This window comes from Pygocentrus nattereri, chromosome 23 (genome assembly GCF_015220715.1).
Source record: "Pygocentrus nattereri isolate fPygNat1 chromosome 23, fPygNat1.pri, whole genome shotgun sequence".
Classification (NCBI taxonomy): domain Eukaryota; kingdom Metazoa; phylum Chordata; class Actinopteri; order Characiformes; family Serrasalmidae; genus Pygocentrus; species Pygocentrus nattereri.
Window position 1 is genome coordinate 28,451,739 of NC_051233.1, and position 127,500 is coordinate 28,579,238.

The 127,500-nt window shown below is 40.8% G+C and overlaps 1 protein-coding gene across 5 annotated transcripts; it reads left to right on the forward strand.

Moving 5' to 3' along the window:
* Window positions 1-19,400: 19,400 nt before the first annotated feature.
* Window positions 19,401-119,068, forward strand: LOC108437058 (spectrin beta chain, non-erythrocytic 1). Of its 5 annotated transcripts, XM_037533745.1 has the most exons (42): window positions 19,401-19,834; window positions 47,416-47,600; window positions 81,208-81,359; window positions 82,043-82,216; window positions 83,890-83,981; window positions 84,485-84,565; window positions 88,179-88,294; window positions 90,319-90,431; window positions 90,703-90,890; window positions 91,473-91,590; window positions 91,715-91,873; window positions 92,242-92,544; window positions 92,846-92,999; window positions 93,454-93,848; window positions 95,218-95,322; window positions 95,692-95,850; window positions 96,345-96,556; window positions 97,262-97,399; window positions 97,567-97,786; window positions 98,229-98,582; window positions 99,156-99,338; window positions 99,810-100,012; window positions 100,401-100,491; window positions 100,693-100,839; window positions 101,313-101,576; window positions 101,701-101,925; window positions 102,454-102,543; window positions 103,061-103,330; window positions 103,800-103,930; window positions 104,256-104,460; window positions 104,907-105,284; window positions 106,700-106,944; window positions 107,131-107,269; window positions 108,642-108,726; window positions 109,625-109,821; window positions 110,083-110,201; window positions 111,298-111,373; window positions 111,821-111,934; window positions 113,494-113,669; window positions 114,564-114,737; window positions 114,853-114,895; window positions 115,587-115,805. In XM_037533745.1, the coding sequence occupies exons 2-42, from the start codon at window positions 47,444-47,446 to the stop codon at window positions 115,803-115,805; spliced, it is 7,164 nt and encodes a 2,387-aa protein (XP_037389642.1). In that variant the 5' UTR covers window positions 19,401-19,834; window positions 47,416-47,443. The 5 variants fall into 5 exon arrangements, with proteins under 5 accessions (XP_037389642.1, XP_037389643.1, XP_037389645.1 ...); XM_037533746.1 differs by lacking the exon at window positions 19,401-19,834 and having other exon boundaries at window positions 47,444-47,600; window positions 115,587-119,068; XM_037533747.1 differs by lacking the exons at window positions 19,401-19,834; window positions 47,416-47,600 and adding an exon at window positions 51,483-52,245 and having other exon boundaries at window positions 115,587-119,068.
* Window positions 119,069-127,500: the final 8,432 nt, after the last annotated feature.

Below are 127,500 nucleotides of genomic sequence, written 5' to 3' on the forward strand. Positions count from 1 at the left end.
CTTTACCAAATGTTTCAAAACTTTACCAAATGCTTCAAAACTTTACCAAATGCTTCAAAACTTTACCAAATGTTTCGAAACTTTACCAAATGCTTCAAAACTTTACCAAATGCTTCGAAACTTTACCAAACGTTTCGAAACTTTACCAAATGTTTCGAAACTTTACCAAATGCTTCAAAACTTTACCAAATGTTTCGAAACTTTACCAAATGTTTCGAAACTTTACCAAATGCTTCAAAACTTTACCAAATGTTTCAAAACTTTACCAAATGCTTCAAAACTTTACCAAATGTTTCAAAACTTTACCAAATGTTTCGAAACTTTACCAAATGTTTCGAAACTTTACCAAATGCTTCGAAACTTTACCAAATGTTTCAAAACTTTACCAAATGCTTCAAAACTTTACCAAATGCTTCGAAACTTTCCCTAATGCTTCAAAACTTTACCAAATGTTTCAAAACTTTACCAAATGTTTCAAAACTTTACCAAATGCTTCAAAACTTTACCAAATGTTTCAAAACTTTACCAAATGCTTCAAAACTTTACCAAATGTTTCAAAACTTTACCAAATGCTTCAAAACTTTACCAAATGTTTCGAAACTTTACCAAATGTTTCGAAACTTTACCAAATGTTTCGAAACTTTACCAAATGCTTCAAATCTTTACCAAATGCTTCAAATCTTTACCAAATGCTTCAAAACTTTACCAAATGCTTCAAATCTTTACCAAATGTTTCGAAACTTTACCAAATGTTTCAAAACTTTACCAAATATTTCGAAACTTTACCAAATGTTTCAAAACTTTACAAAATGCTTCAAAACTTTACCAAATGCTTCAAAACTTTACCAAATTTTTCTAAACTTTACCAAATATTTCGAAACTTTACCAAATGCTTCAAAACTTTACCAAATGTTTCAAAACTTTACCAAATGTTTCAAAACTTTACCAAATGCTTCAAATCTTTACCAAATGTTTCGAAACTTTACCAAATGCTTCAAATCTTTACCAAATGTTTCGAAACTTTACAAAATGCTTCAAATCTTTACCAAATGTTTCGAAAATTTAGCAAATGTTTCGAAACTTTACCAAATGTTTCAAAACTTTACCAAATGTTTCGAAACTTTACCAAATGTTTCAAAACTTTACCAAATGTTTCGAAACTTTACCAAATGCTTCAAAACTTTACCAAATGTTTCGAAACTTTACCAAATGCTTCAAAACTTTACCAAATGTTTCGATAGCGAAAATCTTTGCTAAAAAAAAATCCTAGCCAGTATGATTAGCTAACACAGTTTGAACAATTGTACCGACATAAAATCATAATATTTTTCATTAAAACAGAATAAAAAAAAAAAGTTTAGTTAATTGCAGAAAACGTGTGTTTCGGTTGTGATAATTCTTAAAGTTTCATTCTTGATTTTCAGATTTTGCGACACATTTACTTCAAAACGCTGAGATCTTGCTGCTCACCATGTGGCAATGAGGGACAGGGATGCACTTCCTGCTCTAAAAGACAGGGGGCGTGGCTACAGTAAGACCCCACCTATGAACTAAAACTCAAATCATCATTTACGAGGTAATTCAGGAGGAACTTTCAGGAGGAATCCCTAAATTTACTCCTGTTAGATGAATTTATTGAATTTATATGAATTTATATGAATTTATTTCTGTTGAAGTTACGCTTTAAATTCATCGTTTGCTCAATTTGTTTGAAAAAAAACTCTCCCGCAATTTCACGCCACTACAGAAACACACAGACCTTTAGTCCACGGGCGGAGCCTTATTTTAGCCACACCGCTGAATTGTGGAGCAGGAAGTGCATCCCTGTTCCAAAAGCTGGAAATCAGTGTGGAACATTAAGAATTGTCACTAATGACAAACAAAAAATCAAAACCTAGAGCTTTACAGAAACCAGGTGAAGGAACCACCTCAGTATTGTCCATACGTTTGTTTGCTCAGTGCTAACCGGAGGGGTTTAAAGCTTCCTTTGCTCCAGTGTGAAACTGAAGTGAATGATGTTATATCACCAACTGTATTTAAAGGAGGGAGGGAACTATGTACATTTGATCTTTCGCCCAAATATCAGTTTAAATACTGTAAGGAGGACGTCAGTGTCAGTGGCTGAGCTCTGAGCTTTGGAGCAGCAGCTGTGCTGAGATACAGTGCAGCACTTTAACTTGATCAGTTTGAGCTCTTGTTGTGTAATCAGGCCACAAAGCACGTAACACAGTTAGTGTAACAGGCCAGAGGAAGATGTATAGTGTGTGTGTGTGTGTGTGTGAGTGTGTGTAAGTGTTTGTGTGTCTGTGAGTGAGTGTGTGTGTGTGTGTGTGTGTGTGTGTGTGTGTGTGTGTGTGTGTGTGTGTGTGTGTGTGTGTGCGTGCGTGCAGGATGGCCTGGTTTTAAGCTGCTATTTTCAGAGTGTGATTGATGAAAATAGTCTTTGGCCAGATTTTGAGGCCGGACCTGTTTTTAGGGTATCTGGGGTGAATCTGAAAACTTTTGGCTCAAGAAAAAATGTGTGTGTGTGTGTGTGTGTGTGTGTGTGTGTGTGTGTGTGTGTGTGTGTGTGTGTATAATAGCCTAAAATAATTCCATATCCGACCGGGCCCAACTGTTAATGTTGAGTTCAGATTTGACGTTATTGTCTCTGATGTTTAACAGATTTCTTCTGCTTTAGTTTTAGTCCTGACTTTATTCTTCATTACTTCCACAACTTTAAATCATTTTTAGTCCGGCACACTTTTAAGAAACTCGGACCTAAATCCGTTCAGCAAAGTACAGTTTAGTGCAGCCCAAAGAACGTTTAACCCCTTCCTGCAGCGCCCCCTACTGGCCGTTCTGCTGGCGGAGCGGAACTTGACGCAGATATTTTGAATTAAGATGATAAAATGAAATAGAAAATATGTATCTTAGGATTAAACAGGTGGAGACTAACTCCTGACCTGCCATATCACCCCACTTATCTGACGGTCACCTCACTGATCCCTTTCTCTGCTTTGCACATTGTAAGGCTCACAGCTATGACTGTGTGGGTGTGTGTGAGTGAGTGATGGTAGGAATGCAGGTTGTATTTTATTTTATATTTTATATTTATTTGATCTTATTCAGTACGTGTGAACGTCTGTCTGGTACTGTGCGCTGTGAGCTCCTTGATTCTGATTCTGATCTCCCGAAAGTTTATCCAGACCAAACGTTTGAGATGCTGTTCAAAAGTATTACTGTTAAATCTGTTAAAGCAGAATTTCAGCTTCATTTAGGGCAGCTGGTTATTTTATTACAGTATAATATTTGACAGTGTTTTGTTTACCCGTGCTGTAATGACACTGTTATTGCCGCTACACAGTAAACAACACTTTGCTATCAGCTGTTATTCTGCACTTTGGGTGAAGATGGGCCGGCTCAGGTCAGTTTTGGAATACATGCTGATGTGGTTCCGGTCAGGTTTGGACACCAGGAGCCTCTTTACATGTGTTTTGTGTCTAAATTGTATCTGGATAAACTTTGACCAGGGGATATTCCACAAAGCTGGATTTCTCAGTTAGCCAGAACCCTAAGGCCAAAGATGAGGGCTGTCCAGTGGGAATGTCTCTCAGGTTCTTCCTACTGGACAGGCTTGACTTTGTGCTTATCTAGCTTACTCTTTTCCCCGTTACGACAAGAGTGGGCAGGCTTGGCTTTCATCAGCCTGGGGTGCACAGAGGGTCTTAGTTCTGAGTAAACTCTGGCCTTGCATATTGTTTATCGCATGTTTAATTGTTTATTCTGTCACCTGCTAGTGAGACGTGTCTCCACTCACAGAGTTGTACACGGATAACGAAATGCATTCAGTTTACACTTTTGCTAAATGTGGTTGAAATCCATCTCTGACCCTCCACGTGATGTTTGAGTGATCCGAACAATCCGAATGTGTCCTGGGGGTGTTTACGTCTGGCTTTTCATGCGGTCAAGTGAAATCCAAACACAATCCAATCGCCAAAACTACATGTTGATGCAAAACAGGCTCAAGATGTGATGCTGTATGTTGGGATGGACTCGGACAGACTATAGCAGCAGTAACTGACCTGTAACTGGACATTAGCGCTACAGAGACTGTGTGTATGTATATATGAGTTTATGGGAGTCACCAGCAAAATCACCCTGACAGCAGACGGCTGTCCTGTTAGACCATGATGGAGTCCCAGCTAGTCTCTGCTCCTCTCCTCTGTTTCATCACTCCATACTTTCTTCCCACCACCACTCCATTCCTGCAGTCATCAGCCCGCCTCTGCATCCTTTCTTTTCTCTTCTCTTGCTGGCATCAGATAATCAGTACCAAAGTATCAGGGCGTCCAGTCTTGAGCTGTTTTTTCTTTTTTTAATTGATCTACGCATATAAAATCATGATGTTTGCTTCCAGCATTAATTTTCATATTTATTTCATATAACTGTTTATTGTGGCAGTAAGTGTGTTTTTCCTTGGAAAATCATTGTAGATTATAGGAATTGTGAGGATTCAGCAAGGTCCAGACGAGCGCGGATAAAAGTGAAAGGAGTGCGTTTATTTATGTTAAGCAAAGTCGTAGTCAAAGTACATGCGGGGGTCAAAGAGGAGCAGGCAGGCAGACCAAACACAAGGGCAGTCCACAAACAAGATCGTAGTAACAGGCGAAAATGGTCAAAAGCACAAATCCAAAACAAAAGGACAAGGCAAAAATCAGAGCCAGGAAAACCAAGATCAAGGTCAGAACAGCAGAAAGAATGACAATCAGCAAAACCGCTCAGTAAGTTCCAAAGAGAAACAATACTAAAGCCCAGGCTTTTATACTAAACCAAGACAGTCATATGATAAGACCACACAGGTGAACCCAGTCAGTAATCAGGAGACTGGGAGCACTGATAGGCCCGTGACCAGTCACGTGATCCCCTGTAGGCCCTTGGGTATTGGAGTTCATGATGGACTCTGATGCTACAGGGAAGTCCTCAATCACGTGTTTTCCCATGGTGTCGTGGGAGATGTAGTTCCCAACTCTAGGAAAGTCTGTTTGAGGCTTGACAGGAATAAAGGAAAACAAACAGAAATACAGTAAAAATGAACAAGAATTTCTCATTTTCAAAACATTTGTGTATATCTTGTGTGCTAGTTTGAAGAGCGAAGTTTGGTTCCGGATTTGTTCTCGATGCCCTAAACATCACATAGATTTGTTCAAATCCACCACAGACCCACCTAATTATGAGCCAAATAAGGAGTTCCTTTACAAGTACAAGTAATCCCTCATTCCTCAAGTCATATTAGTATTTTCCTGAGCAAATAAATGCACACACACACACACACTATCTGATCCGCTTATCCTACTGGGTCACAGGGGCATCAGAACGGGGAATAAAGGGGATTTAAGGGGCTTTGAACGTGGTGTGGTTGTTGGTGCCAGACGGGCTGGTCTGAGTATTTCAGAAACTGCTGATCTGCTGGGATTTTCACCACAACCATCTCCAGGGTTTACAGAGAACGGTCCGAAAAAGAGGAAATATCCAGTGAGCGGTCAGTTGTGTGGACGGAAATGCCTTGTTGATGTGAGGGGTCAGAGGAGAATGGGCAGACTGGTTCCAGATGATAGAAAGACAACAGGAACTCAAATAACCACTTGTTACAACCAAGGAGTGCAGAACACCATCTCTGAACACACAACACGTCGAACCTTGAAGAAGATGGGCTACAGCAAAGGGGGGTCCATCCTTTTACTAGCAACCTAATAAAGTGGCCGCTGAGTGTATTTACACTTGAAAGAGGGCCCTGAATGTTCTGGTGTAACTCCCGTTATGATGAAGCAATCTGAACCAAAAACTCTGCTACGTATCTTAATGTGTGTGTAATCGATTGCATTACATGCGATGCTGGAAGTGATCTCTGTTTTCTGCCAGACACATGAAGGGGTTCGGGGGTCTGCATCCCGAAATTGCACATGGAGGTTAAACGTGGCGACGGCTGTCCGGCGTCTACCCCGTCATTCTGACGCAGGGGCATCCCAGCTTGTTCGACGCTCCATATACTGAGGAGCACAATGCAGGTTGTTTTGTTCTGATTGCTTCGTCCTAGAGAGAATTATTACAGAATATTCAGGGCCTCTTTCCAGTGAATCTCCCTGTATAAAACACTTAAAGCCTAGACAAATAAAGAGTCAAACACTTTCTTATGAGACTTCTTATGAGCCACAGAATGTAGCTGCTGCTCTGTTTAAGGTGGGACTTTTAAAAAGGCAGTTCTAGTTTAAGCACGGACACTGGAAGCTTGTACAAGACAATACAAGTTTTATGTGACGCTTGTGATCAGATACATTAGCATATATTCTGGCCTGTAGCGGTTTCACTGACTCAGTAGGGAGGCCTGATGCAGAGCTGTCGCTGCTGTTTTCAACAAACCCACTGATCAAGCGGCTGCTCCTTTCAGTCAGTGACGTATCTAAGACTTCCAGAAGGCTTAGAGTGATGTTTATTATTTGAAGTCCTGACCAATAGGAGAGCTAACGTAGCTATAGCTACCTTGATATGCTTTTGATATAGGGATACTTGTTTTTGTATCGTATCAACGTTGTGTCCTCAGTATCGTATCGAATAGCATTGAATAGAAAAGTCATTTGTATCGTCCAGCCCTACTATACACCTCATCTGTCTCTCTGTAATGGAGTCACGCTGGTTTAGCTGCACTATTACACAGGTGTGTCTCTGTCTCACACACACACACACACACACACACTCAACCGTCTGCATCATCTCATCATTTCACACCACTGGAGCATTGAATTCTGGGAAAAGACAGTGGAGACACAGACACCAGAAACAACCAACTATTTATCACAACACCCCCCCACCTCGCTCAGCCTTGCAGTCCTTCTCATCATCGTATAATTATATAGCGTCTCACATCACATCATTACACACCCATTCATTCACTCAGAGCTTTCATATCAGATCAGAAAGAGCACGTATTAGCAGAGTGTAACTTACAGGTCACACCTGCTGCCTGGCTCAAGTAAGATCAGTTTACACAGACTAGAAAGACGCACACAAAGCCGAGCTTCTCCCTGATGCCGTAGCCAATGTCCTACTGTTATACAGCGGATTCTGCTGGACTACTGGCTCCATTATTGAGGTACTTACTCAAAAAATTCCAGATTACCGGCCATTACAGCCTGGAAAAAAATCTAATTACACATTACTAACTAAACACTTTTTACTGCTTTATTTAGAAAGAAATCAGAGTAAACAGCATTCAAAAGGCCTGTCACTGTACCGGCCTTTACTCTACGGTTACAGCAGGGTCCCAAAGTCTGAGACCACTTTGAAAATCTGGAATCTTTGTATTTAAGCTTTATTTAATAACAACAGAGCTTTGAGGACTTAAAACCAAAAAAAGCTATAAGTAATACGAAGAAGACGTGCTCATGATTCTGCGCTGTTTGTAGCTCACTAAGCAAACTTAAGCAAACCTGTGACCACGTTGAAGCCTTTCGTGTAGAAAGGTTCATTTTTTTTAGTCTTCTCTTTATTTGGAGATCATGTTCAGTCGACTCTCAGGTAAATTTTGTCTACTCATCGTGGACATGTGCACAAACCGATGCAGTCCTTGCCTGCTCGAGTGCACGCTGTCGTTAAAGCAAAAGACAGACATACCAAATACTAAGAAATATGATAACATTTCAAAGATTCTACGTTTTGCTAAATTGTAAAGCTGATTATATCGTTTACAATGAAACTCTTTCCATTAAATTAGAAAGAAATGTGAAATAGAGGCTTTTTACAGGTGGTCTCAGACTTTTGGCTCTCACTGCATGCTTGGTTAAAATGATGAACAACTGTTTAAAAGCAGAAATAGGTCAGTAGAAACAGAAAGAACAGCTGCCTCGAAAATAAAATCTTTATGAATAAATTGTCAAACTTTCAGAGCCAGAGTTTAGGTGAGGTTGGGTTGTCTCTTCTTTATCATGGAGATCTTTATTCATGCGCTGTTCATTTAATGAAGAGTCCCTAAAGGCCCAGAAAGCCCTTAAGGTTCCCTTTCTGAAACATATGAAGAGAGACAAATGAGCCTTTTTTAGTATTTGAAAACACGTTTTATGAAGAGTGGAGCAATAAAAACAGTCCTGTGAAGTTTATATAGTGGCCATAGCATCACTGTCGGCTGGAGGTTTAATGACGCAGGTACATAGATAATCTACATAGAGGAAACATTTGTTTTGAATGCATTGTGTGTAATTGATATTGCTGAGACTTATGAGTGATGCCTCTAACAGAATTTAGCCAAATAACGTGTAGGGTTCCTACATTTTGTTGTATTTTCTCAGGAAAGTGCAACCTCCCATTATCCCTTACAATTAGACAGGCTGTTTGAGTTACTGTGCCTTTAAGACTGGTAAATGTAAATGAGCTGTGTTCTGATTGGCTGCTATGTGTTGTCCTTCATTTAAACAGCAGCCCATGTTCAAACACTCCTTATATGTTCACCATGATCACTGCTAAATAGCTGAAAACTGAATGGAAGTGTTTTGTGGGGTCACAGTGAAGTGAAGAAAATGCTGTGATATGGACTGAATGTACGTCAGTCAGTAGTGGTCCAGTATATGTGATGTATGGTTCTGTTAGACAGTCCTCAGCTTTGGGTTTTAGTGCTGTGGTAAACTGAGAAAGGCTCAGCTCAGTGATTGATGTTGTTTTGTTTTTATTATTTATTATTTGTTTATTGCTGCGTCATGTTGATGTTTGTGGAGACACTTCATCTACATTCTGTCTGTTTCTCACATCCTCTCTCTCTCTCTGTCTCTCTCTCTCTCTCTCTCTGTCTGTCTCTCTGCTTTCCCTCCTCTCTCTCTCTCTCTCTCTCTCTGTCTGTCTCTCTGCTTTCCCTCCTCTCTCTCTCTCTCTCTCTCTCTCTCTGTCTCTCTCTCTCTCTCTCTCTCTCTCTCTCTGTCTCTCTCTCTCTCTCTCTCTCTGTCTCTCTCTCTCTCTCTCTCTCTCTGTCTCTCTCTCTCTCTCTGTCTCTCTCTCTCTCTCTCTCTCTGTCTCTCTCTCTCTCTCTCTCTCTCTCTCTGTCTCTCTCTCCCTCTCTCTCTCTCTCTCTCTCTCTCTCTCTCTCTGTCTCTCCCCCTCACTCTCTCTCTCTCTCACACACACACACACACACACACACAGACACACACACACACACACACTCTCCCCCTCACACACACTCTCTCTCTCTCTCTCTCTCTCTCTCACACACACCCACACACACACACACACACTCTCCCCCTCACACACTCTCTCTCTCTCTCTCTCTCTCTCTCTCTCTCTCTCTCACACACACACACACACACACACACTCTCTCTCTCTCTCTCTCTCTCTCTCTCTCTCACACACACACACACACACACACACACACTCTCCCGCTCACACTCTCTCTCTCTCTCTCTCTCTCTCTCTCTCACACACACACACACACACACACACTCTCCCTCCTCACACACTCTCTCTCTCTCTCTCTCTCTCTCACTCTCTCTCTTCTCTCTATCTCTCTCCCTCACTCTCTCCTCTTTCTCACTTACACTCTTTCTCTCTGTTCTCTCTCTTTCTGTCTCACTCCTTTCTCCTCTCTCTCTCTCTTTCTTCTCTCACTCACTTTCTCTCTCTTTGATCTCTCTCTCTCTCTCTCTCTCTCTCTGTTTCATTCCTTGTCCTAATTTCTAATTTCTCTGTAACAACTCTTTCAGCCCAAACTAGAACAACAAGGTGCCCTTCAAAAACTTCTGCAGAGAGAGAGAGAGAGAGAGAGAGAGAGAGAGAGAGAGTGCGAGAGAGAGAGAAATAGAAATGAAGGGAGGGAGAGAGATGGAGAGAGAGAAGCAGAAAGAGAGAACGAGATGGAATTGGAAAGAGAGAGGGAATGAGAGAGAGAGAGAGAGAGAGAGAGGTAAAGAAAGAGGGAATGTGTGAGAGAGAGAGAGAGAGAGAGGTAAAGAAAGAGGGAATGAGAGAGAGAAAGAATAAAGGAGGGAGAGCGAGAGAGAGGCCGTGAAGGAGGGAGCAGAAATAGTGTGGTCATCCCGCAGAGAGCAGTGGAGCAGTGTGATCGTGTGAAAGAGCAGAGAAGAGTATAAATATCTTTATTTTAGTGGGTCAGGATGAGAGAGCAAGACAGCAGAAACAGGAAAGGAGAGGAGGAGTAACATCAGTAATATAACAGTCACTGGGACGCGTTTCACTTTAAACCCTCAACATAAAAAAATTTTCCTTGTTTTTTTATTTTTTCTCTGAGGTCGTGATTCATTTTGACGTCCTGTCCCTTCTTTAGTCCTGTCAGACGGGGTTAGCTTTCCGTGGGGAGGTGGGCTAATGTCATTGTACAGCAGGACGTCTGTCATGTTTATAACCGGTTCACAGAGGAGAAGTAATCACAGGATTAATTACAGAGATGAACGCGGCTGCTCAGCTTACACACTCCCTTTACTCCAACCAAAAGTGGAGAAGCATTTAATGTAATATCATTTTTATGGACAAATGAATGTCAGAGATGCTGATATTTGCTTATGTTCTCATATATTAATCAGAAACAAGCGACCGTTTTCATGTTTTTCATAGAATTAATCACTTAGTCTGAGGGAACAAAGGGCTCATGATGGTGGTGCCACCTTACCTCTCACCGTGTTTTTAATTCAGTTGGTTGTAAGATCACATTAAAGATGGAAAAGATCAGACACGACTTGTTTTCACATCAGAAAAATACTGTAATTTCCTGCATAATGATGTATACACAACTATGTATATTGTGACATTAGGGCGCACCTGAGCTTAGTTTAGTTATGCTGGCCGGCGCGGTGGGTAGCGCTGTCGCCTCACAGCAAGAAGGGCCTGGGTTCAATTCCCCAGCCGGGTGACCGGGGTCCTTTCTTTGTGGAGTTTGCATGTTCTCACCCTGTCTGTGTGGGTTTCCTCTCACAGTCTAAAGACATGCAGTCAGGCCAATTGGACATGCTTAATAGCCTCTAGATGTGAATGTGTATGTCTGTCCATCTGCCCTGTGATGGACTGGCGAACTGTCCAGCGTGTCTCCTGCCTTCCACCCAATGACCGCTGGGATAGGCTCCAGCACCCCCCTGTGACCCTGAGGGAGAAGCGGCTTGGAAAATGTGTGTGTGTGTGTTCTGTATCTTTAATTTGGCCTTTTCTTTCAGGGACTCTTTGTTTTTAGAACTACAGTTAAGTCTGTTTGCACACAGTTGTTTTAGACCAATAACAAAACACTGACCAAAACGCAAACCCATTAAAGCCAAAACAGGCTCAATTGGACTTCAGTCCTTGGTCCAGGACTTTGTCCAGCCTGCAAGAATGCATACTTCCATTTACTGGATTTGTGACTATTTATTAACGTCCAAAAGAGACAATAACCTGACCAGTGTGGAGGGTTTAGTGTGGCTGATAAACGTTTTTGAGTGTTATTTTTTCCATTTTTGTTTGTTGGTGATTTTGTTTCTTTATATAAACTCCACTCGTACACAGTGCAGCTTTCCTTATTCCTGTCTCTCTTTTTTCTCTCCCTCTTCCTGTCATCAGGAGACCGGATTTGGCCAGTTCTGGTTGATGTCATCCCGAGGCAAGGATTATAGCAATCACACAGTAAATGTGATACTGTACTTAAATACGTTACAGCTGCATCAACTAAACTGGCCTGTCCTCACTGCTGTCCCCTCTGCAGGACATTCTAAGGAGCCCCAGAGATAATATGGTGATTATTTTTTAATAAGGTATGGCCACAAATTAATACACAGAGGACACAAGTTAATCTGCCTGTGCCAAAGGTGGAAAAGATATTCCTCTGTTCTCCATGTTGGCCTAATTCCAGTTCACCCCTCGCCCCTACCACTCAGCCCTTTCAATGCCAAGGGGGTAGGGTGTCCTGATTCTTGTTGAGATAGAGGGGTAGGGTGAAGCGTTAGGGTTACATGGCCCCCAAAACAGGTTTTTCAGAGACGCACTCCAAACAGAGTGTTATGAGAAAAAAGAGAAACCAGCCAGGTGGCTGAGGAAGCAACCAAAGAAACCCACAAATGTGAATTCCTCCTCCGTTAACAATTACGAGATCCACTGTATTACCTGAGTTTAAAGTCATTCCAATGTATTATGGTCCTTTTCTTCATAACGAGCGTTGAAAAATTGCTGGTACAATGCTGATGTCTCGGTAGTTAGCTAGCTAAATGTCCTGTTCCACCTTAAATGGTGAAGCAGTTCTTTCTGGAGTCTCAGACATCAGATCTGCTGTACCGTTTAAGGTAGAACAGGAAAATTCAGATAAGAAGCCAGTGAAAGGGGAAAAGTAGGACTGGGCCTTTAGCTCATCAAGCCAGCCTGTCTTCACATCATTGATTGAACAGCAGACTGTTTTATCTGGTGTAGAAGACAATCACTGATGTTAAACTGCTCCAGTATTACCCTCCTTAGACCAGTTTAGACCAGCAGGGAATGCTGCAGAAATTTTGGGAAGTCAGTGGAATTCCTCTTTAAATCACGCGTGCTGGTGGTGGCATTGAGCACTTTTTTTGACAAACAAAACAAAAATACAACATTAGTGTTTGAGGGGCAATGCAGACTGTCCAGTTGGCCTAACTGCATGTCTGTGGGAGAAAACCCACAAAGACACAGGGAGAACATGCAAACTCCACGCTGAGAGGACTCCAGTCGCCCGGCCAGGGAATCGAACCCAGGCCCCCCTTGCTGTGAGGCAACAGTGCTACCCACCGCACCACCGTGACGCCCACATTGTAAAGAAATTGCTTATATTATTTCTTAAGACTTTAGCACTGCGCTGTATATAAACTTATACATTTATTTGAATTGTGTTAGCGTTTAGAATGGAGTAACTGTTTACAGGACACTCTTCTACTGACCTGCTGACATTTGGTGTAAATAAGTGTAAATTATGCTACCAAATAAGTTTTTTACTCCATTAAAACTTTTATTTTATTTTGTTATTGTTTTGGAACATTTTTAAAAACAATTCCTTTTGTTTGTGAGATTGTGTGAATAAGTGTGTGTACTGGTGTAGCTGGGACAGTCCGGCTTACACTCTGCTTACTACAGCACATTCACACACACACACACACACACACACACACACACACACACACACACAGCGCACACTCAGCGATCCTTTTGTCCACACATGATTGTTCTGCTGGTCTCTTTCACAGAGAGAGAGAGAGAGAGAGAGAGAGAGAGAGCACAGGTAGAACCACACACTGAGAGGAGTATAGAGGATTTGAGAAAGAGGGGAGAGAGAGAGGGTAGACTGAGCAATAAGGCAGGAAAGAGAGAGAATGAGGAAGGGAGAGTGAAAGATGAAGAGAGAATACAGGAGTTCTTCCTCATGAAGTTTCTACTGTTGAGTCTTGGTTCCTCTCAGTGGTTCTTCCTCATGAAGTTTCTCCTGTTGAGCCTTGGTTCCTCTCAGTGGTTCTTCCTCATGAAGTTTCTCCTGTTGAGCCTTGGTTCCTCTCAGTGGTTCTTCCTCATGAAGTTTCTGCTGTTGAGTCTTGGTTCCTCTCAGTGGTTCTCCCTCATGATGTTTCTCCTGTTGAGTCTTGGTTCCTCTCAGTGGTTCTCCCTCATGATGTTTCTCCTGTTGAGTCTTGGTTCCTCTCAGTGGTTCTTCCTCATGAAGTTTCTGCTGTTGAGTCTTGGTTCCTCTCAGTGGTTTGTCCTCATATAGTTTCTCCTATTGAGTCTTGGTCCCTCTCATTGGTTCTTCTTCATATAGTTTCTCCTTTTGAGTCTTGGTTCCTCTTAGTGGCTCTTCTTCATGCTCTCAGAGAGCTTTGGTCCCAGCTACATTTCTAAACATTCCGCTTTGGTGTAATGTCTGTAGAAAGTGCTCCACTAATAACTTTTGAATTTAAGTTGAATCGGCTTAAACTAAACTAAGGATGGAAGGAGATCCAGAAGTGCCTCCAACTTTCTTCCCTCTTCTCTTCGCCCCTTTTCTGCACACCCACTTCCTCCCAGACATGAGTCAGCAGAAAGAGAGCTAGACTGAAAAGGACGTTGTTTGAGGCAAACAAGACCAGTATCTACAAATACACTCACACCTGGCTGCAGAGCAACAGTGTAACACAGTGGACACACACACACACAAACACCTGCAGGGCTCAAACCTCATTTGATGTGATGACAGTGCAGTGTGGACATTTCAAACCCTGTTGTTCTGAAATGGGTGAAGGCCAACATTCACAGCAGTGTGGATACCACATTTAGATTATTGGGCATGTATGTGTGCATGTGGGTGTTACAGGTAATGTATTAGACAAAAATGGACAAACGTACGTCACTTGCAGTTTGTGTTCCTCTGATTTCCACAGTTTTTGCATATTAGTGGATGTAGTGGATTTAGATCCTGATACAAAATACAATTCAAGACAATTTTCACATTGGAGGGCTGCTGATCATGAACTTGCCATTTAAGGTCCTTCCATAGTATCTCAATGAGGTTCAAGTCAGCCACTCCATGACCTTTTGTTTCTTTTGAGCTATTCAGAGTTGTACTTGGTCTCGTGCATCTTGCTGCATGACTAAACAGTGCTTGAGCTTCAGATCTGATGATGATGATCTTCCTCCCTGGTAAAGAGCAGAATTTATGGTTCCGTCAATCATGGCAAGTCATTCAGGCCCTGAAACAGCAAAGCATCCCCACACCATCACACTACCACCACCATATTTCACTGTTCGTATGATATTCTTATTGTGGAATGCTTGGTTAGCTTTATGTCGGATGTAACAGGAACCACAACTCATCAGTTCACAGAATATAATTTCTAAAGACCGTGTTTTTTTTTATTATTGCCAGTTTTGAAAGCTGGTCAGAAACAATATGACCATTTGCCTTTATGATAATGCCAATTAACTGCACGAATGTCTGACGATTAAATGACTGATTTATCATTTATGAACGAATGTCAGACATGAGAGCCATGGATTTTAAGAAGAAGCTCTGTGAGACTGTTCTGAATGGAAGCCTGCAGAAAATGTGATAAATATACAGAGACGGAATTGTTCACAGTGATAGGTGGTGATGGGAACTAGATGCGCAAATCATTTAATGCCTTTACAAACGACCTCACAAAAAAGTATTACAAAAAATTATTACAAATATACTCAGAGATGCCTGAAACATTGTTTTTCAGTACTTCTGAGACAAGGTTTTCTTCTAAGATGACTGCAAAGAGCCATTAATGGCAGAAAACTATATAGAGGTCATCGTAAAGTAAAACGATCCCAAAAGAAAATGTATTTTCACTATTTTTTCAGGGACAGGGGCACCAAAAGACTGGCAAAGTTGAGGAATATTCAAAAAACACCTATTTGGAACATTCCACAGGTGAACAGGTTAATTGGAAACAAAATGAGTGTCATGATTGGGTATAAAAGGAGCATCCCTGAAAGGCTCAGCCGTTTACAAGCAAGGCTGGGGCGAGGTTCATAACTTTGTGAACAACTGCGTGAGCAAATAGTCCAACAGCTTAAGAACAACGTTTCTCAACGTGCAATGGCAAGGAATTTAGGGATTTCATCATCTACCGTCCATAATATCATCAGAAGATTCAGAGAATCTGGAGAAATCTCTGCAAGTAAGCGGCAAGGCAGAAAACCAACACTGAATGCCCGTGACCTTCGATCCCTCAGGCGGCTCTGCATTAAAAACCCACATCATTCTGTAACGGATATTCCCACATGGGCTCAGGAACACTTCAGAAAACCACTGTCAGTGAACTCAGTTTGTCGCTCCATCTACAAGTTAAAACTCTGCCATGCAAAGCGAAGCCACATATCAACACCACCCAGAAACACCGCCGGCTTCTCTGGGCCCGAGCTCATCTGAGATGGACTGACACAAAGTGGAAAAGTGTCCTGTGGTCTGACGCGTCCACATTTCACACTGTTTTTGGAAATCATGGACGTCATGTCCTCTGGGCCAAAGAGGAAAAGGACTGTCTGGATTGTCATCAGCGCAAAGTTCAAAAGCCAGCATCTCTGATGGTGTGGGGGTGTGTTAGTGCCCATGGCAGGGGTAACTTGCACATCTGTGAAGGCACCATTAATGCTGAAAGGTACATACAGGTTTTGGAGCAACATCTGCTGCCATCCAAGCAACGTCTTTTTCAGGGACGTCCTGCTTATTTCAGCAAGACGACGCCAAGCCACATTCTGCACGTGTTACAACAGCGTGGCTTCGTAGTAAAAGAGTGCGGGTACTAGACTGGCCTGCCTGAAGTCCAGACCGTCTCCCATTGAAAATGTGTGGCGCATTATGAAGCACAAAATACGACAACAGAGACCCGGTTGGGGTTGTAGCTGTATTTGTGTTGTAGACATCATGGCCCCCTGGTTCCTATCACCACCACTACAAAGAAATCTGAGTCTGTAAGTTTCTCTACAGTGAACCATTTCACATCAAGCCACTCTGCAAGACTTTGGGTACATCTCAACCACTGAGTTATGCAGAAATCTAAAAAAATCTGTGGAATTACCATTTAACCTATACTAATATCAAGCTACACTAACGGATTAGCTTATCTGGCCAATAAATCCCATGAAACATGTTTGGTAAGTGTAACTTAAACTAATGCAAAGTAAACACTTGGGTAGTTTTTTCAATGAACATCTTTCTCTTACTTAAGTTTTTAGTAATTATTTCTGTAAGTACAAGTACAAATAAATTCATTAAAAATGGCTGTGGCTAATATTTAATGAATGCTCATTACAGTAGCAGTGCTCTTACTCCTACTGTCAATACTCTTTCCACTCCCGAGGTTCACACTTAGATCAATGTGTGGTCCTCACAAGTATTGTAATACAAGTGTGTGTGTGTTTTTATTGAGCGGTGTTGTCATTTAGCTGTCCTCTGGGTGGTGGACAGATGGTCTAAACACCCCACCCCACACCCACTGTCCCACACACACAATCTGGTGCTTCTGAGATTGTTTTTGGGGCGCTCTCACAAATACTAGCCATCCCCCCACACCTCTAGGGTAGCTAGTTCTCTGTTTGATAAGGTCAGAAAAGTAACTGTCCAGCATTAGAGGCCTGTATGTTTGAAGGACAGTGGCATACGAGCATATTTGAATAATTGTTCAGATAATTGTTCAACTTTTTGGGGGTCATAAGGCAATACTGTTCCATTTGGATGTTACTTTGTTCTGGCTTTCCATAGACTTTGATTCAGAGCAGATTGCCATACTGAACATTTTGCTAAACTAAACTACGTCCTGCTTTGTTAAAATAAAATAGTTTGACGTAGTTTGTAAACTCTGCCAATGTAACCGATGAATACAGTCAGACAGTCTTCATACAGTCCATACATGGAAGTGGACAAAAGCATTGGCTGTTTTTTGGGATGTCACAAGAAGCTAAGCCGCATATCCACCTATTCAGCCAACAGCAGTTTAGCTCCGCCCACTCACGCTGAAGTTATAAGGGGCGTTTCAGCTCGGACTGCTTTTTGAAGGAGGCATGATACAAAGCAGCCAATCAGAACAGAGCTCATTTGTCATGTAAATGAATTTATGACTGCTGCTGGTACGGAAAACCTACACACATAAGTGGACCTGATGGAAAAAATACTTTAATTAAAAAAATATAGGATAAAGGATGTGAAGTATAGGATGGGAAATTCTTTATTCTCAAGGAACTTACGAAGTCAGAATTGTTCACAGTGGTGGTGATAGGAACCAGATGTCTAAAGAGGTTAATGCCTCTAAAAGCTCCCTCACAGAGCTACTTCATGAAATGAAGTGAGAAGATTATGGCCGTAATTGTATGTTTGTTCTATCCATTCGTAACATGGGACTCACAGGGAATCACTATTTTATCGTCAGTATTACATACAAAAACACGGAAGTCACATGTGGGTCACAATTCATTCTGGACAGTAAATAAAATGGTTATATTTCCCTTGTAGACATTGTGACCCCTGGTTACTCACAACCACTGCAAAGAAATCCAAATGAGCCACTTCACATCAAACCACTCTAAATGAATTTTTTTACATCCTGGGACTGAATTATTCATACATTTTGAAAAAAATCGGTGGAATTCCTCTTTAAGGCCAAAGCATAAGGCCAACGTTTGTGGCTAGTCCTGGAGTTCTATGGGGAATCAACACTGCTTTCTGGACCATTGACTCTACTGGACCTTTCAGTAAGAATGACCTTACAGGTGCACTCACAAAGGGTTTGGCCTTCAGAACCGCGCACAGCGTTTTCCTTTACATACCACTGTGACTTTGAAGTTCAGCATGAATGAGGCTCCTTCAGCACAGAATACTAATATACTAGCGGCCCACATCCTGAATCGCTAACATTGGCAATCTGAAGTTGTTTGGTAGGAATGGAGAACTCACACAGTCCCAGAACAGTCTATCAACCCCCCCACCCCACCCCACCCCACCCCCTTACACTGCACTGGCTGGTTAATATTAATGTCCATCCACCAGCAAACCAGTCTGGACATCTTGTCCAAATGCCAGTTTAACATTTTACCATCCATCCTGTGCAGACAAAACATATACAAGCTCATATTTCCTCAAATATATGGAAAAAAGTACACACACACACACACACACACACACACAGACACACACATATACATATATCCATCCATCCATCCATCCATTTTCAAAGCCGCTTCTCCGTCAGGGTCGCGGGGGGCTGCTGGAGCCTATCCCAGCAGTCTTCGGGCGGAAGGCAGAATACACCCTGGACAGGTCGCCAGTCCATCACAGGGCAGACAGACAGACACAGGCACTCACACCCAGGGGCAATGTAGCATCTCCAATTGGCCTGACTGCATGTCTTTGGACTGTGGGAGGAACCGGAGAACCCGGAGGAAACCCACGCAGACATGGGGAGAACATGCATACATACACACATATATATAATAAATCATCGCTGTCCAAAAAAACATCATGTATCTTCATTTTATAGTATTATTTTATTTGTCCATTCATTCATCATGAAATGTTCACACAATGTAAACAACTGCTGTGCTGATGCTGAATGATGTAAACAAAATAGCATATATTCCGTATTATTTATTAGACATGTATGATTATATATATTTTTTATATTCATTAATATATATTTAAACATATGTATATTTGTGTATTACAAAAATGCATATCTTTTTAACACATATTAAATCCTTGAATTACTATATATATATATATATATATATATATATATATGTATGTTTTATGCTTATGTTAAATAATAACGTTGTATTACACTATTTATTCATTTATATTCTGATCAATTCCCGTGAATACTCTTTGGTGCGCGTGTGCGCGTGCAACCGCCCCCCTCCTCCGCCCCCGCGTGCTCGCGCGCGCTGCCATTCATTCTTCCTTGCAGCGCTCCGCGCGGAGGACGGACAGACGGGCCGCGGCGACTGAGGACGGACTGAGGGAGGCTGCGCGGAGGAGCTCGCGCTCCGATGCTGATTTTTAAAAATATACAAAAAATAACGGCTGGGCGAAGCTGCGGCGGTTCTCCGGGCTGGAGGAGGAGGAGGAGAACTCGGACTCGGAACCTGCGCCGCTGCTCCGGCAGCTCCGAGGAGGAGAAACAGAGGAACAGGCGGTGAAGGATGCGGGATTTTAACTGACTGTCGGGATTTTTAAAACCTCACCGCCGCCGCCGCCGCCGCCGGTGAACCCGGACAGAGAAAAACGGTTATTCCCTCTATACTTTTATCTCCCCTCGCTGTAAACAGACGCCGAACGGCTTTTTACCCAGAGGGTTTTTTTGCCTGACGAAAACCGAAGCCGCACCGCCGACGGTGAGTCTGCCGCTCTGCTCTGCTCTCGCTTGTCAATAAGGCGACTAGCCTGCTAGTTCAGCCAAGCTAACGCTGTTTTCTAACCGCCCGTGTCGATAACGGTCGATACCGTGGGTCGCGTGTCCTGGAGTAAAGATGGGAAACGCAGCCCGTTAGCCGGCGATACCTTTGTTAACAGCATGGTCCTGCCTTCGAGCGGCTAGCTGGCCGCCTTGCCTTACCACGCTGAGGGGGGAGGTGGGGAGGGGGTCTGCCTTTTGTCTCCCCTCAGCCACACGGCTAGCTTTGCTGTGTCACATTACCGCCCCGACTATCCCCGTTAAACACACCGTGTGCAGCGTTATGGCCTCTCGGTTAGCGACCGGTGAAATACGAAATATTAACGCTGTGTGAAAAGCGTCGCTGTTTAGAGATGCGCAACACGGCGTCTTCTCCTCTCGGTGGTATCTCTTTATTTATTTATTTATTTATTTTGATTTGTCATTCGAGGTGCCTTGGGAAGCGATGGGGGAAGCCTTGCTAGCTGTTGAGCCGCGTGAAGCGTTTGGAGAAGGCAGGGAAGAACGGAATAATGTCAGACGAGGAGCCGTGGATGTTCAGATGTTCAGGTGTTCAGGTGTCAACAAGATTCTGAGCTCAAAATCGCGTCAGATTTGCAGCTCCGTGAAGGGCTGAGGGATCCCAGGCGCCCAGCAAGGCTCTGTTGGGGTTGAGAAAGAAAGGCCAGCGGAAATGTGTAAAGATGTCTAGTTGACCAGCAAGATCTGTGTGGATCATAGGAAGAGGGCGAAGCAAAATAATGTCACATTTGTGGCAGTAGGAAGGGTCAAAACCCTTGAGGAGTCCATTAAGACTCTGTTCAGATGGCAGGACTTTTAGAAAGGCGGGCCAAAACAGAAATGCATGGGGATATCCGGGGGACTAGCAAGACACTGATGATGTTACTGGATCAGAAGAAAGGGTAGAAAACAAATTTTAATCAGATTTATAGCATTATGAAGGGTCCCAACCATTGAGATGTCCAGCAAGACTCTGTTGGGGCAGTCTGAACTGTACGAAAACTGGAATAATAGGAATCTAAAACAAAATGATGTCAATTTTGTAGCTGTAGAAGGGGGCAAGCCTTGAGATGTCCAGCAAGACTCTGCTGAGATGGCAGGATTATAAGAAAAGTGGGCCAAAACAGAAATGCTTGAAGATGTCCAGGGGACTAGTAAGACTGATATCTCTGGATCAGGAGAAAACAAACGTGTATATATCAAATTTATAGCAGTAGGAGGGGTCAAAACCCTTGGGAAGTCCAGCAAGACTCTGTTGGGCAGTCTGGATTGTAAGAAAACTGGGATAACAGGGGTGTAAAGCAAAATAATGTCAGATTTGTAGCTGTATGAAGGGGCAAAACCCTCGAGGTGTCCAGCCAGACTCTGTTGAGATGGCTGGATGATAAGAAAGGAGGGCCAAAACAGAAATGCTTGAAGATGTCCACAGGACTAGCAAGACTCTGATGATATTTCTGCATCAGGAGAAAACAGATTTGTATCAGTATAGCAGTAGGAAGGGTCACAACCATTGAGATGTCCAGCAAGACTCTGTTGGGCAGTCTGGATTCTAAGAAACCTGGGATAACCAGGGGAAAAGCAGCAGAATTATATCAAATTTGTAGCCATGTGAAGGGATGAGGACATCTAGGAGGGGAAAATATAAATATTTCAAATTTGTAGGTGTCTAGATGGTCAAAGATGTCCATATGTCTGGCTCTGACTCTGCTAAGGGGTCCAAATAATACGAATAATCAGCGTTCTGAAGGATTCTCTGTCCCTTTTTATCTCAAAATGATGTTAAGACCAGAATAATAGTAGCTGGCTTTGGTATCAAAGTATGTGTGTGTGGCAGACGGAGGAATCAAGTGAGAAAAGGCAATATTCCTGATGATTTCACTGTCCAGGCTGAATGAAACTATGCTGAGAGAAAGCAGGATTTGAGGCTACAGCGTGGAAGGACAGGGATTACTGCGAGATTTCGGGCTGTAATACTAGCCAGAGTCATCAGTGTCCGCTCCCTGTGAGTGTCTCTGATTTAACCAGACAGGCACTCCCCCCATCCCCCACCACGAACGGCTGGTGTGTTTTTGAGGATTTTTTTTAAGGCTGGTACCTGTGCCGTCTTGGGACGGGCGCTGGGTTTAAATGGCCGTTTCTAGGTCAGTGTCTTGTGGCTGAGTAGTATTAACAGAGGTGAACCTGATCCTAGATCAGTGACTGAGCTCCATGATGCACTGGAGCCTCATTTGGCTGCTGATCCAGAAACAGTTTGAGTTTTGCCCTCGGCCTGCATGACATGGAGGCTAGCGTAGCAATTAGATTGCATACATAATGTGACATGGACACATTGATTCAGCAGAACGCCCAGACACACCCCTCTGGACCTGTGATTGGTCAGGGTCCTCGCAGCACACAGGAAAAATATCTTGTGTGATATCAGTATTGCAAAAGGCAGTTTTTGTGACTAGATGTTTTTGTTGTTATGCTTGGCACATGCGTGACACAGAGACTAGAGCTGCATGAAATGGGCAAAATACAAAATTGAGATTATTTTACTGTGAATTGCAATCACAATACGTCTGGTTGTTTGTTGCAATTGACCTTGTGACTGCTTTGAGTGATCAGAACCCCCACAGAACATTTAGGGGTCAGTTTAATGGAAACATAACTTATTAAACTGCAATGTCAATGTGTTTTACCATTGAAAACATTTAGGCTAAGGTTAAGGCTTAATCCGATCTTATTTTATGCAGCCATAATGGACATTTAAATGTATACGGTTGCAAAAAGCCTCTTGTAACAGCAGTCAGGCCAATCTGAATATTACTTCTCGTTTATTGATCTGGGCTACTTTAAATCGGTCAGCCAACAGTACAGATAAGAAATAATGCATGAAATTGTGTCTAGTGTTTTCCCCCCTTTACCTTTCCTTTATTGAATATATTGATACTTGTACAAATGTGCATAGATGAAGCAAAAGTGCATTCAGTAACTTATAAATGTTGTTTGGTGTACATGTATGTCTTGACATAAAGAATAGAACTGAGCAGACCCAATATAGCATGGTATCTATCTAAGGACATGGCCATAGGGCAACGCTCAGTATTATTGAATTTCCACAGTATAGTATCTGTATTGCTGGGATGTTGGGTGGGTAATGTTACACAGTCATCGTTGCTGGTCTGTAGATCAGAACCTTAGATTTTCCGAGAGTTTTACAGCTTGAGGTCCATTATATGTTGATGTCATTGTTACAGGCCTTAGGTTACATGATTGGCATGTAACTAAACTAATCTGAATACACATTAAATATGGGCTCTTTTATGTAAAATTCATGTACTTGTGATTTAACCTCACTGTGTCACTTTGTTATTCGCTAAATGAACGCATTTATTGCAGTTTATACGCATTTATTGCAGTTTATTTATTACAATTTATACGCAGTTATTCGCCTAAGGAACGCAAATCTCATATAGGCTTGTATCTGTAGTGTATAGTATTTATAAGGTTGCACTTCTTAGGTGTACTGATCAGGGACCATTATCTATCCATTCATCCTCTCCATCCTTCTCTCCTTATCTCTATATTGTACCATGTAGGCAATTACACCAGTCAATTAAAAATTCTGCCCATTAGCAGTTAGCCCATTGCTAACAATACCCACAGCACAATTTTATGCTTGATTGAAACTGGTAAAGAAAGTTACTGTGGGACCAACCTGGATGGGCCTTTAAGTGGATTGGTGACTGAATAAATAGACATTTGATAGAAATGTAAGAAAGATAACAAATTTGGGATGTTGGTAGACATGTTATGGATTTTTTTTGTATTTTTATCACATGACAAAAAATAGACAGCAGTTTTAATAACTATGGAATTTTCACTAGATCCACTACTGTTTACTGTTCAGATTATAACTGTCTAAGTATGTGTTGCCATGGCATTTTCAGGAAGACTGAAGCCATAGGCTGTTTACTTGTGTCTTGCTTTGTAAAAGATGGTAATCCTCAGTTATTAGAAATATAATCTGAAGTGGTATGAGCGTCATTGGGTTTTACACTGTGATGACCAGTATTAAACTGATAAAAACTGGCCCCGTTACTGGTCTGCAGTGGAAGGGTATTGCTGGACTGGGCTGGGAAGACAAAAGCATAGATGGATGAATGGATAGACAGAGAGACAGATAGACAGACGGCTGGACGGATAGGTCGTGGGGTCATTGCAGTGTGAGGAATGCAACGGTGGCCCCCCATATTGCTGACTGTCCTAATCCCCCTCATGTGCCCTGCCCTTTTCCCTGCTGTCCGAGCAGCCCTCATTGTCCCGGTGCTCGGGACGGCTCGGTTCGCTAAGCCTAGTCATCATACCCACTACCGGTGCTTTTGTTCATGCGACACCCCTCGCATTCCAGCCTTGCACTCTGCAATCATGTGGGGATGAGCCCCCGGTTCGAGCTGTGTCAGCCTCCAGGAGCACTGGGCTCTGATCCTTATCAGGCCACAGTGTCTGATCTGACTCTAAAATGGGCTGGTAAAGCGATAACAATGTTTATGTGCATTTGAAGTATTGTCAGTAGGGCTGCTTCTCTGTTCCAACTCCATTAATGATACCAGAGAGCAGCATTTCGAAATAGAAAATGACATGAAGTAGGACAGCTTTCAACATTAGCTGACCAGCTCGCTAGCACAACTGTCGCCACTTCCCAAGCCACACACTGCTGTACTTGATGTACTACACTGAGTGTGCTTCTAATGGTGTATCTGCTATTTTTACACCCTATTTAGTGTGCTAGTATGCGGTTTGGGACAGGGCGTATCTTACCGAGCTGAATCTTCTTCATCCAGTGAGCCGAGTTTAGCGTGAAATGCCACCACACTTTTTAGCATTTTGTTCTCGAGGTTGACCGCGCTTTTGTGAGCTCTTCAGAAAACGATAATGTCAAAAAACATTCTTAGTGAGCGCGAGAAAGACGTGTAATGACGTCATCAACTAATCGGCTATGAGTCCTCAGTTATTAGAAATACTATAATCTGAAGTGCTATGAGTATCATTGGGTTTTACATTGTGATAACCAGTATTAAACTGATAAAAACTGGCCCCATAATTAATTGGCTACTCATTTGGTCATTGATTTTAGTCGATTAAAGATCATTATGCCATTTGGGGTCCTTGATCCGATATTACCAGCAAAGGCTTGAACTTTCAACAGTTACAGCTTTGATGCACTAGGTGGCAGCGTGCAGCTTTTGCTTATACAGGAGCGAGACGTACTCTAGCCATTCACTCACAGTGGCTCAACCCAGTTAGCAGAGTCAGCTAGCGAACTAGTTTCATTGTTAAAATTAAAGAAAGAGATAGTTATACTGGGATCAGCCTGGATTAATGTTTGTATACACTAAATTACAATTTGTGACAATACTGGCCTTATATAGGGTTGACTTGGAGCCTGAGACTGTTTTGCAGACTTATATTGCATCTGTCTAAGCAAATTTAAGACTTTTTCCCTAGTATGCTTGCTTTGCTTCCTCTTGTATTCAGGGTGGAATCTCTCCTGAATATTTGATGGCTGATTTGTTTTAATCATCAGTTCCATTTCTCAGTCTACCCACCCTGTAAGCTTGCTTGAGTCAGCTGTAAGATTAAAGCACGTGGCCATTCTCTGACCCCAACTCGAATACTGGATTCCTGCAACATACTAAAACAGCGATGTTTTAAAAGGATAACTTGAGTGCATGAATTTGACTGAAATATGGTTTCTAATTTGTTCATCAATGCATTAGAGCAGTCTTCACAATTGCACCTTAAATTCAGTTTCTGGTCCTGGATTTTGTGTTCACTGTGCTGTAGTGGGGTGTTTTGAGGATTTTGAGCTTCAAAGAAAATAAAATTAGCTCATTTTAAAGATTAGTTGTTGGACCTGTATACATCTGAAGTGTTTCAGTGTCAGTGAACTTGTAGTTATCTTGTAGACTGTCGGGTTTAAAAACGTTTTGTAGCACTGAGCGATCCATCTCACTGTGTTGCCTGTTCTTTAGATGTCCAAGTTTTAGGATTTTGCACAGAATTCTGTTGAATATTTGAGAATGGGTGTTGCTTTATCAGCATGTTTTTCAGTTGACACGTTTTGCATATACATTAAGGACAGTGGTGCAGATGCTTTTCATTAGTTTTAATAGAAATGTTCTTTACCAGCAGAGTTATGAATGTTTTGGCTGTTTGGAGATGTTTTGGACTTGTGCTGTTTGTGATGTTGCAGCAAGGTGTTTTTATGGTTTACCAGATCCAGTCAGCTTGTCTGGGAAGGAACGTTGTAGTCTTGCACACTGTGATTTGAGCTAAGACACAGCTTTAATTAGCATAGCAAAGCCCCTGTCATTAATGTGTGTGCATGCCCATGGATGCATGCATGTGTACCCATTTATCTTGGGCGTGAACATCTCCTGCGTGTAATTTTAGCTCGGGATGTAAGTGGAGGATGTAACTTTGAGTTCATGCGGACCACTAGGTCAGCGTATTTAGAACAAGTTTTGGGTCAAGTGTTTAGAACTGATGTCCGCTTGTTCTTGTTCATCTGGAGACATAGTTGTATCTGTTGGATCCTTTAAAGAGGTACCTGTAGTCAGAGAGAATTAAAGAAGTTACGTTTAAGGAAACAGACATGATCCGTATTAAAAGTAATTTCTCATGTGGATTGTTTGGGTATGTGATGTGACCTTTGCTAAAGCTGCAGAAGATAAAATAACTTGTAAGTTTTTATGTAGCATTGGACCCATTTTGGGAGAATTCACTGCTGTTGATACTGGGCTTCTTGTCATGAAATTCCAGTTAATGTTATTTTTTGTGATTGTGATTTGTGATTTGTTAGATTGTCTGGAGCTGATGGACAATTCATTTTTTTTCTAGTATTGCTGAAGAGCGTCCAGAGGCTTCTCCAGCCTGCACTGTTCATCCTGCCATCTATATATTATTTAGTAGTGTCCTATCATATCAAACTACATGGTATTGCATGAGCAAAAGCAGGCTGCAGTTATTTACAGTAACTTCAAATTGTTTCCATGTACATCATTTTATTATTTTGCCATTTTAGTGTTCCATGAACTTCACAGTTCACAGAACTTTCACAGCAGCAGTCCAGTGTTGAATACTGGATCTACAGGGATTTCTGTTTAACAGCAGTGTTTTCAGAGCATGCTAACTTTTATGTTGTTTTGATTGACATCAGACCACTGTTTTTTTGGCAGTGTATGTACCTGTGCCTACTATACGTGCCCTTTTGCCTCCATCGCTGCTGTAGATCAGATCAGATCAGACTGGACGCTTAGCACTGTTTGTTCTCAAATCTAACACACCTTCAGCTTTACATGGAACTCCAGAGGAGAGCCCATTACAAAGGATGAAGAGATTTGCTGCGTAAGCTTCATCGTGTCAGAATGGCAAGTCATCTAATGCTGCCATTGCAAAGTTCAAGGCCATTTACAGCAGGTTTATAAGTTGCTAATCATTAGCAAGTAGTTAATTGTTAGCCAAAATGCCGTCAACATCTCTAGATTCTGCCATCTTATGCAACAGTTCCTCATTGGCTCTTCTCTCTCTCTCTCTCTCTCTCTCTCTTTATCCCTCCTTTTGTCCCCTCAGCATCAAAATTCTCACATTTTTCACATGTTCCTGGTTTATCCTGTTAGTGTGTTTCAGATCAGTGGTGTGTGTGTGTGTGTGTGTGTGTGTGTGTGTGTGTGTGTGTGTGAGAATATTGGCAGTCATCTCTCAGCAGATAGCGAGCTCGTTTAAGTCCTGGTTTCTAGCCCTGCTGTGGAGTTGGCCTATATATAGCCTTCCTGCCTCCTCCTCCTCCTCTTCTTTCAAGCTGCCTTCGTTTTGGCTACATCTCTCTTCATCCTCTCTCAGAATCTCTGCAGCTTCCGATTCTAGAATCATATTCAGAGTAGCCGGGAATGGAGGTTTTGGAACTGGATTAGGATTTTTCCGTCCTAAAACAGTACTAGGGCCAAGCAGTATGACGTTATTTATCCTTATCATGAGAAACTCCCTCACAGTATGTCTCAATAGGCTTTTCTGACCATATTGTGGATGTCATCAGTACTTGAACACTTCTCAACTGCACATTTCATTACAAAGAGAGCATAAATAGTCCTGTTTAACTGGATTTCTGCAGCTCAGTTTGTAAAATGTTGGAATGCAAAGCATTATATTCATAGGTTTTGATAGTATATTTTAAAATGTAGCAGTAGTATTGTGCCTCATCACTCATCTCTCATCGCCCATCTCTTTTTAAGCAAATATGCCAATACTGATATGATTTAGATATTATTGTACATTCCTAATGAATAGGTAGTCACGCATATTGCTGCAGTTTTTTTATATTGTGTAGTTTTGCATAGGGTTTTTTTTTTTTTTTTTTTTGCAAAAAAGTTTACCCAAATGAAAAAAAAAACCCTTTGGTTTTGTTTAAGTGATGATGTACGGACTTTTTCAGGTTTCAATACTACAGTTATTCTAACCCTTAGAAGAGTTTGATCTGTACCAGTTTTAGTCAGTACTCAAGGTTTTAGTATCTGTTTGAGAAAGGGGAAAAAGTGACATTGTGCTTTTTGTAGTTTCTGGCTGTGTACGTGATGTACTTCTGTACTTGGTTTCAGATATCCGGAAAGAACAGCATTGGTCGATATGTCTGAGCCACACTGATACTCTGACTCAGCCTTTTCCTCTGAGCATATTTACATTTTTCACGGAGGTACATCATTTGTAGTCATTTTATGCTGCTGTGATTGTGGGAAACAACTCAGGTAGTCAGTTAAACTAATTAATTAAGTTAAGCTAATTTAGTTACGTTAAACTCAGTGTTTGCTTTTCAACATTAACATGAAATTTACACTTACATTATCCAGGCATTTTCCTCTATAAAGCATCTTCACAGTCAGATTCTCTGAGCCTTTTATTAAAATCTTTCAATGTGTATTATCTGGGACCTAAAATCAGGGCTCCTTTGATCTTTGACCCTCAGGGGAGTCTATGGACGTGTGAATGTGGACATTATAAAGCTGACGGGCCTTGTCAGCTATGCCTTCTGCTGACATGCCAAACTTGCAGAACCTATTCAGAGCCTTCTGTAGACCAATTAAGAAGATTTAAATTGACTCACATCCCTGACCATTCAAACAGGGTTGGGCCAGTCTCTTTCTGACCCATCATGTAGGCCTTTCTGAGGAACCTTGTTGTCCAACCTGTTTGATCTCTGCTAGTCTCGACTTCCAAATCCAGTCCTGTTTTTGTTTTTTTGGTATTTTCAGGTAAATTCAAAACAGGCTGTTTTTTGCAGCTTAGTTTTCCTATCTTTGCTGTATTGACTGGGATGAAAACTGCATATTTGAAACTTGACCTACTCAAACATGCAAGTCAGCAGCGTTCCGGACCAGGATTGAGAACCACTGCCCCTACTCAGTGTGAGGATTGTCCACTGGATATGTCTGTCTGTCCATCTCAGTCCTCCTGCAGGATTTGCAGTTCTAAACCTAATTCACAAACCTTTGTCTTCACACAGCTTTACATGGCTTATTTGGGGACAGCCCACTACACTGAAAGAGGCTTTTGATGCTGAGGCTTCAGAGTCTACACAAAGGATACCATGGCTTTATAGTTCTGAAACCTAAAATAACACACCAGCGTCTTTGAGAGGCTCATCACTTGGTGGTGTTCCAAGAGGAGGTTTGTTTGCTGTCTGAAGCCTGGCTGAACGTGACTGGTACTCTACTTGACCCTAGCCACTTCATAACTGATCCTGACCAGTACCTGATCTGTTTTGATTGATTTATTGTGATATTGGCCTTTGCAGTACTGATGTTGTGTGATGCTGCAATATGAGAACGAGCCCTTTAACCAGTTCATAATTATTGTATTGTGTGCTGTGAGCTTCCTGATAGGCTTTTCAGAGGAGTTTCTTTGGTTGTTTTAATTAATATGATCCAAGAAATATACATAATGTTGCTCCAAAATACAAGCCAACCGCAAAAAGGATTCATTAATGTGTTTCATACATTGTAAGGGATAATGTAGTTGTAATTTTTATTGTCGCATGCAAACGTTTGGTCACTTACATGTTTTGTTGATTTTCTGACTAACACACATCTGCACATTTAAATCCAGAATTAGTGTTTATTTTCTGAATTCATCATATTAGGGAAAAATTATTAAATTGTGGCCTGTGCAAAAAAATATTGTACATTTTTATGTAGTTTTTTTCCCCAATATGTTAAACTTTGAAAAATGCTAAAATGTGAGTGTTAAAGTTTGTTCTCTGTAGAGAACGTTCAATTATTTTCACTTGCGTAAATTAACAAAACGTATTGCTGTTTTTAGAAGATAACCTCGTATCTCCATTTTTAACTTTTTTAATTTTTTGGCATAATTTGAAAATGCTATTGAAAATACTACTGAAAATACTGCTACCCTTTACATTGTATTTTAAATTTCATGATGAACTAAAAGAAATTACAAGGTTTTCTTCTGACAAAAGCGATATATTTTGCCTGCGGCTGTATATCAACATTTTGTAATGACAAAAAAAAAAGTCTACACTTCAAGTGTTTCCACTTGCTTTGATAGCCAAAAATGTAACACAAAAATGTAGAAATGTAATTTTTTTTTTGCAAAATAACACTGCATGTGCACCATAACATTAAAAATCAAATTCAAATAATAATAAAATAACTCCACTTTTACTTATTAATACAAATGAACTGAAGGTTCCGAATCTGCACTTTCCACAGAAAATCACTGTTTTTGTAGCAGCATAATCACATCTTGAAATGTTGTCCACATTCTAATCGTCCAGCCCTACTAGACTAAGTGTCCCTCATGCTAAGAGGTGCTGCACCTGTTCTGTGTTCCAAATTATTTCGAGTACTTTAGGTTTGCTTCTGTGAACTCGCTGGTTTTATTTATTGCAGAGAGACGGAGAAATGGAGACAGTGAAAGACAACAACAGTGTTGTGGTGCAATGCTGAGAATATAGATTGATGAGAAACCAACAGGCACCTGTTTAACATTTACAATATCCGTGAAATCTAATCATCTGTCCAGTGCCTGTAAAGAATTTTTGTTTGAGAAAGAAAGTGTTGTTGTGATAACACATGGCCTCCACTTGTGTTGTGTGTTTGGCAGGAACGATGTGTTAACTGGTCAGATTTATTGGTTCGTTCAGGTCACACTTAGTTATTGACCAGGTAGAGCCAGCTTTGCGTAATAAGCTCACATGGCCTAGTGCTGTGTGTGTGTGTGTGTGTGTGTGTGTGTGTGTGTGTGTGTGTGTGTGTGTGTGTGTGTGTGTGTGTGTGTGTGTTAAACACACAGGAATTCAGTTTATTCAGTTAAGAGCAGGTTGGAGTATGTGTGAAGTGGTTAATCCTATTTATTGATCTGTGCTGTATGTCGGAGTACAGTTCACAAATGCCAGAGTGCTGTGAGCGTGCACAAGTGCATGATATGAGTTTTAAAACGTGAGCGTAGGCTGTTTGGTTTGTATGAGTGGAGGAGTGTGACAGAAGACTATAGCTATTCCTCTATATACCTCTATGTGTGTGTGAGAGGAATGAAAATGTACAAACATCATAAACAAAAGAGTGAGAAAATAGAATGAGAGAAATATGGAAAGAGTGAGTAGTTGTGAGATGCACCAATGTGACATGAATGGCTTAAAGATCGGCGTGCAGTGTCTTGGTGAAATGTTGAATGGGTGGTATTGATGTAGTGCATCAAACACAAAATCATGGTAGTTCAGTTCATTTATGACGTAAGATTTGATGCATTGGAAGAGGGAAAGAAACATGAGTAACAGACACATCGTGATCTCAATTAACAAACCGTAGATTATGCAGCCCTAATAGTAGTAGGGCTGTAAGAATATGGCGTACGGTATCGGATCATGTTTTACTATATCATTGAAAAGTGACTAGCATATTAGCGTGTGGCTGTTGTGTTAGCTTGGGGCTAACATTATCTTGTGGCTAGTGAATGACAGCTTTTGTTGTAAATATTTTTTTTTTCATTATGTTTAAAGCTGAATAAACAGACATGAAAACCTGAACATATTTAATGGCACATTTTTATCTACTCACTACTGCATCACATCAAATCAATATATGGATGTTGTGAATTGTTATGTCCCTAGTAAGTAGTAGTGCATTTGGGTGCCAACATTTAGAGACTCTACAGAGGACACACACACACACACACACACACACACACACACACACACACACACACACACACACACACACACACACACACACACACACACACACAGCGTAATTCCCCTGTGGCACTGGGTCTGTGTTGGTCTCTGTGATTAACTGGTGCAGTGAAAAACAGATCAGCCAGATGACAGGAAAACGGGTCAGAGTGAGAGAGAGGGGTGGGGGAGATGGTAATTTTGTGATCTTAAAGAGCAGATTTGTTTTGTAATATCATTGCAGCACCACGTGTGTTAATATTAATAAATTAGTCAAGATAAGGGCTGCATGACACAGACAAATACAAATATTGTGATTATATTGCTACGTATTGTGATTCTGGTTTGCAGTATAATAAAACCTCATTGGAGATCAGTTATGTGACATGAGTTGTTAAAGCTTGGCCTGCATTTTTTAAAAATATTATTTACACTGATCGCTCCATCTGTTAATATAATAATATAATAATTTCTGTTAAGCGTTTTCATACTGTGCTGCACTAAATCCAATTAAACAGGACTAACTATGCTCTCTTTGTAATAAACAATGCAGTCAATCAGTGTTTTCAGTATTAATGATATCAGTGATATACTCACAATAGCATATTTTGAGGTAATTTGTCATAAAAATGATATTTTCACATTGCCCGGCCCTTGTATACACACACTAATAGGTTTGGTACCATTTTAAATTCTGAGCTCCAGTTAAATTTGAGTTATTGTTATTTTGTGTGCTAAAAGTGTTAAATGGTCCTTATCAGGGCCAAATCGCTGATAGTTTTAATACTTTCAAATGAGATTTTTTAGTACATACTGAAACTGTAAGCATGTGTATGCGCGTATCATTGATACGTGTGATGTTTAGAGCTGTAACATTATAAGTGTATTGTGATTGTGCAGTGACCATGAAAGTGATCTTAAGACAAACTGGGCCAACACACAAACACACACACACACACACACACACACACACATTGTGAGTGTGCTTGCATGCATGATGGAGTGCACATGCATTTGTGTGTTTGCAGTGATGCGTGATTTGTAGCTGTGAATACTTGCTCGTCTGTCTCTTATGTGTGTAGTATAGTGTGTAGTGTAGCTGCATGTGAGAGAATATCTTGCTAATGCACAGGGCAGAGTGAGGGTTGTGACAGTGGTGTCTGTGTGAGAGCCAGAAGATTAGTGAGGCAGAAATTTTTTAAATGTTTTTTTTTTTTTCCATCAGTACTTGAGAAGTGACCTCCATGCGTTATAATGAATAGGGCCTAATTAGTCAGTTTATCTAGATTTAGTGCAGCACAGTATGTAAACTGTTTAACTTAACACTCCTTTAAAATGAAAAAAAAACCTTTGAAAATGTCTTGACTGTTCCTTGAACTAGTGTGATACTTTGTTTTTGCTATTCGGCTATTCAGATTTTTTTCCCGCCTAATGTTTTTTGGCTGATATAAGCCTATTGTCACCAGTACCAATTTTAAGGAGTTTAGATCAGTGGTCCTGGGACCCCCACATTTGAATGCTTTCCGTACATTAATACGGCCGTTTCAGCTCAGTATGGCGTTGTTATTGGCAGGTTAGTGGGATCAGATGGGTTGGGATGAGGGAAAACACTAAGGACTCCAGGATTGGGAGACACTGATTTAACCAATAATATAATTTTTGATTTAATTTAATATGCTAAAAAATATGAAACGAGGCACTCAGTAATACGAGTGTTGATCAGCAGTGTTCTTCTTATTTCTTCTGTTTTTTCAGATTTCTTCTCTTTCTCTTTGACCCACTTCCAAACTCATACATTATACATGTTGTTAAGAGTGGAAGGGACTTAAAGGTTAGGATTAAACATTTGGCAGTAAAATAATTGTGGTAGTCTGGACAAGTGAGATGAAGAGTAATTGCTTTTTTGTATTCTTTTTTAAATTATTTATTTCTATTTATTTATTTATTTTTTTTAATGATGATGATTTTCTCACATTTTTTTCATTAATATGATCTCGGAACCAGGACAAAATTATATTGAAGTCAGGCAGCATTTATTTAAAAGCATGGGCTTTTTTATGATGTATTTATTTTCCCCTTATTTAGATTTTTCTATTAAATCGAGAAATATTATATAGCTTTTAAAGAATAAGACTGCATTCCAAAAAATGAAAATACATACTGATTTGACTCCATTTTTTTTAAGTGTTGTATTATTGTCTTTTTAACGCTGTATTTTTTTATCATCACTGCGGTTTTTTAATCAGGATTTACTGCTTCTGTAGTCGGTCCCTATTTCTGCTCAGCCTGTCCTTTTAAATTCTGGTTAGTGACCTGCTGTGGTTTCTTGTCTCATTAGGGTCAGTCCTAGGAGTCAAGAGGTCAAAAGGCCATAAGGGTCCTTCCTTAATGACTGTGTGGAGTGACAAGACCCCTAATCCAGACACTGACCATGAGGGTGTGAGGGTATATTTGGTGTGCGAACCTCTAGGCATCTCGTGATTTGATTGGGTTCTGATTCAAGGTGCCAAGATGAGCTTCAAAATGGAAAAAAACTTTAAATGTATAAAATTTTCATTAATGATTTCTGTTGCCTACATTATGATTATAATGGTAGCATTAGATTAGTTGAATGTGTGGATTTGTCTTGTGTGTGTTAATGCAGTGTTTCCACTATACAGAGCTGTGAAATAGTATTTGCCCCCACTGCTTTCTTCTATTGTTGCTAATTTGCTGCATTTTCAATGTTTCAGGTTGTCCAACTAATTTTAATATAATATAAAGACAACATGAGTAAACACAGTATGCAGGTTTTATATGATTGTTCAACTCATTGAAGATTTTTTCAAAACTTATCACCCATGTGATATTTTAATTTGGGTATATTGGAGGGATTTTTGAGTATGAACTGCCCATTTAAGGTCTTGTCAGACCACCACAGAAATGGGATTCAAGTCAGGACGTTGACTTGGATGCTCCAAAACCTTATTTTGTTTTCTTTGGACCATTCAGAGGTGGACTTGCTTGTGTGCTTCGAATGACTGTCCTGCTGCGTGACCCAAGAGCACTTGAGCTTTAGGTCTCAAACTGATGAGCAGGCGTTCTACTTCAGGATTTTGTGATCGAGAGCAGAATTCATGGTTTTCTTTCGATTATGACAGATCGTTCAGGTCCTGCAGAAGCAAAGCAGCCCCAGACCATCACAGTACCACCACCATGTTTGACTGTTTGGTGTGATGTTCTTTTGGTAGAATGCAGTGTTATCTTTATGCCAGAAGTAACGGGAGCCATGTCTTCCAAAAAGTTTCACCTTTGACTCATCAGTCCATGGAATATTATCTCAAAAGTCTTGGTCATCTAGATGGTTTTGGCGATTGCGAGACTAGACTTTGTGTTCTTTTTGGTCAGCGGTGGTTTGGTAGACCAGCCACTCCTCAGAAGATTCGCCGCTGTTCCAAGTTTTCTCCATTTATGGATAATGGCTCTCACTGTGGTTCGCTGGAGTCCCAGAGCCGTAGCAGTAGCTTTGTAACCCTTTCCAGACGGTACATCAGGTAGATTTTGATGAGTTTGTTTAGCTTATGTGTTTGAATCACTTTAGTGGCATCATGTGCTGCTTTTTGAGCTCTTTCAGCCTGTTTCACATTGCCAGCCAGGTTCTATTTAAGTGATGTTTAGATTGAAGAGGTCTGGCAGTCATCATGCCTGGGTGCAGCTAATGAGATTGAAACCAATAGTCAATTGAATTTGGTTACATGGTTGAATTAGTAGCAAAGGGGGCAGTTTTCCCCTTAAGGCCAGGTAGGGCTAAACAGCGTTTTTCCTTAAATAAAAGAAATCAATTAAAACAGCATTTTGTGTTTCCTGAGTTATCTTTGTCAGATGACACGTTTGTTTGTTTGTTTGTTTGTTTGTTTGTGATGGTAAATAAAATGGCTGTACTTGTGTTATTGACATGGCAACCCCTGGTTCCAGTCACATCCACTGTAAAGAAATAGTGGATAGTGGAGAAAGAGAGGTGTGTGTGTGTGTGTGTGTGTGTGTGTGTGTGTGTGTGTGTGCAAGCGTGACATCATGTAAGCCCTGCAGGCACACACCCAGATGGCTTATTATGCCGTTCTCATATGGGCAAACTGAGACGCACACACAGTGGGGTATTTCTAAAACTATTGATTTCCCTCAGTCTTTGTCATCTTGTCAGCGCATGTCAGGTTTTATCGTTAGAAGCTTCATTAGCTTCTGCTGTTTGTAGTCTGTTTGTGGTCTCTGTGTCTGGAATGAATAATGACGTGGGGATTCGGGGGGCTTGCTTCATTCACTTTGCAGAACCCCTATTTGGATCTCTTCCTTTTTCTTTATCTTCTTTCTTTCCCTGTTTGTTTATGTTTCTTGTGCGCTCTCTCTCTCTCTCTCTCTCTCTCTCTCTCTCTCTCTCTCTCTCTCTCTCTCTCTCTCTCTCTCTCTCTCTCTCTCTCTCTCTCTCGGGGGATTGACAAAGGCAGGATTGACCCCACCCCCCAGTTTTAATACCCCTGGAAGACCAGTGCCAGAGTCCTCCAGCAAGATATGTGTCTGAGAGATCCTCTCCTTTATGTTCCTTTATTTCAGGCCAAGCATGTGACACACCCGCATACATGCATGCACACACACTAGCGTAAAAAAGGGGGTCCACCACCTCTATTTACAGCAGTGGAATAAAAACTAAAAGAAAAAAATCCTTTTTTTGGATGTTATATTTCAAAACAGGAGAATTTAATCATCAAGAATTTAATCATCAATGTGTTTCTTATCGAGTATTATTGTAATATAATCCATACTAACATTACAAATCAATGTAGTAAGTCGCAGTGCATCACAATGCTTTTTATATATCCCTTGTGATTTACCATATCCCTCTCTCTCTCACACACACACACACACACACACTCACACACACACACACACACTATATATACAGACACACACACACACACACACACTATATATACAGACACACAGATGGATGCTGGTCACATCTCTTTCCCTCTTGGGACAGGAAGTCACAGTTGCCATGGCTACCGCCTCATTAGCACCCTTATGACTCTGTAGGTAGCTGTTGTGACTCCCACCAAGAGAAGTGACTCAGTGCCCAGTCACCATGTTTGTTTTGTTGGGTGTGTGTTTATGTGCATTTGGGAAGTTTTGAATGTGAATTTTTCAGCAGGTTATGGCCGTTTTGAGCGTCGCAGTATAAGAATGCTGGTCTGTGCTGCTTTTTTTGTTTGTTTGTTTTTTGTGTCAAATAATTGTATTGATTGGAAGGTGAAGAATGAACCTAGATCAATAGCTGTCTTTAAGAGGTTTGATCATTATGGGCCTTGATTTAGTTTAATCTAGAGATTATGATATTTACAAAAATAAGACAAAACATTGTAGAACATCTGAAAATGTTCAGTGATACTGATTCAGATACTTCTTAAAGGGAAAGGAATTACAGGTTTATTATGGCAGCAATGTATCGTCTACATTTACTACCTGAATTAATCCTAGGAAAAAAAGTCAGAGCTTGTACTGAGCAATGTTTTCAGCAAAAAGGAATTAAATTGTATTAAATTCCAGAGGCAGTCTAAACATTTCAAAACATGCATGGTCCAGGGAGAACCTGTTAAGTGACCTTCAAACATGGATGTTTTGACTGTCTAGGTTTCAATTTGAGATATTTCACCAGAATAGTTTAGATAACTTTGCCATTCTGCATGCTAGTTGTGGTACCAACAGAAACTGGAGTAGACCTGTACAATGTCTTGTCTGTTAATCATTACTGTAATATTGGCTTTAGCAATAATGAGAAGGCTGTAATATTCAAATGAGCCCTCTCACAAAGCAGACTTTTTGTATTGTGCTGTAAACATCTTGACCATCCACAGTTTTCTGAAAAGTATCTGTGGCTGTTTTGGTGATTTAAAGGCATTCAAGTGATCCAACATACCTTTAGCTAAAATAATGCAGGCCAAACAGGCCGAGCTTTAATCACGTTATCAGAGGTTCAGTGGTTTTAGTTGTTTCATAAGGCATATTGCGATATACGATTTCTAGATATGATGCAGCCCTTATGTGTGTTAGGGGTGTTTGTGACATCATTTGGCCTGCCCCCAAATTAAGGCCACCAGGCCAATGGTCAGATACAGCACTTTTGGGTTTATTTTAAGCTATTAAAAAAATAAGAAATCCTGATTTAAACGTTTTTTTTTCTCGTTAATCAGTGCAGATGTGTTCAAACATTCTGAGCAGCAGGAGATCAATAGTGAACATCTGTCAAGTGGAACTAATGAGTAGTTTTTACGGATGATGTTAGACAAATGATTCGTAATCAAAGGTTTGATACATCATTTGACACAACAGTCCGCTCATTATATAGAAAACAGCAAAACAACAGAAAGAAGTGTCCCTGCAAACACACCACACTGTCTGTAACCACAGTTTTGATATGATGGAAAAATTCAGAAACGACAGCCAAAAAAATAATGAATTCATTGCCTTTTATGACTGACTTCTCTGTTGTCGAGGTGTATTGTATCATTGAAGTTTGTGGCCCATGCTGTAGTCTATGCTGTTAAAAAGATGTTTTCAAGGGTTCTTCAGTAAAGAGAGTGGTTCTCTGTAGAACCGTCTCTTGTTTTAAATGGATCTTTGCATGCTTAAATGGTTCTTCAGATCGATGGCGAATGTGTTGTATACGGTTCTACATACAATCTGTTGAAAAAATGGCTCTATATTGCACCAAAAAGAGTTCTTCTATTGTTACGATGTCAAGCTTCTCACAATAGAAGACTTTCAGGTTTAAACAACAAACACTAACAAACACTACACAACACATTCTCCTCAACCTAAAGAACCATTTCACCACGCAAAGAACCGTCAAGCATGAAATGGATCTATATAGATTTCATGGTTCTAAATAGAACCATTCCTTTTACTAAAGAACCCCTGAAGACCCATCTTCAAAGTGTACATACTGTAATTATTTCTGAAAACTATGTTTGTCAACTTTTTTATTTATCAGCATTTTTCGGGTTTCGATTTTGGGCTCAGTGCGTCCTAAATGTCAGTATTTGTTCGACCAAGAATTATTTTGTTGCATCACTAAACATCACAGTATGAAAACGCGACGGTGTTCACTGCAGAGATGCGACAGTGCTTTGTTTACATTCTGTATATCGTCATCTAATTGCATTGTTTGACAATCAGTCAATCAACAACCCACAGCATGCTTACGTCCTCTGCCACACTTATCCAGCCTCCCCACTCTAGTCTCCTTACTAAGGTGTGCAAGAACTCGGAGACACTGATCATCATTATTCAAGCAAATTTTGCTCAAAATATTGAGATTCGTGAACCCAGTATTGTAAATGAAATTGGATTGTATATCGATACAGAATCTAAGTGTAAAGTGTAATATTGAGTTAACACTATAAATAAACACCCTAATTCAATTCAAGTTTATTTATATAGCGCTTTTTACAACAAGGTTGTCACAAAGCAGCTTTACAGAAAAACAGGTCCACGCCTCTTATGAGCATCACCACAGTGAAGCCAATTTTGTGGTGACTACAGTGGTAAGGAAAAACTCCCTTTAAGAGGAAGAAACCTTAGAAGGGACCAAGGCTCAGTCCGAGGAACCCAACCCCCGTGGGTCGACCCGCACACCCACACCCTAATTGCTGTTGTAATTCCCTCTCTATCACACCCTCTTGTGTGCAGTGTGATTTCTCACCAATAGCATTCACCCCTAAACTGGAGTATGATAAGGGGAGGAATGCATGAAGGAATGATGAGGGAGTGAAGTAGAAGTATATATTGTGAGAAGTGTTGAACAGTATGAATTGAAGTGTGATGGGAGTTAGAGATGCAGGAGTGTGTAAGAGTGACGTGAAGTGTTATGAGCATAGAGGAGTGTGTAGAATGGGGTTGTTGGATCAGTGTGTGGGTGTAATCCAGGGATAATGGCTCTCAGACCCATTTCTATTCCAAGCACTTCCCTAATCCATGCTCTAATGGGATTGGGAACTGCCTTCCTGCTTCTTTTGTTTGCCCACCAATCTATTGTTGCGTGTGTGCGCGTGTGTGCGTGTGCGTGTGAGTTTAAGTGATGGAGCTTGGCAGATTTAAATGGTTACTTACTTGTAATCACTTGGCCACTACAAGTCATCCAAAATATATTTTTATTCTTCACAGAAAGTCATTTTAAGGAGCAAAAACAAAAATGAAGTGAAATGGCATGTTATGAACATTTGAATCTAAATGTGTACAGATGTAATGTATTTGAATTTAGCATGAATATGAAATATGAAAATATTATATTTGCTATTCTGTGAATCCAGGAACACATAAATTGGTTCTTCTGCATTGCTGTATAATTATAAATGCTCTTTGGCCAATTTATTCTTCCCATTAAAAGTAGGTTTGCTTGGTTTTTAAAAAGAATGGTTGCAGTAAGGACAAATATAAAACGATGACATAAATGACTGATCAGCAGCTCAATTTAATAACTAATGTTATTAAAATACAGTTCCAATTGAAAAGTTATAATTTAGTAACTGAATGCGTTTGAAGATTGAAATCACAGATGTGGGACAAAGATAAATTATTATTATTATTTTTTAAAATATACTTCATAAACAGTTTTGCATATAAAACATTTTCTATGGTTCGTGTCAAAAACGTAAACATATATCCCAAAAATCCACTCCAGGGAGCTAAACGTGGCCATAGTTACTGCACAGACAATAAAAGCAAGAGAAAATAAAGCAAATATGAAGATGCAGAAAACTAACGGACAACAAATTAAACATAAAATTGTAATTGTAATATCTAGACTAAACAAGTGTGCACACTCTCTAGCTCTCTCTTTCTCTCTCTCATGCTCTCGCTCTGTCTTTCACATATTCTTCCATACTCTTAGTGACTGCTGTGTGTCTGCGTACTAGCTGAGAGGTGTGCGTGCGTGCGTGCGTGCGTGCGTGCGTGCGTGCGTGTGCGCGTGTGTGTGTGTGCGTGCGTGCGTGTGTGTGTGTGCGTGCGTGTGTGTGTGTGTGCGCGCATTCAGTTGTGTCTGGACAGATAAGTATATAATACTCTCACTTCTGAAATACGGCTTTAACTGTCTGGATTAACTATGTGTTTGTCATCACCAGCATCCAGTGAGTGCCTGTTCCGAACAGTGAGGGGTGTGTGTGTGTGTGTGTGTGTGTGTGTGTGTGTGTGTGCATGCATCATGTATATAATGCATACTGATGATGTAACTGATTTGGCTAACGTTGATTCAGGTTCAATCACTAGCAGTGTTCTGGCTCAAACTCCCCCATACCTCTGACTCTGCTCAAGGAAAAACAGAAGCAGACTGATGGTCAGATTTCTCACTCGCGTTTTACATTGAATTTACTTGCTCTTCATATTTTTTGTACTTGCTGGTTGGTACAGTTGCTCAAGCTCTTCATGCATACGTCTGTTCTCCAGCTGTTTTGTTCCCCTTGCTAATGTTTTACATTTATTTGACTTGATTTTACACTTTGGCAACATGTTTTAACAATTTTTAATAACTAATTTGTATCATCCTCTTTCCAAAAAGGCTTCTGGTTTGTGTTTGCACATCTCGCATTTAACTTAGTGATGAAAAATGTGTGAAACCCAAAATAGATTTGAACACCACTGATTGTGGTTCAGTGCTGGTTACATTTTTTTCAACGCTGAACCGCGATATGAGCCAAACCATAATGCCGTGCATTTACAGTAGAGAAGTAAAGAAGAAATATCAGCATTTATGTTGGTTTAAATTTTTTGTCCAATGGCTAAAACATAGTGAAAGCATAATTAACACAATTTTCAGTACATTGTGCAACACACATGGTGAATATGAGTGTTCTGCTGTTAGTGTTGGGATCAATGTGTGAAATCAAACAGAACAAAGTATTTTTACCTGCTTTAGTCAGTGTTTTACAAATCCGGGATCATGTGGTCTTTGTGTCTCTGTGTGTGTGTGTGTGTGTGTGTGTGTGTGTGTGTGTGTGTGTGTGTGTGTGTGTGCCCTTGCCCTTGAAAGACCTTCAGTGCTTTATGTTGCCTTGGGCCACACCCCCCTGATTCGGTTTCCCTGGTGATGGGTAGGGCTGTTGTTATGGCGAGGATGAGGGGTGAGGCTAGTGGATTAGGTGGGACCCCACTGGGACGGTTTGGATGCATGTCGGCATGATTAAGTGGACACTTGCATGTTTATATTCACACATGTAAACTTAGGCTGCACAATATGGACACAATACTAGCTAAATATTGCGTTTGTAATATGCCTCCCAGGACAATAAATCATTGGTAATACGGTTAAAGACTAGTTTGCGTTATTTTTATTAATAATTGAATTTGGTTGGATTACATGAACACCTTGATTCATCAAAACAGCTACTGTGAGCCATGATTGGTCAGGGTTTTCTTAGCACACAGGGAAAAAACACATGATTGGTTACTGTTCTGTTATCAGTTTTGCAGTGATGACTACCAGATTTATTTTGCACCCCCGGCATATACACACTAAAATTTCGGCCTCTGAAGACGATCGAAAGTACCACTTTCAGTTTTTTGCTGAAAGAGAAAAAAGCCTAAAATACGGCTACATAAACAAAAGATTAAGCAGGCTTACAATGAAATATCAGTCTAACACTTCATAGCTGTTTGTTCCCTTTGGCTCTCCTGCTTCAGTCAGCACACGTTCAACACATTTAAACTGTTCGAGCAGCAGATGCGCCCGGCATGGTCTTTAATTTTCATATTATTTAGTGTTAACTGATTTAATGAAATCGCATTAAATAATACTGAGTAAGTGGAAAGTTGTTCTTGGAAACATGTTCATTAGATCCTGCTGACATTTATGGCTGTTTCTTCTCTAAATGACTAACTTGTAAAAGCAACTTGCCTGCTCATATGAGCACATTGAAGCAACAGCTGTTTCTCCTAAAGGAACTTTAGACTGCTAGACAGGAGTTTGACAGCATCCATATGCTTTACAAAAACAAGGTGATTTCCTTCGTTACAGCAGAGCTTCAGCTGACGTTGGGAAACTGTGAAGTGTTATTTTCGTATAAAACTCGTCAGGCGTCCCCACATCCTTGCCTTTTTTCTTGTTTTTTGTCCTATCAGTCAAACCAGGGAATGCCATGAAGAAATCCTCATTTTCACAGTATAACTTCAGATTTTTTTTATCATTCAGTACTGCTTACCCACCTCAGTCTCAATCGTAGGGAAGAGATCATAGCTCTGCAACAGCTTTCAGGTTGAAAGCTGCAGTTGACGAAGTGCTCGTACCTCTAGAAAGTAGTTTACACTTGTCACGTCAGCCTTATGTAGTGTTAATATTTAACTCCGATTAGAGGCAATTAGTTCCATGACTGATCACAGGCCACAGTTAAGGTGATATCAGAATCCTATTGGTTTCAGCGCACGTTTACTTAAAAATAAGCCGTAAGGGACTGATGTTTAGATTTGCCTTGGGTTTCAAACCAATATTTGATGACTCATCTGATTTACTCTGAACCAAACTTTTAGGCAATACTGGGCTGTTGTGCTAAAATATGTGCATTTTGGTAATTTTTCTGCATTCGTAACCTAAAATTGTGTATTTGTTGGTAATGCTGATCCTGATGGATTTATAAACGTTTCTGCATGTTTAGATACCAGCCTCGCCCCACAATTCCCATGTTTGGCACATCCTTAGCCAGAATGTGAAATGCTGTGGCCAGGGGCACTGGGCAGTAGGCAATGTCGACCCCTGCAGACACAGTTGTACACTTGCATTTCTCTTTGTGTCAGTCAGAAATAAGCTGGCACACTCACACTAGTAGACGACACACCTTTTGGAAAAGTGCTGATGACCTGTTGTTTACCACAAGTGTGCGTGCACACACACACACACACACACACACACACACACACACACACACACTCAAACCATCATTTAGATTAGAATTCAATGCCCCAGGGGTTATTATGAAACACAAATCTACTTTAATGACCCCTTCTCCATCTCCTTTCTCTAAATTATTCATCACACACTCACACACACTCTCACACACACACACACACACACACACACACACACACACACACACACACACACACACACACACACACACACACTCACTCTAGAGAGCCTGGACCAGACACAGCGGGCCAGACAAAGAGCATTGATCTAGAGTCCGTCCCCCTTTAAAACAAACAATCTGCGTGCCGTATAATGGGTCATTAAACTTTGTGCACGTGTTTGTGTGTGTGTGTGTTTTCTAATCAGATGGGAACCCCCTCAGAGTGGCTTACTGCTCTGTGCCCTAGCTTTCATTGCGTACAGAAGTGCGTGTGTGTGTGCGTGTGTGTACGTGTGCATGTTGATGCTCAAGACAGGACTAAGGTGTCATTTTGCATTGCGGCACTATTTTAAAGGGTTGAAGACTTGAGTGCCTGGAACCCTGTGCTGATATTGCACCATAGAGCAGTAGTTTGGCAGAAAAGCAAACGTACACAATAACACAAAATTTAAATTTACAGCGTTAGAATTATCCATTGCTCAATTCCCTAAAGATAAGTGCTGTTATGTAAGTGGGCACTGGACCTTAATTAATAAAAATAAATAAATGGAGTTTAAACTGCAGTCAGAGTGTTAGTAAAATGTGCAATTTGATAAATGGCTCAACCTGAGTCTGAAACCAAATAAACAAGATAACTGTATTTTTAATCCTGAATGAGACGTTATACAGTCCAAATCAAAATGCTGCATTCTTATGCAGCGTAATATCACATATAATATTGTAATATATTTTATGCATTACTATATTGTAGATCACTGATCCTTGAGTGTCTATCCTACAGTACATCCTGGGGTGTAATATGCCCTCCAAGTCTTCATACATAGAAAATGCTGCTGTGTCTCCCTAAAGCATTCTATTCTTGGACTCTCTCAGATTTGTGTGTGTGTGTGTGTGTGTGTGTGTGTGTGTGTGTGTGTGTGTGTGTGTGTTTTAATGTGGGTGTTTTTGTGTTTTGTGTTGCACTTTTACCTGATCTCTCCATTTCTGGTTTGGCCCTCGGGTGTTTTTAAGGCACGCAGTGTTGAAATATTAATAGGCTGAAATCTCTCCTGCTGGGAATTCTGCTGGAATCCTACGATTCCAACCCACACTGGACGCTAAATGTACAGGGCACTGCATGGGAATGTGACTAAGGAGTGGGAGAGAAATCAATTTATACAGTCCAGATAGTGTGGGAAATGAATTTATTTACTTCTCAAAGTGCATATATGTTTAATTTTTCTCCTACAAAAATTCACAGGCCGGTGCCTCCTGCTTATGCTTAAGGTTTTCACAATACTGCCCTATTGAAGCAGGGATTACTTTTAAATTGATCAGTATTTATTGATAAAAACTGTGAAATTAGTACGTTAAATTTGCCATAAGTCAAGTTAGGTCAGTCATTAGGTTTAATGATCTTATCCAAAGACCCGGTTCCTGGTTTTTACTTAAATGATGCACTCATGAGAGACTGTGAGCTATGCCACAAGTGTCTGTCACAATAGAAAAGTGCATCTGAAGTTTGGCGGTGTTTTTCTTTTAATTTTAGTTAAGTTTTAGTTGACTAGTGCTTTGCCACCCTCTCTGGCAGAAATGGAAATGGTCCTAGACAAACCGAGTATTAACTTGTTAAACACCATTTTTTCTCCTGTCATCTAAAATTGCTGCGTGCTGTGTTCAGGACCTGGATGCAGTTTGAGGTTTTGAGGATGTGTTTACAGAAAAGATGTGGGTGATGATTGACTTCTAGTGTATGTTAGCAACTTTAATCTCAGAGCCTTAAACTATAGAAGTAAAATTTGTACACGAAAGCTGTATGAATTCGATTTTCACCAAGCTGTTCTTTTAATCCACCGTCTGTTTCTATTGCAGGTTTTTTTTCAAAGTCTGTAATGCTAAGTATTGTCACACACTGCGATAATTTGACATTTAGTATGCGCTGCTGCTTCTCAGCGCCATCTTGTGGGCTGAAAAGGAACTAGCTTTTGGTATCTTATTCATTTTTATCAAACGACTTAACACATGAAATAAACACTGACACTCGAGGCTCAGTGTGTCAGTACTGTTTAGTACTGTTTCATTTTGGGTCAGCTTTTTCTAAAGTCAGTGAAAATGTGTTTGTTGTTTTGGGGTTTTTTTGGGGGGGGTTGGGGGGTTCTGTGTAAATCTTCCCTCTTATTCCCTATCCCAAATTCACGTCCTGAGAGATCATCAGTTTCTCGTTTGATATTCAGAATAGCACACACTCACTCGGATGCCGTCGAAACGTTGCTGACTCCACGTCATTTTTCCATGGACTTTGTCATTTTTGTAATATAAAACAGAAGCATCTGTCTAGGCTAGTTGAACTGTTCTACCCTGTCTGCGTGTCCTGCTAGGGTTTTCTCCCAGGCTTCTAGCATTGCAAGGAGTTCTGCAGTGGAGCTGTTCGTGCCGTTTCTGTTTCAGCAAGCTAGAATGTGGCTGAAGTTCCTGTGAAGTGTTGTCCACTCCTGCACTTCGTCTTATCCTGTTTGGAGCTTGTACCCTCACTTAATCTTGCCCTTTGTGCTGTATCATAACCCTTAATCCAAAATAGTCGTATCCAGCGTGTAACCTATTCCCACACGTTAACCTAATTATCAGTCATTTTCTGTTAATTTGCCTTAATCATCCATTTTACTTAGCACATCTACACTTAACCTTAATCTCAACCTGTAATATATTCAACATAACCGACTCTCTTAGCTAACATTACTCGACATACTTTCTACTTAACCTCCCCTACACCTCCTACTGACTTTAACCAGTGGTTTCCTTAAGTTAAGCGTCCTTCATGGAACAGCCTGTTTATCCATTTAATTATCCGAATATTTATTGTTTACAGCTTAAGCATAAGCATCACTGTATTTTGTTATGTTTAATCATTTCTTGAGAACTATTCCTGAGATTTACATTATTATAGTGTGAGTAGGACACAGGTTTGCTCAGAGCCAAAGATTGCTCCCCCGCCCCCAAGCATGACAGAATTTGAGCCTGACCCTTATAAGCACTTTGACTGATACTGATATTATGGAGCTAAAAGTTCTGATAACCAAAAAATATCAGTAAGCAATAAATATTAATACCTTTGGTGATGCTGTTTAATCTCAAGGTCCACAGTATTGATTGCTGTCTGCCTTGTGTTATGTTGACGGGTCCCCACTGTGAATACAGTCTTTATTAACTTTTTTTGCTTCTTTCTTTCATTAGGGAGGCTATTGCGTTTCCGGTGGCAACCATGAGCACCATCTCTCCAACGGACTTTGACAACGTGGAGATCCAGCAGCAGTACAATGACATCAACAACCGCTGGGACCTGGCGGCCGAGGCCGAGTGGGACAACGAGAACAGTTCAGCAAGACTCTTCGAGCGCTCACGCATCAAAGCCCTCGCAGGTAATGAGTGTGAGAGGACATTATCGCCGCAACGATTAACCAACCAAATCCATTAGACTACAACAAGGTCGATTACGGAAAGGTTTGTTATTTGTGTATCTGCAAGGGCTCATGAGCTGATATCCGGTAAGCTGCAGAGAGAGAAATAACCAGGAATGCTGGTAGAGACTCGTTGTCTTCCACAGGTTATGTTAAGGTTTCTCTTTAGTGGACAACGTGCTAATGTTCACTCACATATTCAAGCAGAAATTTCACGTTTCACAGTTCTGTTAACTTTTTTTTGTTATAACGTTGCCCAAAGCGGGTAAAGGTCAGGCAGCGTCATAAAACTTAGTACACATGTTTGACACTGGCAGTGTTTACATTTTTTACCAATCAGACTGAATACATTGCGATTACTGATTAAGACTGAGGTGTTTACATGCAATCGGATAGAAATTGTATTCCGAGTGGCCTCAATCACACTAGACTTTTACGACTGAAGTATATACATGGACGTATTCTATTCCGGTTAAGCTATTAGTCGGATTATTAACTGATTATTAGGCTGCATGTAAACTAATGATGCAGATGAGAGGTGTGGATCAAGTAGAGGGCAGCAGAAGGCATAATGGGCTAATTAGTCAAATTTGTGTGTGTGTGTGTGTGTGTGTGTGTGTGTGTGTGTGTGTGTGTGTGTGTGTGTGTGTGTGTGTGTGTGTGTGTGTATAAAATGCTGCAATGTGTATCTGCCTCCAGCAGGGGGAAGCAACAGGCAGCAAAGCAATTGTGCAACATTCCAGTCCTTACAGAACGTGCTGACTCTAACAGTTATAAAGTGTTCTGAATGCGTTCAAGACTAAAACTGACCTGTATAAGTCTGTGTGCTGATGTTCACACAGTACATAACAAGCAGACCAAACCGGAGAGTCCAGTGCACACAGATGGGTAACACAGGGGTTTGACTATGTTTGTAAGTGTGTGAAAAAGATAGCATCTCTGCTTGACAAGTGGAGACATGATATCCACATTTTTCTGCTGCAGTAATCCCCCTCAGGCTTCACACACACACTCTATCTTTTTTCTGCACCCCCCAATCCCCCCCCCCTTCTCTTGCTTACTGTCCCTCCCTCCCTCCCTCCCTCTCTCTCTATCCTCCAATCCCCCAGGTACAGATGAAATTACATATAGGTTTTTCCTGCTGTTCTGTTTCTAACAGCATACTGTCAAATATATCAGCTTATCTTGAAGCAATTGAATTTATTTTCTTTATTATTTACTAACAATGATTTATCAAGACATCGTCTTTCACTCACTTTCCACCTGTGTAAATGTTCTAGTGACAAACTTGTTTTGATTTGATTCATGTTCTTAAAATAGTCATAAAATCTAGAAGTAATAAATCTCAATTTTGAGATTCAGTGTTGAAATATTGACGTTATACTTCAAGTAAAGTTATTTCAGGTTGCATTTTTTACCATAGTAAATAAATAGTCTGAAAACAATACGTCACTATTTCCACGAAGGTTAATATTGAAATAATGAATTGTTCATTCAGAGTTCGTCATTATGCGACGCTAAGTTGTTATTTCAACATGTCGGTGTTTTCAGAAGTCGATTTTCCGACAGTGAGTCGTTATTATAAGGTGCTGAGTCACTACTTTGACATTTCTAACTCAATGTTTTGATTATTATTTCAGTATCTGTGTTTTTTCACCTGGTAGGAATGAGTTTCAGTACTTCTGTCAGCTCTTCATGAGCTTCTATTTCTCACACTGCCTTTTTCCTCCTTTCTTGTCAGTCCACACGTCCACACCCACCCACACTCTCCCTGTGTTTTCTCTTTCAGTATTGCAGTCACTCTCATCGTATGATCTCTTTTCGATTTCCTTGTATGTGTATGTGAGAGGCAGAGAGAGAGAGAAATGCTGGTATGTTGAGTCTCCTGCCATTTCAGACCAGCTGCATCTGGTGTGTTTCTTGATGACGGAAATAGTGTATTTCCCTGAGAAACACGCATGAAATATTTGTGGATGTTTCTGACTTGCGCGCCCACTCTGTGTAATCTGTGTAGCCTGGGAAGTGTGTGTGTGTGTGTGTGTGTGTGCGCGCACATATGTGTGGGAGTCGTGAGTCCAATGTAATGTTCTTTCTCTCACACCCATACAAAACTTTATCTCTCTTTTTCCCCAGTCCTTTTTGTTCTCTCTCTCTCTCTCACGCGCTCACACACACACACACACGCACGCACACACACACACACACACACACGCATGCTCGTTAGCTATCTGTCTAGCTCTCGCTCTTTCTGTCTCTCTATCTCATCTGTATTGCTAATTGCCATCTTTCTCCTTTCGTGTTTTATGGTCCAACAATTTTGGAAGGTTACTAAGTTATATGTTTATTCTGTCATACATGTGACTTTCTTGAATTTCTGTACAGACAGGATCCACGCACGCGCACACACACGCACTCTTTCAGCAGAGTTAGGGTGTTTGGTCGCTGTGGTCTGCCAATGGCACGGTTTGTGGTTTCTCTGGTCCTCATTAGGGCACTTCCTCTAATAAAACACAAACATATCATCCATGCGCAAAGGGTGTGGGGGGGTGTGTGTGTGAGTGAGAACAGGGCTTGGCTGGCAGATCAAGTCTACTGTACTGATCGTAGATAGTGAAGAAATGTTATCTGAGCCACTTTTGTTGTTTCCAAATGAGAGATGCTTTTACTTATGTTTGCGTGTCCATAAATCCATCATACCTTATTACCAGCGTCATTTGACTTCAGATCTGAGACTGTCAGCGCTTTGCTCTTTCCTCTCTGTCCGCTTCATTCACTCATTTCTTTTTCCTTCTCTGTGTACTTGGATTGCTTGATAACGTCATTTAGAACATTATGACTAGTAATGAAATGTGTTTATTTTGAATGCTTGATTTTGACCTCTCGATAGTGTCATTTTAGGGTTTTTACTTTGACTTTATAGCGTCATTTAGAATGTCCCAGTCACATGATCTGACCCGTTTAAGCATATGGAACCCAATAGTTGAGCGAAGACGCTCCGTAGTACTGTTTGGTTTTTATTTAGTTTTATTTATTAGTTTGGATTGGCTGCTTGTGAAATCTTGTGGCATATAATGTTTATCCTTTTGTAAAGCTAAATATTTAGTTAATTACTTTGATTGCGATCTTATTTGGAACGTAATACCGGTACTGTCATTATTAAAGCTGTTCTGGTTCTATATCGGTTTATTCATTGATTGATTGTGGCATCATTCCGAGCTCAGTAGTTGCTTAGAGTTTTTTTCGGCTATTGTGAAACGTTTAGTTTATGCTCTTAGATTGTGAGGTCATTTATAACGTAACTGTGGTTTTGGTTCTGTTTTGATGGCTAAGGTGGCGGAGAGTTGAGTGACATTCAAAAAAATACACACACAGGAAGAGAGGTTAGCTGATGAGTCTTTCTCAAGTACTTCCTTCCTGCCTCAACGACTTATTTCTGTTGCATGCAGCAGAGCAGAGAGAGAGAGAGATGGAAACAACCTCTCACTCCTATGTTATCGCTCTCCTGGCCTCTTCAGTCTTTTTACCTGTAAATTAAACAACTCTGTCAATTTCTCTGTCGTTGTCTCTTTCTCTGTGCTCCTCCCCTGCTACACCTTTGGAGATGGTTTAGCCCACACCCTCCCCCTCCTTTTATCCCAGTCTCTCTCTCTCTCTCTCTCTCTCTCGCTCTCTCGCTCTCTCGCTCTCTCGCTCTCTCGCTCTCTCGCTCTCTCGCTCTCTCTCTCTCTCTCTCTCTCTCTCTCTCTCTAACTCCTTCCCCCCACGCACACCTTATGCAAATGCACAGCTCAGAGAGAGAGAGAGCAGAAGGCTTTGTTTACTTAGGCAGCCTACCGCAGCTAGCTGCTCAAACAAGGTGCGCGCGCAAACGCACGGGCATGCGCGTACACACACGTTCTGGAGGGAAGACAGAAGACCGAACGTGTGAGGGAGAGAGCGCAGCAGAGTAAGACACTGCCCAGGAGAGAAGGAGGGAGAGAAGTGAAAGAGGTGAAAGGAGAGGAAAGCGAGAGAACACACTGTTCTTTCTTTGCCCTTTTTCCCCTCCTACCTCTTCTTGCACTTGCCATCTCTTAGGGTGTTTTACCGCACAGAAAGGAGCAGCACTGAGGGGAAATAAGAGGGAGTTTTTTTTCTCTCTCTCTCTTTTTTTTTTTTTTTTTTTTTCTTGAGGGTGATGAAACAGCATGGCGTGGCTTAGCGCGCACAGATGAAACGCGCACACACACACCTGGAAGTTTTGCGTCCTCTCAGTTTGGACCTTTTCTCAACCTGAACTCCTGCACCTGGACACAAAGCTAATTCTGCCTTAGCTTTCCCTTCACACTTCTTTGTCTTGTTTTCTTCTTGAAACTCTTTGTAGCCACTGGTTGGCCAGGTCAGAGCGTACAGTGCTGCTTGACTTTGGAGTGAACGTTTTTCCTTTCTGGATACAGCTTATTCCTATTGGGAGCGAGTTAGTGCGAGTGCAAGCGTGAAGGAGAAAAAGACGAGGTAGAGATGGAGTTAGAGCGGCGGAATAGCGAGTCCTGCCTCTCTCCTGCCGCCTTTGTGAACCAGGTGCAGTATTCCAACATTCTGGAGGGCAGATTCAAACAGCTGCAAGGTAAGACTATTTCAGATCTTCCACAAATTAGCAGATTTTCACATCTGACTATGAACGTTAGTGTAAATGACGTAGAGCTGCACGATGTATCATTTGTTAACTGGGACTGTTGGATTGGCCTTCGCAGGACTGATAGGCTTCCATATGCAAATGATCTTTCATTGTCAAACCCAAAAGGAGTTAGTCATGCATTTTTACGACTTTTCATTCGCCTACGAATACTGTAATTCATCTCGTAGTCCATAAACACTTCTCGCTTTGTCAGTTCAGACTGTTTCACATTGTGTCATCACAAACACAGAAGACAAGCTCAAAGACTTGTATGGCTTTTCAGTTGCCCATGAATATTGTAGCTAACCCAAAACTTCCCAGACATTCCAAAACACTCCTCATTCGTCCCCCGTTAAGCTCTGGACCTTTTTGTCTATAAACCTTAAGATCTGTTATCCTAAAACTAAAATCATTGAGCAACTATTATGAGAATGTTGTTTATCAGTTATATAAGAGTGAAGAACTAAAAAGTAGACCCTCTTATGGACATTTAAAACTTCCCAGTGATGTTCCCATGAAGTTGTTGCACTTTTGCTTTGTCAAGTCGTGTCGTACCTGTTTTAGTACTCTGCTTCATTTCATGTCAATTCAAGTATAGAGCTTAAAGAAAAGCTTGCTTTTCTACTTGAGCATTGGAGCAATTAGCTGTAAGCATTTCGTGTCTGTGGGCAGTGCAGTTCTACAGACTGTTCTTTTCCAGGGGTAACATCTTTGATCATTCTGACACTTGTTAACCTTCAAAAAGTGTGTCCCTCTGTCCTGACTGAGTTTGACCTCCACACACTGTCCTCTGTCCCTTCATCTCCATTTGGTCGGTGTGTGTGTGTGTGCGCTGGTTTAGACTGACAAGGCCACGCCACTATCAGTGCAACGCCCTCTTTTACACTGCAGTGGAGAAACAGGTGAAAAATATAGGGCTGGGAGGACTTAATTTAGCTCCTCCCTCTCTCTCTCTCGCTCTTTGTGTGTGTGTGTGTGTGTGTGTGTGTGTGTGTGTGTGTGTGTGTGTGTGTGTGTGTGTGTGTGTGTGTGTGTGTGTGGGACCTGTGCTGCTCTCCTAGAGAGTGGCCTTGTTTCAGGTATTTTAGTTTCATACCGCAGGGCTGTTGCCCCAGATCCAGATTCTGCCATTATAAGAAACTGTGTGTGTTCGATTTTGTACATTTTCAACACAAAACTGTATAAATCCACAATAAAATCCGACTAACTTATGGGAACTATAAAACATGCTTGACTTTGTGTTCAATAAAATAAAATTGAAAGAACAAAACTCTTTCTGGTTGATAACTGAGAGGTTATCAGAAATGTACCTGAGAAGGTTCTTATTACATGTTACAGAGAAAAAAAACACAAAAAGAAGAAAGTTTACACGGAAGGCTTCATGGACTGATGAGGTGAAATTGTAATTGGGTTTATTTGGATCGTGAGCAGCAGGTGCGGAAAAAGATCCCTGCAGATTTCTTTGAAAAACTGAAAGTAAGCCTCCTGAAAAGAATGGAAGCTGGAAGCTGTAATGAAAGCAAAGGGTGGACACATGAAATACTGAGTCTTCTGTGTAATTTTCTGTTAAATACATGTTTTCTGTGTTGTGTTAAAAAAAAACAATAACTTGCACATAATCGTCATTTTGACTGCATATTAAGTAAATCAAGGGTGCTCAGTGACTTTTGTAAGGTACTGCTTGGGACATGCATGTGACCCCACTTCACACTGTATAACATGGCTTTTGTGTGTGTGTGTGTGTGTGTGTGTGTGTAGTAGTGGGTGGGCTGTAGGTGGAGCATGGGCAGTTAGGTAGGGCCTTTATTTATCTGAATGCATCATCTAATGCACAACACAAAGTCTGCGTGGTGAAAGAGTTGACTAACAGGCCCGTCACTCGCACCCTGAATGTTTCGCATTCTTGCCTCTTCAGCTGATATTTATGTATGTGGGCCTTAAACATCTGCGTTCTTTTGATGCTCATTACTTTTGGGAGAATATTGTGTGCAGTATCACTTCATTTTCCCACACGTTGGTGCTGTTGTGACAAAACGTGGAGGCGTCAGTACCATTTTTACTTAAGAGCTAAATCAATAAAATCTCGCTGATTTAAATGACGTGCATTAGCTAGCTGTGCCACCTTGGGTCAAGCAGTTTTGCAGTGGAGAGGAGCAGGTTTTGTTCCTTTGTGTAACACATTTCATTTCACGTTTCATGTCATTGAAATCTATTGGCAGAGTTGAGTAGTTGAATGTCCTTTAAAACTAAACCATCATTATTTTGCAAAATAAATATGTAACATCATTATGCTACTGTGTAGTATGCAGCCCATCACGGTTACCTAAAGATAACAGATGGTTAAAACGCGGTTACGACACCACTGGGGTTGTCCTAAAGTTAGAAGTAAGGATGCTTCTGTAAAATTTTCTTATCTGATGTTAGGATAATATTATGAAGCCCAAGAACTGTTGTTCTCTAATAATACTGCCGTAATTCAGTCCTAGCTGAGGCTGTCGTAGTGACTAAACAGATGAGAGAAAATTTCAGAGTTAGGAAGTTTCTGTAATACGGCACCTGGTAGGAATTTACCAAGGCAGAACGTTTAATGTGACCAGCAACTTTGTGCATGACGTCCATGAAGCCAGTAACTCTGCGATGGCATACTCAGATTCATTGCCGACTTGAGTCCTTTGTTGGTTAGCGTACACTAGGCTTATGTCACATAGTATCAGCTGGTATTAGATGTTGGTATTAGTGCCTTTTTATGAGGTCGAGTGTGAGTACATGAGCGTCGTATAAGGCTGGTATCACTATCGGTATTGATGCATCCTTTGACAAACCTATGCATCTGTTAAAATGGTCAATTTGTACGAGCAAGAAAAAAGTTCTTAAAAATAATAATAAAAAAAAAAAAAAAAGACTTTTTTCCAAGTAATTATGGACCATTTCTGTGCATCAAATATTCATGTAATGTAAAAACAATATATTTAATGATGTACAGAACAGATAATATAGTTTTGATTTGACCTTGATGATATACATCATGTGGCTTGGGAGAGTGTGAAGTAACATTTTGGTCCTCACTAGTATCGCAATACCAGTCCATAGTGACACTCCCACACTCATAGTGTGGTATTACAACACTTGTGAGGTTTTGCAAAGACTCCAGTTATGTGGAAACACAGTAATATACACACAACAACGTGAACCAAGAAATATTTGTTAGATGAAATGTGGAAATTTTAAATATGTAAAATATGTAAAAACATTTTTGGGGCCTTTTTGAAGGAAGGGGACACGTCTTTTCTTTAACTGTATGAATTCTTGGTGCTTAGTGATTCGAGGTCCTGTGATCATATCCAGTAGTGTAAGTATTCCTATGTGTTTGTGTGCAAGTATTACATAAAGACTTGCTTAGTACATTTACATCTTTCTGTCTGCAGTGAAAGGATTGCAGTGGCTTGTGTACACACACACACACACACACACACACACACACGCACACGCACGCACTTTGGACTGTCTGGTCCAGTTTGAGCCAGACAGATATTACCAAACTCCAAATACTTAAGATATCAAAATTTGGTAAAGCTTTGTCAGAAATCTGTTAGACTTACCAATATAGCAGATTATTTTGTGTGTGAAGATAATTGATATTAAATAGCCCACATTAAGGAACACAGTGTTACTGGGACTGTCAAGTAATTTAAATTAATGTGATTAATCAAGTTTCACTGCTGTTTTCTTATTTGCTCAATTTTTACCAAAAGCTTCAACAGAGCGTATTTACTAATTTGATCCATAATTCAAAAACATTATGTCCACTGTGTTGAGCGCAGGGTTCCCCTAAATCTGAACATCACAAAATCACCTGAGCCGATATCCTGTGATAGCAACAGTGGCTGCATGTTCCTGTGGCTTTATGTATCGTAGAGGTCACTTACACTGATCAGGCATTGCACTATAACCACCTCCATGTTTCTACAATCGTCCATTTTATCAGCTCCACTTACCATATTGGTGCACTTTAGTTCTACATTTACAGCCTGTAGTCCATCTGTTTTTCTGCGTACTACCCCTTTACCCTGTTCTTCAGTGGTCTGGAAACCTCATGGACCCTCACCCAGTAGGTACTAGCTGGGTGGTGGATCATTCTCAGCACTGCAGTAATGCCGATGTGGTGGTGGTGTGTTAATGTGTGTTGTGCTGGTACAAGTGGATCAGACACAGCAGTGCTGCTGGAGATTATAAAAGCTGTGTCCACTCGCTGCCCACTCTATTAAATACTCCTACCTTGTCAGTCCACCTTGTAGATGTAAAGTCAGAGACAATAGTAAAAGCTGTACTTGATTGATTGGGCTACACCTGTGGATTATATCATAGCAACATGTCATGTATCGTAGCGTGCGGTAGCTGGGCTTCAGCCTGCGCTACTACTATAGTTTTGAAGTTGTACTAGGAAGATGGGTTGTTTTTGTGTGTTGGAATTATTGTTAAATTGATGACCTTAAGAGATTATTAACAAACTTTGAACCCCCTCATTTTTACATAAGCACACCTCCTTCCCTTTTTCAGTGACTAACCTTTGAAATATTTGGACATCTTGTTTTTGGCCATTATAGGTGTGTCCAATAATTAGATTGATGTGAAGTAGAACAACATAAGCCACTTGCTCTAAGTTGCATGGAGAATGACGTGTATAAGTGCTTCTTTCATATAAAGTAGTTCTGGTCACTCTAGCTCACAATTTGTAGAACACATTTTCCAAAATTGTTAGTAAATTGTTTGGTGAATGATTTAGGAAAGGAACAGCCACACTCTGTCTGAGCTGGGGCAAAAGTGCAGGTTATTCAGGGAAATGTATCACGACTGTAATTCTATGAGTCAGGAGATTGTGTTCATTCCATCGGTCTTGCTCAGTTACTCAGTGTGTTAGGATCGCGTAGGAGGCTGACTGTGGATTCTCAGTGAACTCATAGCATTACGGTTGCAGAGAAAGTCATTAAAGTCATGGGATGAAGTTATTAGTCATTAGATAACGTAATCGAAAAAGGCTTACTCTGTATCTCAGACTCATTTTTAGTAAACTTCTCTGACAAATCAAGCACAGTCTGAGAAAAGCGTTTGGTTCCAGTCAAAATAGAAGTCGTGTTTGTGTTTTTCTCTGAAGTGGCAGTGTTTGTTTCTTTGGGTTATCTCATAAAATATACCTGAAATTGGTCACACACCTTCAACCAGTTTGGGTTCAACCACATTGTTCACCTTCAACCACATTGTAATACTGACCCTAAACCCGGCTATCCAATAACACACACTCACATACGTGCTCTTGTCCTCATACACTTAAACACTAGAGGTTTGCACGAATACTTGTGCGATTAATGCACGTTTGCATGAAATTGAAGCCTGAACCCAGCCCGTATCCACAGCTTTGAGACTGCCTGACCAGGCCTGACTGGTTCCGCCACATATAAAACCTTAACCTGAAAATATAAACTCTGTCTGTAATACACTGTAAACAGTATTTCACTGTTTAACTGGAAATGCGATCGTACCTGCCAGAGAACAGCGTCCACCTCCCACCTTTTAGCTCCTCTCACTGTTACAAATAAACTACAGCTATAGCTGCTTTGTGCTGCTGCAGAATGTTCTGAAGCCACACAACATATTTAGACTACAGACTACGCGACATAAAGAAAACACGTAAAAAGAAATCAAAGATTCAAAGACAACTGTGATTAATTCATCGTCATCGTCTGCAGAAGCATTTTCTGACATTTTAAATAGTCCAACTTGATTTCATCTGTTGATGGTTCACGATACCATCATCAGTCGGCTCAGGTTTGTTTATGAAACAAACCTGAGCCAACACACGTTCTGTAAGTGAAAAATTAGCCTGAACTCCTCATGAAACTTGATATTTAGTCAGATTGAGTTGGGGTTGGGTTGGGTTGGGTTGGGTAGCAGACACAGCAATCAGACGATACTAGTCAGGTCACCCTTAGGCCGAGTCTTTGGATCCTTGTTAAGAAACGGGTTCCTCTCTTCCTGAAGCCCACTCGCACTGTGTCTGTGTTCGTGTCAAGATTATTGAGCCATCCACTGCAGTTGTGTTGCCTTTGTAGGGAATGTGATGTCATTTAAATCGCTGAGAAGTTAAGATTGTAGGACAAAGAATATAAGATAAAACTTCTTCCTATTGGAATTAATGTTGATTTCTTTGTATTTATTTATTTACTTTTTCCGGAGACAAAAGCAGTGAATGCTGGTAGTCCAGGAGTGCATGTACAGTAAATCCCAAACTACCACAGAAACACACCTTTAGAAACATCAGCACATGTTCAAAATACTTTTTTAGGATATAGTATCTAGTACCTGCTAGAGTGGCTGTAAAATTGTCATTTACAGCAGTTCTGCTGTGGGGCAGGGATTTTTTTCCCTTTGTTGTCATGTAAACATGACATGAATATGTTGAGCATAGGGGTGGGACGGCGTGAAAGTTTCCAAGTTTCATGATATTAGTAGCAGAAAATATCACACTTTTCAGCATTACTGTGGTATTTTTAGGTGTCACTGTTTAAAAAGCACTAATATAAACTGAAACCATTTCCCCACACGTGTTTATATTCAAATCAAATATGAAAATACTATTGTTGATTGTTGACAATATGACTGCAGTGAGACTGTAGCAGTCGAGCTGTTTAATTTGAAAAAGGCTAATCTAATAAAATTCTGAAACTATATGGTGGTGATTGGGTTTTACACCACCATATCATCAAAACCGGTAACCCTCTCTTCCTTACTCCCACATGCATGCGTACACATCCTCCCTTACATTCCCTTGTTTTTCTGTCTCTTTTTCTCAGAGTCTTATTCAGTCTGTCTCACTCGCATGCCGTTTCGTGCCTCGGGGGACGACTTACTCAAGCAAGTGTTTCAGAAAGTTACGCCAAACCCACACGCGTCGTTCAGAACTAACAAACTATTTATCAATGAGTTACACAAGCTCATGTAAGAACAGAAGCAGTTTTCAGCAGCTGCTTAAACCGCTGCCAATAAAAACTAATACTTCATGTAACATTTATAAGTGGTGAATTTGTGGAATGTTGTTTTCTTTTTGTGTCAGTTAAAGCCAAATCTGACAAGTTGAGAAGTGGCAGAAAAAATAGAATAAAGTGGTGACTAAAACAGAAATTCTCTGTCTAATCAAGGGGGAGCGTGTTTGGATCTTCTGGTAAGTGTGGGACTGAAAGCTCTGTGCAATTAATCTGAACAGTTATGTAATTTGCTGAAAATGAATAGGAAAAGAAATCATAAATTGAGACGGATTCCAGTACCTTAACAGTAAAGACAGATGCTAGTTTGAGCTGCCTAAACATTTTAGTCTTAGGTGGATTTGGAAAAGGGTCATCATAGAAGAAATGGGCATGTCTGTATACTTCCAGGCAGATGCAAATGACCCACAAAATGCAAGTTACATTATTTAGTTTAAAACTACTTTCACCAAACATTTGCTTGCTCTGCAGTCCAAATTCCTGACCGTTTAAATGTTCTACTGATAAGGGGTGTGTGTGATCAGAAAGGTTGTCCAACTCTGTGTTACTCACCCCTGAAGTGAAAACTATCTCCCTCTGTTCCTAAACGTTTTCCAGAATTCCATGAATCTCCCGTGGTCTGAGCTGCCTGGGCCATGTGGCAGTGAAAGAATGTGATTTGAGATTACCAAGAAGCTAGACTTCATCATTCATCGAAATGTTCTACCATGAAGGATAATCTAACTCTGTCACACGTCCAACCACAAAAGAAACGACTTTGAATGAATCCCACTAGATTAAATTTTTCGATTTAAGGATCAAATGGTTAGCAAGGTTATTTGATGAAGCAATAGAAAGATCTTTATTAACACAATTGCGCAAGTTTGTTGCAAGACTGTGTGGTGAGATGAGTTGAATGATGAGTGAATTTTTTTGAGCAGTATCTATGAAGCCTGGACCCATCTCCTAATACAGGCTTTATAATTGTATTTGTTATCCATATATTAAATGATTTCTTATAATTAACAATTGAATGATTAGCTTTGTGTCTGACAAAACACAAGAATATTTCAATTTTATATTAACATTTATTTAAAAAAATATGATGTTTCACAGTTCAAGTCTTATAAAGTTTTGATTGGTGTCAAAATGTGAAAATAGAGAGACTTTAGTAAACAAAAATTGAGCTGACAGTAGATAATGTGATTATTTTTTTATTGTTTAGAATTTTTTAGAATGAAATTTGACTGTAGGTCAAACCTTTTTGATTATATTTTCATGTTTCAGGTGATGCAGAGTGAACAATTGGATATTTAATGGAATATAAGTAGAATAATAAGGCCAATATCACAGTAACAAATATGATTTTAGGTGGAATAGATTTTATTTTATTTAGTAATTTATGATGCATTTAAGATATTTAAAACCATGCCATATTAGGGCTTACAGAATGAGTATGGAGTATGCACACCATTTAGCAAAAGCAGCTTAAAACATCTGTTTACTTTCCTTTTCTGTGACCAATTGTGTAGTTTAATTTTTTAATCTTTCAGTATCTTTTTCTGTGGTTGCTTTACTCTTTTCATATTGTCCTTTCATCTTTGGTATTCATACTTAAATTATATAGTTCCTTTTTTATTCTGTGTAATTTCTAAATTATTACTCATTTTCCTTCTTTTATTTTCACAAATTTGTTTTTCTCGTGTTTTTTGCCTTTATTTTGGAAAACACGCTGAGCTGCATTGTAATGTATGAAAGGTGCAACATAAGCAAAGTTTATTATTCATATTCACACACACACACAAAACAACATGCCAGCTTACCCTGTGATGCCACACCAGCTGTTGTTTTAGAAGTGCGGTCCAGAAAATGGCCTCATGAGATTCAGACATTTGATCTCAGAGTGCGAGTGGAGGTCTTGGGTGTTGTTTGTTCTCTTGCCTTTTTCAACAGTACAAATAGACACCTGTACATTCGACCTCGTCTGTTTGTAAACGATACTGTGTTGAACCTGGATCACTTACTACTGTAACACATCTATAAAGTTAAGGTGTGCAGATCTCAGGAAATAGAGCTGCAGTATGGATGCTCTACTTTAGTACCTGCGCTGGACGTATGTTCTCAGCCCTCTTTGTGAGATTCTTTTTTGTAAGATCTGTTTTTCATTTATTTTATTTGAATATTCATAAAGCGAGTCGTCCTTCTGTTTAGCAAGCAAATTAATGGCATTTTCTTTCATAGAAGAATCCAGTGCTGCTTTCTTTTTAATGTCCATTTTATTGAAACTACTTGTGAAGACGTGCTTGGATGTGCATGAGATCAGGCAAAGCAAGTCTATGTTTAATTTTACACTTGCACCCACAAGCTGTAAAGAAATAAAAATAAACACACTTGTGGCTCAACTTTGGAGCCACGATGCTCACAGTAACTAGCAGGAGACCTCTTGGTTTGTTTTGTGTATCATGGTATTGCAGTCACAGCAACCTTGCAGAAAGTAATGACTCAAATATAGGTCAACGTTTCTATTCCTAACGTCTTATTAAACACAACAAACCTAGTTAATTTGCTGGTTGTTCCGGGGACCGTGGCCCTCTCTTAGGATCTTTGTTTGTTTATATGTAAACACAACATCCACTTTGGTAATAAAACATCCCATGTCTAACCTCAACCAACACTATACACCATATAAGCCAGCACTTTCAGTTTTATTTGGTCTTTTCCAGGAATTACTTTCCAGCATGCATTCTTGACATAGTTGGTAGTCGTCGTTGTGTGCCAAAGTTTAAACACCCTTGGTCAAATGACATGTTTTGTTTTCTAAATGAAAACACAGCTTGGGAACAAGATTGATTGATTGTCTCTGCAAATTTTAGTGCACAGTTTCTGTTCATTTGCTATTTATATTAGTGCAGAATTGCTATTTGTATTGTTAACAAAAAACATTATATATACAAAATAAGTAATATCTTGTCTGTCGAGGATGTGCTACTTTATTTTCATATACAAATTTTAAAAATGACTTTCGCAAAGAACTGTATAGTTTGATAAGTTTAGTTAACATTTTTTTCTGCAGTACAAACATTTTATGCTTTTAAAATCAACACTGCTGGATTATTTTTACGTGAAATTGTTACAAATATGTTGCGTGATGTCCGCTGCGTACTTTTATTGGATTAGAGAGAGCACTAACATTTGCAGTGGACTGGGGCCACTGATGTAATGACGAAGGGATTGAAGCCATTAAAGTCGTCCCATCCGACCCCCATAACCTCTGAAAAACAAGACACATTCTGCGGTTGTGTTACAGAGGTGTGGATTTCAGCTGTACTTCATATGTTTTCAGTTGATCAGATTATGAGTGATTTTAGGCCAGTTCTGGTTATGAATAACTGTTATGGTTATATACAGATGTAATTTTAGTGGCATGTAATAGTTTATATGCATTGGTTAATAATTAAATAACTTACAACAGTGGTTAAATAGTTTACAGTTAAAAGCTAGTTGCTGTATGTTATGCAAAATTTAGAAATTGTGCTCCAAACTCAAGGACAGCTTACAATACAACTTTCCTGACCCAAGCCCCATGATCATGTCCGAAACTGGACCGAACCAGCCCGTCACCCAAAGTGCAGAATTAAACCTGACAGGAAAGCACTGTTTACTGACAGCAATAGTGTCATTACAGCACAAGTAAAACACAAAACAATAAAAAACAGCAGCAGTACTAGCAGTAATAGTCAAATTCTCTAATTTGCAGGGTGTCTGCATGTTTTTGCACATGCCTGTCAGTTAAGCTGCTACACGGTTTCACAAGTCATATCTGGCCCAAGTGTGAGCAAGGGGCTGTTCTTCAACACAGACCGACATCAAAGCGCAGCCACATTCCTGCTGTGCTTTACTGCGACCCTGTACTCACTGGAATAACAATAGTTAACACTCAAACATCTTATTAGCGATTTTAAAATACTTCACAGTCTGCGTGTGTGTGCGTTTGTTAATAAGTACAGGTTCTCTTGGCTGTAATAGCAGCCTGCAGTAAGCAGCTGTGTTCTCTGGCAGGAGGGGTGATCTTCCAAGAACACACACACACACACACACACACACACACACACACAGTCTGGTGTTGCTCTTGGCTTTGAACGATTGGAGTTTGCACTGCAAACAGATTCTGCCAATGTAATGAATGGGGATTACACTCACAAACGAGCAACCAAATCAATAAATCCCTCAATCTGGCCAGTTCTGCTCTTTTAACGTGCTCTTTTCATATTACTTTACCGTCACAACTAAACAAGTCTGTCCAAATACACGCAAACAATAAACCAGTTTAATAGATGAACTGCATGGCTTTAACATTTATTTGTAATTGATCTTTTTCATCCAGTCATCCACTCAAATGATCAAAATTTAGCACTTGCTCTAGATTTAGTTGCCAAGACATACTTGTTGTCAAAATTAGACCTATAAAGCTATTGTTGCTAATAATCACTAGAAGTTAATACATACCTACATATGTTCTGTGAATTCATGCCCAAAAAGGTTGTGCAGACTTTTTGATGTAGTTTTGATTTATGATTTAAGTATGAAGTATGATTTATGAATTAATGATTGGTATGTTAACCCAAACTCTGCTTTTCTGGCCACAAGAAAGCTCTCTGTAACCACTTGTAAGTGTATTATACTGGAATAAGTATTTTTTTTCTTTTTACCAAAAATGAAAACCATACTATGATGCTGTGACAGAACTGTAGAACAGTTGATTAACCTTGACTGACTTTGTAATCCTTCTGCATGGATTACTTTTATGGACCCTGAAGGAATGTGTGTGAGTGCTACAAGATATGCCTGTCTGTTGCTGGACCAATAGACTATCCTCCTGTATATTGTTATTGTGAAAAGAATAAAAATATTTTTAAAAAGGGAGCAGGTTAAGAATCTTAGCCACACACATAGGTCCAGTTTAAAGCTAAAACTAATATGAGCAAAACTTGTACATAAAATCTTATGGTTGATTTACTGAAAATCAAATATGTGCATTTATTTATTTATTTCCACCAACCTTTCTTTTCATAGCTGCAGTGCTTTAAAGGCAAGTTCTAATATCAATAGCATAGTGCTACAGTGACTCTAGCTTATGGCTTTGCAAGTAATCCACTTGAAATTCCTTGCTTGTCTGGTAGTCTGTGAGAGCTAATAATTACGTCAACTTGCGTTAGTCCTGCCAGTAAGTTCCATATCAAGACTCACAAATAAAGCTGGTAACACTGGCATGATGTGTAATGATTGAACCGAAATGAACTGCAGTCATATTCAGTTTGAATAGTTAAGTCCATATTTACATATTTTATCACTGGATCTTAGTATTCAGGACATGGGGATTTTATACAGCAGTAGAAGTGGATGTCCCCACACTGCACTATTCTCAAAGCTCCCTTATTTTTTCATATGAAATTACAAAGTTTCAGTCTCTAGCTTCTTAATTAAGCAAAATACTTATGTGGAAAAAAAACAGGTTATGTAGGGGCTGCTAGTGACATCAAAAGAGTGCCTGGCCACCAGCAGTTACATGGTTAAAAACATGCATCATAAGTCTTAACAAATACATTATACAATATTTATTAAAAAGACTTGTTTCAGCTAAAATAGTATCAAGTAAAATAAGAATGATCACGAGTAAAAGTTAATTTGCTATTAGAAGTGGGCACCAAGATGGTCCATCTAAAAAAGACGCCCATCATAGAAAAGGCATGATATCTAGTTGTCTGTTAAGCCTATACGGCAACACGGTATTCAAATTGTATATCCAGTAAAATTCATGTTGTAAAAGGTATCTCCCCCCTTTTTTTCTTGCAAGCCCCTGGGAGATTTAGCTACCTTCTCTACACTAGTGTATCTGAGACCAATAACATAATGACCGGTAGGTTTAAAATGAGTTGCAGTACAATTATGTTTATCAGTTCTAATTTTACTCTGTTTACTTATGAGTACACAAAGATAAAAGATAAAGGTCTTACCATATGACCCACATGGGTGCAAATCAGATAAACAACGTAACTGAAACTGCGTGTAATTGTCCCACATATAGTAATGTCTCGATCTTTGGGTGAATTCCATTTACCACATCTAAACTTATACAACAGAACATGATCTCTTAGCAAGTGAAAGCACTTTAAATGTATTGCTATAACTAACATTTCCTGTTATGGTTGCTATAAGAATATTTTAATATTCTCCTATTCATCCTGTTTCTAGGTACTCATAATGAAAATTACCATCCATCCATTCTATTATCTTCCGCTTCTCCGGGGTTCAGGTCGCAGGGGCAACATCCTAAGCAATAAGGCCCAGCCCTCCCTTTCCCTAGCCACTTCCACTAGCTCCCCCGGGGGGATTCCGAGGTGCTCCCAGGCCAGCTGGGCGATATAGTCATGCCAGCGTGTCCTGGGTCTTCCCCGGGGTCTCCTCCCGGTTGGACTTGCCCTGTGGAGGACACCCTGTGGAGGAAACGCATTTTGGCCACTTGTATTCGCGATCTCATTCTTTCGGTCATTACCCAAAGCTCATGACCATAGGTGAGGGTGGGAACGTAGATCGACCGGTAAATCGAGAGCCTTGCCTTATGGCTTTCTTTACCACAAGACTGGTAAAGAGCCTGCATCACTGCTGACCCAGCACCAATCTGCCTGTCAATCTCCCGCTCCCTTTTACCATCACTCGTGAACAAGACCCCGAGATACTTAAACCTCCTCCACTTGAGGCAAGAGCTTATCCCAGACCGAGAGAGGGCTCTTCACCCTTTTCCGCCTGAGAGCCATGGCCTCAGATTTGGAGGTAAGGTTTTTGCCTTGATGACAACTGAAGCCGCAGATCGCTTGGCCTGTCTACCTACCAGCTGCCTCATGTGTCCCACAGACCAACCCTGCCCGGTAGGACTCCTCCTTCAGCTTGACGGCATCTCTCACCTGGGATGTCCACCACAGAGTTCGAGGATTACCGCCCCAACAGGCACCAACTACCTTGTAGCCACAGCTACAGTCAGCCGCTTCAACAATGGAGGAGTGGAACGTGGCCCATTCTGAATCAATGTCCCCCACCTCCCCCGAAATCTGGTCAAAGTTCCGAAGGAGGTGTGAGTTGAAGATCAATCTGACAGGTTCTTCTGCCAGACATTCCCAGCAAACCCTCACTATACGTTCGGGCTTGCCTGGTCTGAACGCCATCTTCCCCCACCACCTGATCCAACTCACCACCAGGTGGTGATCAGTTGACAGCTCAGCTCCTCAGTTTACCGAGTGTCCAAAACACATGGCCGCAAGTCCGATGACATGACTACAAAGTCAATCATTGAACTGCGGCCTAGGGTGTCCTGGTGCCATGTGCACTTATGGACTTCCTTGTGTTCGAACATGGTGTTCGTTATGGACAAACTGTGGTTTGCACAGAAGTCCAAGAACTGAACACCACTCGGGTTCAGATCAGAGAGGCCATTCCTCCCAATCACACCCCTCCAGGTCTTACTGTCGTTGCTCACGTGAGCGTTGAAGTCCCCCAGTAGGACAATAGAGTATCCAGGAGGAGCACTTTCAAGCACCCCTCCCAAGGGCTCTAAAAAGGCTGGGTACATAAGCACAGACAACAGTCAGGACCCATTCCCCAACATACAGGCGCCGAGTCGAGGGGCTATAAGAAAGCCCATACCTGCCCGCTGCCTCTCACCATGGGCAACTCCAGAAAAGAGTAAAGTCCAGGCCCTCTCAAGGAGATTGGACCCAGAGCCCAAGCTGTGTGTTGAGGTGAGCCCGACTATATCTAGCCGGTATCTCTCAACCTCGCGCACCAACTCAGGCTCCTTCCCCGCCAGTGAGGTAACGTTCCAAGTTTCAGCAACCGAGGATCAGAACGCCAAGGCCCACGCCTTCGGACACTGCCCGATCCACAAAGCACCGAACATCGATGGATGAAAATGACCTTGCTAGATAATTCTGTTTGAAGGAGTAATTAAAGAAATATTTTAGTAAGGGAAATGTCTAGAAATAGGTTGAAAAATTGTCTAGTAAAAAATAATTTAAAATAATCTAGCTATGAAACATTACTTATATTGGTTACTTTTAAGATGCTCTTACCCATGAAAATATTATTTTTACAGCACAGTTTGTGCTGAAGTTTATGCTCAGCTTGGCTTAAAGGCTTGTCAGAACTGGACTCATTTAACCATCATCCTCTAGCAGTAGGGAGCTGGTTAATGATGCCTGGCTGCAGATGTGGCAGCACTGATTGACGACTTTAGCCGGGCCATTACTGAGACTGACATGACTAGAGGGGATGGATAGACTGATCACAAACAGACACACGCAGAGACACAAAGTCATAGTAACACACTGACACGGATGGGACGGAGTGAGGGGTTAAATTAAATGACAGGAAGAGAGATGAAAGAGGAACGTATAGCTTCTGGAGGAGAGGAGGTGGCAATAATTACCCTAGTGCCATACATAAGTGTGTGCATGTGTGTTTTTTATTAATGTGTGGCAATACAGATTCTGTATGCTGCTTTTATGTTGTGCTTTTTTTGATGCAGTACTGCTGTTCAGCCCCGATCCTCACTGTTAACATCGTTCAGTCACTGGAAAATTAAATTATGCATAAGCATTTTGTCTTTTTTCATTTCTGATTGATAGACACATTGGCAGACTTTCAGGTTGTGCTCATTAGATTATTTAGATTGTTTTTGACTGTTTATTAATTGTCAAATGGCTGACAGCCATGACTTACCAAATAATATTTATATGATGTGTTGTCCAGCTCAACTTGCAGAAGTTATATCTATTTATGTATTGGTCATTTCAGTAAATGACCGTTATTGCTGTTTATGTATTTTTCTATGCAGCTGCTGGATCGTTAAGAGATATTGATTTAATTAGAGAAAGACAATAATGAAATGGAAGACAAACCATAATCTGGTACTTTAGGATGTAGGTGTAGACATGAGCCGTGCCTCTTTACCACCTTATGTATGAAAAACAAGCTTGGACTTGGATGCAAGTCACATGCTGCAAGGTTGGGGATGGTCGATATGACAATCATCTATATTATACATTTTGTAACAATGATCTTTGCATATTTTGTGGTGTCAGGATATTAAAAAAAATACTATATTGAGACTTGGACATTTGATGTTGCACAAATCACAGTATTTTGATGCAGACCAAATGTGCCAAGGGGGCGACATTAAAAAATACTGCCAAAAACTGAATAAAGTGATCATTATTGAAAATGTTCGCACATTGTGCTGCACTAAATCCAATCAAATGGGCCTACTTATAGGATATTCTCAGAAAAGCATGTTGTGTATCACAGTAACATTGTCATGATAATGATACAATATGGTCATCTTGCCCTCCTCCACACCCGCAGTATTTAAACAAGACTAACCATGTTTCATCAGAAAGATGGCAAAATTAATCTTTTTAACTGGATTTATTGCTGTGTGTCAATTATGTATTTGAGTTTATGTATCATTTTGTAATTGAATTTGATGTAACACTTAAGTAATTTTGAACTGTTTCTGTTGGTCCATTATGTTCGTTAAGATTGTGCAGAATTTTTGATGTAGTTTTGAGCAGAGTATGATTAATTAATGAATTAATGATTGGTATGTTAACCCAAACTCTGCTTTGATGGTGACAGGAACGCCCTGTTTAAAGGCAGGTTCTACTATCAATAGAATAGTGCTACAGTGACTCTAGCTCAAGGTTTTTGTGCAACGGAGACCATATATATTGGCACTGGCACCAGGTGTGTCTTTCCAAGCCTGGTTGTCATGGTGTAATCAAGTGGCATACACAGTCACTCACACGCTCACACAGGGGCAATGTAACACATCCAATCGGCCTGACTGCATGTCTTTGGACTGTGGGAGGAAACCCACGCAGACACGGGGAGAACATGCAAACTCCACACAGAGAGGACCCCGGTCACCCGGCCGGACAATCGAACTCAGGCCTCCAACATATTGGGGGAAAAATGAAAACATAAAATGAGGCCTGTGCAAAAGTTTTGTTGTTTTTTTCTTCTCTGTATGTTAAAAAGAAAAGTCTGATTTAAGTGTTTTCTCTGTAGAGAATGTTCACTAGAAAGCCAACAAAGCATGTCATTTGATTGGAGGTGTTGACCTTTGCATACAACTGTACACGAGGAAGGAAGATTTACGGTGGTTTCAGTAGTTGCACTTCCATGCCTGGTCCGTTAGGCTGCTAGCTAACCAACGTGCTGGGATTTGTGGGAAATCACATGAACAACATGCAGCAAACCTCTCACACTTACAGCCCTCTTGCACTTTTGCACTCATGACCGTCTACAAACAAAAACATCTTAGATGATCATCATATGACAAACTCCCAACATGCACATCTGCCCATCAGTGATTAAAAGAACTGGAACAATAGGCTGGGATTACAGTATTTAACTATGTTTACATGCTTGTGTGGATTATAGAAGAGACATACAGACGCATGGACACAGACACGTATCTGCCCATCAGTGTCCTAGTGATAAAAGGGCCACAGCACAAAGGCAGGATTACTGTATTTAACCTGCGTTTGTGCTGGCAGGATTATACGTACACATACATACATTTGGTGGTATGACTGGGCACTTCAGTGGTGCCAAATTGTGTGCATGTTTGTGCTTTGAGTAGGTTTTGTGCCTGCACCATGCAACCACGCAGTTGCAACCACATACACACCCTTTCCTCCCTCTCTCTCTCTCTCTCTCTCTCTCTCTCTCTCTCTCTCTCTCTGTCTCTGTCTCTGTCTCTGTCTCTGTCTCTCTCTCTCTCTCTCTCTCTCTCTCTCTCTCTCTCTCTCTCTCTCTCTCTCTCTCTCTCTCTCTCTCTCTCTCTCTCTCTCTCTACCTACCTCAGGAGACTATCCCTGTCACAACATGACCAGCTTGCAGAGGAATGCGCGCACACAGTGCAGTAATCCTCTTCAGGTCTTTCTTTGACAGATAACAAAGATACAGTCTTGTGTAAAAGTCAGAGACCAAGCTTTATTTCATTTTTGGTCAAAACAGTCATTAAGTACAAGTCATTCATTTTTCAGGAGATTACATATAAAAAATTCACTTGCATAAGAAAAGTCAAGGGAAGTTTCCAAAAGAAAAAATGTGAAAAAACCATTAAAAACTATAGAAAAATAACTTTACTCCTAACAGAGCAACAACTAGTAGACCACCAAAACTGTTCCCGTCAAATAAACAGAACTTAAAGCTTTCATTTTTGAGAGAGAGGAGAAAATCCAGCTCCACTCTTGCTTGAGATCTACTCAATCCTACCACTGTGCAAAGACAGCTCAACGCTATGGGTCTGAAACAATGTGTAGCAGAGACCTGCTGGTGTTCTCAGAGCAATGGACTGGCTACTCCAGAGTCCAGACATGAACATCACTGAATGTATTTGGGCTTGCTTGCATTGTGAGAAGCAGAAAATACAACCAACTTTTAAACTTGAACTTGAAAAACTTTGAAAAAACTGAAGGCAAGAAAAGAATGGAATATATATATGTGTGTGTGTGTGTGTGTGTGTGTGTGTATTTGAAATATATTTGAAAAATTGTTTGGCCTGGAATTAAGTCAACGAAGGGTGGTATCTGAGTTTTATGGCATTATATGTCTGCAAAAGCACAGAATAGATAGTATGTGTGCATGTGGTGGTATCGTTACCCAGTTTGCTCTTTGTGGAAACACCTGTCATGTTAGATCCTGTAGTTCACTGCACAATCTAGAACATTCGCACACACGAGTAACATCTGCCAACCCCCAAAACACAGTGTGTGTTCATCGTGCAGGAAATCCCCTCAGTTTTCACTTCCTCCATCAACTAAAATTTTTTACTGTGGGTTTTCTTGTTTTTTTTTCTAGGTTTAGGGAAGTTAATCCCCCACCTCAAAATGATTGTTTCACAGTTCTTTAGGCAAGCAGTTGGGGGGCATCATGAAATCTTACATTTAAAAAAAATTCACTAACAGAATTACTTCAAAATGCACAGAGTATAAAGGACTTGAACAATTCTAGGATATAGACACACAAAAACACACAACTTTTTATATTTTTACATTCAAAAATAGACCAAAAAAGAGTGCATACTTAATTGAATATTATTATAATTGCCTATTATTGATGCCAGCATTCCAAAATCGAGGTCAGTTAATTGACACCCCTTTTCTTGTTTTTGAGTGTTCAGATACCTTTGAAACTGGAGCTTAAATATATGCATAGCAAATAAATGCACGTGTAAGGATCTTGTCCCACAGTCTTAAAGAAAAGGATGCCTCCAGAGTTCTTTGTGCGATTCCATCAAAGAACCACTTTTGGTTTCCTAAAGAACCATGCAAGAGATTTGTGAGGGTAAAAAGCCTTTGAAAGGTTGTTTTTAGAACCTTCACATAATGTCAAGGTCATGTATGGGTTTAAAATTTGAGATGCTTTAAACTTGAAATAACTTTCACAATGTACAGGTGCTGTATCAGTTTAAGGCTGGAGGTTCTTTAACTTTAAAACGGTTCTTCACGCTCATACATCTCATTCACAAAAAATGTTCTCTGAAGAGCCATCTATAGAAATGTCCTTTGGCTGGTTCTCAGGGAACCCAGACAGTCCAGAGTTTTACTCTGTCTTTATAGATTTGGACCATCTATAAAGGAGCCATTGCTTTGAGGAATCATTTTGCACTTTTTATTTGTAATCAGTCACCATCTAAGGGAGTGCAGATTTCAAATCGCAAGAGCTGCAATCTTTAAAAACGTATAGCCTTCATCGTCAAAAACGCTGTCGTACAATTTGAGACCTGTTTGCATAAGATCGATCAATCGGAGGGAACCGAACCTCCATGTTTCGTGACTTCACAACCACAACTTGATATCTAGCACACTACATTAAGGGGTCAAGCATCAAGCTAGTAAAGGTTCTGGTTAATGTTCTGGTAAAAATATAGAATAGAATATAATCATAATTTAAACCGCAGTTGCAATATTAGTCTGAAAATCGCAATCAGATATTTTATCCAAATGTCAGTTATGCTCTTTGCCATGGATGACTGTGGCGTCATAGAGGAGAGAGAATTCACAGTCCTGGCAAAAGGCATCTTCAGTTGTAGTGTTCGTATGTCTCCCTGTAGGCTTTATCTGTAGTATTGACGTAATACTTTCTCTTTTTGGTCATTGTGACACTGTTTCATGCTTTTGTTTATGAATGGTTGTATAAACTCTGAACAAGATAATGCTTCTTAAATATACTCTTTACTTGGACTGGGTCTGACCTTCGAGGTGATGTTACTATAGCAACAGCTGTAGAGGCCAGGCGGGCAGCCAGGCGCTGTTCATATCAGTTAATATGTAAGCTATTCAAATATATAATTAGTAATATTGAAATGTTGGAGTAGGACGTGCGCTCTTGTTGAAATCATTTCGCTTTGACTGTTATTAAAATGGCTGGGGTGTGTGTGTGTGTGTGTGTGTGTGTGTGTGTGTGTGTGTGTGTGAGTACAGTGTAAGTGTTACTGGAAAACATTGATGGCTGACGTTCACTCTTGCACTAATCCTTCAATTACAGATTAACCTGGAAAGACCAGCACCTGTCAGCTGCACACACGCACTGTACCATGTACAGTAAATAGATTGGGCTCATTTGGTGACATCTATAGCGAAGACCTGTACATTAACCTTTTGTCATTTTATGTGTCATTTTGTAACTGTATTAAATTCTTTAACTGTGATGAATGAGCTTCATTCAAAACCATTGAAAAATACTCCGTATATGCACACCAGTGACTTTGTCTCATAGCATCTGAACTGTATATTAAGCCATCAGCTCACCAATACGCATTAGTGCTTTTACTTTACTTTAGTTGCTTGAAACCTGCATGAAACTAGATTGTGCTAAATTGCATAATGTAAAGCATCCCGCAACTCATTTGAAACTCAACTGCAACTTTGTGAAACAAGTTGAGGTCTGGTCAGTCCATTGATCTGAGAACAGCAGCTCAGTTTTTCTCAGTAAGGGCTTCTTGACCGCTATACATCCTTTCAGACACATAGATCTGAAGGAGGAGAGGAGCTTGATCTCTCTTTCAAAGATGGAAGTTTTAAGTACTGATCTTGCTTGTTTCTGCTTGTTAGCTGTCACATTTTCTATGTGGCTTCTAGTCATTTTTTAAGCTTCCATGTATTTTCCTTTAACTTTCTCCCTCCTTATGGAAGGTTTCCTTTGCTAGCTTATAGGTTTTGTTATTCCGAATTCTAGGGATTGAGCATTACTGGAATGTTACTGAAGCATTTGAATTTCCAAATAAGGATGATGATCAGATGATCAGTTTGTTCTAGTTGTGTTTTAACCGAGCTTGCTTGACTTAGGTGATCATGTATATATTTGAATAGCAGGTGTGTGTGTGTGGGTGTGGGTGTGTGTGTGAGGGTGCGTGTAGATGAACCAGTGATGGAGTGTCTCTATCTCAATTCCTAACTGAGCCGTGCTATGATGTGGATTTGCATTGTAAAACAATACGAAGTCCATACAGAAACTGCCCATCCACCCTGATGAGGGTGTGTGCAGCTGTTTAACTGTCAAGCACCCATCTGTTTCCGTCATTCCTGCTCTAGTTTTTTTTTTTTTTTTTTTTTTTTAAAGATTTTTGTTAAAGTTGTGATGAAACATTTGTCTTATTTACACTTTAGACTCATTTGTTTATGGGTGTTAGGCATGTGTATGTGTGTCATTTTGCTTTGGAATGCTCAAGGCTTCTTCATTTCCAAACACCGGCCTAGAGAACCAGTCCTCCCAAACCCCAGATAAAACACATACGCTTACACACACACACACACACACAAGACAGACTGTCCTCTGCTCTGATAACCTGCTGCGTTTCACTTTGTCGGATGGATAGTTTGTTCGGTCAGGTCACATTGCAGGAATTCTTTAATGTGGTAATCGCTGTTTATATGACCTGCTGTCCATTTTTGCAGGCTAACTAGGCTCTAGTTTTTTTTGTGTGTTTTTTTCCCCTCAGATCAGTTTTTATACATTTTCTGAATTAAACATCTGTTAAATTTATATACAGGGTGAGTCAAAAGTCTCAGGACACAGTTTTATTTTATTTTTCATGTTGTCACAAGCCTCCACGACGCGGTGCTGAAGGTGGTGTTTGTTGCCGATTTTCTCAGCATACACAATTTGTTTGAGATGACCCCAGAGATAAAAGTCGATGATAAAATAAAATAAAATGATGTCCTGTGACTTTCAACTCACTCTGTACATGAGGATGAAATGTAAGATATATCTAAATATATATAAATAAATATAAATATATATCTAAAAATAGATACATAAATACATAAATATATCACACTTCTATTTGCTATCCAAAAAAGCAAAAATGGTTTTAATGTTCATTATAAGTTAATATTAAAAACTTGTATTCTGAATGACTTCGGAGCGTTTTATTGGTCTGTTCATCACAAATGTTTTACGCAAAATAACTAATGGTCAGCTGTCATGATCAAAAGGTGCAGAAAAATAGAAATCGACAAATGAAGACATGCTTCCCTTCTATAAACGAAATGCCTTCTAATCACTATAAAGATGCTGCTGACCTGTCTAATGGTTCTCATGTTGTTAGATCAACATAACGATCTGTAACAGTGGCTCAGTAATGGCTAACACACTAGCTATACTACCACAGGTGACATTTGATTTTGGCAGTACACCAGCATGAGCCATTATACTCTAAATGTGTTTCATTTGAGCATCAGTTATCTGCAGTTTAGCCTGTACTGCACTGTATGGCATAAGTCAGCTTAGTTTACCTTGCAGGCTGCAGCTCCAAACACCACAGAACAGGTTCAGTTTCAACTCCAACACCAGTCACTTGATTTTGTTTTCTCAGATTTGAGTCATTGTCATCCAGACTTGTCACAGGGGGGGCTTGACTTAGAAAATTATAAACTAAAATGATACTAATCAGCGTTTCCCTCCTACGTAGGAACAATGTTTAACATTGTAATTTTGTTAGATAGAAAGTGACATACGCATAGAACCAATTAGTGTATAGCTACACCCGAAGATAATACTCTGTACTCTATGTATGAAGTGTTTTGAGACTGTTTTTTTTGTTTTCTGGAGACTGACAATATGTAACTAAGTATATTCATGTAATAATAATAATAGCGTCCTCTTTGCATCGACTTTCAAACAATGTGGTGAATGGGAAGGTTTCAGGAGAAGGACAAAGCATTGTTTATTTTTAATGTAAATTAATGTCTTATTCATCAAGAAACATTAACATGGTGTGAAGAGTGTCTATAGAAAACTAACTTTTTTATTTATTTATTTTTTTTTTTTGAAACATTGATGATGTACTACATATAGAGCACAGGGCTTAGTCCTGACAAGGTATAGGAATGTGTGTGTTTATAAATGAGAATACGTGAGGAATGTGTGATGAAAGATCAAACCACCAGAAGGGAAAGCATGAAATTTGATCACTTGCAAATGAAGAAATAAAAAGAAACAGTTTCTCACTGGTATCTTACCTCGCAAATAAATTCATTTAAACCATAGAGCCACACGAAATCACAAAATAATGGATAATTACATCATGGTGCGAGGTTTCTTTGCCACAGCGGCCATCTAGCAGGAGAGAGAGGGAGAGAGAGAGAGAGAGAGAGAGAGAGAGAGAGTGGATATTGTGTGTAAATACGCTGCTTTCATTCTTGGGTGGTGACTGGCCAAACTGGTTTTACTGAGACTGTGTGAAGATAAAATTTCTCTCCTGTGTGTCTGTGTGTTGTTTTTCTGTGTGTTTACTCTGATCTGCTATGTTTGGTATGCGTGTTTATGTCTATTATTATGTATTACAAGATAAAAAGTCCAGTATAAAGGCTGATAAGAGATGCTCCCCCCTTTGGCTGACAATTAGTTTTCCTACACAAAAGCAGAAGCAAAAGTAAACACACTGGCAGATCAGCTTTGATCTTTGGCCAAAAAAAAAAACCTGAGCATATAAAAACCACAAAAATATCAAAGTGATTATCTGGCTGTCTGAAGCCCAGCCATAGTGTGCTCCTACTGGTTTGTGCGTGCTGTTTGGTTTGCGAGTATTTGTGTGAGCTAATCCCTGTGTAAATTAAAGGGTTCAGTAATGCTCTGTGCAGCAACGTAAGATGCTAATGGCCTGACTTGACCGGCTTAAATTCCACACACCTAAAGCAGTTTCCTCCTTGTCTGCCTCAGATCTCTCAGAAACTTGGGTTAGTACTGCCTTCAATTTGTTGATTCAGCGCTAATATTATGGAGCAATTTTTGAAAATAATAGTTCAGCCTGTCTCACAGGTACTTGAGTTTATCACTGATATATTAAATTAATTAAAAATGTAAGCTAAATCAGTGCCACCATTTTTTAATTAAACACTGATCATTTTGATTTAGCCTGACATGGAACAAAATTTAAAAAATGTTATTTAGGATTTAACACTGATAAAATGAAACAAATTTTGAAAAAAATAGCAGAATGAGATTCACATCTTTTGGAAATTCAATCCTGATATACAGAATGATTTTTGAAAATATTTGTTGAATTGGTTTTATATAATTCTGCATTAATGTTTGACTGAATCTTAATCTTGGTTGAAGTTGAAGATGCTAAAATGTATAATATGTCAACCAGTACAATTAAAAAATCAGTTAAACTTAATCATATCACCAAACCTGAAAATGCCCTTTCATTTGGTTGATATGAGGTTTATTGGGTTAATGTTTCAATTCGTTTCTGGTGTGAATTGAATTCGACTATCACAGTTGAATTAAATCTCCATCATGCAGTTCAAAATGTACTGACCTGTGACCTGTGATCACTGTCCAGTAATTGCCCCTCAGTACATCACCACTTTAACCAAGTTGTGTTAGCATGCTAATCTGTTTCGACATATAAGCTGAACCATCACTGTTTTTTGATGGAGCATTTTTGGAAAATGCACTACTTTGTTGTACATTTCAAAAATAGTGCTGAAAAACTCTTTGAAATGACTGAGATGTGAAAATAGATTAGCCTCCCCTAGTTTGAAAAAGGAGTAACTGAAATAAAAAGGCCCCTTGGTCTTTATGGAAACGATGTTTTGATCAGTGTAAATGCGGCACTCAAGCTGTCATTTAAAATTCCAAGTGTTGCAGAACACAGGAAAAATATACATGCTGTCCAAATACTTCTGGAGCTCATTTTGTTTTCTCTGTGGTTATAATGCCTGTAATCGCACAGATGCAGCAGATCGTTCATTCTGGCATTTCTGCTCAGTTCTCAAGGTTACATGCACTGAGGTAGAGCTGCCCCGGTGCTGCCTGCAGAGATGGAAGAAAGAGAGAAAGAGTGATGAATAGAAGGACGAGTGAGGAGAAAGACAGGAGAGAGATAGAGAGGGAAGCAAAAATAATGAAAATAAAAGAAGGCGAGGAAATTCAATCAGGGCGTTGTCTGATGTCCTCAGGAGTCGTAACCTCGTTAGAGAGCGCCAGCACACGCTTGGTATGAATATATATGTTTACGGGTGTCTGTTCTTATTGCATATCAGGGTCTAAATGCCATGTTAACACACACGCTTACGTTTTGGGAACCGAAAAGCGTGGACAAAACTGCAGCCACTCATGTTTTTTTTCCTCGCGCATGCAACGAAAGCCTGAGGAGGCCGCAATGGTGCGAGTAATGTTTGTGTTTGCGCCCAAGCACATGCACAGAAGGGGTCTTCCTTCTTTAAGTGTAGTAAGTGGGCCCCCTAATCTGTCCAGCCTAACCACAGAGCCCATCAGGATTACTGTCATTCTACACACACACCTACACACACACACCTACACACACTCCTTTCTTTCTACTGTCCACATGCACTTATCACTTTGTCTAAGCCTGCAACAGTTTTTCGATAAATTTTCTGTTTTCATGAAACTGAAAATCCATTCAAATGACCAGATTTTACCATCCACACACCCCTCTCACCAGATATTATGATTTAGCATGGCTTGGCAGGCTTGTAGTATTAATAATAATAATAATAATAATTATTATTATTATTTGTAAAATTAATAATAGTTAAAGTTTTCTTATGTAATACTCAGATATACTGCATTGTTCTATTGAATATTTGGAATATTAAGTAGTTGCAGTCTTAATGTTGACAGTTTATGCAGTCTACACATGCAAACATACTCACTGATCACTATATTAGGTACACCTTGCTAGTAAAAGGTTGGACCCCCTTTTGCCTTCAGAACTTTGCCTTTGTCAAACTTTCAGCAAGGTGTTGGTAACTAGCAAAGATACTTTCTCTAGATTGACAAAGCACTTCTTGTAAGTCGCTCTGGATAAGAGCGTCTGCTAAATGCTGTAAATGTAAATGTAAATGTTGGAAACGTTCCTCAGAGATTCTGGTTGGTTATTTGAGTTTCTATCATCTGGAACCACTCTGCCCATTCTCCTCTGACCTCTCACATCAACAAGGCATTTCTGTCCACACAGCTGACCGTTCACTGGATATTTCCTCTTTTTCGGACCGTTCTCTGTAAACCCTGGAGATGGTTGTGCGTGAAAATCCCAGCAGATCAGCAGTTTCTGAAATACTCAGACCAGCCCGTCTGGCACCAACAACCACGCCACGTTCAAAGTCCCTTAAATGGGCTTTCTTCCCCGTTCCATGTCCAACGTCAACAGTAGTGTGTGCTCTTCTGCAATGATGTCAGCTTTTGTCCGTGTGTCCGTGTGTGTGTGTGTCCGTGTGTGTGTGTGTGTGTGTGTATGTTTGACAGCATCCAGGCAGATGGCTATAATGGCAGTGCTTTAAAGCCTCTGGCCTTTTTTCGTTTTGTGTGCATGTGTTAGGAATAAGCAGGTCAGTAAAGTGTGCTCAGATGTATTCTTATGCTTTTTCCTGCTTCCCCAAGTCACAGAGTGTGTGACTGTTATATTGAAAGTGTCATATCACTAATTATGCTACATGCTTCGTTTGCCAATGTCGCACAATTAGCCTTTTTACTACCCACAAACACTGCAGGCTACAAAATCTGCTGCTTTAACTTTCCCCTTTCGTTTCATTTTCTCAGGAGGCCTACAGTGTGTTTGTAATCGTATCCGCACAGGTTGGCATTCTTTGACTCTAAAGGTCAAACAGATCACTTGACGTTCAGTATCTGTCGCCCGCTGGTTGAGCCTATTACTGACCAGTCCCATATGCTCCAACTAACGCACAACGTCCACTCAAGGCTATTACAGCATAGGGCTGGTGCTGATCGGTCCCATATGTCCAAACGCACAACGTTACCAGAATGCTGTGGCGTATTCACATGACAAGCGGCCAGCCCATATGCTCAAACCGACACAGTCTCCACATGACTGGCTTGCTGTATCCGTCTGTTGGACATATGTATGTCTACCTATTTCTTTTTGTAGGTCTCGTTCAGCTTCTAACTCACAGCTCTGACTAGTGAAGAGAGCTGTCAATCAAATGACTCCTTAACCCTTTCAAAGTGCATTTATCAGTGGCACTAATAAAAGCGTGATGTGAGTTAATGTAAATTAGCTCACTGAAACCTGCAGAGAAATTCTGTGAAAAGTGCTTTTCATCACCATTTGAATTTGACTACACAGGTTTAGTTGTGTGTACATTCTGCAGAAATCATCATAATTTTTTATTCTAGATGTATACCCCAACCTGTCAAAACAAAACCAAATGTAATATCCAGTCATATGCAAAAGTTTGGGTACCCTTGGTCAAGAAAACATGTTTTGCTGATTTTCTAAGTGAAAGTAAGTTAACACATTTTAACACACTGTTACTGTTTGTGCTAAATTTAACATATTGGCAAAATTTGACACATACAAAAGTTATGGCAAATTTATTGCTACTTTTTTTTTCTTTGTGTGTTGAAATAAATTTTTGGTTACAAAATGTGTAATATTTAGGTTTGTTTATTGTAGAGGATTTGTTTCTTATTTAAACTCAACAAAATCAACACATGGAATTTGACCAAGGTTGCCTCTTCTAATCAAATGTAAGTGTAAATAATTGTGATTGTGGTATATTTAATTACATGATGATGATAATAATAATAATAGAATTGCTTAATGTAAATTTTAATAAATGCTTAATGTAAATTTAATGTCTAGCATTGTCCATCCATACCACTGTAATTTATACATTTATACATTGCGTTATTTCTTGATTTAATATATATGGTTGTATATATACTCTTTTGTATTTTTTAATGTTATATCTGGCATTCTTAAGCGAGGAGCAAAGTAAGCTTTTCATTGTATATAAGGAAACTTGTTTCCTCTGTACAAATGACAATAAACACTTTGAACTTGAACTAGCAGTAACTTTAGAATAAGGTTCTAAGAAATAATAGAGGTTCTGAATATTTGATTTTACTCAGTGAGTAATGACAAGCCAGTTTCCAACAAAGTGTGTTATTGTGAGGATGGATTGTATTTGATAATCCTCTTTGTCCTTCACTGTGTGTGTGTGTGTGTGTGTGTGTGTGTGTGTGTGTGTGTGTGTGTGTGTGTGTGTGTGTGTGTGTGTGTGTGTGTGTGTGGACGGGTTGGAAAGTGTGCAGAGAGCTGGACGGCATGTGATCTGTTGTTTTCAGTGTTCTATAAATATATTTCATATGTTGACAAAACAGTGGTTTGTGTTTGTTCGACTGTCTTTATATGTTTGAGCAAATGTGTCTGTGATGGTGCTGATTTCTGTATGTACATATACATGTAATAAAAATGTATTTAAACAAGGAAAGAAATTGTGGAAGTGCTGGTTCTAGTTCTAAATGTTCTCCTAACATTCTGCTCACGTTGTCGTTGTAGATGAGAGAGAAGCAGTGCAGAAGAAGACCTTCACTAAATGGGTAAACTCTCACCTTGGCCGCGTCACCAGCAGGATCGGAGATCTATACACTGACCTGCGCGATGGACGCTTGCTCATCAGACTGCTGGAGGTGCTCTCCGGAGAACAACTGGTTAGTGCTGCTTCATTCGTCCATTAGTTCTTTGGTCCAGCCTTTCACTCCCCCACCCATGTCTGCTTTTATTTTGTTTGTTCATTAGTCACCTCATGTTTATTCGTTGTCATAAATAATATCACTTTTATTAGGGGTATAATGAACTTGATCAGCTTTGGATTGTTATTTTGATTGTAAACAATATATAAATGGTCATAATAATGATTGATTGTAGTCAGTTATGTTCAAGAAAGCACAGTAAAGAAAAAGAAGAAGAAGAAATCTTGGTGTTTTGATTATATTGTTGATGATCTAAATTAAAAACTGAAATGTGGTGAATCTGTTCATGCAAAACTCTCTCTTTCTGTCTTTCTGTGTGTGTGTGTGTGTGTGTGTGTGTGTCTCTCTCTCTCTCACTCTGTGTCTCTCTCTCTCTCTGTCTGTCTCTCTCTCTGTCTGTCTCTCTCTCTCACTGTCTCTCTTTCTCACTGTCTCTCTCTCTCACTGTCTCTCTCTCTCTGTCTCTCTCTCTCTCTCTCACTATCTCTCTCTCTCACTGTCTCTGTCTCTGTCTCTCTCTCTCTCTCTCTCTCTCTCTCTCTCTCTCTCTCTCTCTCTCTGTCTCTGTCTCTGTCTCTGTCTCTCTCTCTCTCTCTCTCTGTCTCTGTCTCTCTCTCTGTCTGTTCCGTGGCTCCATGTAGCCGAAGCCCACTAAGGGCCGTATGCGGATCCATTGTCTGGAGAATGTGGACAAGGCTCTGCAGTTCCTCAAGGAGCAGAAAGTCCACCTGGAGAACATGGGCTCTCATGACATCGTCGACGGCAACCACCGTCTCACACTCGGACTTATCTGGACCATCATCCTGCGCTTCCAGGTACGGAGGGGGTGGAGCCTTAGCAGCGTACGTCTTGTTTGTGTGTATATGTGTTTACAAAAAGACTGGACTCTCCTGCTTTTCTGGCAAATATCAGAAGTAATCTCCATCAAATGCATGGTTCCACATTCTCAGATTGTGAGGATTTGTATGGATACTTTGTGATTGCCACATGTAATGATAGCGTAGTCTGAAGAGAATCTCATTTGTATTTGTAAATATCACAAGTTTGTTTAGATAATAAATCACAATCAGTTCAGTTCGTAGCATCTAAAAATACATTTTTGATGAACACAAACAATTCAGTAGGTTCTTTTGACGACCAGGGCAGTTGTATTGGGAGGAATTGTGACTGATGCATCAAGAAAACCAATTAATCATCACACCACTAACTTACAAACGTTGAGTCGTTTTCATAGATCTTGATTAAGCAAATCTGCTTAAACTTGTAATGAGCACGATGTAGTGTTCTCCATTAAGGTGTTTTCTATTAGTGTCATCTCATCTCCCATTTAGCTTTGTATTGTAGCTCTTATAAATATAATCTGGCTGTAAATGGTCTCAGTAACCTCTCAAGGGGCTTGTTTTCTTTTCTTTTGATTTTCCCTCAGAAGAAACTGAAGCTAATTATTGGAGCCCAGCTGGCCGGCCTGATTACACTCTGCTCAGAATGGGTCCTATTAGCCTGTTAATACACTGACTGTTTGTTTTGTCTGCTTTTTTGGAGCAGAAGGGATTTGATTATAGATTGCAATCATCGGATGTGTGAGTGGTGAAGAGTTTGTCAGATTGGTGTAATCTCGTGATTACGGTTTCTTTCTTATTGGAATATTGTTAGTTTTCTATTTAGGTCTTATCAGTGTGGGCACGGGGTGGGTGTGTGGAAGTGCCTGCGTATTCTGGTCATGTATCCATTATTGTAAGAAATCCCTTGCTGCTTGGTCTCTTGGAGTTTGCTCTACATCTGACAGCCCTGAAAATAATAGCCTCATAATAGTCTCCTCTAGATATTTGCACTGACCTAGCTATATCTGGCTTTATGAAATGATTCATTTATTAGCAGTATACTAAGAACCGTCCTGTTAATGGTAGACATTTAAATATCCTTTCAGACATCTAGTGACCTCTGTAGATGGACTACATTGTAAACATGCGTGGATAACTAGACTTATTCTGAGTGTTGTACAGTTGTTAGGGTTGTCATGATAATAAATATTTCATTGGATCATAAAATCCAAAGCACAAAATAATAGACGCCTGTCTATTCAGTCTTACTGAATAACATTCTTCACCTGAGTGTGGTTGATATGCTAATGGAAACATCTCTGCCCATCTGAGTAAAATCATCTGATTTGACCCTTGAAATTAGTTACCTGAGCGGTTCTTGGCTTGAACATATAATTTCAGGAAGCACCTTTAATCGATGCAGAACTATTGCACTATGTGAAATATCTATAACATTTACAAAAATGTGCCTCACACTCTCTGATCTCATTTACAAAGAGTTGTAAAAGCAGATGTAGATGAATGAGGCTTCACTAACAGTGTAAAAGTTGACTACATGGACTTTATTTACAGTTTAAAAGCAGTGTTAAAACTAAATAGAAGGCTCTCCTTACAGAGAGAATGTACGTAACGCGTATGTAAACTGTAACATGCCCTTGTGTTTGTAGATCCAGGACATCAGCGTGGAGACGGAGGACAACAAGGAGAAGAAATCGGCCAAAGATGCTCTACTGCTGTGGTGCCAGATGAAGACTGCTGGGTAGGTAAAAGAAAAAGAGAATGAAAAAGTAATAGAAAGAATGAGAGCATGAGGGAGAGAGGGGAAGAAGACGGATGCAGGGAGATAAAGGGTGAGTGGAGTGATGAGAATTGAAGGAGAAAGATGTTAAGAAAGTGAAGGGTAGAGGGAGGGAGAGAGGATGGGAGAAAAGAAAGGATGCTGGAATGCAGAGACGAAAATGAGGAAGGAATTTGGAAAAGAAGGAAGAAAGGGGGGTGGTGAAGAAAAAGGTGAGAAACAGGAAAATTGGAGCAGTGGCGGAATTTCTTGTGGAGAATGTGATGAGAGCGAAATGAGGAGTTTGACTGGTAAAGGAGGGACCCTGGGGAAGAGGGGGGAATCATAACCTGACACTGTGAGATTAAACTAAGTGGTGTTCTGTGGTTTGAGCAGATACGTTTAGTCAACACTGTCATCTTTCAGCACGACTCAAAGGTGCGCTGTTTGCACACACAAACACTAATGAGCTGTCGTTTCTGCAGGTACCCGAACGTCAACGTACATAATTTCACCACCAGCTGGAGAGATGGTCTGGCGTTCAATGCCATCGTTCACAAACACAGGTAAGCCTTCCAGACATGTTTGTATTAGAATCTTTGTGAGGACTGTTGTTACTGCATCCAAGTAATGTGCCATTTAGGAGTTAAATTCCATTATTAAATGACTGGGTGGAATATTTCATGCAAAATCGTCTGCCATACACCCCTTTGACAAGGTTACAGTGTCAGATGTGTGGCCTTTAAAAGGACATGGTCTTGTCTACATAGTCTTGCCATGTGAACTGACTTACACCCATGTAAACGTTTATAATGGTTTATTCCAATAGGCATCATCTGTCAACTAGAGGATGCAGAAAACAACAAATGATTAGTGTTGAATAAATGCAAATCTTTACTCCCCCAAAAGGCTTAAATGATTTTATCTTCATGTCATTTAACATGAAATTATTTTATAACTAAAGAATTTGATGTAGCTTCAATTTTTATTTAGTAATAATTGAGACAGAACTTTGATTTCTGTCTATACTGATGTAAAAATGCCTGCATTCTTAAGAAAATTATATATAAAAGTGTTTTTCACTAGCAGTGTGGAAATGATGAACTTTGAATTTGTACACCAATGAAAAAAAAAGTCCTCTGAAGGTTTCCTTCAATTCCCTGTCCCAGAGATGCTCAATCTATTGAGATCTGGGGAATGTGGAGGCCAGGGCAGCTCTTGGTCATGTTCCTCAAACCATTCCCAAGCAGTGAGTGCAGTATGGCAGTATGCATTGTACTTCTGAAAAGCCGCTGCCATTAAGGAATAATGCTTTGATAGGTGGCACATGTCAAAGTCCAGTCCTGATGCCGACATGCTCGTCGTCAGCGTCATACACAGCAGGGTGTGATGCACTGTTTTCACACATTTCTCCTTCGTTAAAGATTTCTGTGGTTTGTGCAACAGTAGCCTTTCTGATGGTTCAGACAAGATGACATAGCCTTCATTGCCCTTGCATATTGATGAACCTTGAGCAACAAACACCCTGTTGCTGGTTCGTGGTTTGTCCCTGTCGGTAGGAATTCACCTCTGCTGACCAGGGGCACCACAAGCCTTGCTGTTTCGAAGATGCACTGACCCAGTCATCTGACCATAACGATTTAGCCCCTGATGTCACTCTGGTCTTATTTATCCCACATCCAACAACCAAATGTTCATTTTCCATCCAGTATATCCCAGACCTTCATATGTGACCTTCACATGTTACTTAATAATGTTTTTCGCTTCATCAGTAAGTGATCGTACTGGTTTGGCTCATCGATGTATATTTAAGCATGAAGAACACTATTAATAAGCAGACGTCGTCACTTGTGCAGGTGATGTTGTCTTATCATTTGGAGGACCTTTGGTTCTCACAGTAGGAAAATGCAGGAACATACATGCAAACGGTGACGGCTATAATCGAGTGCGCGTGTAGTATGCAAACATTAAGGAGACACTGAGGCACTCGCATGCACTGAGAGTAACACACACACACACACACACACACACACCTTCATTTTTTAACATGTAGGTACACATATTTAGGCCTAGAGGAATTCCAGTCAGCAGCAGAAACCTGTCAGCGGTAAAACAGACACCAACTGCAAATCAATCAGATGTGCCTCAAAAACCATTAACCTTAGTCCTGGTTGACTAAACTTCAGTTCAGCCGTGAGCTCCTGCCTCTCAGCTCATTTTTATTGATATGTTTTATAACCCATGAAAAGACATAAGTAGGAATTAGTGGTTTTAATCATATCCTGCAGTATAAACTCAGTGATAATTCTACTTTTAAACAGATTGTCAGAAATAAATGAATAAAACAAGCCCCAGGAAAGCAAGTTCACAGGTATAATCTAACAACAGTGTTAGTGCTGATGTTTTTATGTTTAAACAGCTGATTTTTATTTTTTTTTGTGTGTGTCACAAAGACATATAGGGGCTCAGTGTTGAGGACTTGAATGTGTGTTGGTTTTTTTATACATATTTATTTCTTTTTATTTATTTATCTGCAACTAAATGGAAGGTCTACACTTTGAGCCTGTTCTCTGTAGAACTTAGGTTCACTTAGAAAATCAACAAAATGTTTGCGTACAACTTCATCATTTTATGATAATAATGAAACCTGTGGTCATTTTGCTATTGTGAATTTTTGTGCCGTTCCTTTAATAACCTTCGAAGTGACGGCATTAAACTTGTTCTTCCAGTGAGTTTACTGTTTTGGAGATCCAGTGTTTTGTTCAGACAGTGACAGTATTCCACATGTAAGACTTGAAAATGGAAATGACTGAATTTGTGTGTGTCACCCTTTTAGCGTGTTTGTGTTGTTGCTGCAGAAGCCCAACACATCCATCTGTGTTAATGATGTCACTTCTCTGTCCTCTTCTCTATTGACTTTGCCCCACCTGTTTAATGCTTTAGTTTAATGGTCCACCTGAGCCACCATCCGCCTTGCCCTTCAGCCACACTCGTCCATCTGTCTGTCTCTGCCCATTTACTTTCAATCTGTTCTTCTCCTTTGCCTCTTCTTCCACTGTTTGGGGTCTTCCTGTTCTTTTCACACACTGCAGTGGTGAGGAAAAGAGAAAAGAAGGACAGGATAAGTTGACCCAAATAAGAAGAATAAATTATATTATTCTCTCCAGATGCTGCAGTGCAGCATTAGCGGTTGATTGGCACCCTCTACTGTTTGTTATATAAACTACAGAGTGGAATCTCCGTTAGAGCCGTGCCTTACAGAGCCTTACTTGATAAGACATAATCTGGGTCTGTTATAGCCTTATTAGTGATGGCATGGTACAGTAATTTCATGATAACAGTGGCCAAAGTGATGGTATGATCACAGTAATGTTAAAATGTACTGAAAAAAAACAACAACACTGAAATCATTTCACCACAGGTATTATATTGGTAGATTAAATGCTAAATGTGAAGTTATCACCTGCGTGATAAACAATTACTGCACAGATGAGAAAGATAATGTGTTGTCCTTGAGCTTTGCAACTGTAGTTGTAGACGGTTGACTTCACATTTGAGTTTTTTAAAAGCTATGTTGTTCTTCTTTTTAGTATTTGGAAGCTTCAGCATTGTTTAAGCTACATTGTAGCCTAAATTACAAAATAATGAATCAGCACTTATTGTTAACATATGAAAGATTTAGAATCTGTTATTGCTGATTTTGTTGAATGCTTGGTATAAAGTTATGATACATTCACATCATCTCGCCTCAGAGCGCAACAGACTGCTCTGATTTCCTTGTGTCCACTGAACTACCGGACTACCGTTTGGTAGACTACAGGCCTCACACCTTATGCTAGGCCATCATATTTAAAATGATGGCTTATTATGAGAGATAAATGATTGGTTTTGTGAATGAGTTTTTAGGGTTCTCTTACGGAAACACTAACGAGTAACCGAAGCCTGTTAAATACGTTTTGGGCCAGTTAACCGTTGTTGGCAAACAGACTAGAGTAAATCCGTACCTCAGTGTCTTCTTTAGCTGAACCCATCTGAGCAGTTAGATGTGTGAGCAGGACAAAAAAAAAAGAAATTTCACAGGCCTGTTGGGTTTAGAGTGAATAATCTCCCTGTGCCACTCTCACACATTCTTTTCATCTTTCACTGATTTTTAATTGTTTTTCTCTCTCTCTGTCTCAGGCCGGATCTGATTGAGTTTGACACTCTAAAGCGCTCCAACGCTCACTATAACCTGCAGAATGCGTTCAATGTGGCCGAGAAGGAGCTGGGGCTGACCAAACTGCTGGACCCAGAGGGTACACATTACACACATAAACATACATACACGCTCTCATACTACATTTATATAAACGGTGTCGGAGACCACCCTTCATTTACTTGTTATTCAAACAAAACAGCTATAAATGTAATTCATTTTTTAGAGAATATCCTAGAGAAAACAAGATACAAGATAATCCGCCTGCATAAAGAAGGAGAAAGCCAAAAGAAAATAAGTGAAAAAACTGGAATTCAAGAAGTTCTTAAAAGCTACAGAGAAAAGGGGGCTCCTAACGGCCCCTTGCAGGACTTGATAGACCACCAAAACTGTTCCTATCAGATAAATGGCACTTAATGCTTTCATCTTTGAGAGACAGGAGAAAATCGAGCTCTTGCTTCAGATGTGACATGGACTGTGTTTACATGCAAAGATTTTTGCTAATCCGATTGAATAAGGTGTTAATCTTCATTTACATGCGCGCTACGAGTAACCCGATCCAAAATGATGCACAAACGTTACCGTGAACATCATGTGAGGTCCAGTCAGTGTGCGATGAGTTTCCAGTTGGCGCACTTGTGTTTTTAATTCATTTAAAATGATGTCGGACTCATCATCACTGAGAGGAAGACGTCATGTTCTGAGACACACAAGGTGGACGTCCGTCCCACCGCCGTCTTTTAAAGATCAGAGCTTAAACTTCGTCTCCTCTGCAGACCAGCTTCTGCTGTGCCGTGTTGAACGGTATAAACTGACGCCGTGACGTGACGTGCATGCGCAGAACGTTCTTACACGTTCCGATTTGAAGTGTAATCGGATTCAGGCGTTTACACGGCTATTATTCTTCTATTTACCGGATTATTTACAGGGTTAACAACCTCGTTCAATCGGATAGAAATTGTACCGAATGACTTTACATGGACGTAGTCTATTCCGATCGAGCTATTAGTCGGATTATTAACGGATTATTAGGCTGCATGTAAACGTGGCTATCGACGTTAGGGGTGGGCGATATGTGAAAAATTTCCTGTTGACAGTTCTTAAAGCCATTTTCACTGTATGTATCACAATATTTCCACATGGACACAATGAGCTACTAGTGCCACATTTAAAAATTGTCATCAAAAATTCTGGTTGCAGCGACTTATTCATCATTTAACATGCTTTACTGCAGGAAATTCAATTGATCAGACCCATATATGCTCTTTTTGTAATGAAAAGTGCAATTGGTTAGTGTTATTTCAGTATGGTAAGTATCCATGGTATGCTCAAAAAAAGCGTATTTCTTTTAATAACCATCATGATAACAATAAAATACAGTAATATTGCCTCCCTCTAATTGACATCATTGAATGTGAGTGGAAAATGCCAACTACTTCTAAGAATGAACTTTGTGTGGAAACAAGTCCCCGCAGAAACAGAAAGCAAGTCTCCTGAAAAGAATGGAAGCTGTAATAAAGGTGGACACACTAAATGCTAAATAAATTCATGTCTAGTTGCTGAGGGTCCTGTGTAATTTTCTGTTAAATAAATGAATAACTTGTACATTTTCACTGAAAATGAAGGGTGGTCACACACAGAATAAACACTCCCTCCTCTCTCTGCTAGACCCACCTGGCCAAGAGCAGTCTGGCTTACTGTAATTAATTCCGGATTAAAGCTGACTTTGAGCCTGGGTGGACAAACTGTATGTAGAGAGAGTGGGTTTCTGTCAGGCTTCCAGTGTTTAAGACTGACAGAAAAAAATATAATAATAAACATAATACACTAGCAGCATGTTTGTACATGTCAGGTTGAATATTTGATGTATTAATGATTTAATTATTAGTTGTTAATAAATGTATTCATTTGTTTCGGTTCATGTGACCTTTTCCTGCATATATGTGATGTTTACTAATGAAGTTTTAAGCAATTAATTATTTTAATTCTTTTAATCATCCGACAGTCCTTGTTTCAAATATGTTTGTATATCTTTAAATTTTCTCTCTCTCTCTCTCTCTCTCTCTCTCTCTCTCTCTCTCTCTCTCTCTCTCTCTCTCTCTCTCTCTCTCACCCTCACCCTAGATGTCAATGTGGATCAACCAGATGAGAAATCCATCATTACATATGTTGCCACGTACTACCACTACTTTAGCAAGATGAAGGCCCTCGCAGTGGAGGGCAAGAGAATCGGCAAGGTGTGTGTGTGTATTCATGGTACATCAGTCTTGATTTGTTTTTGACACACCTTCAAATGGACGCAAAGCTACTGTAATGTGAACCTCAATTAGTAAAAATCACACATTTAATTATACATTTTTTTAAGACAGTACCACATTTTCTTTTAATTTAATCCCTGGCTGTAGTTTTTTTTTAACTGTCAAAATATGTGCACAAGATTGTGGTGTTGGACTGTGTGTGGTCATCAGTTAAAAAGAATGCGTGCTGTGGTGGTCTTTTGGCTTGTAGGTGCTGGACTATGCGATTGAGGCTGATCAGCTGATTGAGAAGTACGAGACTTTGGCGTCCGAGCTGCTTCAGTGGATCGAGCAAACAATCGTTACACTGAATGACCGTCAGCTCGCCAACTCCCTCAGCGCCGTCCAGAACCAACTTCAGGCCTTCAACACCTACCGCACCGTGGAGAAACCACCCAAGTCAGTGTCTGTATACATACGCATACACACCTGTAAAAACTCCTTCAGCACAATTTAGAACAAGCTACATATCTTCAACCCACTCCACACCCGAGATCAGAAAGGGAATAAAAATAATCTGTTCTCTCCCAGCAGAACCAGTGTTATGTTCTGCTCTCCAAGTTTCCTGAAAATCAAGGAAACTGTAATGTAAAGTGTTATGATACATTGAATGAGCTTATGCATGATGTTGATCCAAAAGCATTTGGGATAAACAATGAACAGAGTTAGCAAAGTAACATTTCTTTTCCAGAAGAGTTGAGGATGTTTTCAATTGATCTTTTTGTTTTTAGCCAAATTTTATTCATTTTCTGGTTTATGAATAATTCTTCAGGCTGGTTTCAGACTCGTTTCACACACATTCACACACATATTTATCCAACTATAGGCTAATACTCAAGTAAGAATAAAATGGTGTATCCTATATAATTCTATAACCTCAGTTTGTGTCATTGTATAAGTATTGCATTGTATAAATATGGCACTGAAATATTTTGCCACTGTAAAATGCCTTTAATAACACTTCTCTGCTTGTATTAACAGGTTTACAGAGAAAGGTAATTTGGAAGTTCTTCTCTTCACCATCCAGAGCAAAATGCGAGCAAACAACCAGAAAGTCTACATGCCTCGAGAGGGCAAACTCATTTCTGACATCAACAAGGTACTCTGACTCAGTTTTATGGGTAAATAATTAAAAGCCCAACGTATGAGCTATTACTCTGCTGATCATAGTTGTGGCTTTCCTGCAACTGACACCTATGTGTGTACTGCGATTGGCTGAGCAGGCGTGGGAGCGGCTGGAGAAGGCAGAGCATGAACGAGAACTGGCTCTGAGAAACGAACTGATTCGTCAGGAGAAGCTGGAGATGCTTGCTGCTCGCTTTGATCGCAAAGCCGCAATGAGAGAGACCTGGCTGAGTGAGAATCAGAGACTAGTGTCTCAGGTGAGAGAAAGAAGATGGGACGTTTTAAATGTTGTCTTAGTTGAATGTACACAAAAGGAATTGAGCAGTAATCTTAATGAGCATTTTATATTTTAATTAAGGAAATTTTAACATATGTAACATTTTTGTGATTAAACATTCTACAGTAGCCCTATATAAAGATAATATGAGCAATTGGCTAAAATCAGTGATTGAATGAATGTGTAGCCTATTAAACTGTGGATATAATCTTATATAATCTAATCTAAAGTCATATACGATATGATATAGCACACATCCTCTTCACAAATCAGTCTGTTTGCCCTGTTTATCAGCCATGTTAACAAACCTTGACGCTACCCTTTGGCCCTCTTTGTCACCCTCTTCAGGACAATTTTGGCTTTGATCTGGGGGCAGTGGAGGCTGCCACACGGAAGCATGAGGCCATAGAAACAGACATCGGAGCTTATGGAGAGCGTGTGGCTGCTGTGGAGGCGGTGGCCCGTGAGCTGGAGGCTGAGGGATATCACGAGGTGAGACGTATCCTTGCACGGAGGGATAACGTCCTGCGCCTATGGGAGTACCTGAAGGAGCTGCTTACTGCCCGCCGAGAGAGACTGACCGCACACAGGGACCTGCAGAGGCTTCTAGAGGAGATGAGATACATCATGGACTGGATGGGAGACATGAAGGTAGATTCAGCTGATGGGTTTAGGACACTTTTTTCTTGTTATTATCTGTTTTCATGGTATTATAATAATCAGTTGTTTGATTTCTGGGGTTTCCCGCTCATAAATAAGAAGAATGAAAAATAAATGGCAACAATAAAAGAGCAAATGAATTAGAATTCAGCTGGGCGACAACATTAATAAAATAGAATAAATTGCTTTGGTTTTTTAGAAGACTTTGGTTTATTGTTTTGCTTCATGTGTAATGAAACCTCGCCTCTCTATTATTGGTCAATTGTTTAACAATGTGTGCGTTTGCATGCAGGGTCGTCTGCAGTCTCAGGACAGCGGGAAACACCTTCATGATGTGGAGGATTTGCTGCAGAAACACACTCTGGTGGAGGCAGACATATCCGCCCAGGCAGAGAGAGTACGAGCTGTGCAGGCAGCAGCCAAACGCTTCACTTCAGAAGAAATGAGTGAGTATCACACACACATTTACATGCATACTTAAATCAGTACGTAACAGAAAAAAAAAAACGTAAACTAGGGGTTGCATGACTACTGACTTTTACTAGTCGACTAGGCATTAGTAGTAGTAGTAGTGACAAATTGACAACATTGGTTGATTTTCTTTCTTTTTTTTTTTTTTTTTTTTTTTTTTTTTTAAATGTCGGTGAAAAATATATTGTATGCACTCGTTCAGGATGTTGCTTTCACTGGACATCTGTGATGAAAATTGGAAGCTGTGTTTACTAAAATCATGTAAATCATGTTCAGGTTCTTGTAAAAAACAGTTTAAACAGTTATGACAAAGTGAGCTTCTACTGACCGTCGGCTGTCCCCTAACGTCTCTCTCCCTTTTTTACTTCCTTGTCCTGTGCACGGTCTCTTCCTCCTGTCCTGTCTGTCTTTCTCTCTCTCCTGGTCTAGGCTATAAGCCGTGTGAGCCAGCTCTGGTGGAGGAGAAGGTGTCATTGCTGGGCCAGGCATACGATGAGCTGGGCCGTTTGGCAGGTGAGCGGCGAGTGAAGCTCGAGGACTCTCGCCGTCTGTGGCAGTTCCTGTGGGAGTTGGGCGAAGAAGCGGCGTGGATTCGGGAGCAGGAGCAGATCCTGGCTGCCGGAGACTGCGGCCGAGACCTCACCTCTGCCCTGCACCTGCTCTCCAAACACGAGGCCTTTAGAGACGAGATGGCCGCCCGCTATGGCCCCCTCAGCAACAGCATCGCCTCCGGAGAGCAGCTGGTGCAGGAGGGACACTTTGGAGCTCCTGAGGTGACAGAGAGAATTAAAGACATCAGAGCGCAGTGGAGCCATCTGGAGGAGGTGAGGAATGAGAGACATGCGTTGATGAGTGCGGCAGTGTGGTAAATTGTTGATCAGGTGAATTGTCACTTTTTTTTTTTCTGATGGATCACTGCAAATGATTTCCATTACAGATCATTACAGATAGGAAACTATGCATAATGACATCTCACATTGTACCACAATGCATTTTATTTATTATTTATTTATTTATTTTTAAATTTTGTACAGTTTATTGAATGAGGTCTCCTAAGTGGTGCAACTGTCAACTCTCCCCAGTGAAGGCTTAGACTCTTGGCTATAGATGGATAAGAGGGCTTAATGGCCTCTCTTACTCTCTGTGACCCACCCTTTCTGCAGTCCCTCAGCATGATGCAAGCCAACATGGGCCTCTGTTAGCTGACATGAATTGATTATTTTTAAATTGGAGGGGAAAAAATTGGGTATTAAATAGAATAATAAAAAACCACTAATGTGACTGGAGGACCATTTACACAGTTGTGGAATATACACAGAAATCCAAGCTTTAGTTGGATTTTTTTATCCCTTAAAGTCACTTAGGAACTTTATTTTGGCCAAAAGTTTACATGTACAGCATTTAGCAGACGTTCTTATCCAGAGCGACTTACAAGAAGTGCTTTGTCAATCTAGAGAAAGTATCTTTTGCTAGTTACCAATAGCTTAGAGAAAAAGACAGACCTGAGCTCAGATACTGCTAGAAACAATATGTCACTGCAGACACCAAGAGAAAAGGAAACAGAGTTGAACGCAGAACTCTGTGCCATTCAATGCAATACAATAACAATAAGATACAGTACAGTACAGTACAGTAAGCTACAATACACAGTGAAGTACAATAAAATAAGTGCAGCAAAAGTGAGTGTTGAGTATTATTATAATTGGTAAGAAATAATTATAAAGTTCCAAAAAAAAGTTTACTCACCATCTTCAAATCAGTGCAACACACTGCACTGGCTTTATGCCTCAAGTTAAATGCATAGACATATTGTGACAGACTTTTTTTTTTTTTTTTTTTTTATCGGAGAGTTGTGCTCTGGTGGCCTGAGAGCAAATGTGTTAAAATAGTGATAAAACAACGTGTGTGTTGATAAACACGTACTTTTTTGAGATTGATGGATAGATGGAAATTTATGGCTGGCTGGATGGATGAGTGAATTAAGAGCCAGTCACAGTGATGGATAGACAGTCATTTGAGTGGATGGTGAATTAAGATTCAGTCATGATGATGGATTGATGGATATACACGAGTAGCACATTTGAACTAAGCTCAATTAAACCGGAATGTTTAGTATTAAAATTAAGTAGTCACTGATTTGTCGATATACCGTTTTATAAACATTGTTTCTTCTCTCTCTCACACTTACTCCAGACGTCTCAGCTGCGTGAGCAGCGTCTGAAAGAGTCTGTAGCTCTGCACCAATTCCAGACAGATGCTAATGACATGGAGGCCTGGCTGCTGGAGACACTCAGACAGGTGACATACTATAAAGCTGATTTTACACCAGACATGAGGCAACAAGCCTGAACTACTACCACTTGCTGTTTCTTGTGTCGTGTTGTGTCTTTTTTATTTTTTTATTCTAAATCTTTACCTTCTTTTATGTTGACAATGTTTGACCATGGCTATAAATGTTTGTTAGTGGTTTGTTGCATGTTGCAGAAATATAGCAATGAGTGCAGTGTTGGAAAGAGTACAGTGATGTAGCTGTAACTGCTGTGTTACTGTTAGTATCTCCTGCTAAAATAATACAGCTGTAACTGCATCGTCAGAAAAAGGGGTGCATTGTTAGACCTCAGGTGAAAATTAGCCATTTGGCTAACAAGGGTTCTTGTGTTGTGGCAGGTGTCCAGTCAGGAGGTTGGCCATGATGAATTCTCCACACAGACGCTGGCGCGGAAACAAAGGGAGGTGGAGGAGGAGATCCAGAGCCATCGTTCTCTCATAGACTCACTGCATGAGCAGGCTCAAACTCTGCCCCCTGCTTACGCCCAATCTCCGCAGGTACACACACATGTAGACACTGAAAATTAGCCAACTTAGTTACATTGGCAGATTTACAGAAATGTTTATTAATATATATTTTCACCTGTAAATCTGAATATAATTTAAGGCACATGCTGGACACCCTCTGGTAATGGTGGATGGGTATGGGTCACACTGGGTCACCCACAAACATACACAGAGGTTTTTTTGTGCAATGTTAAAACGGGGGTCATGTCCCATTTGTGTAATATATTATTACTGACATCTCATATTATGTTCCATATGTTCTGTCGCTGTCCAAAGAAAAACATCTCTAAAATGGTAGCTTTACAGGAGAGGGCAAAACCCTTTGCTTTTAATTTAAGCTCATGAAAAGAGATTTTATTCCAGTCAATTTGGTATTTCTGTTGGTTTATCCATCAGGAAATGGAAATGTTAAAGCGGTATAAAGATGCCTTGCCTCATCAAATGTAGAAAGTTAAAACTTTTCTCTTTGTTTATGTTTCTCTCAGGTGGAGGGGCGTCTACCTGCGATTGAGCAGCGATATGAAGAACTAGAGGCTTTGTCGTCAGCGCGGCGACAGGCTCTGGAGGGGGCGCTAGCACTGTACCGCATGTTCAGCGAGGCTGGAGCCTGTCAGCTATGGATCGGGGAGAAGGAGCAGTGGCTGCACAACATGGAGATCCCCTCCAAACTGGAGGACCTGGAGGTGGTCCAGCAAAGGTGAGGGAGGAATGTGGCATGTAGGGATGGAGAAATATAGACTGATTCTTTTTAGTAATTTTTCTAGTTTAAAGAAATACTGTTTGATTTCTTTAGAAATGTTATGCAATTTATGTAATTAGTGAAGAGGGTCACTGAGTGGAGCCCTCTGTGTAATGCATGTTAAGTGGCTCAAATGCTCCTGCAGCCTTTTCAGAATTCAGTGTTTTTGATGAGGTTGTTTTTGTTTGTTTTGGTTATGTCATGGTTGTAAATGGGTGATATCATGGACTGTGTTGTATTATGGATCTAAGTGGGTTGTGTAATGATTGTAAATAAGTAGTGTTATTGTTGTAAATGGGTTTCTGGATTGTATTGTGGTTGTACATGGGTTGTGATGTGGATGTAAGTGGGTTGTTTGGTTGAATTATAATTGTGAACATTGGGTTGTGCTATGGTTATAGATGGAATGTGTCATGGTTGTAATGTATGGTTGCAAGTTGTGTTGCATTTATTAATGGCTTGATTTGTTGTTATAGCTGTAAGTATGTTGTTTGTGTTATGGTTGTAAATAAGTTGAATTATAGTTGTAAATGGGTTGCTTGGTTGTGTTTTGTTTGCAAATGGGTTGTGTTGTAAATGGGTTGCACATAGGTTGTATTACAGTTGTAAATGGGTTGTATGGTTCTGCTATGATTGTAAATGTTTTGTGTTTTGCTTTTCTAGGTTTGAAACTCTGGAGCCAGAGATGAATAACCTGGGTTCTCGCATCACAGATGTTAATCAGGTCGCTGAACAGCTGCTGAAATCAGACAGCCGCAACAAAGAGCAAATCAACCAGACACAGGACCAACTCAACAACAGGTACACACACACACACACACATAAAAAGCACTTAAACATAAAACTGCTTATTTGTATCTGTCTTAATTATATAACAATACATGTCAAGACTCATGTCCCCCTCTCAGAAACACATACTACCCAAATGCATCAAATCCCATAACCCCTGTCTCTCTGTGTCTGTGTAGGTGGAGTGAGTTCCAGAGAGTTGCAGACCAGAGGAAACAGGCTTTGGAATCTGCTCTGAACATCCAGAACTATCATCTGGAGTGTAATGAGATCCAGAGCTGGATGAAGGAGAAGACTAAAGTCATTGAGTCCACTCAGAGCTTGGGCAATGATCTGGCTGGTGTCATGGCCCTGCAGCGCAAACTCACCGGCATGGAAAGGGACCTGGAGGCTATACAGGTACAAACAAATACCCATTAGGTGCTCAAAGGCAAAGGCAATAATCTAATACCACTCCATACCCTGATGCACATAATGCAGCTCATAAGCTACAGGCCATGTTGCTACAAATATAAACATGTACACGTCAAAAGTTGGGACACACCTGGTTGAATGTATGTGTTTAAGATAAATTATGGCAAAGGGGCTTCTTTCAATAACCTAAAATAGAGATGATTTTTGGTTTGTTTAATAATACCTAATTACATATGTGCTATTTCACAAATTTGGATTTATGCACTGTTGTTCTAAGACGAGGGAAATAGTAAAAAAAAAAAAAGAATGAAAACCCATCTAGATATGCACCTTAACCATTGACTACTAGAGTATACACAAACCAGCATACACACATGAGAGCACGATAACATTGCACCTTCTCTCTCTCCTCTGTTCACTCCTGCAGGGCAAGCTGGGCGGTCTGCGTTCAGAAGCAGAGAAGCTGGCATCAGAGCATCCGGAGCAGGCCGGAGAGATCCGTGCGAGGCTCGAGGAGATCCAGGAGGTGTGGGAGGATCTTCGCTCCACTATGAAGCGCCGCGAGGAGTCCCTGGGCGAAGCATCCAAACTGCAGGGCTTCCTGAGGGATCTGGACGATTTTCAGGCCTGGCTGTCCCGCACACAGACGGCCGTGGCCTCTGAAGACACACCCACCTCATTGGCTGAGGCTGAGCGGCTGCTGGCCCAGCACGAGGCCATCAAGAACGAGGTGGACAACTACCGCGAGGACTACGAGAAGATGAGGGCTACCGGAGCCGAGGTAGGCACTGGCAGTATTTCTTGCACTTGAAATACATGCATGTATTACAAATGGTGTTTGAATGTGAAAATATATCACTATCAGCTGATTTTTGCATCCCAGCAAAAAGTTCTACACCACACGCTCAGTCGAAAATCTATTTTAAAAATACATTTCATAATATTTCAGAATTCCTTTATTAACTTATATTTATTCCAAACTGCATGTCTTTTTCAAGTTCCTTATTAAGGAAATAGATACTAAGATGTGTTTATATTTATTTTAGCTAATATTTGAGTATATAAAATATATTAGTTGTTCAGAAATTATGCATTGAATGTAAATAATACAGAATAACCATGCCCATCCCAGGTAAGCACAAATTAATGGCTAAATAAATAAAAAGGGCATTTATCATGTTACAGCACGCATACAGAATGAATGTATTAGATGGCTGCTCGTTCAAATGAAGAAATGTGTTTATTAAACCCCAATTTGGAATAATTAGGCCAGGTACTGATACTGCATTAACAGCAGTTCTACAAGTCTGCATGCACGTTTACCCCCTGGCCTTTTCTGTGGTTGTGTGTGTAGGTGACCCAGGGTCAGACGGACGCTCAGCACATGTTCTTGGCTCAGCGGCTGCAGGCTCTGGACACAGGCTGGCATGAGCTGCGCAGGATGTGGGAGAGCAGACACTGCGTGCTGGCTCAGGCCTTTGACTTCCAGACCTTTCTCCGGGATGCCAAGCAGGCCGAAGGCTTTCTCAACAGCCAGGTCAGACGCAAAGAGACGTTTTCATAAGACATGATGACAGTTTCAGAATTCATGATTTAATAATGCACCGCCTTTAGTGATACTAATGAAACAAAATAGCTCGCAGTAGCTGTGAGTACTATGAGATTTTTTTTTTTCTACACCGTTTTGCCTTCTGTACTTTGCATTCACTTAAAGGGGAGATGCAAAGTCATTCAAAGTGTTCAAGAAGTGGTTCACTGTAGAGAAACTTGCTTTCATTTTCGACAAACTTGCACATAAATGGAGATCGATATGCTTAGATACGTTAATGTGATAACATCGCATTAAATGTGAAACCACACACCTCTAATGGACAGATGGTGAAAGAGAGAAATCAATGAATGAGTGATGATCACTAGCTAGAATTTCAGCATTTGTGAATAAGGCACCAGGATCATTATTGACTTTGGTTTACCGTAATTTATGTTCTCTTTATGCGTCCCTCCATAGGAGTATGTGCTGTCACACACTGAGATGCCCAGTAGCCTGCAAGGGGCACTGGAGGCCATCAAGAAGCATGAGGACTTTCTCACCACCATGGAGGCCAGTGAAGAAAAGATCAATGGTGTGGTGGAGTCTGGGCGACGCCTTGTATCTGACGGAAACGCCAACGCTGACAAGATTCAGGAGAAAGCTGACTCCATTCAAGAGAGGTACAAAAGAGAGAGACTGGTGATAAAAAGAAGTAATTCGTTTGGTAGTTTCATTTCTATAAGCCTGGGTCCCCGTAGGTCATAAAAGGCATGACCATATGAGGCGATCCTTAATAGCCCCATATTATTTAGCAAAAAAATTGCTTAAAAAAATTACCAATAGCAAAATAGTACCATTTTGGATGCAATGATACTGTTAGTTTGTCATGAAAGTTTTTCTTAAGAGCGACAATAAGATAAAACTAATAGAACATGGTAACCATCAGTTTATCACCTCCTTAGGACTTACGATGCCTGTGTTGTGGATACACATCTTTATTGTGTGCAGTGTAAAGACACTGATATCTGTTTGGAGACATCTGTCTAAGAATTTCTCTTTCTGTATTAGACACCAGAAGAATAAGCAGGCAGCTAATGATCTTCTGGCCAAACTGAAGGACAATAGGGAGCTCCAGCACTTCCTTCAGGACGGACAGGAGGTATAAATACCAGGCACTAATCACAGGCCTCTACCTTGATTATGGACACAGTTAGGCTGAATTGCTGTTTAGCTTAAGATGAATCAATCCATATATTACATGTGCAGTGATATAAATACTCGATATGTGCTCTTCTCAGTCATTTCTCTTTTCTTCTGTCCCTCTTTCTATCTCTGTCGCAATCTCTATATCGTTCTGTAGCTGACTCTCTGGATTAATGAGAAGATGTTGACAGCTCAAGACATGTCATATGATGAGGCCAGGAACCTGCATAGCAAGTGGCAGAAACACCAGGCCTTCATGGCTGAGCTGGCCTCCAACAAAGACTGGCTGGACAAAATCGACAAGGTACAGGCATCTCACACACATTTCAGAAAGTTGCAAATACAAGTGCTGATGTAGATCCTACTTAGTCAAAATTATTATAAAAACAGTATTTTTCAGATTTGTTAGGAGTAAACAATCTTCTAGCCAAACAAATTTGCTCTGTATGGTTTAATGAAAAATCAAATGTATGATTTCCTTCAAATGTATTGATTCGGAGAGGACATAGTTGGTGTAGATACTTGCCTCAGACTGAGTGTTAAGTTGTTAAGAGATCTACAGAAGATCTTGCTTATATGGTTTCTGATACCGTGTGACATACTGTTATCTAAAAACACAGACAAAAATATGTCCCATAGTTTGAAAAATCAGACATCTCAAAGCCATTTTTTTTTTCTTTTCATTTTGTCGTTGTGTGTGACTTTTCACCAAACCATTACTAAAGTAGAAAAAAAGACTTGACTTTGGTTCTCATTCACACTCTCTATATTTTCCAGGAGGGTCAGGCACTGGTGGCTGAGAAGCCTGAACTGGAGGAGACTGTGTCAGAGACTCTTCGTGCACTACAGAAGCAGTGGGAGGAGCTGGAGAACACCACACAGACCAAAGCGCAGTGCCTGTTTGATGCTAACCGGGCCGAGCTGTTCACTCAGAGCTGTTCGGCACTGGACTCCTGGCTCCAGAACATCTCCTCTCAACTTCAGAGCGACGACTTTGGCAAGGACTTAACCAGTGTCAACATACTGCTCAAGAAACACCAGGTATGGCAGCCCAGGTTGGGCAAACTGCAGTAGACCTGGGTGATAAAATGCTAATTATAGAAAACAAAACATTGGTAATATTATCAGCAATGGTATTGGGATGCTAAACCTGTGTGTGTTTCAGATGCTGGAGCACCAGATGGATGTTCGTGAGAAGGAGGTGCAAGCTCTACAGTCTCAGGCACTGGCCTTGGCCCAGGAGGAGGCTGGAATAGTGGAGGTGGACAGTCAGCAGCGCAGAGTGGAGGACAGATTCTCTCAGCTGCAGGATCCGCTCAAAAACAGGCGCCTGCAGCTGCTCGCCTCCAAAGAAGCCCACCAGTTCAATAGAGACCTGGAGGATGAAATAGTGAGATGCACTCTTACATACTCACTCACCCTCACACGCTTTTGAAGTCCCACATATACACTTTGGGTTGAAACCCTTCAAATCTATTAGCCTGAGTGAAACTGCAGCTGGCCTTCACATTTACTGAGGGTAATCTGTAGTTTGTTTTGTTGTACAGTGTTCGACCCTGTGATGTCAACCAATCCTGACTGCTGGTCTAGTTAGTGACCCATACTCTCATAAATACAAGCATCGTGCAACTTTTACCGTGATCATTAAACACACTCATAAAAAAACATTGTAGAATTTTAAAGAGTTACTACGTTTACATGAAGATATTCAACTTCCTAGCACTAACTTTAGCAATCTGCCTTCCTTCTGCTAAACATTTCAAAACAGCCCCTGAAAAGATAAATCATTAGAAGGTTTTCCTAGTCTTTAAATCACACATTTGTCATGTGGCATATTATTAATGTCATGCACTTTTCCTGCTGAAACCTTGCATGTGGAATATAGTTGACTAACTCTTTCTGTCTGTCTCTTCTGCAGCTGTGGGTGAAAGAAAGAATGCCTATGGCTACATCCACTGATCACGGCAAAGACCTACCCAGCGTACAGCTCCTCATCAAAAAGAACCAGGTAACATGCATACAGACACTTTTTACTTATTTATTTCTGCCGCAAACTGATTGACAGATGCAGTTTTAGTTCAAAATTATGTAGGTGTAGCCAGATTAATGCAAGGACGTAGGAAATACCTTTATTTTGGCCTGAATCCAGGTTTATGAGCAAGATGAGCTGAGGTATTCTTTTTTTACTCGCTCCCACTCAGAGATTAAAGACGGTTCACAGCAAATAACAAGCAAAGCACATTTTGTGAAGAGCGTTAACAAATACAGGAATGAAATCTTTCTTATTGTGAGGTTTCAGCTAATTTGATATTAACCACTGTTTTTATAGGTCAGTTATGCACGTTCAGAAGAATGTTATCTTTTTATTTGTAATCACTGAATTATAAAACAATGACTAACCAGTTAACGCATTTTAACAAAGCCGTCATGTTCTCTTCATTTTTGCTTTTGTTCTCTGTTCAGTTTGTAATTGCTGCTCACACTTTTTCTCAGGTTTTAGTTCTCTTTTTTCTCTCTATGTTAAGACTCTACAAAAGGAGATCCAGGGCCATCAGCCCCGCATCAATGACATCCAGGCACACGGGCGCAGCATGGATGATGAGCGGCGTGCAGCTCTGGATGAGCGTCTGACAGAGCTCGGGGAGCTGTGGGCCCGGCTCATCTCAGAGACTGACCAGAGACATGCGCGCTTAGTCGAAGCCAACCGAGCCCAGCAGTTCTACGCTGACGCAGCTGAGGCTGAGGCCTGGATGGGCGAACAAGAGCTGCATATGATGTCTGAGGAGAAGGCCAAGGTGAGCGTAATATGTAATGTAATATGTAAATGTAATATGTAATATGATGTATCCCCAGTATATTCAACTCCAGACTTTGAATCCAGCTGTTTGCAACTGTTATTACAACAGATTTTTCTGGTGGTGATTACAAAAACATTTTAGGACACTCACTTTATAAAACATTAATAACTACTATTCCATTATGAGCAGAACATTCTGGCCATGTGTTTATATCTGTTACAGGATGGTCAGAGTTCTTGTGAGTTTTACAAGAATTTTGTTTATTACAGGAATATCTGTGCTCTTATTTATAGCTGTCATTCCAGAATGAGCGGCGTGCTCTGAAGTTTATAATGCATTTATAACTGTTATGACAGGATGAACAGAACACTGGGCCTGTTATAATACATATATAACAGTAATTACCTGACAAGCAAAGCGCTGTGATGTTTATTATAATATAATGCTTTTATAACTGTTATAACAGGATGAACAGAGTGCTGTGGTGATGGTGAAGAAGCACCAGATCCTGGAGCAGGCACTGGAGGACTACGCTCAGACCATCCACCAGCTGGCCAACAGCAGCAGGCTCATGGTGAACAGTGAACATCCTGAGAGGTGAGGAGCAGTGTGGCTTTCTAACCAAGCAGTTGTGCTGAAATTGGGATTGTCACAGAATCTTCACTCAGACTAATACGACAATAGCACTAGCTATCTAGCACTGCTTTTGTACTAGACAGAATGGCATGATGTTTTTAGTTTAGAATGCAATTAATAGAAGCTTATAGCCACTAATTAGCCTAAACCTGATAAGGATTGCTGTAGTCAGATGCAACCTGAATAGTGTCAGTGTAGCCTGGAACAAGATAACTGACATGTCAATACAGGCGAAAGTAAATCTCTGAATGCACAGAAGTCGTTGTATTTTCTGTCTGTGTATCAGTGAGCGGATCACGCTGCGTCAGGCTCAAGTGGATAAGCTGTACGCTGGGCTGAAGGACCTGGCGGAGGAGCGGCGGGTCAGGCTGCAGGAGAGGTTGAGGCTGACCCAGCTCAAGAGAGAGGTGGATGACTTGGAGCAGTGGATCGCAGAGAGAGAAGTCGTTGCCGGCTCTCATGAACTCGGACAAGACTATGAGCATGTCACTGTACGAAAGGGTTTACTATTTTTGTCTGTGCTTTCCTTTCTCTCATATTAGACATGACACTTAAAGAATGTGAGTGTATGTGTAGAGATGTGAGAGATTTTTAGGCATTTTTTTTCCTTTTGGACATGATTTGCGTATTAGAAAAGTACATTACCTGAAGAAAATGCAGTGATCATGCGATTTAAGCAATTCACAGGTTGTTACTAGAATTTTGCTAGATTGTTGTTTCAGTGTCCCATGTGGTTGGTAGGGTGTTGCTGGGTGCCTGCTGAGGTATCCCAGGTGTTGTTTCAGTATTGCTAGGCAGTTACTGTGGTGTATTGTTTAACAGTCATTTAGGATTTTTGTCATTTAAAAGTTTTGAGTAGTAGTGCACATAGGAGATGTCTGTTTTTGTCTATAAGTTTGTTCATGAAATGGTTGTTCCTTCTCTCTCCGTTTCTCAGATGTTGCGAGACAAGTTCCGGGAGTTTGCTCGGGACACCAGTGCGATCGGTCAGGAGCGAGTAGACGCTGTGAATGCTCAGGCAGATGAGCTGATCGAATCAGGTCATCCAGAGAACGCCAGTGTGGCCGAGTGGAAGGACGGTCTGAATGAGGCTTGGGCAGATCTGCTGGAGTTGATGGACACACGTACGCAGATGCTGGCCGCCTCATACGAGCTGCACCGCTTCCACCAGGATGCTCGTGAGGCACTGGGGCGAGTAAAGGAGAAGAGAGAGGCTCTGGCTGGAGCGGAACTGGGCAGAGACCTCAACACTGTCCAGCACCTGCACCGCCAACACACCGCCTATGAACATGATGTACAGGCACTGAGTGGACAGGTGTGTGTGAGAGACCATATCATTACTTTTTGAAGAAAACACTGTATTTCTGTGAAAACTCTGGGAGGGGAAACAACTTGAAGAAAATCTAAAGCAGATGCACCCCATGTCCTAATAAAGGCTATTGTGTGCTTGTCTTTGAAGTCAAAATGATAAAAAAAAACTATAAATAATAAATAAAACTATATTTGAAGTTTGCTTCTTAAGTTTTGCACTGGGGCTGCAAGGCTAATGTAGCTAACAAATAATGGAAACTGCATACCCAAATCCCACACTTGCCACTCACTGTTAAAATCTATGTAAATTCAGAAATTTGTTTCTGAACACTTTAAACATGTTAGAAAATAAGTGCTGAAATCTTATGAAAAGATTATGAACTATATTTTATTGAATTGTGGAGTTAACCGTTAACCTGTTTCTGATTTTTGTGGTGAAGACTTTTATATGGATGGGCCTAAAATCATGACATGACACACTGGAGCCATTCTTAGCATGACCCCTCCCCTAAAACTATAATGATATAAGAACTCCAGCGCATTGACGTCTGTGTTTTTCCCAGCCTAACGTATTTGGCTAGGTTATGCTAGTCAGTAACCTCTGTTGCTGACTTGCATAAATGGGAATGACTGGCCGGCAACGACTTCCCTCTCTGCGGTCCACTGCTCCAGGTCATCCACCTGCTAGTGGCTTCATTTCAATCCAAAAGAGCCTTTGCTACCTAAACTAGCGAGCTAACGAATATTCTAACAGAGCTTAGTACAAAGCTGTTCGCAAACGTCTTGTTTGAATTTTTCCATATATATTCTCCATATTTTCTATATATTCTCAAATAGTGCAGTAGTTATATTCTGGCGAACGGAAAGCTGAAGAGTATGCACCCTTACTGTGATTGAGTGACCAAAACAGGATAAAAATCAGGCTTCCAGGTGTCTTGTTTATAGGTAACATTATCTTATATAAGGTAAAAAAATCACACACACATCTGTTGTAATTAGCTTTTTGCCATGTTCTTCCATTAATTACAAAACTGTCTCTAGTAGTGATATAAAGGGGAAAAACAAGGAGAAATGCCACCCCTGAAGAGTAGCTAAAACATTTCTGTGCATCCATTTACCAAATATAGGCTGATGATCCATAATCTACACAGGAAATAACTGGAACTGGGGACAAGATAAATGTAAGAATTGTCCAGATCCAGATGAAGTTTCTGAATGAATTGATCCATAGCCATTAAGTAAATGTATCCAGATTAGATTTGGTCTCATCATCTAATCTTGAGAGAAAATAAGTGGAAGGGGACCTCTGATGAGCTCTTATGAGTTACCCTGTTACAGGGTGTATACATTCCCCTCATCTCCCCTTATCTCCTATCCATCTCAATGATTTTCATTAACATTTGCCATTTGACCCTGCAGGTGACTCAGGTGCAGGACGATGCGGCTCGTCTGCAGAAAGCATATGCTGGAGAGAAAGCTGAGGACATCCACCGGCATGAGCGAGCTGTGACTGAGGCCTGGGAAGGGCTTCTGGCCGCCGCTCAATCCAGACGACTGCTGCTGTTAGATACAGTGGAGAAGTTCCGCTTCTTCAACATGGTCCGAGATCTGATGTTGTGGATGGATGGAATCAACCTGCAGATACAGTCCCATGACAGCCCCAGGTCTGTACAAGCACACATACAGACAAGCGTTTACTGTTAAAACTTCTGTGAAAGGCATGTAAATATGCATATTCTCACAAACAGTGATGAAATACAGACACACTATTTAAATTCTAGCCATGCAGAATAAATAATACTGGATTATGTTTTTTTAAACAGTGTAATTATTTGTGTGGTGTGTTTCAGAGATGTGTCATCGGCTGGGCTGGTGATAGCAAATCATCAGGACATTAAAGCAGAGATTGAGGCCAGAGCCGGCAACTTCACCGCATGCACCGACATGGGAAACACACTTCTCAACAACAACCACTATGCTTCAGACGAGGTACACATACACATATATTCTCCTCAACAACCACTGCACTTTAGACGCGACATACACACACTCTCCTGTTTCAGACACCAACGTAAACAATAACTTGGCGCATATAATACACATACACTTCAGTGCAAAAATTGAATGGCAAAGCATTAAACTTTTCATGATCTTATAAACAAATCAATAAACAAATAAAGTAACCAAGTATGGAAAAGCTTTTCCCTTTGATTCCTTTCAATATTGAAGTCTTATGGGTGTGCTTGTAAACTTGCAGAAAACCTTTTACAGAAAGAAGAGTCAGTATTGTTCCACTCAGCACTGATGGTTTCAAACAGTTGAAAAACACTGGCAAACTAGTTTGTGTTTAATGTGAGATCAAATGTTCTCTATATTCTCTCTTAGAGTTTCAATCTGGACTGTGACCAGGTCTAAACCATCAGTAAAAACATTATATTTCATAGGTTATTCATTTTCAGTGTCAGGAAATGTATATTTAACAGATATTACACAGAAGCCTCAAGCAATACGTATAATCTCAAATCCATTATTCAATCTGTCCACTATTTACCTTTGTGCACCTACTGCCACATTAACCTTCCCATCCTTGCAGTCTTAAAACGCCACAGTTACAACTGCGTCGTCCCAACAAATCATTCCCGAAGGAGTCGCTGACACGGACATTGTTCCCCTTTAAAGAGACAGTAACATTCACGCAAGCAGCTACCCCAAAACATCTCAACTGCCTCAGAAATAAAGGAGCTGAGAATGAAACTCTTGAACTTGGTGGACCACCACAACAGTCGTTCTTCAGATCTGGAAAAATAAAAACTCACAGGTGTTTGTCCATCCTTCCACTGTGAGAAGACAGCACTGTGGGTCTGAAAGAATGTTTAGCTGTCAAGAGGCCATCACGAAGAAAAGGAGACAGACACGTCAAACGAAGAAGCTGCTGGTGTTCTCAGGATAATGAACAGAGTCCAGACTTGAACGTTATTGAATGTGTTTGGGATTACTTGCATTATAGGAAGTAGAAAATTCGACCCACTTCTAAGACTTGAGCTTTGGGTGTGTGGAATAATATCCCTTTAAAAGATTTCTTTTAAAAAAATCAAAAGTGAGTCTCATGTAGAGAGTGGACACACTAAATACTGAAAAATGTGATATTATATTTAGTTGAGACTTCTATGTCACTTTCTGTTAAATATGTTTTTCCTGACACTTTAAAATGTATAACTTATAGTATTTTAACTGGAAATGTAAAAAATGAAGGGTGAACAGTTTTTACACAGTACTGCCGATATACTTAATTCACACTTAGACGAAACGGTCAGTGTACACCTGGTAAGCTCACACATATACTGTCTCTTTTGTTTTGTAGATTCGGGAAAAGCTGGAGCAGCTTCAGGAGAAAAGAGATGAAATCAGCCAGAAATGGCAGGACAAAATGGAATACCTACAGATCGGTGAGTGGATGTCTGCGAGTGCATGCATGTGAATGAGAGCATCATTTCCATCTACACAGAAACATGAACTAGAAATGGCACCGATCGAAGACCAGGTGTCCGTATCAGGTGGACATCTGCAGAAAATGCTATATTGAATATTGGAGGGGAAAAAGGAGTGAATGTGATCCAATCCTGTGAAAAACATATGACATAGTGCTCATTCCGACATTGGCTATTTCAACTGCATGACGAAGTTGTTAGAATTGGCCACAGCCGGGATTAATAAAGTTAAAACATCTACTCTTGAGACTTGGAAGATTTGTTGTGATGTGGCAAAAAGACTGGAACAAATGCTGTGAGGTGCATAACGTAGACTAAAATTCTTTTCTCCCTCTTTTTCCTTTTAATTTTGAATTGTCATCCTTTGCACTAAAATCTTATTGACTAAGTAGTATAAAGTATGTACAGAAAACAGGGATGGATGGACCAGCGGGATGGGGAGGGATGGGGTGGGCAAGGGGGTTGTTTTTCCTGCAGTTCTGTAATGTTGTGATAAAATGCTGCTTGATTAACAGGAAACAAAAAAATTGATCACAAAAAAAAATTCAATAGTGCTCATTCACTCTGATGTGATGTGGTGTGATGTTAGCTTTGTAGTTGTTCCTTTGGGGTTAATGGTGTGATTGTGAAGGTTCAGTATGATTGGATTCTTTTAGATTCTTCAATTAAAAAGAGCTTATTTTAAAGTTCAGTAGAACAACAACTGGATACTGAATACTGGATGTACAAAATGTGTCCTCCGTGCTACAAAGTGTAGTGCGTTTACAATCAATACCGTTTTTGTTTGCTTGTTTCTTTGTTCCTTTTTCTTTACTGAATATTGATCGTTTTTGTGTGTTTATCTGTATGTGTTTAGTTCTGGAGGTGCTGCAGTTCGGCAGGGACGCATCAGTAGCCGAGTCATGGTTGGCAGGTCAGGAGCCGCTAGTGCGGGCAGCAGAACTGGGCTCCAACGTAGACGAAGTAGAAAGCCTCATCAAACGTCATGAAGCCTTTGAGAAACTCGCTGCAGGCTGGGAGGAGCGCTTTGTACAACTGGAGAAACTCACTACGGTCTGAAACATGCACACACATTCAATCTGCAGCAACACTGATTACGATTCTGAATTCTTTTCATCTAAGAATTTTTTTGGGCAGATTTTTATTTGCCAGAGTTTTTTGAAAGCAACAGATAACGAAGACAATAACATTTTAAATTTGCTTTTTACTCAAAAATATGAAACCATAGCCAGGTGAGTTGGGTAGGTCTAATTGGGGTCCATGCACCCCCAACTGGAATATATAACTTTTATTTGGTCTCTCTTATCCCTGCAGCTGGAGGAGCATGAGATTCAGAAAAGGATTGAAGAAGAGGAGAGAGCGAGGAGACCACCCACACCTCCTCCCGTAGAGGAGGTGGTACAGTCTGAAGCAGAACATGAGTCAGCAGCCAGGTAAATTGAGGACTATACCATCATACAGGTTTTAGGGGAGGCATGGTGAGCGCTGCGTTGTCATTTTGTTTCTTTAAGCAGGATGTTTTCTGTGTGAGAATATAATTAACAAATCATAAAATCAGTGTTATAGCACGTCGCTACAGGTTTATATAGTGTTAACGAATGTATTTATTACTCTTAGTAGTTCAGTAAAATAATTTTAATTGTGCGAATGCAGAGTTTGCATAAACCTGAACATGCTTCTCAGTGATTTATCCCTATGCCTCCAAGCATTGACCAGTAAAGTTGGCTGAAGATGCTGAGCATACCACTTTAAAAGTAATTTGAAAGTAATATTTGAGCGTGAGAGCTACAGTCACAGATTTTGTGATAGAGCTGGGCTTCAGCCTGCGCTGCTGGATTGTTTGAAGGATCAAACTAGGAAAATGCATTAGTGCCAATAAAAACAAAGAGAGAACAAATTGAAATATTCATATTCGTTCAAATGCTGGTGCACAGTTTCTGTTTATTTGTGGATTTAACATATTGCAAAAAGTAGAAATTGTATGTGTGAATACATGATTAATTTCTCTGTCTTGTTTCTCACCTACGTGCTCTCTCTCTCTCTCTCTCTCTTTCTTTCTTTCTTTCTTTCTTTCTTTCTTTCTTTCTTTCTTTCTTTCTCTCTCTCTCTCTCTCTCTCTCTCTTTCTTTCTTTCTTTCTATCTTTCTCTCTCTCTCTCTCTCTCTCTCTCTCTCTTTCTTTCTATCTATCTCTCTCTCTCTCTCTGTCTCTCTCTCTTTCTTTCTTTCTTTCTTTCTTTCTTTCTTTCTCTCTCTCTCTCTCTTTCTTTCTTTCTTTCTTTCTCTCTCTCTTTCTCTCTCTCTTTCTTTCTCTCTCTCTCTCTCTCTCTCTCTCTCTCTCTCTCTGTCTCTCTCTCTCTCTCTCTCTGTCTCTGTCTCTCTCTCTCTCTCTCTCTCTCTCTCTCTCTCTCTCTCTCTCTGTCTCTCTCTCTCTCTCTGTCTCTCTCTCTCTCTCTCTCTCTCTCTCTCTCTCTCTCTCTCTCTCTCTCTCTCTCTCTCTCTCTCTCTCCCCTTCTCCCTCTCCCTCCAGGACAAGTTTAGACCAGACCACGCTAAACCAGTCAGTGTCTGTCAACGGAGTACACAGTGACCAGGACACATCACAGGTAGTGCACCTCTATATGTTTTTAGTGTGTTTAAGGCTGTTGATATCTCTTCATATAGACTTCACATTCTTCTCCCTCTGTAAACACTCATTGTCACCCTGGAACCTTGACAAGTCTGAAGAACGTGAACCACATCTGAGTGTCGCACATTGAAAGTCATCCTGTTACATGTTCAGTGCTGTTTCTTCAGTCCTATATATGTTGTCTTGTAGATATATATGTTATATATCTATATATGAATGGAGCAGAAGAGAGAGGGGAGTTGTGTGTCAGAGCTTTGTAAGAAGCAGAGTCAGGAAATCAGCATAAAATGAAACTAACACTCACTTTGTTTGTGGAGTCTGTGTGTCAGTGTCAGCATACTTTTATGTGTCCGGAGCACATTACATCTCACACACACAAACACCAAACACACTAACATACTCTTGTCACATCTCTTACCTGCAGTCCTTATCGGTCTCGGTATCTGAACTGCCGAATCCGGAACCTAAACCACTTTCTAAACCAGAATCTAAACCGGTCTCTAAGCCTGTGCCAAAACCCTACAAGGCACAGCAGCGTGTGAGTACTAACCCCTTTAGAGCTGTGCTAACCTTTAGCTTTAGCCTAGCACCATTGCTACCCCTCTCATTGCTGCCTGCGCTTGGCAAATATAGCTACCTAGCAAACCAGTGGTTGCAGTTCCCCACTTGGCCTGCTAGAGGGCGCCAAACCACCCCGTGGCACCCACAGCTTTTCATGTTTTGCTGTTTTAAAAACACTGTATCTGAGAATTGGAGGATGGGTTCAGGTCTTGCTCGTGTTGATTTTAATGTTTCTTTTGTAATGCTTTTGTCTTGTTTAATGTTCAAATATTTGTATCAGCCTATAAGAACAATAATAATTGGAAATAAACTCATTCAAGTCTATAATAGTTTCCATATTATAGTCCATCTTGTTTTTTGGGTTTAAAAATCCCAAAAAGTTGCTACATCTCCCGAGATTTAAAAGATGTTTTTCTGATCTTGTCTTTTAATTGGAACAGTACTTTTGTCATAAAGGCCAGAAAAAATCCAAACTTCATGTTAAAGGACATGAATCTTACCCTCAGTCTTTGGTTTTTACTGCACACCTTGTAAAGATTTAAGTTTGACACCTTTAATAAATGTGTTAACAGTGTATGCTGGACTATTTTTGGACCATAAAGCCTACTTCATTGCCTCAGTATGATTTCAGGTTTTTTACCCACATATGTAACAACTTTTTTTCTTTTGGCCCTCAAAGTCCATGTTAACATCTTTGCAAAATGCCCAAATTTATAAAAACCCCTTGTGGCTGGTTCAGTTTTCCATGTGTGTCCCAGCATTCCCTGTCTGACTACATCATTCGCTGTGTTTTTCCATGCCACTCCCAGTGTTCCATGCGTTTCCCAAAATTCCTTACTGCGTTCCCCCATGATGTCACTGGTCTTGTTTGTCAGTAAGGCTGTCTGTTCTTGTGTACTCTGAGTGTGTTTGTGTTCTGGCATGATGTTATGAACAGTCTCAGTCTGCCAGGTGAACAGATTTAAATCACAATCTTTCCTGTGAGGATCCTTTTTTGAATATTAAGTCATAGCAATGTTACTTCTGCTTGAGTAAAATATTCAACTCCTCTATTACAAGATATTTGCAAAGTAAAAGAAATTCGCTTTTCACAACTTTCAACCTGTGGAAGAAATTGGCTGTCTGTAATCTTAACATCCTAAAATATTGCAGTAAGAATGTTAACCTAAAATAACTCAAAGTAATCGCTTGTTCATTTATACTTTTTCTTGTATTTAAGTGAAGTGCATATGTAAGATTTTATGAAATTGAGTCAAATGAAATTCCAGTTATTTAACTGTGCTGTTAAAAACACAAGAAAAAAGTCAAGAATTACTTGTTACAGTTAAACAGTTTAGTTTATTGTGTTTGTGAACATTACCAATTAAAACTGATGCCATGCTGCGTTGTCACCCATCATTAGCTGAGCAGGTAGATTCAGGGCCCTTATGTCACTTAATCCTTTGGTTTTACTGTAACGTTAATTCAAATATGAACTAGTCTGAAGTGTGTCGCTCTGAACGAGTGGGAGAGTCCCTGACTGTGTGTGTCACGCAGGGGTCAGAGTCTGAGTCTGTGAACGGGCCGGGCCGGGACAGTGGACTGGACACAGCCTCTCGGCACGACCCCTCAGCCACATTGCCTGGCAGAGTGGACCCCACCACAGAGACCTTGGAGGGCATGCTGTGCAGAAAACATGAGATGGAGAGCCACGCAAAGAAAGCAGCCAACAGGTACAGTGGGAGGGAAGGAGAGAGAGGGAGGTGGTGTTAGGCTGGAGGGATGGGAGAGAAAAAGCTGGATGAAACTAAAGAGCATGAGTTTATTTTCCTGTATGTCAGTTACTCAATCATATGGGTCGGCAATATCCGTGTGTGGGGCAGTGGAGCTGTTCTGAGCTGCAAGCCTTAGATATTTAATGGATGGTTAATAGTTTAGTTAGATAGTTCATGTTGGTAGTCAGTGAAACTCCTGTGAACAACTTTGTGCTTTCTGATGAAAATCTAAGTAATTCATATTTTTGGAGCAGTGTGCTGAAGGGTATGCCAAGGTTGTTCCTTACCTTACTGTTTTTCCCCTCTCTGCACTCTGTCCCCTCATAAAAGGAGAAGCTTTGAGCCCCCTTGTCCATAAATTAACACATCCTCTCTCTGTTGTTTATTATTAAATGCACAATTCCTTTTTTAATTAGTTTATTTAACGTATCATGAAAAAATTAAATGTGTCCTGTGCAAAAGTTGACAGTTTAAATTTTAGATTTTTGTCCAGGATGTTAAACTCAGCGAATACATAATAAACATTGTGCACTAATGATTGCACTAAATTGCTGTATTCATTAGAGCTGTCAGTAGAAGATTAGTTTTGTTAACTTATTTTCACTTAGAAAGTCAACAAAGAAATGTCATTAGACCTTTGAGGGGGTGTTTTGCACATAACTGGATGTGTTTAACAACTTTTCCTGTTCAGCTTAATATAAATACATAATCACCGTTAGATCAACTAACCCTAAACATTTTCTGGGGGAATAAATCCCAGGAATGCAATGAGTGATTATTGCGAGTGATGATAAATTTCCTATGAACATATGGAAGTGATTACTGGAATCTCTCTCTGTCTCTCACACACAGATCATGGCAGAATGTGTACTGTGTGCTGAGGAAGGGAAGTCTTGGCTTCTATAAGGACAACAAGAGCGCCTCTAACGGAATCCCCTACCACGGAGAAGTTCCCATCAGCCTCAGTGAGGCCACCTGTGAGGTCGCCCTCGACTACAAGAAGAGGAAGCATGTCTTCAAACTGAGGTGACGGACAGAAATACAGATTACCTACAGCCAGATTTCCCATTGGATAAAAAACACAGCACCGTGTGGTGGTTTAGTGCCTGAGTAACGTTTTTCCTGGTGTTGTTTTCCTCAGGCTGGGAGATGGGAAAGAGTTCCTGTTCCAGGCCAAGGACGAGGTGAGTATCTCTCCACCCTGAGACTCAAACCCTCAGCAGGAAACAGCAGGCAGGGCTGTCCTGCTGGTCATTATCCATGTTATGGAGCTGAAATAAAGGGCAGTCTGACTCTTTTCAGTGAGTCAGATCAGTCAGCTCAGCTCACCAATAAGTGGCAGATAAATTCAAATTAAATGAAATCAAATCAATTAAGCTACATGACTAATAAGTACATTTCTAATTTGTCATGCGTTTCCTCAGTTCGTCTCTTCCAGGTGTCTTAAAATTCATATTATTTCTTGTTTGATTTACATTCTGTGCTTAAAAATGTGAATTCCGTAATTAAAGTGTAGTAACATAGTTACATTAATTAGTTATATACATCACATTATATTATATTTACATAATAAATGATGCTGTTAATAATGATTTAATTTTACGTTGTCTCAACGGTTCATGTCTGCACTTCTAACTTTTTTCTCTGTTATTTAGTAACAAAAAAATGACAAATACATGGTAAAAATACTGCAAGACAGTAACTTTTAATCAAACTGAAATTACAGCCTCTCCTCTTTTTAATCTACCAACATAAATGTAGTATTGACTGAAAGTTTGAGGAACTGCAGCCTCTGTTCATTTGTCTTAATTCAAATGTTTTGGCTATTGTAAGTTACATTGTTGCACTTGTTTTCTTTGTGCCTCTGTCTTACAGGCTGAGATGAGTTCATGGATCCGTGCCATCCACTCCTCCATGCCGTCGAGCGGCGCTGGTGAGCGTTCGCCAGGCGGTCAGCGCGGTCTGAGCCGGGCAATGACCATGCCGCCCATCTCACCCAGCTCGGGCGAGGCTGGAGGAGTGACCATGCGCAATAAAGAGGGCAAAGAGAAAGACCGCGAGAAGCGCTTCAGCTTCTTCGGCAAGAAGAAATAAAGGAGCACTGCACCGTACCGTACGGAAAAGGGAGGAGTGAAGCATCGGTCACCCAACACTCAAAACACAAACTGATACTGTCTGAGAAAACAGAGGAGGACCGCGTCCTCTACTGTCACTTAGCCCTACTTCCACTTTTTATTTCTTTGAGTCATCTTCATCTCTCTGTCTCACTCAGTGCCATACAGGAGAACATCCTTCTCTGAGCTCGCCTCCAAGCTCTGTTAACGACTCCAGCCAATAGGAGGCAGGCAGGTTAGTGTCAGTGACCAGTGAGACCCTTGCTGATTGGACAGTTTTTCCAAACTGAAAAAAAGGCATAGAAAGCGTATGCTTACTCATTTTTTCTTTATTTCAATATCATTTCTGTTTCGACCTTGAGGCTAGCAGGCTTTCCCATAATGCAGTGGTTCCAAAGTTTCTATTCCTTTCCTTCATGATCTACTTCTTTTCTCTCTTTTTGTTTGAATTTCTTTGTGAAGGACCAGAATCACATTTTTTTGGTATTGATGTTGTTACCAGTAATATATCTGTTGTTATTATTATTTATCTATTTGCCGTTGCAGTTTTTGAGGAGAAAAAAAGTAATATTTAATGAGAATTTAAGTATAGCTAGTTTCGAGTCCTGTTTTAGAGAGGGTAAAAAAATCCACACTCTTCTAGAACCGAGCATGAAGAGTTCTAGAACTGGTCTAGAGTCAGCTTCTGGAATCGGCTCATAGTTGAAGGGGTTTCTTTTGTAGAATTGACAGCACATGAGATATTGTTTCCTTTGTTTTTGAATTGACAGATTATTTTTTCCCCCTAAAGAGTAATTAACTTTTAGTCTTTTTTTTTTGGAAGTGTGCAGGGAATAACAAAAAAAATCTAAATACTACAGTCTGCAAATTTAACTTCTGTTTATGGTGGGTTTTTTCCATTTAACTCCTATTTTATCAGTTCCAAAGGATTTTAAAGTTCTGAATGTTGAGGTTTTTCTTTCTTTCTTTCAAGTTTTTTTTCTGTACACTGGTGAAGGTGCAGTTTGTGGTTGAGGAGTTTTGTTGTGGTTTGCTTTATTCTAGTTTAAAGGCAAAATTCGAGTGCTGTTTTCTGACCGAACACATACATGCATAAACATGTGAAGAACTGTGGGGAGGGACCTTTTTCTTTCTTTGTTCTTTATTGGGTTGATTTGGAACACGTAATTCTCTGTATCGACATTTGCTTTGAACGTTTCCTCCTGATTGATCCTCAGACGCCGGTTTCAGCAGTTACACCAACCGAGTGCACACAGTCCGACCCCCCACCGCCCCCCCCCCCCCCCCCACCACCAGACTGCTTCAGAAAGCCCTGGGCCCTGGTATGCTGTTTTTGCCAGAATGTGACTTTGGGCTGTTTTTTTAGAGCGTGCGTGAATATATATGTATGTGTGCGCCAATGTGAAGAAAAACACTGGATGAGAAACTAAACTACTGTTATTTTTTTTTCCTAATGTGGACCAAATCTCCCATTCAGTAAACTCCTAATCTTAATGAATCACCTGAATCATCACCACTGGAATTATCCCATGTAAAGCTATACAGGAAGCTAGGGGTCAGGAGATTTTTGAAGCTATTTTTGCATTTGTACACAGAATAGCATGGCATAGTATTCGTCCCCCATTTATCCAGTGTAGCATGAACAGTATTTTTGTAGAAGGTCGGAAGGTCATTCACTCATTGGCCTCGTCATGATTGTCGGTGTATTTGTGATGTTAAAACTAGGTGGTCGTAAGCGCTTGTCTTTCTCGCTGTCGTACGATGAAGCCCCATCCTCCGAGGGGGTGGAGTATCAAACTGTGAACGTTCTGGAAGTGGAAATGACGAGAAATAAACGGTGCCCGCTTTTAAAGACGACGTGAAAGTTTAATTTGTACCGAAGGAAAATTGCTCTGATTTTCATTGGAGGATGTAATTTTTTACGAAAGTTTTGAAACACGCTCATTTTTACGTTGGCGTAACTCCATGCTTGTAGATATTTGTGACTGTTTTGTCTGTAGGCTTTAATTTGGCTACAATTGAATGTCAACTCTAATGCTGAAACCACGGTTAATGGGCTAGTAAAGGCTGGGTCCAGCCTCAAAAGCATGACCTTTTTTCTCCAAACTGGTCAGTGCTGATTCAGTAAGCTTCAGCCACTCAGACCGTCTTAACTGGCTCCTCTTACGCCAAATTACATAAATAGTTCTAACTTGCGCTTGAATACGTGGTAATAGCATAATGCACATCCGTTTACGACTATAGTTCCTGCTTACTGTAACAGAAACTCTGAGAGGAATTCACCCCATTCGAATCCAATAAAGGAGCCCAAGCTAGCATGAACTGAATAGACATTTGCTTTCATCGTTTACTGTTTGGGTTCAGCCGGACCTGGTCAGTTTGAAGGAATAGCTTAAGCACATATAACTGGTTTGTTGCTCTCAATGAATTGAAGCTAAGAGCCCCCAGCTATTCCTTTAAGTGGCAGTAGAGGATCTTTAACAATATTTCTTCATCTTTATCTCCACTTTTAGTTCAGTCTCACTCCTGCCTTTGTACGAATGTAATACGGTCAATATGGTCAAATTTGTCTGGGCAAATATGTGAGTGTCTGTGAAGCGAGTGCCCAGAGTGTGCATGGCATTTTAAAAATGACCGATATTATAGGGCAATGAATCAGTTAATGCAAGGATTTCGATGCAATACATTATTAAACCGTCATACATGCATTTGAGGAACTTCACTAACAGAGGAAAGTCCACAAAAACAGAATTCTGGTTTTCATACAGCGTAGATTCGAATGTTGGACCAAAAAAAAGATCACTTGCTAAAGGAAGGTTTCCTTTTCTTTTTCTTTTTTTGTTCTTTTTTTCTCACATTTCTTGGCAATTTCTTTGCAATATTTGAATGTGTCCATAAAAATTGCCCCCCCCCATCACCACTTCATCAACATGTAATTTATCAACTGATGTCTATATTTCATTCTGCTACAACTTCAAATCCTGTTCTGAATTGTCAATACCACTACGACCATGTTATCATTATTATTAATTCATTATTATTATTATTACTGCAGAACTCTTCTACTGTTGCTACTGTTATTATTATTATTATTCCTACTACTACCATTACGACTGCCGCTCCTGTATAACTGCAAACTATTCCTGCTGTTGAGTTTCAGGTTCTTTCGTCTGTAATACCAGGCCCTGCCTACAGGGGGCCGCAGTGTGCTGTGGAGCATTTTTCATTAATGATCTTGGGGGGGAAAAAAGAAAAAAAAGGGGAAAAAAAAAACAAAAGCAGCAAGATTTGTTTGTTGACTTGTGTATCTATATCTAATATTAGGAATAATAAAACATGGTTAAAAAAGAAAAAATCCTTTTGTTTTGCATTTTTAGGCCCTGCGTTCCAGTGGGCGTGTCGAGGTTGAATTGCCTTTGGGAAGTGGCTGTTTGTGGGCTTGTGTGTGCAGGCCTTCAGCGTGTGTGCGCAGAAATAATAGTGATCAATTAAAATAGCTTCTGTGTTCCCCGTTTCAGAAATACTCCCTCTTCATATCCTGCTGTGCATCAACCTCTGAAGTCGTGTTGTCGGTCTGCAGCCAGCGTCACGCACATTAGCAACTCTGGATCAATCTGGTTTTCTCTAATAGAAAAGAGTGGCATTCTGTAAAATCACTACCGTCACAAACTAAATGCCCCATTTATGTAGCTGATGCATTTTTCCCTGGGTCCATTTTTCGAGTATTACTGGATTCTCGGAGTTACACGGTTGTATAGCAGTCAACATATAAAGCTGTAGCCTTGCCACAAGCAAGCTTTCACTCCTGTTCACTGAAATGACACGATATAAAAGTTCTGCTGTCGAACGCTGTTGTGCATCAATACCAGCTACTCAAACTGCAGCCTAAAGGGGCCGTTCAGATGACGGCTTTTTAACAAGCAGTAGGAAAACACAAGAAAGAGGGCGCAAAAGACGAGAGGAGACCATAGTTTAATGCCTCTGAAAGCTCCCTCAGAAAGTTATTACACTAAATGGTTGTGAATAATGTCCCTGACTCCTGAGCCGTTTTATACCGTGGAAGCTGATGTTTGGAAAATCGGGGTCGTCGGATTCGGACTGAAGCTCTCGTTGTGCAGGAGAGTCTCACAAATCATTATTAAAGTTACTCTTTCCCACATACATTATGCATGGTGACCCCCCCCAAACACACACACTGCTCAACGGCAAACAAGCAAACTCTCTCAGCTGCTGATGGTCTTTAGAGGTGTGATCTTTGACCCCACGTCTAGACCCATCAGAGGTTCATTTGCTTCGTCTCCTAGAGACGTTTAAATCCTCAGTCGGTTTTGTAACAGCTACAATATCACGCCCTGTGTTACTGACTTAGTAGCCATGATGCTGTTCCAGGTCCAAGTTGTAAAGGGCCCAAATGTTGGAAAACCATGTTTTTCTCGCTTCTTTGAAATAAAGGTTTAATGTTGTATGTAAATGTTCACACACCAAAGTCTATACTGCAAAAACAGTCCATTTCGTGTGTGTGTGTGTGTGTGTGTGTGTGTGTGTGTGTATGTGTGTATATATATATGTATGTATGTATGTATGTATGTATGTATGTATGTATACACATACATACATACATATATATTAATAATAATAATAATGAGAGAGAGTAGACCAGCCGGCCGACCGCCGTTAAAGGGTAAGACCAATCCCATTCCGCCCCTACCACTTTTGCACATTCACGCCGTGGGGGTGGGGGTGGGGGTGGGGTGTCAGGATCTTTGCTGAGAGAGAGAGAGAGAGAGGTAGGGTGAAGTGTTAGGGCTACGTGACCCTCTTAACAGAGGCTTTTCAGAGATGCTCTCCAAAAGTGAGTTTGAGTGTTATGAAGAAAAAAAGTAAACCAAGTTACCAGATAAACCCAAAAGTGTAAAAGATTGATAACCATTTTAATATCTTGATGCCATTTCACGGTGTAACGGTCCTTTTTTCATAATAAACCTAAAAACTGCTAGCAGTGTGCTGACGTCTCAGGAGCTAGCTGAAAAAAAGGAAAACCATTTAAGGTGGAGCAGGAAGATTCTGAGCAAGACGCTGGTGAATATCCTATCACTGAACAATTAGGGGTGGGTGATAATAAATAACTGCCCCCCCCCCTCTTTGAAAGTAGTTGATGCTCTAAATGTAACTGAAGCCCAGCAGTGAGGAGCTGAACTTCACCCTCCTCTGCGGTCACTTCAGGCTGGCAGGGCCGCCTACAGAGCAGCGCTAGTAGCCGTTAATGAAGCAGAGCTCTTTATTTCAGGGTCCCGTTTCATAGAGGAAGGTTTCAAACACTACCTAATGTAACTGCGTTCCAAGGAGACGCCTGACAGAGGGGTAGGGGTAATAATAAGCGACGGGTCTGGGCCTCGGTCTAAGGGGTAAAAAGAGGTGGAATAAACATCAAGTATCAATGAATTCTGAATAAACCTACACAAATGTCCTAAGTGGAATCAGAGAACAAGTGAAGTAGAAGTGTGAGGCTGTGGGCCCTGTACCCTGTGCGTTTTGAAGTGTTTGTGCCATGTCTCTCTCCCTCTCTTACTTTTCTTTGGCTGCCCAAAAAAATGTCCTCCCACTTTTACATTTCCCCACTTTCTCAAGTTCTCACAAAGGTTGCTTTATCCTCAGCCCTCCTGGGGAGGTGACCGGGGCCTTTTTGAAGCTTTCTTGGAGCTTTTTCCCCTCAATTTGTTAAGAAAGGCTGACTTGGATGGGCTCTACTATTGGCAGGATTAGCCCAACGGCTTTGCCAAGGAGTGAGCCGATGGAGGCCGTTGTGTCAAAGGAGAGTGTTTGTTTATTGTATTTAGATCATTTTTCACTGCACAGGCGCTCACGGCGTTATATAAATCAGACCTAACTCGGCGCTTTTCACGGCGCAGCTGGTGTTCAGTCTGAGCTGACGGCGACCTTTAATCGCGTTTTTGGTCGGTTATTTTTTCCCCACCCGTTTTCAGACAAGCTCCGCCTTCGCGCTGCTCGGATTGGCTCGTCGTAGCCCCTTCTCATTAGCAGCTCGCCGTTCTAGAACGCGTAAAGCCACGCCCTGCCGCAGAAGTTTGGTGGAGTTCGAGTGGGAAATAAACCAAAACAACGCGCGGTTGCTAGGCAACGGCGGTTTTTAAATCGCCCCTCGCGCCTCGCCGCGCCGCTTTGTTCTCTTTAACAATAGAGCTCAGCCGTTACTCAGTGACCGTTAACGGTTCTGCGCGGTTTTATCGCCTCGCTGGAACCGGGAACCGGCGGCCGAGATGTTGTTATGTATGTGCGGTTTATTTTAAAAAGCATATTTAGTGAAGTGTTCAGGGACTGGAAACGCGCCTATTAGAAACAGGGCTGGATAATTATTAAATTAGTGTTAATAATTAATAAAGGAATCATTTTATTGGTGTTTCGCGTCATTTCTGTAACAGTTTTAAAGTATAACAGTAATTATGATGGTGATCGTCTCGCTATTCTGGCACTGCAGAACCGGACAAACCATTCAGACCAGCTTGGGGGGGGGATGTGGCGCAGTTGTGGACTCGTATTGTTTATTAAGGCCAGGCTGTCGTGCATGGTGAAGGGGAGTTCCACCCATTTTTCAAAATTCCCGCGTAATCAAACCGGCGTAAGATGCGAACAAAGTCCTTCACCTCTATTTTACCGGCACCGACGTCACAGATCAAAGCTCAGGTGCTGGTGCAGGTTCGCCGGTAAATTCCTTCTGGGAAGGAAACCGAGCGGCTATATTTGTGCTGTAGCCATGGCGACCGCGGTTCCTATCAGCGCCGCTCTGGAGGATCTGAGTCAGTGAGCTTCTCCTCCAGACCTCTCAGTGACTCAGTTTACGTCTCAGTGGCCGAGTTACGCAGAAATCTGGGAGCACGGGTGGAGTTGCCCTTCGTGGGCCGCGCTGCTGTAGCTGTGCTGCCTCTGTTCCTGCGGCTTCACGTGACCGCAGCTGAGCTTTGTTCGAGGCTTTAACGGCTCTTTTCTCCACGGACACGGCCCCCCGGCCAGGTCCCCGCGGTGTGTGTTGGGGGGCGCGGTATGAGGGGGTGTGACTGAGGGGCGCTGGGCGCGTGTGTTTCTCCTGGCGTCGCTCACGGTGAGAAGTTGCGCAACTTCCTCGGAAAAGCGTTTCAGGCTGAAGGCCGTTCGTTAGCTGTGCCGTCAGAGCTGCTGCTGGAGATCAGACACACCTGTTTACTCACCAGGACCGCAGCCTTACCGCTTAAAGGGGAGTCCCACCGAGTTTTCAACATTCACGAACAGCTCAATCGAGATTTATGCTTTCTTTCCTGCGGAGCCCGCTGGAGGCATAATGTATTAATAAGAATAATGCGTGGCCACGACTTAATAAGGCAATGGAACGAGATCCAAATGCTTGGCCACGACTTAGTAAGGCATGGGAACGAGATCCGAATGCATTGCCACGACTTAATAAGGCATGGGAACGAGATCCAAATGCTCGGCCACGACTTAGTAAGGCATGGGAACGAGATCCGAATGCATTGCCACGACTTAATAAGGCATGGGAACGAGATCCGAATGCATTGCCACGACTTAATAAGGCATGATCTCATTCGTAGTTGTGGCCATAACTCCATCATCTCGTTCTCACGCTTTACTAAGTTGTTGCCATGCATTAGGATCTGACTCATAATCTAAAAGTCATGAGTTTGATCCTCACACGGTGCAGCGATGGTTTTGGGGCAGTCGTGGGCTGGAGGTTAGGGAACCGGCCTTGTGACCCGAAGGTCGCCGGTTCGGTTCCCTGAGCCGACAGTATGTGACTGAAGTGCCCTTGAGCAAGACACCTAACCCCCACCTGCTCCCCGGGTGCTGTGGATAGGGCTGCCCACCGCCCTGAGCAGGTGTGCTCACTGCCCCCCAGTGTGTGTGTTCACTAGTGTGTGTGTGGTGTTTCGCTGCATGGATGGGTCAGAATGCGGAGGTGAAGTCTCCCCGTTGTGGGACTGGATAAGGGCCTCTTCATACTGTCGATTAGGATCCAATTCCATTATTCTTATTTCTACGCGATGTCACCAGCAGGGGCTCCGCACTTTACAGCAGTGGTGATGGTGACCAGGGGTCACCATGTCCGTTGCAAGGCATCTTCTTCAGAGAGACGCTTAAATGTCATTTTCTGCTCATTTTAGTTCAACATTCTGGAAAACAGTAACACCTGCGTAACAGTAACACAATGGGCCGTAACTTTCGCACTTTATGTTCATTATTTTTTCCCAGGTTCTTAACTGTAGCAAATAAACAGTAATTGTGTTTTAACATGAGCAGGACTGTGTCTCTGTAGAGGGTGTGTTCACTGATTCCCGCTTAGGAAACCAACAAAACATGCCATTTGACCAGGGGCGCCTAAACCTCTGCACTGAACTGTTGAGAGTAGCAGCTTTGTTTAAACATGTTAACCTGCAGGACGCCTCATCCTGTGTGTGCGCAGGTGAAGCGGCTGATTGGAGCTGAATGTTGTGAGGAATGCGGTGTGGGTCAGTTGAGTCAACGCCGCATTCAAGACAAATGAGTCGTCTGAGGTTCAGCCTGACTCAGTCGTACAGTAACCCCCCGCAGAGCCGCGCTGCGTGCGTCGGTTTGGGGCTGAATACCGTCAGGGTGATGAAAGCATGAGTGTTTTGTTGTTGTGGTCACATACGTCTATTTCTTTTACCCTAAACCTGCAGCTCGTATCTGAAAAGGTAAACAGGCTACGGACGAGCCGGTTTAGGATTGTGTTTCAATCAAACATTCAACGCAGTCGAAACAGAGTAAAGCTTCTTTTCTGTAACTGAACTTAAATAATTCCAGTGAATGTTTAATCAGTCTTTCAGGGTGGTTCATTACAGTGGTGGTGATGGGAACCAGACGTCACCACGCCTACAGTTTTAAGGTTTAAGTTTAAGTGATACTGTTTTGATCCCACAACCGGGGAAATTCCATCTCCGCATTTAACCCATCCATGCAAGTGAAACACCACACACAGATACACTAGGGGGCAGTGAGCACACTTGCCCGGAGCGGTGGGCAGCCCTATCCACGGCGCCCGGGGAGCAATTGGGGGTTAGGTGTCTTGGTCAAGCACACCTCAGTCATGGACTGTCGGCGCTGGGGATCGAACCAGCAACCTTCTGGTCACAGGGCCAGTTCCCTAACCTCCAGCCCATGACTGCCCCCAAGCACAGATATAGGCGTTTTATTTACCGTGCAAAGGCACCAGTGCACCTACACGTCTTCTGAGTTTTTATAAGGAAGGTTGATGATGGTAAAATCGAGCTAAATCTGAAAAAAGAAGCTTTCTTTGGGGACTATTTTGCCTCACAACACCCTGCTTGATGGAGGATCCCCCTCCACCATGGAAGGATTTCAAACAATGTGTTTTAGCCTAAAATCTTATCTCAAAACTATCGTAAAAACCAGGCGTCAGGCAGTGTATTCACAGCCATTTATTGTTAACTTTCTGTGAGGGAGCTTAGAGACATGAAAGTCTTCAGACGTCTGGTTCCCATCGCCACCACTGCAAACAACAGTGAGCAGGTTTCTCTGGAACGGAGCGTCTCACGCTGAACCACCCTGATTGACTCTGTTGACGTCATAATGATTTAATTACACAGGAACGCTTTAATTTCCTCTGAAATTGAAGTTTTACAGCTTATGTTTATAGTCAGGGCCTTGCTGAAGCAACGGCTCAGCCTTAGGCTTAGCTGCATGGTTCACCACAGTCCCCACACTGGCAGAAAAACAAGTATCTTCAGCAGTAAATGAAGTGTTTTCTGTGTATCGCTCACCTTCATCTCTGAAGGCTTCGTCACATCTGGAGCAGATTTGGAGGAACAGACAGAAAAGGAAGATTACAACAGCTGGACGCCGTCCCGATCAGTGTTGAATACACACACACACACACACACTCACACACACGCACTCACGCAAGAGTCCAAACGTCTTTCATGTCCCGTCCACCTTCCTCCAAAATCCTGCTGCAACCAAATATGTCTTGCTCTGCGCTGAGGAATGTCAGGTTTGTAGATCAGAGGCTGGACATACCTCAGAGGCCTGAGAGATGATGTGGACGAAGTTCAGCCATTAATCAAATTTACAATTTTCCCTTTTGACCCCAAACCAGCCGAGACACGTCTGAAAAAATGTAAAGTGGGGTCAACTTAAAATGATAAAGAAACCAGCTGCAAACTCAGCCCGACTCGGGAAAAGTTCTCCGGACGTTTCTCAATGAGGAAATTTGAAGGCCTGTTCTCATCAAGCACGACTTCTTAGAACCAAATAAGCGGATGCAAGTTTAACCACAGGAGAACCTTCGCATCCCTTCAGGCCTGATGCGTTTATAGACGCTCTGAGAAAACAGAGGAGGAGGAAGAAATGGGCGTCAGCGTGTTTGTTAACCAAGCGCGTGCTGTAAAAAGTGATGCAGGTTACTTTTCATGTTAAAAGTTTCAGCTAACCGTTTGTGGTTCTTCCAAAGCTTGAGCACACCTTGATAAACCAAGAGACGGCCTCTTTGTTCTGCCAAGTGTCTCCTGGTCGTGCCCCAACCTTTCGGCTTTGTTCCTCGAGGTGTTTTCTTTAGTGTTTTGCATTTTTATGTTGCTTTTCCTTTCAGCTGTTGTGACCGCAAGATGAGTTGCTCTGACGCGGTCATGAAGCAAATTTGCCTGGACTGCAAACCGGACAATGAAGTCCTGATCGGTCAGTGTGATTTTTAGACTTGTGTGTAAAATTTGCCGCAGTGTTGTCGTCCATCCATCATTGTGGCCTCATTAGACACTGAACTCGCCACCTTTTTAAAATTAGCATTTTCTGTGTCCCTCCAGTTCCGCCGTTACTAATTCCCAGCCTCAGGTTAGGACTCACCCACTGCACGATGCCCCAAGCTGGGGAGGATGAGCACTTCCACCTCTTGGATTCCCGGCCATGGACGGCTGTGGTGCCCCTGGGATTTGAGCTCACAATGTCCTAACTGGTAGACAGACGCAGCACTTCAGAGCCACGAGTTTCGAGTCCAAGCAGACCGAAAAAGGTCAGTTTATCAGAGCTGTGTGACCTCGTGGTCAGACAGAAAGCATAAAAACTTTTTAAACTGTGTTAAAAACTGTTCTGTCAAATCTTCAATCTTTATCCTTTCTTCTGTACTTTCATGGCTCCAGAGTGGCAAAACTGTCTAACCACCACCACAGCAGCAGGAGGTCATTAGTTCAAGTCCCAGTGATGCTACAGCTCATCGTGGTCAGGAGTCTGAGGGAGGGAGCACTCGGAAGTGGTGCTCAGCCCTCAGGGAGAGGCCCTGGGGGTGTAATGTGATAGGAGGAGGCCTAGTCTGTGGGAGTGCTGGGGTAAAGAAATCAACCAAAAATGTGCGCAATGTAGGCCGATGAAGAGGAAACCACAATAATGTTTGAGTAGTGAAGTCTCAGGAGAGAAACTACATTTGAGGCAATTCAAGGAAAGCATTGCAGCTCGTTGTCGTGTCATTGAGTTGATTTAATGCTTTTACAGTGTGTGAAGTTTATATTGTTGCCTATACAGACTGACAAGTATGTAGCATAGCTGAAAACGGTGGCAGCAGCTTGCATAGCCGGTCTGTTTTCATAGATAACAGTCATGCAGTGTCAGAAACAACCTAAGGAAGTCTTGATACAAGT

What these genes read in the sequence shown, in the direction of transcription:
- LOC108437058 (XM_037533745.1), top strand. Translation starts at nt 47,444, where the DNA reads ATGAGCACCATCTCTCCAACGGACTTTGACAACGTGGAGATCCAGCAG. An exon ending in ACGCATCAAAGCCCTCGCAG is followed by an intron (nt 47,601 to 81,207) that starts GTAATGAGTGTG and finishes TTGTCGTTGTAG; the next exon opens with ATGAGAGAGAAGCAGTGCAG. An exon ending in GAGACCTGGAGGATGAAATA is followed by an intron (nt 101,926 to 102,453) that starts GTGAGATGCACT and finishes TCTCTTCTGCAG; the next exon opens with CTGTGGGTGAAAGAAAGAAT.